The sequence below is a fragment of the Tamandua tetradactyla genome, chromosome 19, assembly GCF_023851605.1.
Source record: "Tamandua tetradactyla isolate mTamTet1 chromosome 19, mTamTet1.pri, whole genome shotgun sequence".
In the NCBI taxonomy this organism is placed as follows: domain Eukaryota; kingdom Metazoa; phylum Chordata; class Mammalia; order Pilosa; family Myrmecophagidae; genus Tamandua; species Tamandua tetradactyla.
Window position 1 is genome coordinate 246128 of NC_135345.1, and position 135857 is coordinate 381984.

Genomic DNA, 135857 nt, shown 5'->3' on the forward strand with positions numbered 1-135857 from the left:
CTTTAGCTCCCTCCATCTACTGGGCATCATGGAGAATGTCCAAAATAAACAAACTGTGTCTTACAGTATCTTCATTTGGTTGTACAATAGCAGCACTCTCAATTTTAGACAATTTTCATTGGTCCATAGAGATAAAAATCTGACAAACACAATGTCACCAACTTTCAAGACAAAACTAACCCTTATCACTTGTCTCCCCTCCTCCCCCAGTTAGTTCCCCTGGCAGTGCTGTAGCATAGTTGATGTCTTCCTGTTAACTATTGGTCATAGCATGCAGTTTTAGTTTCCCCCCATACTCCTCTACTATTGACTCTTTGTACAAGATCAAACCTTTGTAGGAGTTATGGGAGAACTTGTTTAAAATTGTAGATTCAATCAGTGGATTATATGGCCTTATACTTCCCTTTTCAATCATAATTATTATCCATACGTTTGATAACTAGCTGTTCCAAGTCTTCAAAGTAGGTTGTTGATTGGTATTGCATTGAATCTCTATATCAGTTTGGGTAGAATTGACATCTTAATGACATTCAACCTTCCTAGGTCATTTTTAATTTCTTTTAACAATGCTTTGTACTTTTCTGTGTAAAAGTCCTTGACATCCTCTGCTTAGGGTTATTCCTAAGATACCTGATTCAAAATGTCAGTGTTACTTATAACCTCATTAATTAGCTAACATCACTTCTATCCATTCCCTTGCTTTTGGGTTCAATCTTATGGGCAGCTTTTCCCCTGTCTCTAGCTTCTGTGTGCCTCTAGGTCTGCTAAATTCTACAGTGTAACCTCTGAGATGACCTTTACCAGAATCATAATAGCGAAATCACACAGTATCTGTCCTTCTGTGTCTGACATTTCACTCAGCATTATGTCCTCAAGGTTCATGCACATTGTCATACACGTCAGGACCTCAGTAATCTTACTCTGCATAATATTCCATCATATGTATAGACCACATTTTGTTAATTCACTTGTCTGTTGATGGGCACTTGGATTGTTTCCATCTTTTGGCAATTGTGAATAATGCCGCTATGAACATCAGTGTGCAAATGTCTGTTCGTCACTGCTTTCAGCTCTTCTGGGTATATACCAAGTATTGGTATTGCTGGGTCATAGGGCAACTCAATATTTAGTTTTCTGAAGAACCGCCAAACTGTTCTCCGCAGTGGCTGTACCATTTTGTATTCCCTCCAGCAGTGAGTGTGTCCTGCTGGAGAGGATGGATTTTTCCACATCCTCTCCAACATTTGTAGTTTTCTGTTTGTTGAATGGCAGCTGTTCTTATAGGTGTGAGGCAATATCGCATTGTCGTCTTGTAATGAAGATGAGCAGCTCTTTGTGTGCTTTTTTTTCTTCATGTGCTTTTTAGCCACCTGTATTTGCTCTTCAGAAATGTGCCTAGTCAAAGCCTCTGCCTATTTTATATTTGGGTTGTTTGTTCTTTGGCTGTTGAGCTGTATAACTTTTTTACATACACAGGATATCAAGCCTTTATCTGATATGTGGTTCCCAAATATTTTGTCCAATTGAGTTGGCTCCCTCTACCTTTTTGACAAAGTCCTTTGAGGCACAGAAGCTCTTGGTCTTAAGGAGTTCCCATTTATCTATTTTCTCTTTCACTGCTTGTACTTTAGGTGTAAAATTAAGAAGCTACCTCCTATTACTTAATCTTGAAAATGTTTCCCTACATTTTCTTCTAGAAGTTTTATGGTACTAGACTCTTATATTTAGGTCTTTAATCCACTTTGAAATTATTTTTGTATAGGGTGTAAGCTAGGGGTCCTCTTTCATTCTTTTGGCTATTGGTATCCAGTTCTCCCATGCCCATTATTGAAAAAGACTATTCTGTCCCAGTTCAATGGATTTGGGGGCCTTATCTAAGAACAAATGTCCATAGATTCAGTGGTCAATCTCTGGACTCTCTATTCAATTCCATTGGTCGATACTTCTATCGTTGTGCCAGTACCATGTTGTTTTGACTACTGTGGCTTTATAGTAAGCTTTAAAGACAGAAAGTGGTTAGTCCTTGCACTTCACTCTTCTTTTTTAGGATATCTTTAGCTATTCAGGGTCTCTTTCCCTTCCAAATAAATTTGATAACTAGCTGTTTGAAGTCTTCAAAGTAGGTTGTTGATTGGTATTGCATTGAATCTTTATATCAGTTTGGGTAGAATTGACATCTTAATGACATTCAACCTTCCTAGGTCATTTTTAATTTCTTTTAGCAATGCTTTGTATTTTTCTGTGTAAAAGTCCTTGACATCCTCTGCTTAGGGTTATTCCTAAGATACCTGATTCTTTGGTTGCTATTTTGAATGGATTTTTTTCCTTAGTTGTCTCTTCAGATAGGTCATTGCTTGTGTGTAGAAACATTACTGATTTTTGTACATTAATCTTGTATCCCACCACTTTGCTGAATTTATTAGCTCAAGTAGTTTTGCTATAGATTTCTCGGGGTTTTCTAAGTACAGGATCATGTCATCTGCAAATAATGAAAGTTTTATTTCTTCCTTTCCAGTTTGGATGCCTTTTATTTCTTTCTCCTGTCTAATCACTCCAGCGACGACTTCCAGCACAATGTTGATAATAGTGGTGACATAGGGTATCTCACCGTTGTCTCATTCCAGATGTGAGGGGAAGTTTTCAGTCTTACTGGGAAGTATGATGCTGGCTATGGGTTTTTCATATATGCCCTTTATGATGCTGAAGATAATTCCTTTGATTCCTATTTTTTGAAGTATTTTTATCAGGAAAGGATGCTGACTTTTGCTTAATGCTTTTTAGCATCAATCAGTATGATCACGTGATTTTTCCCTTTCACCACCCTTGCTTTCCTGGGATAAACTCCACTTGGTCATGGTGTATAATTCTTTTAATGTGTCATGGGATTTGATCTGCTAGTATTTTGTTGAGAATTTTTGCATCTATGTTCAGTAGAGAGATTGGTCTGTAGTTTTCCTTTTTTTGTAGCATCTTTATCCAGTTTTGGTATTAGAGTGATGCTAGCTTCATAAAATAAGTTATGTAGTGTTCCTTTTTTCCTCAATTCTTTTGAAGAATTTGAGCAGGACTTATGTTAATTCCTTTTGGAATGCGTGATAAAATTCCCCTGTGAAGCTGTCTGGTCCTGGGCTTTTCTTTGTGGGAAGGTTTTTGGTGACTGATGGAATCTCTTTCCTTGCAGTTTGTTGAAATCTTCTATTTCCTCCTGAGTCAGTGTAGCTTGTTTGTGTGTTTCCAGAAATTTGTCCATTTCATCTATGTTGTCTAGTTTGTTGGCATGTAGTTGTTCTATAATTTAAAAAATTTCTCCATGACCTATGGTAATGACCCCCTGTTCATGTCTGGTTTTGTTTACTTGCATCCTCTCTCTTTTTTTGTCAGTATAGCTAGCGGTCTGTTTTGGTTTACTAAAGCTACCAGAATGCAATATAACAGAAATGGAATGCCTTTTAAAAAGGGAATTTATTAAGTTGCAAGTTCATAGTTCTAAGGACATTAAAATGTCTGAACTAAGGTATTCAGGGAACGATACCTTGACTCAAGAAAGTCTGATGGGTCTGGGACACCTCTGTCAGTGGGGAAGGCCCATGGTGACATCTGCCAGCTTTCTCTCCAAGCTTCTTCAGTGCCTCCCCGGGGGTCTCTTGGTTCTGGCGGCTCTGAAGCTTTTTCCAAAATGGTTCCCTCTTAAGGGGCTCCAGTAAGCAGCCCCACCTTGAATGGGTGGAGACACATCTCCATGGAAACCACCTAATCAAAACGTCCCACCCACAATTGGGTGAGTCACATCTCCATGGAAACAATAAAAAAGTCCCACCCAGCAATATGAATGAGGATTAAAGAACATGGTTTTTCTGAAGTACACAACAGTTTCAAACCAGCACAGTGTCCCTCATTTTATTTTCTCAAGAACTAATTTTTGGTTTTGTTGATTCTATTTTTTAATTTTTTTTTTTGGTCTTCAGTTCATTTATTTCCTCTTTAATCTGTTATTTCTCTTCTTTTATTTGTTTTGGGGTTAGTCTACTGTTTTTTCTCCAATTTCTCCAGGTAAGCAGTTAAGTCCTCGACAATTGCTCATTCTTGTGTTATAATAGGCATTTAAGGCAATAAATTTCCTTCTCAGCACTGTCTTTGCTGCATCCCGTTAATTCCGATATGTTATATTCTCATTATCAATCGTCTCCAGATACTTACCGATTTCTCTGGCAATTTCTTCTTTGATTATTTTAAAAATGTGTGTCTAGTCTCCATATATTTGTGAAAGGTCTGGTTCTTTGGTGATTATTAATTTTCAGCTTCATTCCTTTGTGGTCACAGAAAGTGCTGTGGATAATTTCAATCTTACTACATTTTTAAAGACTTATTTTGTGTCCCATCGTATGATCTATTCTGCAGAATGTTCCATGACACTAGAGAAGAATGTATATTCTGGTGTTTAGGGTTGCAATGGTCTATGTATGTCTATTAGGTTCAATTTATTTACCAAGTTATTTGACTTCTCTGTTTCCTTGTTGATCCTCTGTCTGGTTGTTCTATCTATAGAGAAGAATGGTGTATTGAAGTCTCCTATTCATATTGTTGAAACATTTGTCGCTCCCTTCAGTTTTGCCTATGCCCATCTCAGGTACTTTGGAGCTCTTTGATTGGGAGTGCAAACATTTATGATTGTTATTTCTTCTTGGTGACTTGTCCCTTTTATTAATGTTCAGTGTCCTTCTTCCACTCTTATGATGTCTTTATACTTAAAAGTCTATTTTATCTGATATATGTATAAACAGTCCTGCTTTCTTTTCATTACAACTTGCCTAGAACATCTTTTTCCATCCCTTCACTTTCAACATATTTGTGACCTTGTGTCTAAGATATGTCTTTTGTAAACAGCATATAGTTGCATTAAGTTTTTTAATCCATTCTGCCAATCTCTATCTTTTAATTGGTGACTTTGATCCATTAGTGTTCAAAGTTATTACTGTAAGAGCAGTTCTTGAATCTACCATTTTGTCCTTTAGTTCTCATCAGCTCTATGTATTATTTTCCCACTGGCCTATTTTGAAGACTGAGCTGCAGGATTTCCTGATGAATTCGATGGAGGGACATAGAAAGAGGAACTGAGTGTGTCCAGATTTGGGGGCCCCAGTTACAGGAAGGATGGAGCTGATGTTGGCTGGAGCAGGGAGGACTGTGGGGGGAACTGGCTTGTGGGGGTGCCGCAGGAATGCGTCGGACCCCCAGTGTCCACAGGGGTCTAAAGTCTACTGCTGGGACAGCAGTTCGGTGACTGCTACAAGAGAACAGGACCCCCAGGACTGAGGTTTTGCGTTGTTCTGGTTTTCTTCTTTTTTTTGTTTATTAGAGTTGTGGGTTTACAGAACAATCATGCATAAAATACTGGATTTCCATACACCCACAGCTTGCAGTGGTGCATGACATGCGTTACGACTGATGAGAGCATATTTTCACCGCGGTTCTATTACCCAGAGCCTAAGGTTCGCCAGCTCCCTCCGGTGCCCTGCCTCAGGCCCACTGGCCAGCCCTGCGCACACAACCCTCTTGGCCTGGTCCTCTCTAGCCACCCCCCATTTCTTCGCTTCCCTTTACAGTAAAACTCCTTGAAAAAGTTCTATCTGGTCTTGAACCCGAACAATCAGGTTTCTGCTCAAGGGCACCAGCTCTCGGCCCTCGGGCAGCTGCTGGCCATAGCCGCTCCCGGGCTCCCTCTGGCCTTTCTGCTACCCTCGCCCCTCGGGGCCCCGCATGGCCGTCTCCGCCCCTCGGCCACAATCCCGTGTCCACGCCGGCCTGCGGCCCCGCGCCCCGCTCCTACCCGCACCCCACTGACTCCTGCCGCAGCTGTTGCCCCTGCAGTAGGGACGCCAGAGGCCTGGACGTCACGGCCGCTGCCCAGCACGAGCCCTGCACCCAGGGGTCCGGCGGCCGGTCAGCCCTGCCGCCCCCCGCCCCGGAGCCCGGGAGCGCGCTTGGCGTGGGACTCGAGGGGGACCGCGGGACGCAATCCGCAGAGCGACCCCCGGGCCGCACTGGCCGACCGGGCTTCCGCCCGCGCTTCAGCCCGCAAACACAGCCACCCGCTAGCCACGCCCACCCGGGCCACGCCCACCTGCAGGCCCCGCCCCTCGGGCCGCGGCGCAGACGCCCGTCGGCCCCTCTCGCCGGAGCGCGCCCGAGCGCGCCGGGAGGCGCGGTCTGTGGAGCCCGGCTGGTCGCTGACCACGCCCACCCATCAAGCCCCGCCCCTCGGGCCCTGGCGTAGACGCCTGCCGGCACCCTCGCTTCACCCTCCCGCGGCCCTTGGCCTGTGGACCACGCCTATAACCCCGCCCCCACGACTCTGACACGCCCCCTCCACAACTGGCCCCACCTCAGTCTTGGCCGGGGGGAGGGATCAAACCCACTCAATGCGCATGCTCCAAGCGCGGCGACCCCGACTCGGCGCTCGGCTCCGCTCGGGCATTTCCGCCTCTTTGTTTTAAACTCCGGACGGGTTTTTTCCTCCTGGTGTTGGGGGGCACCCGGAGGGAGCGGCACCCCGTCTGCCGCGCTCGGCTCGGCCCCCGCGTGCGCCCCGCTCGCCCGCGGCCTGGAGATCGCAGGTCGGTGAGTCCGCGTCCCCGTCCGGCCTGGACCGCGGCGCCCGTTCCCCAGGCCGAGGCCGAGGCCCTCCGGGTCCCGAACCCGCGCCCGTGCGCCCCTCGTCGGCCGGTCGCCGCTCGCCCACACCGCTTGGCCAGCCCCAGGCCGGGGCAGGAGCAGGGAGGACCGGGCCGCGGGGCTGGCCACTGAGGGGGGCAGGGTCCTGGGCTGGTCACCGAGGAGGGGCCGGGACTGCGGGCTGGTCACTGGGAAGGGCAGGGTCCTGGGTTGGTCACCGAGGAGGGCAGGGTCCCGGGGCTGGTCACCGAGGAGGGCAGGTCCTGGGCTGGTCACTGAGGAGGGGCAGGGTCCTGGGCTGGTTACCGAGGAGGGCACGTCCTGGGCCGGCTACCGAGGAGGGACAGGTCCTGGGCTGGTCACTGAGGAGGGGCAAGGTCCTGGGCTGGTACTGAGGAGGGCACGTCCTGGGCCCGTTACCGAAGAGGACATGTACTGGGCTGGTCACCGAGGAGGGGCCGGGACTATGGGCTGGTCACTGAGGAGGGGCAGTGTCCTAGCTGGTCACCGGGGAGGGCAGGGTCCTGGGCTGGTCACTGAGGAGGGTCAGGTCCTGGGCTGGTCACTGAGGGGGGGCAGGTCCTGGGGCTGGTCACTGAGGAGGGTCAGGTCCTGGGCTGGTCACTGAGGGGGGGCAGGTCCTGGGGCTGGTCACTGAGGAGGGGCAGGGTCCTGGGGCTGGTCACTGAGGAGGGTCAGGTCCTGGCCTGGTCACTGAGGAGGGGCAGGTCCTGGGCTGGTCACTGAGGAGGGACAGGTCTCAGGGCTGGTCACTTAAGAGGGTCATGGTCCCAGGGCTGGTCACTGAAGAGGGGTCCTGGCCCTCTTCAGGGTTGGTGACCAAGGAGAGACCCTGGGACTGGTCCACAAGGAAGGCTCTCAGGGAGGACTGAACCCGGGAGGGCTGGGCAGGACCAATCCCCAGGAGGCGGGGACACTTGGACAAGTCGCTGAGGGGCACCTAGAGCCCAGTCTGGGCCAGTTGTGCTGGGACCCCAGTCCAGGGACACAGACACCTGAGTCTTCCCACCCTTCCCACACCCATCTGCTGTGAAGACCCTGGGCAGCTGCCATCCTGGTCACTTGAGCCCCCACAGGTGCCCAGCTCCATCCTCTCCCCAAGACCCCCGAGGACCCTGGGCCAGCCCCTTCGCCCTTCAGCCCTTCAGATATGGCCTTGGCTGGGGCCTGGACAGGGGTGAGGCTGGGTTGGGACCCATCCAGCTGGCTCTGGAAACTCGAGTGCAGGTGTTCCTGGTCCACGCTGGTTCCAGACCCAGGCCAGCCCCCTCCCAGGACCACTGCCATTTCCTTGCCTGGGCCCTGCAGCCAGTGTCCGGCATTGTCAGCCACTGCTGCCCTCCTGTCCCCTAGTGGTGGTGCTGAGGAGCCCCAGGCTCAAGGTCACAGAGCACAGCCACCACCTGAGGGGAGAGGTGTTTCACAGCCCCGGGACTCCAGGAGCACATGGAGGAGCGGGGTCCAAGCCGGGAGTGTGGGTTCCCGGGGTTTTGGGGACCCGCCGGCCCCTTGTGGGAGAGTTGGAGCTGGCACAGTTGAGTGTCGGCAGGTGCGTCAGGCACCCCTCTACTGCAAAAAAGAAAATAGTGAAGGACCTTGTAGGCGGTATGACTGAAACCCTTGAGTTCAGCCTTTCATCTCGAGCTTGTCAGCGTTTTGCTTTTATTTAAAAATGGCAGTGAATAAATAGGAGCAGTTTTGTGTTTCATGGAGCACTGAGGAGCTGAGAGTGGTGTCTGCTGCCTGTGGACTTTGGAAGGGCTCCAGGGAGCACAAAGGGGAGTCGGATCGGAGTCCTGAAGAGCGCCAGGGCCCCAGGACAGGCCGCCTGGCACGAGGTCAGAATACACGTGGGTGGTGAATAAACGGATGCACAAGTCCATGAACGAAGGGTACCGTAGGCTTTTGGAAAAACCACTTGAGTTAGGATTGCTGATTTATCTAGAACTTGGGCGATAGGATGAAATAAATGTGAAACTCCAAGCTACCTGAACTCCGAAGAGAGACACTGAACTCATCAGTTTAGTGTTCGATTTTGTGCTGTACTTCACTTAGTTATTTAGAAGAAAAATCATTTTAGATTTCTAGTTGCCATTTCATAGTACCAAATCCCAACCAGATTGGGTTTCTAAATGATCCAGTTCAAGAAACTTATTTGCCAAATATAACCACACTTCTTCTGATTTTTTTCTTTGACATTTCACTTTTGTTGTTTTTTGAAATTGGCTTTCTGAAATTTTTGGAAAAGACTCGGAAAACTAATTCAAATTTGGTTAGGCTTTTAGAATAATTTTTCTCATTTTTTTTTTTTTTTTTGAAAGTGTGATGTTGCTGGTGCTTGTATTATTTACCTGTTCCTGTACAGCAAATTACCTAAATGTGATGGTTTGATGCCATTTATCATCCCACAGTTTCTGGGCATCAGGAATCTGGGAGGGGCTTAGCAGGTTCTGGGGCAGCAGGAACCTGGGCTCCCCCTGCCCCTCGGGGTGTCGCCCAGGACCCTCTGCCCGTGATTGGAACTACTTATTGGGATTATTTGATTTGGGTTATAAAGCAAGGTTGGCTTTTTGGTCTGTACTGTTGCTTGTTAATCTTTTAAATAGCAGGACTTGTACTTGGTTGACTTTTTCAGAATTGAATTTAAAGCTGAGAATGTAATTTTTCTTTTACTATTGGAAGATGTTGAGATTTAGGGATAGTTTCCTTTGGTTTGTCTCCTCCTTACTACAATTCTGATTTTTGCAGTTAATATAACAAAAATGCTGCTAATTCATTGTGCTTCAGAAGGTAGAACTATTATTCTTCAGCTCTAGAAATTAATATTTTATCCTTAAAGTTAAAAAAGGTGTAGCCTTTAAAAATAATTTTAAAACTATCTTCTGAGCTGCCACTTTTCTCCCTACAGAACAGAATTATGTGAAACCCAAATGACAAAGAACACCAAAGAAAACTTAACAAGCAGTGAGAGAGGACTGAGGTGTAACGCCTGCTGCCTGAGCAGAATACAAGACCCATAGACAAGCACCCAGACTCATGAGAAAACAGTCCTTCCCACCGACAGTTCGGGTGACTTGTTTTCTTGGAGAGAGCCTCTAACATTTAGGGGGAATTGATGGAATGGAGGCTAATGGGATATTTTTGCAAGTGCATTAATATTTGCCGGGCTTTGCAATGTTAGCAGCCTGTTCCAGCTGTGTAGTAAGAGATATGCAAAGGTGAGGAGCTAGTCCCAGACCTGGGAGCCTCCTGCCGGCCAGCCGGGTGCTCCCAGATGCCCGTCTGTGCTAGGTGTTAGGTGTTTGGTGATGAGTGTGGGCAAGTGAAAGTTGGCCTTTGCGTGCCAGCCCTGTGCCGAGCCCCTATCCCGAATCACCACGAGTCCTCAGCCGCAGGGACGGAAGGAGCAGAGGATGACCAGCCCCTGCTCTTTTTATTTCCAATGATTTTGTTTTACTTTTTCACCCCAGTTTTTATTAGGAAAGAAATCATAATGCAGAGAAATGGGAGGAGCTGTATAACACACGCTTGGTGCCTCTCTTGGATGCATGGTGTTCGCTTTGCCATGTCTGCTTGAGTGCTGTTGCAGGCATAGTGGCCTGTGCTGCCCAAGGTGTGCCCTGAGCTTGTGGCCCTCTCTGCAAGCACGGAGCTTTGGCACATCACGGGCAATGAGCGGTGTTTCCGAGTAGCTGACGTCCCATCTACCTCACCTGTCCCAGCCATCTCAGGAATGCCTTCCCTCTCCCACACCCTCGGGTCTCCTGCATTGTGTGGTTGACTGGTCTCCGTGGTGCGTGACTCCAGGCTCCCTGCTTCCCCCAGCCTCGGCTTTTCCAGGCCATGGGAAGTAGGTGGGAGACTGGGTCGGATCCAGGTGGTGAGTGGAGTATGGTCCCGTGAGGGCTCTGTGGGCACCACTGAGCCCCCATGCTCTGGGGGCGAGCCGTACTCCTGGCTGGGAGTGACCTGCCTTGTTGAAACAGCGGTCACTGGACAGAAAGCTCCACAGAAGCGATTGCCTGATGACGTCGAGTTACACTTTATTTCCGTTTCCGACCCATCGGTGTTCCTCTTGTGGCCATTTCTTTCTGTTTCTCCCAGGTACAAAGGGTGAGTCAGGCTCGACTCTCTTTCATTACTGTTATTGGACTTCACAAAAGGGAACAAGTAAAGAATCCGGAATGAATGGAAATAAGACTTCTGCTGTCAAGTCACAGGTCCCTCCCATAGAGTAGTGGGTGACCTAAGTTGTTTTAGAACTGGAGACTGTAGCCCAACTGGAGTCGGTTTATTTTCCCCGCAAAGCCTGGGGAGAGAGTGGACATTCGGTCAGAAGAGCAGCTTAGATCCAGCTTCAGTCTCTGCCGTATTAGCCAGTTTCTTGTCTCAAAACTTGGGAGAATAGTTGCCTTATAGATTTGACGGCCATACTGCATTTTAAATCCTTGGAAAACTGGCCTTTTTTCTGTGAGCTTCTTCTCTGTCTCTGAATACCATTATGTGGGTTCCCCATTGCTACAGAACGGATTACCACACAGTGGGCCACACCATCACCCCTTAGTTAGCGTGCAGCCCGTTGGCTGGGCCTTGGGAAGCTGGGATCAAGGTGTTGGCCAAGACTGTGGTCTCCACTGGGGCTCAGAGTCTTCTTTGTAGAAGCCACTGACGTTGTGTGAAGGACGGAGGCCCCATTTTCTGTGCCTGCTGGCTGCTCTCAGCTCCTGGAGGCACCCACAGTGCCTTGCCTCGTGGACCCATCGGCAGTTCACATGCATGTCATCTTCTCCAGGCTGGCCGGCATGCCTCTGCCTTCCTCTGGTGCGCTCAGCTGGAGAAAACACTCTGCTTAAAGAGTTCACAAGGTTTAGGTCTGGCCCACCCGGATAATCCCCTTATGTTAAGGCCAGCTGGTTCGGGACCTTCATCAATCTACAGAGTCCCTTCCCAGCAGCACTTAAATTAGTGCTCGACTGGATGATGGTGAGGAGGCGTGTGTACAGCAGAAGCCAGGAATCTTGGGGGTATCTTAGATTTTTGCCTAATGCAGCCTGCCCTCTGGCCCCCCAAAATTCATAAGCCTGCCAAATGCAAAATAAATGCACGCGCTCCAAGGTTCCCAAGGGTGTCATCCCTTCTGCCATCAGAGTCCCCTGTCTCTTCTAAATCTCATCTGCTCAAAAGTCCAGACCTTCTCATTTAAACCACCCAGGGCTGGTAGGGGAACGGTTGCTGGGTGTAGTCTGCAGCACAGCGCCTGGGCCCTGCGAGACCAGGAGGACTGGTTATCTGTCCCCAACACGCTCAGCAGACAGGAGTGGCAAAGGCAAAGGGTGATTGACGCAGACGTCCCAGTTCCCAGGGGGCAAAATGGAAGTTGGAAAGGAGTCCCTGATCTAGGCTGCTTGGAAAGCCAGGGGGCAGACACAGCTGGACTCCTCGATTGACCTCAGGCCTGAGGGCTCTGTTTCTTTGCCTCCCCCTTGGTGCGCCTGGTTCCTCCCTTTGATTCTTGAGTAACATGGCATGCGTTTGCCACAGAATGCAGGGGCCTGCTTCTGCCAGTGGGAGCTGGGGCGCTCAGCAGCCTTCCTTCCCTTCCACCCCCTTTTCTTTCAGCCCGGTCTGGTGGTGGTTTTTGTTGATAGAATTTTCTCACTAATTCACTCCTTGGACAGAAACCCATCCTGCAGATCTTTCTGCCCCTGCCTCAGACCTCCTGCTGGGTGGCTGAGGGACCTGACCCTGAGCTTCCTGGAGGCCCTCAGTTGATGGAGCAGGTCTGAGGCTGCCCTTGTCTCCTGAGTGAGCACTCTGACCGTTCCATCCTTCTGAAGTTTTAGCAGAAGCCGAGGGGCTGTAACCTGGCCCTTTTCTTTAGAGTACCTGTTCCTGACAGCACATCTCTTCAGTTTCGTGTCTTTTGCCATTTGGAGAGGCTGAGAATTTTTAATATCACCCAGTCCTGGTTTCTCTTTCACAGCTCTTCCCTCGATTTATATCTTTCCTCTCACATTTTACTGTCAGCAGAAAGAAGAAACCAGAAGAAACACTTTGCTTGGAGATCTCCATGGTCTCTATCCAAGTTCAGTTTCAGAAGGTCTGCTTTCCACACGGTGGCTCGACACAGTTTTGCTGAGCTTCCTGCCACCACGTCACCAGCATCCCCTTCAGTTTGCAGTAACGCATCTCACCTCGGAGCTGCCCCTGGCAGCGTCTTTAACGTCCATATTTCTGCCAAGGCCTATTCCATAAAGCTTCTCAAAGCTCGTCCTGCCTCCGCCCACTGCTGGACTCCAGAGCTTTTGGCATCTGTCACAGCAGCCTCCTGCTCCAAGGCAGCAATGTCTGTGGTCGTTTTCCGTGGCTGCATAACGGATGACCACACACCTGCGGCTTCAAACAGCACCTTTATTAGCTCACAGTTCTGAAGGTCAGTGGCCCAGGCACAGCCATATTTACGCTGCTATACGTGCATCTGTCTGTGCTGTGCATGGGCTGCACTTTTCTGATGTACTAGGTGGGGATTTAACTCACCCACATCTCCAATCTCTTCCTCCCCACTCTCCCAATACAGTTTCTGTTTTTTTTTAATTTTTTAACTTTTTATTTTGAAAAAACTTTCAAATTTATGGGACAGTTACAAAAATAATATAAATCCCATACAGAGAACTCCAGCATACCTGCTCCCCTGCCACACATGCAGCTGCAGGAAGTTACGTTTCGCTGGATCATTTTATTTATCCGTCAGTCTGTCTGCCTGTCAGTCCATTCTCTGAACACCTGAGGGTAGGTTGTATGCATCATGCTCCTTGCACACTTAATACTGCCAAGTACATTTCCTAAGAGCAAGGATATTCACTTATGTAACACCTTAAGTGCAGTCATCCAGTTCAAGAAATTTAGCATTGATATAAAGCTTACATTCTGCATTCCAGTGTTTTCACATATCTCAGTAATGTCCCTTTGAGCCTTTTTCCCTCCCTTGTTAGATCCTATCCAGGACCATGTGTTGCCTTTGATTGTCATTATCTCTTAAGTTGCTCTTTCTTTCTTTCTTTTTTTAATTGTGGCTCCATTTATATAATAAAAACTTCCCCATCTCAACCACCCAAGCACACCATTCAGTGGGATTAATCACATCCACAACACCGCAGCACCTTTACTGCCTTCTGTCATTAAACCTTCCCACCTCCTCAGGGGGAAACCCTGCACCCGGTATACATCAACCACCCTTCCCCGTTCTCCGTACCCTTGGCACCTTGTGCTCCAATTTCTGTCTCTGTGAGCCTGCTGGTCTCTGATATTTTCCTTGCAGTTACCATGGGCCTTAAATTTAACTTTTTAAATTTAACATCCTAAATCTAACAATCTTGTTTGTTTTGATACCAACTAACCTTCAGTAGCATAGACAAACTCTGTTCCTGTACCTCTCTGTCTTTCCACCGATAAGTGATTCTTGTCACAAATGACATGTTTATATGTTACAAGCCCAAAACCACTGATTTATCATCATTTTATATGTTTGCCTTATAGATTTGGTAGAAAGTAAATAGTGAAAATAATGGTACCTGGTATTTCTATTTACCCATGTCATCTTTACGGGAGATCTTTATTTCTTCATGCATCTTCGATATAGTGTCCTTTCCTTACACCCTGCCCTCTTTAGCATCTGTGCTGGTTTGAAAATATTATGTACCCCAGAAAAGCCATGTTTTAATCCTGATGCAATCTTGTGGAAGCAGCTGTTTTTTTTTTTAAATCCTAATTCAATACTGTAGGATGGAAACTTGGTTAGATTATCTCCACAGAGATGTGACTTGATCAGTTGTGGGTGTGACCTTTTGATTAGATGGAGATGTGACCCCACCATCAAGATGGGTCTTGATTAGCTTACTCTAGTCCTTTAAAAGAGGAAACATTTTGGAGAAAGTGAGATATGACAGGGCCAACAAAAACTTCAGAGCAGAGCTGACACAGATGCCAATACTTGGAGAACAGAGACACAGATGTTTGCAGATGCTTAGAGCCCAGCAGACATCGCCATGAGATGTGAAGCAAGCCAGAGCCTGGAGAGAGCCAAGGGAAGCCAAGAGATGAAACCCAGCCCCGGAGAAGCAAAGTGAGGAGCCCCCACAGGAACAGAGGCTGAAAGCAGCAGAGCCCAGGGGCAAGGGACCTGCAGCTGCCAGCACGTGACTCCCCAGCTGACAGAGGGGTTCCTGACCCATTGGCCTTCCTTGAGTCAAGTTATCTTTTCCTGGATGCCTTAGTTTGGACATTTTTACTTCCTTTGAACTGTAAATTTACAACTTATTAAATTCCCTGTTTTAAAAGCCATTCCAGTTCTGGTATATGACATTACAGTACTTGCAAACTAAGGCAGATTTTGAGGCAGCTTACTAACTGATACGGATTTTGGTACCAGAGAAGTGGGGTGCTGTGATTTGCAAATACCAAATATGTTGGAAAGGCTTTTTAAATGGATAAAGGGAAGATTCTGGAAGAGTTGTTAGGAGCTTGATAGAAAAGGCCTGAAATGCTTTGAAGAGACTGTTGATAGAAGTGTGGACTCTAAAGATACTTCTGATAAGGTTTTAGGCAAAAATGATAAATGTGTCATTGAAAACTGGAAGGAAGGTATTCTTTGTAGATGGAAGGGAAAATTTGAGAGTGATAAACTTAGATATTTAGCAGAAGAAATTTCCAAACTAAATGTGGAAAGTACAGCCTGATTTCTCCTAGCAGCTTATACTAAAATGCAAGAGGAAAGACATATGTTGAAAACTGAACTCTTGGGTACAAAGAAAACAGAAATTGGTGTTCTGGAAAATACTGGGCTGACAGAAGGTGAGACCCCAGTGAGCAGGGCTCCACGTGAGGATTTAAGCAAACATAGAATCATTCAGCCATTTCAGAAAAGGCGAGGATTGGAGATGGAGTTATCCAGAAAGGATTTGTGGAAAGTCCTTTTGTCTGATGGGCATGATGCCAGTGTACTGCATAGAAAACCAACAGGAGTGTTGTGGGGTCTGTATAAATGGAACCACTGCTGGTCTGGACCGAAAGGGACAAAGTGAAGGAAAAATGTCTTCAGAGGCAGGATCGTGGACGTTCAGGTCTGGAGCTAGGAGAGCTGAGCACCCGTAATGTGGAGAGGGTGGATTTGCCCTGAAGGCAGAGGGTGGGCCTCATGCTTCATGCTCAGGGAGAGTTGTGCCACCTCAGGCCTCAGAGAGGGTGGAGCACATCAAAACTGGAGACTGGGGGAAGCCTTACTGCCACCCCATTATTCTGGAAGGGTTGAGCGTGTGCCCCGGAGATGGCAGAGAGCTGGGTGCTGCACCAATGCTTGGAGCTGAGAGAAAGGTGGTCTCCCCAACCAGCCCCAGTGTTGCACTCACCCCAGCATTTGGAGAGAGGTGGGCCGCTGCATAGGCCTTGGAAAGGGTGGGACTGACACTTTCTTTTGTGTATTTTTTTTGTGTGTGTGTGATTGCTACTTTCTAAAGCCCCGAAGATAAATGACTCAGATTTTGAAATCGAATGGACTTTGCCCTGCAGGTTTTCGAAACTGCTTGGGTCTGATGACCCCTGAGTTCCTTCCAGTTTCTCCCTCTGGACATGGGAACAGGTATCCTATGACTGTCCCTCCTTTGTATGTTGGCAGCAGATAACTTGTTCTGAGTTTCACAGGTCTGCAGCCAGAGAAGAAAAATTTTTTTGCCTTAGAACAGACCATGCCTGTAACAGGCTTTAATGGAATTTTGTACCGGCTTTAACTTTGTATTGTATTTCTATTGTTACTGAAGTGTTTTAAGGTTTTTGTGATATTGTGATGGAGTGAATATATTTTGTATAAGGAAAACACATGCCTTTTGGTGGGGGTCCAGAAGGTGGAATGTACCGATTTGAAAATATTATGTGCCCCAGAAAAGTCATGTTTTAATCATGATCCAGTCTTCTGGAGGCAGCTCTTTCTTTTAACTCCTAATTCAGTAGTGTAGGTTGGAAACTTGATTAGATTATCTCCACAGAGATGTGGCTCAATCAATTGTGGGACCTTTTGATTAGATGGAGATGTGACTCCACCCATTGAAGGTGGGTCTCTTGATTAGTTTACTGGAATTCTTTAAAAGAACAACTATTTTGGAGAGAACAGGAAATGACATGGCCGACAGAAACTTCACAGCAGAGCTGACACAGATGCCAATACTTGGAGAACAGAGACACAGATGTTTGCAGATGCTTGGAGCCCAGCAGACATCGCCATGAGATGTGAAGCAAGCCAGAGCCTGGAGAGAGCCAAGGGAAGCCAAGAGATGAAACCCAGCCCCGGAGAAGCAAAGTGCGGAGCCCCCACAGGAACAAAGACTGAAAGCAGCAGAGCCCAGGGTCAAGGGACCTGCAGCTGCCAGCACATGACTTCCCAGCTGACAGAGGGCTCCTGACCCATTGGCCTTCCATGAGTTAATGTTTCTTTCCTTGGATGCCTTCGTTTGACGTTTTTATAGGCTTAGGAACTTGTAATCCTTTAACTCCCCTTTATAAAAGCTGTTCCATTTATGGTATACTGCATTCCGGCAGCTTCACAACTAATACAGCATCTCTTGTTGGCAAGTCTAGTGGTGACAAAGTCCCTCGGCTTTTATTTCTCTGGGAATGTCTTCATCTTGGTCTCATTTTTAAAAGATGGTTTTGCCGGAGGTAAATATGACCTTGTCTCTATGGTTTCTGATGAAGAATCAGCACTTTATCTTATTGAGTTCCCTTGATGTGACACATCGCTTCTCTCTTGTAACTTTCAGCGGTCTCATTACAACATAGCATGATGTGGGCTTATTTGGGTTTATCCTGTTTGGAGTCCTTGGAGCATTGTGGATGTATATATATCTCTGTCTTTCATTAAATTTGGAAAGTTTTCAGCCATTATTTCCTTGAATATTCTCTCTACTGCTTTCTTCTCCTTCTAGAATCCTTAAATGGGTATATTTATATACTCGGTGTCCTACAGGTTTGTCAGGTTCTGTTCACTTTTCTTCATTCTTTCTCCTTTCCTCTCTTAGGAAAATAGAAGATTTCACTTGTCTTAACTTCAAGTTTTCTGTTTTTTTCCTCCTATCAGCTGCAATCTGCTGTTGCTCTCCTCTAGGGGATTTTAAATTTCTGATGCTGTGGTCTTCAACTCTGGTTCCTTTTCATAATTTCCATCTCTCTTTTGGTGTTTTCTCTGAGATCCTCTATTGTTTTCTTTTCTTTTTTGCTGTTTTCCTTTAGCCCTTTGAACATATTCAGGACCTTTTTTTAAAAGTCTTTGTCTGGTGTGTACCAGGCTGGGTTCTCCTCATTGATGGTTCCTAATGCTTTAATCTTTTTATGTCTGGGCAGTCGCTTCCTGTTTCTTTGTATGTTTTGTAACCTTTTGTTGAAGACTGAATATTTTAATATTTTAATGTGTTATAACTGTAGTTTAGACCCTGAGGCATCTGTTTTAGTTTGTAATCCAGCTAGTGTTACAACAGAACTTTCCTTGAATGCCAGGAGCTAACCAGACAGAAAGAAGGAAGCACCTTTCCCAGTCTTTGCTTGACCTGCGTGAGCTGTCGCTGGGCATGTGCGTGAGGCCCTACGAAGTTTGCAGGCGGGAGCTTGACGCTGTGTGTCCCAGAAAAACATGTTCTTAATCTGTTCTTGTGGGTGTGAACCCATTGTAAACAGGACCTTTATAAGATGTTATTTTTAGTTAAGATGTGGCCTGCTGACTCAGTTTGGGCATTAATCTGGATCACTGGAGGCCTTTATAAACATAATAAAATTCAGACCTAGAGGGAAAAGCCACAGAAAGCAAGAAGTTTGAAGTCAGCGGAACCAGGAAGAGAAAGAAGTTGTGGCCCCTTGCACTGCTGTGTGACAGAAAAGCCGAGGTCCGCGGATCTCAGCCAGCCAGCCCAAGATTTCAGTTTTCAAGGAGGAAGCATCACCTTGTGGACACCTTGATTTTGGACTTGAGCCAATAAATGTCCATCCTTTAGGCCTGCCCATAGTCAGTGTTTGTTTTAGCTGCAGGGAAACTGACACTCCCCATTACCCGGTCCTCTCTTCCCTGGGAACAGTTTCTTCATGGCCCCAGGCAGCACAAGGAGGGCAAGTTCTGGCCCTGCGAGTCCCTCAGGCACCACCAGACAGATGGGCCGCACTAAAGTTTGGGCTTCCAGAAGTGCCCGAGGGCTACTCTGCTCCTGCTAGGACGAGGGCCATGGGTAGGGAGGGTGTCCTGAGGCCCTGCCACTTTTAAGGAGGTTTTTCTTGGTTGGGTGCGTTCCCTTGACTGCAGTCCCGTAACTCCTGTCTGCTGCTTTCAGAGAGATGTGTCTGCCAGTTCTTGCTGGTTGATGGAGGCTGTGTCCCTGCCACCTCGATGGGGGCCAGCTGGATCGTTCCCAGTGAAGTACTGTCACTATTTTTAGTTCCTCTGCTAGTAGCCTTTGGGTCTTAACTAGATGCTGATGCCTTTGCTTCATCAACTGGAGGCAGCAACTGACTCCCCACTTAGGAAAATTACGTTACTTTCTTCGTTTTTCTTTGTCTACCCCACCTCCAATGTTTTCTCTCCATCCATTTTGCCTCTATAGGATTGACAGTTTACTCTTTTCTGTGACCCCAAGTTTTTCATGCTTCTCTAAAGGTTGAGTCTGAGAGTTAGAAATCCATGCTGTGATTATGTAAATATCACTTACTGTGCTGCCAAATGCTTTGCTCTTCTTTTCTGGTCTTGCTCTTTGGTTCTCCTATAGTCTCTAATCTCACTTTTCCTGTTTCCTCGTGTTGCCAGATTTCACTGCCTCCTGCTCCAAATTCTCAGGGACCCCTGAACCCCACTCCCTCTTTGAGCCTCCAGCTGCATCCTCCTAGTTGCTTTTGTGTCCTTGGGGTGGTCTCCTCTTCCTGGACTTGGTCTTGGTCTGTGGAAGGGCTGCAGCCTTCCCTGAGCCCTGAGTCCCCTCTGCACCCTTGCCTTGTTAGTTCCTCCACCTGGCCGTCCGCCTGCCCTCCTCTGTTTCTCTGCCCTCCCACTGGTGCCCTCTGACACCCTGGAGGAGCCCCTCCACCCGCTGTTCTCTGCCTGTTGCCCTAATTTAGTTTCTTTGCAGTGCCCACCTCTCTGCTTGTGGGTTTATTATCTGTCTTTTCAACCTGAGTGCAGAGGCCATGCCTGACTCACTGGCTGTGGTAAACTCTTCTTGTAGGTAAAAGGTGTTGAGAGCAAACATGTTTCCAGCAAGTAATTGAAGGCCGACGTCCGAGACCTCTAACCATCTTCATCACCTTCATATGTGGTTAATAGTTTGGCCAGATACAAAGTTCTACATCGAAGATCGTTTTTCCCGGAACTTTGCGAAAGTTGCTTCATTGATGTGTAGAAGTCAGGGTTGCTGGTGAAAGTCCTGTTCCTTTGTGGGCGAGCTCCCCCCCCCAGAACCCTAAGGACCCTCTTCTGTGTCCTTGGTGTTCGAGGCTTCAAGTGGGCCCAGGGTGGCCCTTCCCTCGGCAGCTCTTTCAGCTTTGGAAGAGTCTCTTGAAGAGAACGTACAACCAGCCCTGTGGGCTTGTAACCCTCTTAGGAAATAATCTATTGAAGTATATTTGAAAGCCCCTTCTCTCAGTTTTCCAGTTTACTCTTATTTCTAGAATGCCTATTAGCTGAATGTGAGATCTTTCATCTTTTTCTACAGTTTGGGAAGATTTTCTCAATTTTATTACCCAGCCCTTCTTTGGGACATTTAATATCATCAGTACAGGCTGACACTGGTGCTGGGAGCTGAGTGGAGACAGGCTGACGGCTCGTGGCACTGGGAGCCCTGACATGTGCATGTGTGCATGCTTGTGTAAATGTGTGTGTGTGTGCATATGCATGTGCACGTGTTTAAATGTGTGCATATGTGTGAACGTGCACATGTGTATGTGTATATGCACGTGTGTGCAACACGGGTGTATAAAGGCTTCCCTGAGAAGAGACTGGCGCTGGAGGGAAACAGGGAGGGAGCCATGTGGTTATCTGAGAAGATAGGGACTTCTGAACAGGAACTGCAGTCTGTGCAAAGGCCATGGGGCAGGAGAGTGCCCAGAATGTTCTAGAATAGAAAGGGATCCGTGGTGGCGAGAGTGGAGTGGGGGAGATGAAGAGCAGGAGATGGGGCCAGAGGGGGGTGGAGGGCCTGGTGGGTTGGGCCTTGTTGCCAGAGCAGGCATTGGCGTTGGAGGGATTTTCAGCCAAGGAGCCCCTCGATGAGTCGTGTCTAGCAGGCCTGTCTGCTGTTGTGTTGAGAATAAGTGTAGGGCAGTGGGGGCGCACGGCAAGACCCTGGAGGCTCCAAGGTGTGGTCAGGACAGCCAGCCTGAGGGGCTTCTGCACTGGATGTGAGGTGTCTGAGCTGCTGCAGGATGGGCTGCTGTGGTGGCGTGAGTTGGGGGGCAACGAGGGGCGAGGAGGCCCGCAGGTGGGCAGGTGGGGGGAGACTGGGTGGGGAAGCAGGGGCGGCGGAGCCCATCTCTTGGGTTCCTAGGGACCGAGCAGGAAGAGCATCACTTGGTTTGGGCAGGGGCAGGAAATGGAGCAGAGATTCTTACTGTTTCTTCAGTCATGAACCATCTCAGAATTGGAATTCACGGCACTTTTATGTTATTTCATTGCTTTTTGTTTTTTTAAAGATGCTTTCATGGGCATATAGTATAGCCATGTACAAAATTGTTTCAGGTCTGCATTTTCCTCCTGAACTTGGCCGGGTTTCAGCATCCCGGCTGGGAAAAGCAGGGCACAGCTGTGCCACGTCTCTGTCTGTCTTCTGAGCTGAGCGCCTCGGAGGAGCTGTGGCCATTCCCTTTCTCGTCCTTGTCTGGGTTTTGGGGGCGACGGGGACTTGGAGTGAGTTTGAGGGGTCCCCCGAGCTGCTCACGGGTCCGTCCTGGCAGGGCACCTGAGCCAGGCCCCAGGCGAGGTGTTGGTCTGCACCTTTCAGTGAAACCTGGGGCCACATGCGGTGTACGCCAACAGGCCAGACCAGGGGCCTGTGCTTGTAGTGTGGAGACAGAAGGCATACCGTGGCTCTGGGAACTTGTCGTGTGGTGTGTTTGGAGGTGCTGAGCTCAGGGTGAGCAGGAGCCCCGGAGGAAGGCAGATGGGACTTAAAGCGTAGCACAGTGGAGCCGTTTTGCTCGGAGCCCCCACTGCATACCGATGCTGTGGTGGGCAGCTTGTACCCTCCCCTCTGCCTTCCCAGAGAGAGGGAGATGGGCACAGGTACAGGGCACGGCACTCAGACTGAGGTGGCAGGTGTGACTCAAGGGACTTGGGTCCTCTGTGCAGAAACAAGAAAGTCCTTCTCGACTTGCTGCGGGAAGGCGGGGATGTGTCTGGGCTGCTGTTGCACAGAACTGGTTCGGTGGGCCCTGCGGGATGTGCACAGCTGGTGATGGGAGGTGCCTGCCGCCTGCCATGCGTGGCTGAGGTGCAGGAGGTGGGAGCTCACTGTTCTAGTTTCCTGGGCTGCGCAAAGAAAGTACCATGAAAGGGTCTGGCTAGGTAGTGGGAATTTATGAGCTTACTGTTTTGAGGCCAGGAAAATGTCTCGATCCAGACATCAAGGCGGTCCCTTCCAGACCAGCGTCGTGACTTGGGCTGCTCCGTGTGCCCAGGCCCATGGCACACCGCTGTCTCTCCCCTTCCACGTTTTGTGGACTTCAGCTTCTTGTTTCTGTAGATTTTCTCTCTCGTTCTTGGTATGCATTTATAAAGGGCTCCAAAAAGAGGATTAAGACCTGCCTAGATTGAGGTGGGCCGGAAGGGTCACCGTGAATCCATACCAGCAGGAGTGGGTTAGATCTCAGAGCGTGTTTTCCGGGGTCCACGTCGCGTCACACCACCACACTTAAGATGGCCAAGGTGTGGGGACGCCGCACTGTGCACGCGAGCAAGCGAATCAGTGGTTTGGGGTCCGGGGTAGAGAGGCCACTGCAGGGCAGATCCAGAGATCCCGCCCTGGCTGGTTGGAGGCGGCCAGCAGCCCAGAGGACGCTTCAGGGAAGGACTGACCAGGAGCTCTCAGAGAGGACAGGAGCCCGGGGTTGGGGAGTGGCTGCTTGGCGCTCCTGCCTTGCTGCCCAGACTTCAGGGTAGAGAGGTGTTGAGAGGCCGGAGCTGGCTCAGGGGCCTGTCCTCAGTGGCTGCCGCCATTATCCATGGGGCAGTGGAGGACACAGAGGTCCAGGACAGGGTTGAAGGAGGAGTGGGTGGAGCTTGGCCGAGGTGAATGTGTGATGGGGAGATAAAAGGCAGGTGTCAGGAGTGGCCCGTATGGGCAGCTGCTTGGGAACGTGTTTTGGCAGGTTCTCAAAAAGTGAGACCCGGCTGTTCCATCCCTGGCCTGACTAAGGACTCCATACCGAGACGTGGACACAGACATAATGGCCGGAAGGTGGAAGAACAGATGAGCAGATGGCACCATGGAGTACTGCTCAGCAGCGAAGGAGTGAGCTAAATATGTGCCTCCTTACTGACTGATCTTCACTAACTGCCGCGTGGAAGAGTGGATGCTGTGTGAACCCACTGTGTCAGAATGGGGTTGTGGGCCTGGCCCTGGTGACCGACACTGCGGAGCCGCAGCACGAGGAGGGAGTTCCACGTGGGCGCAGGTGTCCTGGCAGTGGATGGGCTCTCTCCACATGAGGACAGCGTCGGCGCGGGTCCAGGCTGTCCCATGGTGTCCTTGAAGCGTGGGCTTGTCACTTATGCCTCATTGAAGCTGCGTAATAAAGGTCACTGGATCTCACCCACAACTTTGAGCCGACACATTTAATGACAAATACTCCTGAGCAAACCTAACTCAACAATGAATAGAAGGCAGCGTACGCAGTGGTCCCACGTGTCAGTCTCTTGCGTCGACAGTGTTTGGATGGAACCGTCCCAGGGGCTGTCCCCTCTCCAGCCTCAGGACCGGTCCCATCTCCACTCCGGGACCATCTCCTCTGCCATCACCCTGCCTCGGGGACCTGCTGGCGCTCAGAAGCTCCAGGTCTTCCAGAGCTGCCCCACCGAAGCAGGGGCTCCTGTGCCTGAAGTGCACTTGCAGCTGTGGCCTCTGCACCCACCTCTCCCTGGGCTTCTGTTTCAGCCATGATGACGCGGCACTGACGGGCGAGAGGGTCACTTCTTCCGGAGCTGGACAAGGGGCATGAGGGCACTTGAAGGAAGCAGAGCTAGTGTGGCGGCCGCCCCTTTCGGGTGTGCAGAGGCCACCCCAGATGGTGAGACCCTGGGCATCATGAGGGCCTGGGCTCCCGTTTGGATCTGTGAGCCCCGGTTCTGCCCACACACCCCTGTATGAGGAGGTGAAAGTCATCAAGTGGGTGGGGCCCCTGCAGACTGCCAGCCTGTCCCCCTGCCACGACCAGGGGCCTCTGGAGCCTAGGGCTGTGAGAGGCGCGTACACTGCCCCCAACATCCAGGCTCCAGCTGAGGTGCAGCTTTGTAACCTCCCACCAGCTGTGAACCAGGTGCTCCCAATGCTATTTGTAGCAACAAAAAAGAAAAGGAAACTTTAAGGTTCTAATAAGATATGACTGGGAAACAAGGACTGCCTCCTGGGTTTGGGCTTGAGTGAGGAGGGGAGGGGTGGGGTGATGGTGTCTGGCCAGGAGGAAGGACAGATGAGTGGGTGCTGGGCCTGTGGAGCACCAGGTATGGTGCTGGTAGAGCCGTGGGGTGGTGAGGACAGAAAGGGGGTCCGGACTCACCTCAAAGAGGGACCCCAGGTGAGGTCAGGGAGGTGGACACAGCAGCAACTGGAGTGGGGGTGTAAGAATGTGTCACAGGTTTATTTCGGGTTGTGGTCGGCCAGCGGCCAGTGTCTGCCAGTAAAGCGGCCTGGGGTACGGCTGTGGGGTGGATGGCAGCACACCCTGACGCTGGGCTCGTACCTGTGGACGTGTAAGGCATTCCTTCCCAGGGTGAGCCTCAGGTGGGGCTGAAGGAAATGTGCCATTGCGTGAACTTCCCCTCACCGTCATTCTTTATTTTCCCAGTCATATTCAGTGAATTTGTATGTTACATTTATATCACATAACACAACGAAAAGCCAAGGCCATGTGTCCCACCTACAGGAGAGTCGCTCCTTGGATCTGTGGCCGCGACGGGACTGGGGCTCACCTGAGGGGCCGCTGACCCAGGAGAGGGGCGGCCGACGTGGACAAAGTGTTGGGGCTGGGGCAGGGAGGAGGGGTGCATGCTCAGCTAATGGGCCCAGCTGACGGTGAGGGCGTGTGCCCGGTGGGCAGGCAGAGGGGTCCCTGAAGCAGGCTGGGGTGGCACGGGACTCATGGTGGGAGGGTGCAGGAAGCCTGCAGGGCACTGTTGGGGCTTCCCTGCCAGAAGGGAAGTGGCGGTGGTAGGTCAGAGGTCCGTGCTGGGCAGGGAGGGTGCAGGGGTGTGGAGTGTCTTGGGCTGTCCGGGGACCTGAAAAGCAGGGAGGGGGAGTCTCTGGCCAGAGTGGGGCCTTGGGGCTCATGCTCCAGTGGGGGTTTTCTGGCCTGTTCCTGTTGGCGGGTCCCCCAGAAGGACTCCCTGTGCCCATGGCTGCAGTCGTCTCTTGCTGTGAGCAGACACAGCGTAGAACCAGCAGAGGGAGGGGGTGCAGGGGCACAGTCTGGAGACCCCAGAACCCCCAGCAGTAAGGCCAGAGCCCCCTGGGAGTTGCTGCTTGGCAGAGCTCGTCCGTGGGGTTGGCCAGTTGCAGCCTCTGCCTGGCCTGTGTGGAACCCAGGCCCCAGGAGGAAGGCAGTGCCCAGCCTGTGTCTTGGCACAGGACACACCTCATCCTTTCAGGAAAGTTTCTCATCAAAGCTGACACCTGCTGGCCAGCGGGCCTTGCTCGGGACAGAGTCCAGGGGTGGGGCGACAGCCACGGAATGGACACAATGGGAAGTTGGAGTCATTGCGGCCGAGGTCAGTAATCATCTGTGAGCGGGGCTGGCACTGGAGGACGGGGGCGAGGGTGGAGGCTCGAGGGCAGCTGCCTGCTCAGTCCTGGCCTTTGTGTGACACTTGACTGAAGTGAGTGGCATGAGAGGCGCAGCTCCTGTTGTGCTTGACTGCGGCTGCCATGTGACATGTGACGGTGCAGGGAGAGATGATGTCGCCGTGCGGGTCCGTGAGGCGTAGAGACGTGGGTCTGTGGGGGCAGGGGTTCCGCGGGCGTCTGTGGAGGGCTGAGGGGCGCCACGGCACAGGGGGCCGCAGAGTTCTGAGGGCTGTGGGGGTCTGTGGGGCCGATTTGTTTACTTTCAAAGGCCGTTACTTTTTGTTTTTATGTTCTTTTCTCAGAAGCTCTTCTCATGTTTATGTATTTGTCTTATTTTAAAATGAGCTGTAAGTTTTACCTGAAAAATCATCTTAATTCGAAATCATTCTTGATTTTAAAACTCTACTGATACATCTTTGTGGAGTCAAAAACTACTCCAGGCTTTCTGTCTCTGACACGCAGTGAGTGCCATTTAGCTCCTTTCAGCTTTAAAATTTGAATTTACGTTGTAAAGACAGACACAAACCAGACACGTGTGATGGTTTTCCTTGTGCGGCCACCGGAAATTCTCTACCGTGTTGGACGACTGTGTGCCCACGTCTGTCGTGGGGGCCGCGCCCACGTACTCCAGCTGTTGCCCTCCAGCCCCTCCATGCATGGGCACATGCCTTGGCCCCTCATCAGCGACACGTGAGCACAGACTGTTTTCACAGTAGTTCTAATTTCCCATTTTGAAAATTTTCCTGTAAATTCCCGCAAATCAGAATATTATGATTTGTTGCAACTCAGCGGGATGGGGTTGAGGAGACTCAGGGCCTGTGGATGCGAAGCCTCCCCAGGGTCCTTGTGAGGGGCGAGGGCAGGGCCCAAAACACTGCAGCCGCTGGGCTGGCCAGGGTGCCAGTGCTGGCTTGACCCCTGCCCTGCGTTGGTTCACTTGCTTGCACGGGTGCGAGGACGCAGACCTGCGCCAGACCCAGACCCTGGGGCACCACTGCCTGCGCACGGGCAGCCCCACATGTCCAAACCAGCCCCTCCCAGGGTTTCCCCACGGGGCACCACGGCTACTCAGCCACATTCTCTGTGCAGCCAGGCCGTCTTTGCACGTGCAAGATCTTGCGTCATCGGTCCTCATGACTAAAGGGCCAGGAAACAAATGAAACAGGCTGAAGTGGGACCCCAAGACTGCAGGGACGGAGAGAGACAGCAGCTTCGAGAAGGATGGTCAGTGTGGAGCTTCCAACAGACTTGGGGGTCACAGGAGGTGCTTATGTCTCGAGGAGGCACCGGGAAGCAGGGGGCTGGTGAGGAGCCCTGGAGGGAGGGGGCCCCGGAGGGAGAGAGGTTTGTGGCGCGTGTGAGTGTGGTCCCCAGGCCCTGGGGAAGCTTCTCCCGCAGAGACAGGAAGGTGGCAGCAGAGGGCGAGTCGAGCAGGAATACGACCTGTGGCGTCTTCCGTGCAGATGCCCGCCTGGGTGCCAAGAGCGAGAGAGGCAGAGCGAGGGGAGGCTGGCATGTGAAGAGGATAGTCGACTTCTGGGTGCCTGGGAAGTGGAGCTGGCCAGATTTGCTGGTGGCTGTGTGAGGCAGTGGGAGAAGGAGGAGCAGGGTTTGGCATGAGGAACTAGGAGGATGGAATGCCACTGACCAGGACGGGGCCCTGGGAGGGGCGAGGAGGAGGGCAGCCCCATCAGGGGAGGGGGGCCCTCAGGAGGTGGGAGAACCGCTTGGAGCAGGGTCCTTGTGGGTGCCAGGGATGGGACCAGAGCCTTAGGGACAGGAGTGAGGGAGTTCACCCCCCAGGAGAGAGGGGGCAGCGGGTGAGGACACAAGAGAGGGGCGAGGGGGAGGGGAGCCCTGGGCCCAGATGAGGGGCGAGGTGGAAGGGGAGCCGTGGACACAGTGAGGGGAAGGTGGAAGGGAGTCCTGGATGCAGGTGAGGGGGGAGATGGAAGGGAGCCCTGGGTGTAGGTGAGGGGCAAGGTGGAGGGGAGCCCTGGGCACAGTGAGGGGAGGTTCAGAAGCGTCACTGCAGGTTCATTACTCTGTTGACAGGCGCTTGGGGTGTCTCCACTTTGGGGCTTTCTCAGGCAGCCCTTTTCAGGGCTTTGCTGCGTGTATCCCTTCTCGGGCACATGTTCCGGGTTCCTGCAGGTGGTCCTCACAGCGAAGGTGCTGGGTGACGGGACATGCAGCGCCCTCGCTGTGCCACACTGCGCAGAGGGTCTGCAGTGCGCATCCTCGGCTCCATCAGGGATTGGCAGACCTTCCCAGGAAAGAGCCAGTTAGTACACGCTTCAGGGTGTGTGGGCCACGCGGACTCAAACCCCTCAGGTGTGCCGCAATCAGACAGCGTGTGAGTGTGTGGGCTCCACTAAAACTTTATTTATGAGAACAGGCTGCTCCAGATTTGTCCCGAAAGCCTTAGTTTGCTGAACATAGTCTAGGTTTAGTATTTTACGTGTTGTGAATATTTTCTTCTAGTTTGTGGGCTTGTTTAGTCTGTTTCTGGTCATTTTTTTTTAATAATCCGAAATACTTGTTGTTTTGGCATGGGCAGTCTCCAGGACTTGAACCTGGGTCTCCGGGATGGCAGGCGAGAGCCACTGTTGCCCACTGTAGAAGTGCTTGTGTTTAGTGCGCTCATTTGCGTTTCTTTTCCTCACCTGAGGTCCTAAGTATTGTTTAATCTCTTCTCTAAGTTTGGAGTTTTGCTGTCTGCATTTGGTCTTCCTGTGGAGTTGGTCATTGGAGGGTGGGCATGGGCGGGATGCCAGCACAAGGCGCCAGCTTGTTTTGCTGTTAAAACTGCCGCTGAGAGCTTCTGTGCCCACCCCCTGCCAGCCCTGTCCGCGCGGTGGTCTCACCCAGTGGTGGCCTTTGTGTGTGTCCAGTTTCCGTCTTCACAGTGGGCTGCTGTCACCCGCGTGTGTGTCTGTTGGGTCTTCGTGCCAGTGTCTCTTTAGATGAGAACTTCTGTGGGTTTCCTTCTCTTTCCTGAGAGTTTTTTTTTAATCATGAGCAGATAATGCATTTTATCAAATTATTTTTATGTATTTATTGGGAAAATCATGATTTTTCTCCTTTTTTCTGTTAAATGCATAAATTACATCTTTTCCCACATTAAACCTATCTTGTACTCTAGGAATAAACCTAATTTGTCAAGAATTATAATCCTTTTATGTATTTCTGGGTAACATTAGCTTTTTTTTTTTTTGCATGGGTGGCACCAGGAATCAAACCCGGGTCTCCAGCATAGCAGACGAGAACTCTGCCACTGAGCCACCGTGGCCTGGCCATAGGTTAGCTTTTGTTTAGGATTTTTGCATTTAGGTTCATCAGTGAGATTGGTTTGTAATTTTCCTTTTGACACTGACCCTGTCAAGATTTAGTGTGTAAGTTGTGTGGTCTCATAAAACAAGTTGGAAAATATTCTCTTTTTTCTCTTTTCTGAAAGAGTTTAAGATGGGAATTGCTTGTTCCTTGAGTGTTTGGTAGAACCGCCATGGAAACGCTGGAGACTTGGAGTTTTCTTTGAAGGAAATTTGCTCTTTTAGTGTCCTAGGCTGCTCAAAGCAATACCATGAAATGGGTTGGCCTGAGTGATGGAAATTTCTTCACTTAGTTTTGAGGCTGGAAAATGTTCCCACACCCTGGCTGCCGGTGCCCCTGGCCTCGCGGGTGCACGTGCAAACATCTGCGGGTCTCTCCCTTGCTTCCAGTCTCGGGTTTTGGGTTTCCTTGCTTTCTCCTTCTTGCTTCCAGGGCTCTCTCTCTCTCTAGTCCTCCTGCTTCAGAAGGGCTCCAGTGGTAGTAACCAGACCTGCCTGACCGCGGCGGGCCCCAAGCAGCTGAAGCCGCCTCCTCAGAAGGCCGGACTCTCTGGGTCCACGCCCACAGGCCTGGACTGGGCTCAGGGACATGTGTTTCTGGGGTGCACGCAGCTTCAAATCACCACAGTCACCTGAATAGTTATAGAATGATTGGGGTTTTCTTTTTTGCTTGCCTCAATTCTGGTGAATTATTTTTTGGGCATTTACCAGTTTCATATAAATTTCCACCTTCATTGGCACTGAGTTCATCATATTCTGAGATGTCACGTTCTCAGTGCAGCGTCTGCTGACAGCTCTGTTGAAATCGCTGCCTGCCGTTGTCCGTGCCACCTGCCAGCCCACCCTTCCTCCCTTTTTCTGCTCTGAGTTGTGAGAGTATCTGCAGTTTCCAGCATGGTAAATAATTTCCTTGTTGTTTGTTCTTTATTGCCTGTCCCCCCGTTAGAATGCAGGCTTTGGTGGGCTTCTTGTCCATTCCTGTCTGAGAACATGCATCAAGGGGCTGGAAGTGCGTGCCCGGGGTCCAACTAACAGGAACCACAGTGAACTCCAGCTCCCCAGCCCCCAGTGGCCTCCGGCTGGTGGGGCGGTGTAGACACGGGATGGGCTGCTTCTCTTCTTTCCCTGTGCCTGTCAAGACAGCTCCTTCCTGCCTTTCCTTTCCTTTTCTGTAAAGTTAACTGATCTTCAAAGACTAATTAATAAAGATTGCAGCTATGGGAAAGCTAAGAGTAAAAATTATATAATTTGTGCCTAACCCTTTAAAAAATGGAGAGGAAATTGCATTTTTCCTTTTCTGTGGTTCTTGGTCCTGTTTGGTACCACCGTTTCTTCTGTTGTGTGGAAGTGCTGTGGTGGTCCTGTCTCAGTCAGCGCGGCCCCCCACCCTGCTGAGGGGCCCCCTGCAGCTGCACATCCCCTGCACCTGACCTATGTGCCCCAGGCCATGCACGGCCACCACAGCTGCCCCTCCACAGACCCTGGTCTGCCTCAGTTTCCATGCGGCGCTCACTGCTCTCCCTCGTACTGTTTTCACCCCCAAAATGTGATCTTCATGAGCGCAGCTGTTCATTCACCTCTGGTCCTGGAGCCTGAGGCTGCACCCAGCACGCCCTAGCACACAGAACACGGCCTGCAGGGTGCGTGAGCACGTGTGTACGTGCGTGTGTGCATGTGTGCACCTGAGTGCATGTGCCATAGTGTGCAGATGTGTGCATCTGAATGTGCACACACGGGGCGCATGCAGGTGCACTGACGGTGTGGCCGTGTGCAGGGCTTGGCTGGTAGAAGATAGGCTGGCCCTGTGCCACACTGTTAGGTACCAAGTCTGATTGTTCCCGCTGGACTTAACCACTGTAACTAAAGTGGTAAATGTCTTGTGTAGTGGTGAACGCCCAACACTGTCCCGAGTTGGGCCCTCACCCACAGTCCACCCCCAGTGTGTTTCCTGGCCTGCACGTCAGTGGACTGACAGCACCAATGTTGGTGAGTTATGGAGCTGCCTTCACCCACTCTCCCTGCTGATGGCTGTCCTGAGAGGGACGGTGGGCAGAGCAGCACTGGGCACCCAAGGGGCAGAGTCTGGGGCTCTCTTCCAGGATGGGCCAGCCTGCTGGTGCGGTGGTGGCCAGGGTACCCGTCTCTGAGTGGGCGGAACCCCTTTTGCTGTTCCTCCTGCTGTAGGAACTTGGCATGCCTGGACATGCCACCTGCTGGCCACCGCCGGTCCTGTGCTGAGGGCGAGGGCAAGGGAAAGGGGTGGGGCCTTCCCGCCGAGCTCCCAGGACCTGCGGTGTGAGAGGGTTACAGGGTGTGCAGGCGCGTGGCTGCCCAGGGGTTGCCATGACCCTCCCTGAGGCCCAGCTTCCCACCTTGTCACCCCCGTCCCGGGGGTCTTCACTCACCTCCACCCCTGCCTTTCTGGGGCTCGTGCGGTGCCTGCACCCTCCCAGGGGCTTGCCAAGCCAGCCCACGTCTTCAATGTAGGGCCGAATTCTTCATCTCTTTGTGTTTCTCTCGTGGTCGCTTTGAAGAAGCCCGTGGCAGCTGTGTAAATGGCCTGGGGAGGAGTTGCAGCGCGACGGTGCACGTCTGTCTGTCTGTCTGCTGATGTCCTTCAGGATGTGATGGGTCACGCCTCTTGTCTTGTGTTTCTCTGCAGGCTTCCAAAATGTAGTAAGAGATTCCAGGCTACCATTTACAGGTAAATGGGATTTAAATATTTTGAGTTTTCTCTCCTGTCACTGCATATGAATTCATTATGTTTACCTTTAATTATATTTAACAAGTATATTGTAGTCATAGAAAAAACCCAGATCCTTATAGTATTTTTTCTAATAGACTATTTTTAGAGCTGTTTTAGGTTTACAGAAAAATTGCTCAAAAAAGGGAGTTCCCATGCAACCGTTCATAGTTCTTTTAAAATGTGGTCTTTGGGAACTCTGAGGAACCGACTAAGGCAGTTATTTTATATGTGTTTAGATTTTCTCTTGATTAATACTCTGGCCGTGTTTCACTGTTCACTGCCTCAGGCTTGTCTAAGAATTCTGACGAAAACTTGGTTATGGATCAATCGTATGTAATGCAACGGAAACGACATGGACTAACGGTGCTCGTTTCTGTTTAGAAAATGGGAGAAAAGCAGGGGGCAGAAGGAAGGTGCAGAAGTGAAGACCCCGAGCGCGGAGTGGAGCCGCCGGCAGGGCCAAGCAAAGCTGGGAGAGGGGCCTAGAGCGGCGCGGGGCAGCCCGGCTGTCGGGAGGAGGTAAGCGCAAGGCCTTCCCGGGCAGCTACGGAAACCCAGACTTCCCCAGTGGGCTTCTGTGCTTGGTTTTCACCACTTCATTTTCTTGGCAATCCTGATTTTTTGCCTACTTCCTGTAAAAGATGCTGTGAAATCAGTCACACTGAGAAGGATTTGATTTCTTCTGATAATCAGAAGAAAGGTAGAGGCGGTTGTGACTTTCCCTCTCCTGCTTGAGCGCAGCCATCAGGCCAGTTACCCCCGTGCGGTGCGCAGACCTGCGGGTGCAGGGCCAGCCGGGCTGGCCTGAGCTGGGCACTGGATGCGGGGCAGCCCACACCTCACCTCCCCTCATGTTTGTGGGAACTGGGGAACCCATCTGTGCTGATCCAGCATCTCCTTATCAGGCACTTGGTGTCACACACCTGGACAGCTGTCCCCAAGGGGGGCCCAGATCCCCCCCTGCATCTGCTTTGCAGGGCCCCCCCCCACTTCTGCTCTGGAGGGGCCCCTCCCTGCATCTGCTCTGGAGGGGCTGCTCCCGGCGTCTGCTCTGGGGTTCCCCTCCCTGCGTCTGCTCTGGGGGGGCTGCTCCCTGCGTCTGCTCTGGGGGCCCCTCCCTGCTTCTGCTCTGGGGGCCCCTCCCTGCTTCTGCTCTGGGGGGACCTCCCTGCGTCTGCTCTGGGGGCCCCTCCCTGCTTCTGCTCTGGGGGCCCCCCCCCACTTCTGCTCTGGAGGGGCCCCTCCCTGCATCTGCTCTGGGGGGGCCGCTCCCTGCGTCTGCTCTGGGGGCCCCTCCCTGCGTCTGCTCTGGGGGCCCCTCCCTGCGTCTGCTCTGGGGGGACCCCACACTAACCAGGATAGTCTCTCCAAGGCCTCACCTCACCTCATTCCCATCTGTGAGGTCCGTCTGCCTGGGAAGGGCAGGGTCTCAGGTTCTGGGGATAAGTGCCCTGACCCAGGCGGTCGAACCTTGTCACCATGGTGGCACTGTCGGCACTGGTGTGCTTTCTTTTCTCTAAGTGCACTTGTGCACGTTCCGAGCACTGAGCATTGTGGAGCTATCGTCACATGGGCCTGGGGTTCGAGCGCTGCTGTCTCCCATCTCAGGAGGAGCTTCTCAGCAGGAGACCAGCCTTCTGGGGTTGGGGGTCTGAGCCAAAGTCAGTCCTGCCAGCCAAGCAAGCCACTTGTCTGGCCAGTCTCTGACTGTTTTGCCTGTGTCGCCGTCTTACAGCCGCACTGACCACTTTCCTACACGCATCTTTCCTGTCAGTCAAGCTGCTGGGTTGAAGGTCTGCTTGGTCCTGTTGTGGTGCCCCCAGCCCAGCACGCCTCCACCCTTCCCTGTGTCCACTTGGTGCCGAGGTGGACCCCTCTCACCTTCACCTGGTCTGGTCTGCAGGTCGCATCTCAACGTGGGCTGCACGTCCTCATCTCTGTTCTTAGCCATTTTCCTGTTTAAACATGGCTGGAGGAACCATGCCTTTGGTTCCCATTTGCTCCTGGACCACCCTCCCTGGTACCCATATGAGCAGCCCCACCCCAGGTGCTCTGGGCCTCAGGGGGTTGGCGGTAGCACCGTGTCCAGCCTGGCCCCCCCGGTGTCACCCAGCAGCCACATGTCTTCCTCGTGTCCCCACTTGTTCCCTCTTGCTCGAGGATGTCCCAGCACCCATTGGGCCTCATAGGCCACACCTGGCTACACCTGCTGCCCTTCCGACCTTCCTCAGCCCAGAGCGAGGCTAAGTGTCCTTCCTCTGCCATTTCATCCACATAGGCCATGTCTCCCTGGCTGCTGCTCTCCCCCTGCTGCTTCTTACCTTCTCACACGGCTGTGGATTCAGATCCCCTCACTCTCACCTCCCACAGAGAAAAGCAGACCGTTCAGCTTCCTGTCTGCAAACCCACAGGCCTGCTGTCTGCTTTCAGTCACAGGAGCTCCAGCTCCTGCCGGGGTCCAACCTGGTGCCTGTCCCTTGCTCTGCATAGGAGGAGGGGCCTGAGTGGGGGGTGCAAAGAGAAGGAAGTGTCCCAGAGGTCCGTGGGTACTGGGGTCACGGAGAAGTTGGGTAGGAGCAGGAGCTTCCTGAACTGCAGGCAGGGGCCAGGTGCTCTCATGGGCCATGGGGCGGTGGGCAGTGCGGATGGGACCCAGGGTCTGCGGCCGATCCTTGTTGGCGTTCGATCCTCCTCTTGGAGAGTCTCATTGGAGAATTTCAGGTAACAGTCAGTGTGTGTTTTCTCTTGCAGAAGCCAAAGATGTTGACCAGAAAGATTAAGCTCTGGGACATCAATGCTCACATCACCTGCCGCCTGTGCAGTGGATACCTGATTGACGCGACCACGGTGACCGAGTGTCTGCACACCTGTATGTGGCGGGGTGTGGCGTGGCGGGGTGTGGGGCGTGGCGTGGCGGGGTGTGGGGCGTGGCGTGGCGGGGTGTGGGGTGTGGCGTGGCGGGGTGTGGTGTGGCAGCCACGTCTTGTGGACCAGTCAGCGCCTGGGCTTCCTGTGCGTTTCTTCAAAAGCTTTTAGCACAAAGGCAAATGGGACGCTCCAGCAGGAATAAAGAACATCTTGAGGATAAGTCAGAAACTATCCAAATTAAATACTATTGGTAGTTTCCGTAGGGATAAGGCATGATTATTTAAGAAAGCTAGGAACAGGAAACCTTGGTTATTTCTCCACGAGCAGCCAGGTCACTTCCCTGGGGTGGGACAGCCTGTTCGTTTCTCGTGGGCGGAGGGGCCGCTTCTCAGGATTTCCGAATGGTATCCTTCCTTAAGACTTGAATCCGAGGACCCTTCCCAGCAACCTCCACAGGCCCTGGTGAGTTCTCAGAAGGTGCTCTTGTGCACATCTTGGCTTGTCCTCAAGACAAGCCCTTTACAGCGTCCTTGACACTTGAAGGCAGGCTGGCGGCACGGCCTCAGGTGTTCCTCAGTCCCCGAAGAATGCTGCCAGGACGGGACGGCAGATGGGAGCGGACATCTGTCGCCAAAATATTTTTGATCATGTGTTTTTCACTTTAGAAAATAAAATATTTTCCAATTTGGTAGAATTTCAAGTCAATTATATTTTTAGATATCAGTGGGCATAATTTTATGTTATATTAATTCAATTGAATTTAATCTGGTTTTGTTTTTCGAAGAAAATATTGTGACCTTTTACGGTAACAATATAAAATTTTTTTGAATTAGCCCATTTGGTGAGAACATTCGCCTGAGAAACAGGAAGCTCGTCCTGATTATCTCACAGCTCTTGGCCTGTCTCTCTCATCATTGTCTCCGCAGTTTTATTTTTTCTCCTACTTTCCTAAGCTCCAAATCTGTGTGGTAAGGTGGTTGATAGAATAGTTTAAAGTTTTCTGTTGTTTGCTAATATCTAAAGACGTTTTCTTCCAGAAGCCAAGAACTCCGAGGAACATGAAGATGGACCTAAGAGAATGGCCTTTTACATGTCTTTAGACATGCCTCTCAGCCGCTTTCTAGTCAGTAACTGCGCGCAGGGCTGTGCACTGGCGAGCGGTAGTTTGGTAACGCACGTGTGCTTCTGGCTCAGTCTGCAGGAGCTGCCTGGTGAAGTACCTGGAGGAGAACAACACCTGCCCCACCTGCAGGATCGTCATCCACCAGAGCCACCCGCTGCAGTACATCGGGTAGGACGGGCGGGGCGGGGCCGGCCGCCGCTGCCGCAGCACACGCGCGCATCCAGCCACTTTGCCTCCAGTTCAGTAGACTGAGAGACCACAGACCACGTGGGAGGTTCACTAGTTCTAAGCTAAATTGACCAGCTTGGTCTGCCTCGGGTCTTGTGGGACCCGCTTTCTGCTGAGGAATGAGGTGCCCTGGGTGGAGCCTTTCCTGCCTCCTGCTCACGTGAGGGCCTGGCCCCCGAGACCTAGCATCCCCCGGCCCGCACTCGCTCTTGGAGTCAGCCCTGAGAGACATGGCCTGGCTCCGGCCTGCGGTTGGCTGGGCCAGGCTGGGTGGCTTATAGTCATGGCAGAGTGGTGGTGCTCAGATGTGGGGAGATGACGCAGGCCCCACATTTTCTGAGAATAGCAGTTGTCTGAAGGGAGAGAGGCTATATGTGTGTGTGTTTTGTTTTTACTTTTAAAGTTGGGAAAGGTCCTGTATACAGAAGAGTGTGAGAACAGGTCCAGGAGCAGGGGGAGTTCTTGGTACTCTTTTAAGCATTAGGGCCCCCTCATTTCATCAGCCAAGCCCTCGGTCTTGAAGCTCGCCCTTGTGGAACTTATTTCTGCACTAGTGAAGCTGGACCTGTGTGTAATCACACGTGAGAGCTACCCTGAAGCGCCTCCTTTGTTGCTCAGATATGGCCACTAAGCCAAGTCTGCCAAGTAACTCACTGCCCACCCCCTACAGGGGCAGGACGCCAGGAGTGAGCCTGGCCCTGGCACCATGGGGTTGAGAATGACCAAAAGAGGGAAAAGAAGTGAAACAAAATAAAGTTTCAGTAGCTGAGGGAGTTCAGGTAGAGTCAGGAGGGCGTTTTGGAGGTCACTCTCCTGAAGGTTCAGCCACGTGTTGCCGACTGCCACAGCATGCCAAGCCCCAAGCAGCTGGACTCCTGGAAGTCACGAGTGTCCTGCGCTCTGTCTAGGGTCTCTGTAAGGTTTTCTTAGTTTATTTTCTCAGAAACCTAAGGCCTCCAGGTTGATCCTAGGCCAGAAAAGTTCTAAGCCCCAGAGGCCCCAGTCCCTTGTAGAACATCCGCCAGGTTCATTCCTCTATTCCAGAGGGTCAGCACAAAGAAGGTAGGGTGGCGAGCCCAGATACCCGTGAGTGAGAGAGAGCAGGTGCAGCTGAGAATTGGGGTTTCACAGAGGGTGTAACTGCTCACTCGTTATGTAGCTATTTCTTTTTAGAGTCTCGTGTTTTGGAAGAGCCAGAAGGAGCTACCTGAGTTTGTGGAACTTTAATCCAGTAGCCCTGACCTTTCATGATAATTATATAACTGTATTGCAAAAAAAAAAGTCAGTTGCCTGTGTCTGTGTGGGTCAACTTCTGGATGTTCTGTTCTGCTAATCTGTCCGTCTGTCTGTCTGCAATTGTACACTGTCTTAGTTCACGCACCTCTATTGTAAGTCTTAAAAGTGGGTAGAATGCCATACCCCATGAGAGGAAGGGGTATGGGATGTTTGGGGTTTTTCTTCTTTTCTCCTTATTTACTTTTCTAGAGTGATGAAAATGTTCTAAAATGATGATGGTGATGAATGCACAATTATGTGGGGGTATTGCTTGTATACTTTGGATGGGTGGTATGGTGGATAAAGATACCGCAGTAAAAGTACATAAAAATTTACAAAATGAAGGTCCCAGGTGAGGAGGGAGGACTGAGTGGTCCCGGTGCCCCACCCTGTCCGGAGAGGCCTTCAGCGGTCCGCCACGGACTCAGCCCGGGCAGTGCGGTGTGGCCTGCCCTCGGCTCTCTGGTGGCTCGCTGGCCCTGCAGGCACCTCCACGTTGGCTGCAGCCACCCCTCCCGCGGCTTCGGGCGAGGGTAGGGAACTCAGCGCTCTTCTGGGTCCCCCATGGGGCCCCCCCTCCTTGGCATTGCTGGGTCTGTCCTTGTTGTGGTTTCGGGGTTCCCAGCAGGCAGCTACCCGAGCACCAGCCATCTGGGCTTCTTGGTTGCATCACTTGCGTGCCTAGGTTGTTGTGTCGTGGGCTCTTTGTTTGCTTTGCCTTGCAACATCATTGCATGTTCTGGGCACTGACTCTGCGGCGTGGAGCCATGCTTTCTGTCCTGGGTGTGGGAGGCAGAGGGGAGGGCTTTCCTGCCGTGGCCACTGCGGGCGGAGGGCGGGAGGCTCCACTCAGCACGGAGAGGCCAGGAGGTCTGGGGGTGTGCAAGTCTGGGGCCCCATCAGCCTCCTGCGTGCTCAGGCCCTTTCTGACCTCCAGCTCTGGGCACATCTCTGGGCAGTGGTGGGGCCCTTACCAAGTGGTGTAGCCAGGAAACAGTGAGTCAGAGCGGCAAGATGAGGGGTGAGGAGGGGAGGAGACGGCTCAGTGAGGTGAGGGGTGAGGGATGAGGGGTGAGGAGACGTCGCAGCGAGGTGAGGAGGTGAGGAGACGGTGCAGCGAGGTGAGGAGACAGTGCAGTGAGGATGAGGAGGTGAGGAGGTGAGATGGTGCAGCGAGGTGAGAGGTGAGGAGACGGTGCAGCGAGGTGAGGAGGTGAGGAGACGTGCAGCGAGGTGAGGAGGGTAGGAGATGGTGCAGTGGGGTGAGGAGGTGAGGAGGTGAAGAGACGGTGCAGTGGGGTGAGGAGGTGAGGAGAAGAGGTAAAGAGGTGACTAGGGTGTGGGAGCTGGTCTGTGGCTTGGCCCTGAGGTCTCAGCGTTGTCCTGGAGGGTGACCCCTTTCCCGCTCACACCCCCCCTCTTCTCTGTGGCTGTTGTCTGGGCGCCCCTAGGACATACTGACTGCTGGCCTACATGTCTGCGGCCATCTGGCTTGGCCTCATCCTGACTGCTGGGCCTTGCGGGTGACTTCACAGTTCCTGGCCATGTTTCGTTGCAGCCGCCACTGCCCCTTCCTCTGGCCCCCACCCCGCTGTCCCCAGGTTAGGTGGGGCCAGGGAGAGCAGACCTCTTGCTTCCAGGTGTCCCGCTAGGAGGGGCCAGCCATGTTTGCGTTGGCGTTCGTCCGTCTGCTGCACACAGGCTTGAACTGCAGAGGCTCGTCCAGAGTCGCTGGAGACCTCCCAGCATGGTGTCCACTGGGCACGAGAACTCCTCAAATGGGGCGTAAGGCTGAGAATCCAGCCTCTAGTGTGCCGCCTGCTTTGTGCTGCTGGCACCTGCTGTGTGCCCATTGCCGGGTGCTTGTGTGCCCATGAGCACCTGCTGTGTACCTGTGGGTAGATGCCTGCCTTGTGCCTTGAGTGCCTGCCGTGTGCCCATGAGTGCCTGCCGTGTGCCCGTGTGCCCGTGTGCCTTCCATGTGCCCATGAGTGCCTGCCGTGTGCCCAAGTGCCTGCTGTGTGCCCAAGTTACTTCCATGTGCCCATGAGTGCCTGCTGTGTGCCCATGAGTGCCTGCCTTGTGCCCGGGTGCCTGCTATGTGCCCAAGTGCCTTCCATGTGCCCATGAGTGCCTGCCATGTGCCCAAGTGCCTGCCGTGTGCCCATGAGTGCCTCCTGTGTGCCCAAGTGCCTGCCCTGTGTCCAAGTGCCTGCTGTGTACCCATGAGTGCCTGCTGCTATGTGCCCAAATGCCTGCCTTGTTCCTTGAGTGCCTGTGTGCCCAAGTGCCTTCCATGTGCCCATGAGTGCCTGCCATGTGCCCATGAGTGCCTGCTGTGTGCCTGCCTTGTTCCTTGAGTGCCTGTGTGCCATCAGTGCCTGCCATGTGCCCATGAGTGTCTGCCATGTGCCATCAGCGCCTGCCGTGTGCCCATGAGTGCCTGCCATGTGCCATCAGCACCTGCTAAGAGCCTGTGGGCAGACACCTACTGTATGCCTACAGGTGCCTGCTGTGTGCCCATTGGCAGATGCCTGCTTTATGCCTGTAGGTGCCCATACATGCTGGGCACTGGGACCAATTCTTAGAATTACGCTTCTGTAAATTTTGTGAGATGTAATAATTTGCCTGTCAAAAGGAATTTTTTTCTTAAGCAGTTTATTGAGCTATGTTCATGTATCATATAATCTATCCCATGGGTTTTCTTTTCATTGATTTTTTTTAAACATTTTTTATTATGAAATATAACATATATACAAAAAAGCAATAGATTTCAAGGTACTTTTTAACAATTAGTTATAGGGCAGGCTTCAAAGTTTGGTATGGGTTACAGTTACACAATTTCAGGTTTTTCCTTCTAGCAACTCCAAGGCACTGGAGACTGAAAAGTAATCAGTGTAATGATTCAGCAGTCAAACTCATTTCTTAAATCCTATCTTCTCTGTATAACTCCTCCTTCTCCTTTGATCCTTCTCTTAATTTTAGGGATATTTGGGTTATGCCTATTCTAACTTTTTTCATGTTGGAAAGGGGTGTCAACAGTATGGGATTGGGGGATGGAACTAGTAGATGTTCTTGGAGAGGCTGGCACCTCTGGGTTTCAGGATTTATTGGCCTGGGAACCAATGAAAGGTGTTAGGTTTCCTGAAAGTAAACTTAGTATGTGCAACTTTTTTTGGATCTCAGATGAAGCCCTGGGTGTTCTGCAGGGTTAACAGGAATGATTTTGGTTGGAGTTTGGCAAACCGTGTTAATTAGCAACATCTGGCTGAAGCTTGCGTAAGAGTAGCCTCCAGAACAGCCTCTCAGTTCTCTTTGAACTCTGTTAGCCACTGATAGCTTCTTTTATTACATTTCTTTCCTTCTTTTGGCCAGGAGGGTGCTGATCAGTCCCATGGTGCCAGGACCAGGCTCATCCCTGGGGTCGTCTCCCATTAGGGGGAGGGCGATGATTCCATCTGCAGAGTTGGGCTTAGAGAGAGAGGGGCCACATCTGAATAATGAAAAAAGGATTGCTGGAAATAAGTCTCAGGCATTACAATAGGTAGACTAGGGTCTCTGCTACAGAAATCAGCTTCATAAGAGCAAGCCTCAAGATCAGGGGCGTGGCCTGTTGACCTGGGAATTCTTAGTGTTTGAGAGAGTATCATTGTTTGTTTGTTTGTTTTTGTTTTTGTTTTGTTTTTTTCATGGGCAGGCACCAGGAATCAAACCCGGGTCTCCAGCATGGCAGGTGAGAACTCTTGCCTGCTGAACCACCGTAGTCCACCCTTTTTTTTCTCATTGATTGGTTTTTAGAAGTTAAAATTGAGTAGGAAATTAAGAAACTCTCTTAGCACTCTTGACCCCCAAAAAGAAAACAATTATTTAAGTATTAATGTAATTTGTATTTTAAACATGCAAACTAGAGTAAGAAATATATTTGAAGTATTATGTATATGTAATGTTTTTAGTTTGCTAGTTGCTGGAATGCAGTATGCCAGAAACGGAATGGCTTTTAAAAAGGGGAATTTAATAAGTTGCTAGTTTACAGTTCTAAGGCCGAGAAAATGTCCCATTTAAATCAAATCTATACAAATGTCCCATCAGAGGCATCCAGAGAAAAAGATACCTTGGTTCAAGAAGGCCGATGACGTTCAGGGTTTTTCTCTCAAGTGGAAGGGCACATGGCATATACAGTCAGGGTTTCTCTCTCGGTTGGAAAGGGCACATGGCGAGCACAGCGTCATCTGCTAGCTTTCTGTCCTGGCTTCCTGTTTCATGAAGCTCCGTGGGAGGCGTTTTCCTTCTTCATCTCCAAAGCGCTGGCTGGTGGACTCTGCTTCGTGGTGCTGCAGCATTCTCTGCTCTCTCTGAATCTCCTCCTTTCTTCAGAATGTTTCCTCTTTTTATAGGATTCATGTAAACTAATCAAGACCCACCCAAAAGAATGGAGACACGTCTCCACCTAATCCAGTTTAACAGCCACTCTTGATTGAGTCACATCTCCAGGAGATGATCTAATTATAGATTCAAACATGCAGTGCTGAATAGGGATTAGAAGAAGCGGCTGCCTTTACAAAATGGGATTAGGATTAAAACATGGCTTTTCTAGGGGATATGCGTCCTTTCAGACCAGCACCGAACTTTTTCAGCAAGTCTTTGTAAAGGCATCATTAAGACCAAGGAAGGGCCTGACCTGTGGACTTTCTTTACAACGTTTGGAAACATTAAAGTGTTTTTCCAGTGGAAGTGTCACAAAGAGCAGAAGGGCCCCAGGGGCCTTTGTGAGCGCAGTGCCTGGGGTCTGTGAGAGCCTGAACGCCAGCACGTGCCTGGTGCTCAGCCTGGCCCAGCAGGGTGGATGGCATTGCCTTCTGAAAGTGACCGTCCTAGTGATTCTGGATTCCCAATATTGTTAAGTGGAAAATGTTCAAGAATTATAGATTTGACATTTCTAGCTAATTTCACCTATTTATTTATTTATGTTTTTGACAGTCATGACAGAACCATGCAGGATATTGTGTACAAGCTGGTGCCCGGCCTCCAAGAAGGTGAGTCCCAGCACGTCCACTTGGCACCAGGCACCTGGGTGTGGCCGCGCTAGCTTGTTCCCCACCACATCCAGGTGCTCGCACTGGCTTCTTTTTCTTTTAGCCCTGTCACTATTTTGCTTGCCCCTGTTCTTAACTTGTTTACATCTTATTTACTGGCTTCTTCCATTGTCTTTGTAGGAGTCATGGATTTCTTTTTCTCTTTGTTTATTCAGCAGAAATGGCCTGCATGTTTACAATGGCCAGTCGTTGCTTGGGCTTCGGGGGTACAGTGGTAAACTGTGAAGACTGCCCCTGTCCAGCAGGGCCCAGTGGGTTCTGGGGAGTCCTGGCCTGGCAGCCAGGAAGCCCCCAGTGGCTCCCACTCCCCCCATGCCCTGCTGCTGCCCCACCCTCACAAGGCCATTGCCCCCTGCTGTGCAGGGGCTGTGGGAGCACCATAGCTCCTTGTGCAGTTTGCCAGCACGGTGTCACAGCTGTTTGCCACATGCCTTAATAAACGTTTAATTGTATTTAGAGTCAAGTCTTCCTTACAATTAAAAAGACATGCTATTTAGTACAAGTATCCTGAAAGTGGAATTAAGTTATGTAGGCATCATTCTTTGCGGATGTCCCCCAGTTCTCAATCTGAATGCTGAAGTGTAGTCTGCTCCTTCAGTGTGGGTGGCAGTGCGGTGTGAGGGCAGAGAGGGTGCCGTCTCATCCTCGGCCAGTGCCAGGGCTGTGGGTGGCAGTGTGTGGTGTGAGGGCAGGGAGGGTGCTGTCTCAGCCTCGGCCAGTGCCAGGGCTGTGGGTGGCAGTGTGCGGTGTGAGGGCAGAGAGGGTGCTGTCTCAGCCTCAGCCAGTGCCAGGGCTGTGGGTGGCAGTGTGTGGTGTGAGGGCAGGGAGGGTGCCGTCTCAGCCTCGGCCAGTGCCAGGGCTGTGGGTGGCAGTGTGTGGTGTGAGGGCAGAGAGGGTGCCGTCTCAGCCTCAGCCAGTGCCAGGGCTGTGGGTGGCAGTGTGTGGTGTGAGGGCAGGGAGGGTGCTGTCTCAGCCTCAGCCAGTGCCAGGGCTGTGGGTGGCAGTGTGGTGTGAGGGCAGGGAGGGTGCCGTCTCATCCTCGGCCAGTGCCAGGGCTGTAGGTGGCAGTGTGTGGTGTGAGGGCAGGGAGGGTGCTGTCTCAGCCTCAGCCAGTGCCAGGGCTGTGGGTGGCAGTGTGGTGTGAGGGCAGAGAGGGTGCCGTCTCATCCTCGGCCAGTGCCAGGGCTGTGGGTGGCAGTGCGGTGTGAGGGCAGAGAGGGTGCCGTCTCATCCTCGGCCAGTGCCAGGGCTGTGGGTGGCAGTGTGTGGTGTGAGGGCAGAGAGGGTGCCGTCTCATCCTCGGCCAGTGCCAGGGCTGTGGGTGGCAGTGTGTGGTGTGAGGGCAGGGAGGGTGCCGTCTCAGCCTCGGCCAGTGCCAGGGCTGTGGGTGGCAGTGTGTGGTGTGAGGGCAGGGAGGGTGCCGTCTCAGCCTCGGCCAGTGCCAGAACTGTGGATGGCACGGCAGCTCCTTTTGATGAAACTTGAAGACACTTTCTTTCAGAGATAGGGTGTGGTAAGAATTCATTTGTGCTGTCATTTCTCATTGTTACATTTCAAAACAGGAATATAATTTAAAATATAGGTTAATACATTACATCAGTGGATAATGTATCTGGCTTTCAGTGCTTGGTTTGAATATTCTAAGCACACAGAGGTAGACAGAATTATGTAAGGAATTTCCAGGAACTTATTGCCTGACTTCAACAATTGTCAGCTTCTGGTCAGTCTCATTTCATCTGCCTCTCCTTCCCATGCCATTTTATCCTCACATATTTCCACATATATTCCAGAAAGGTAAAGACTCCTTTAAAAAAAGCATAACCACAGCATCTTTATAATACTCTTCCCTAACATCAGATATCCAACACTGTTGAAATTTCCATTTGTCTCGTAAATGCCATGATTTTGTTTTTTGTTTTAGTTGATTTTAATCATAATCCAGGGCGATTAGGTCTCCTAAGTCTCCTCTAGGTTCTCCCTAGTCTCCCTGTCCCCCTCCCCCCCTTTTTTACTTGTATGTTTGTCCTGTACAGTCCCCCAAGTCTGGGTTTTGCTGAAGCATCCCCTTGGTGTCCTCTGCATTTACCGTAAAATGGTGAAATCGGTATGTAGGTCCAGAGGGTTGAGGAGGTTTGCGTTTTTCCACAAGCTCCTCGGGTGGAGGAGGGCTGTCCCGTACGGAGGCGGGTTCTGCCTGACTCTGTCTTCCACTCAGGTGGCAAAGTAGAGCACCCCAGGCCTGTCCTCCTTCAGTGATTAGTTGGAAATCTTCCATAATGACCAGCTTCACTCTTTGATTTCCCCTAAGTTCAGTTTGTAGAGGGAAGACTGAACAAATGCATGAGTCTTTTCCCTTGTCTTTTTTCAGAATCATGAGTTGGCTACCAGCACTCTCCAACCATGGTCAGTTAGGTCAATGTAAACACATTCGACTTGTTTTCCATTCATGGCGCTTACCCTTTTGGAAGCGCACACTACCTGGTCTTTGCTGCCGAGTGCTTCTTCACGTCAACACCTGCCTCCTGGGCCCAGCAGCTCTGGCTAGTTCCTCTGCTTCCTGGTGGAGTGTGTGTCCCAGGTGCAGAATCAGCCTCTTCTTCATGGCGCCCAGACGCCCCTGCGGCCTTGTCTAACAGCAGATCGATAAAGATCAGCCTCACTTTTTGAGTGACAGATCGTTTATTCTTGTGCAGCCAGTTTTTTCCGTATCTTAGCATTTTGTCATCACAGCAGTCTCATGTGATAGCTGTTAACCCTGAAGAAATGAGACTGGGAGAGGTGGAATTATTCTCCAGATGCACCCAGGACAAACCTTCACGTGGTGCCAGAACCCACACTTCTGCTGGCGGGTTGCCTTGCTCTCCAGCCCGCCCGAGCCCGGGCATCTTGTGTCTCGGCAGATTCTCTGTTTCTTTGCCTGTCAAACAGGTCATCATTTGTTGCTTTCTAGGAAGTTTATTGTAAATAGGAAACCCTTAACAGCGTGACTCTTCTTGATGAAGGCTGTATGTTGCTCTCGGTTGTGCCATCGGTGCTCACACCCAGTTTCGCAGACCAGGCACTCTTCCTGGTCCTCTGACACCTAGAACACCTGTTACCCTTGACCGTGCCATGGTTGGTCCAGCGTCCACCCGTGAGATGGCAGGCTTGTTTCTGGGGGTGTGAAAAGCAAGTTGGCATATTTACTGCAAAATACTGTGATACCTTGACTTTCCTTCCTGCCCCACTTTGAATTTGAGATTTCACTGGGTACCTCAGTTGAGTTTCATTCGGCAGCTTCCATCCTCTTATGTCTTTCTGGAGAAACAAAACACCACAGCTTTCTGGGTCGGGAGGGTGCTAGCTGGCCCAATTTTTCTATTCCTTTGTAGATAAGACCTATTTTTGGTAAAGGAGTTTTTTAGTTGTTTCTTTTTTCATTTATGGTTTTTAAAAACCTGTCTTCATAGAGGCAACATCTTTATCTACAAAATGTATCTGATTATCCATTTTCAACATCTGTGGGTTTCAGTGCCACTTGTCCTTTCTGTTTCCCTCACAGCCGTGCCCTGCTGCTCTGCGTCGTGTCCTTTTCTCGTACGGCACACCTTGAGGTGGTCGTCGGTCAGCGTCCTCCCTCTCAATCGCCTCACAGAGGTGTTCCTTTTGCCATCCACCCAGCCCTCTGTTGATGGGAATTTACGTTGTTTAGTTAATATTTTCCTACACATGTTTGTGAACATGAATAAACATGTCTCTGGGCTTTATTCTGAAAGCAGAATTGCTGGGCTGAGAGGCATCTGCATTTTGGCAAGAGCAGGGGTCAGAAAACTCCAGCCGCGTGCAGCCCGCTGCCTGTCTTCGTAGGGCTCACAAACTAGGAACGGTTTTAAAATGTTTAAATAGTTGTAAAAATCAAAGTAGTATATTATGATATGTGAACATCATTTGAGCTTGAAGTTGGGTGGTCCACAAATAGAGTTTTACTGGAACACAGCCATGTGCGTTTGTTTCTGTGTCACCTGTGCTCCGCTCACTGCGTGGGCAGAGTGAGTGAGTGCGGCAGAGCCCTCTGGGGCGCCTCATGACGTCACGCCCCAGCGATGCAGCTGCAGCCTGGCAGTGTGTGAAGTGCCAAAACAGGGAGGAAAAAGTGGGCTTTGAATGTCACGCTTGAAGGCATAGTGCAGCATGGAATTAGACAGTAAAGCACAGCGTTTCTCATACTGTGACACTGTAACTGTGCTAGAAGAATGTGTACACAACTAAACAAACACTCTCCTCGGTATTCCTGACTCACAGGGAAGCAACGCTTAAAAGAACTTAAAATTTATAGTGGACGTCCTATGATAGCAGAATTTCTTCAAAAATAAAAAATAAATGGTTACAGTGGTAGAATGCTCATCTTTCATGCAGGAGACCCGGGTTCAATTCCCAGACTATGCACCCCCCAAAATAATAATGATTTAAAAATAAAAAATAAGAATTAGGCTGCAATCACAGAAAGTTCCCGATGGCTCATTTGTTAGCCAAACCAGTAAAGACACTAATTGATGGGGAGTTAATTAAATCGCATTTGTGTGCAGCAACGGAAAATGAGCTTGTCTGAGACCATCAGCATTTGGTTGAGAACAGCCTCTCGAAGAGTTGAGGACACTGGAAGCAGCATCAGTATTAGTTTAAAAACAAGGCAGCTGATTTCCAGTGGTTCCTGCTGGCCATGCTGCTCACAGATGTCCTCAGCACTGCACAGTTACTGCTGTTTAATCAAGGAGTCAGTGCCTGTGACCGGTCTGTGTGGCAGGTGAGCTCTTTTTAAAGAAATTGAGAAAAACACTAACTTCGTATAAGCCGAAGTGCAGTCTGCTAAGATATCACTAATGGTGGTAAAATGATGTGTAGATCAAAAAAGTCCTTAATTTGACAAATTTACAAAGATTATGAAAAGAAGTAAGGTATTTAAAGCTTCGTAGATGTCTGCAGTTCGTTATTTGTTGCAGGAACTTTACAGAAAATACTTGACTGTCGTGCTGTGAATCAGCAGCAGACTCACCCACTCTCGTGGGCTTGGCCTCATGGTCTCCATGAAATTTTGACAGAATTAGAAGCAGAGTGTCCCGACTTGCCCTACCACAATGCTTAGCAGTAGTAGAATTTGATCAAATTTGATTGAAATTTTTCTGAATGAGGAGAGCCGCCTTTCCCACTACATTGAACACTACGTGGTTGTGGAAATGAGCTTTGCTGAAGACCTGTTAATGTTTCTTAATGGATTCAATCTAAAATCCTAAGGCAAAACTGCTTGTAGGAGAGACCCTCACTGTGGCTAAGTCATTTTAATGACAGCTAACATTGTTTGAACCACAAGTAATGCCAGGCTGCTTTCTACACTTCCCGTGCTGTCAGAAGTTAAAATAAGAAACAGGATCTTTGTTCCCACACACATTTGCAGCAGATATATTTTCTGAGCCTGAGCTATAGTTTCAGCAGTGTTTTTTGGACCTTAATGCAAGTACAGAAAAGTTTCCCTATTTCAGAATCCATTTAACTGCAAATGAGGAGCTTCCACCTAACCTCCATTTGGAAGTGATTAATTTTCAATTTAATGACATGTTAAAAGGCAACTCTCAAGGGAAGAATGTAATAAAATTCCATAAATGCCTTTTAAGTAATGGTATGCTGAAAAAAAATTCATATGCTCATGGATTGGTGTCAGTTTTTCTATGCAGAAAATTATTTTCAAAGGTGAGATGGTTAAAATCTCATTACAGAGGAGCATTAAGAGATGAATAATTGCTATTAATTCTCTTGCTAGGGAGAGCTAACTTTTAACCCCAGTTAGGGTTTATCCCTCAAAAAGGATTCCATTCTTCTCATTTGTAGACTTGTAGGACAGAAAGCTGTACTTGACTATTATTATTATATTTTGAATTTTGTCAGTAAAAACTTCGTGGAAATTTATCTTCTATTATGTAAGTACCTATGTCATCTCTCAGTTTTGACATTGGCCCATAAATCCTCAAAAATTTCTCTTTATAGAAAAAGTTTTTGCAACCCCCTGGGTGAAAACCTCCATTCTGATATCAGGCGTAAGGACAGAGAATGGGCATGCCTGCTTTGTTCCCAATCCCAGGGGGCATGTTCAGTCTTTGCCCATTAAGTCTGTTGCTAGCTGTGGGTGTTATCCTTCTCCAGATTGAGAAATCTCTCTTCCATTTCTAGTTTGCCAAGAGTTTTTATCAGGAATGAATGTTGGATTTTGTTAAATGCTCTTTCTGTACCTGTTGAGATGCTCATGTGGTTTCTTTTCCTGTATGTTAATATAGTGAATTACATCAATGGATTTAAAGTCCTGTCAAGTGAAACCATTTATGAGCCTTTCTGCTCTGCCTTGTACTCCTGAATTCTCATATTCAGTATCTTATTCATACTAGTACTATACTTTTAAAAATTTTTACCAAAAAAAATGAGGCTGTACTATGTATATATTATTAAATAATCTTTTCCATAATAATATATTGTGGCCCTTATTCCATACCAATACATATAGATCTGCATCATCTTTTTTTAATACATTGTATTCTATTGAGTAAATGACCCCAAATTCCTATCCTAACCTAGGATAACAAAAATATTGGATTTATCTTTTGTGTCAACTCTGTCTTGAACACTTTGTGGAGAAGAATTCTAAGGCTTTCTGAACTTCACCAGGGATGCACACTGGGCGGTTGGCTATTCTGCTTGACAGGCTCCTACCCTGGGACATTTAGCACTTAAATTGTTTCTGATTTTTCAGTGAATATCTGGATATGTATACCAGTTAACATATCTGCAATGTGTATACCTCAAATTGAGTATTATTGGGTTCAATCATTTTTCATTCTGATAGGTGAAATGTAAAGGAAATGGGAACTAAGTTGAGGTATTTGAAGCTGAATCATTTTCCCCACATTGAGGTAGGAATTATCTCTTGCACATTGATCAGATGTTTTTATGTTACAGGTTGCATCCCTTTCCAGGTTATTGATTGGAGCACCTTAGTCTTTAAGTTTCTTTGCTGCCTACTGTTTGGTCCCAAGCAGTGATCATTGTGTTTTGCTTTGCTACTTAGGTGTTTATTATTTGGGTATGAGCATTAAGCCACAGCAGTGGAGCTATTTGTTAGAGTAGGTTAGGGCTTCTGGTCAACCAAGGTGGTGTCGTAAGATGAACCAGGGTGCTGTTGCCTTGCAGAATAATTTCTCGCAAAAACTGGCAGAGCCATCTTCCTCAGAACTCCAGAAAACAGTTAAAGGGCTGCAGTAATTGGATGAGTGCAGAATCAACAAAACCCAGGCCTAAAAATGATAGGAAAAGTTGATGCCAACCTTGCTGGCCCCTCTCCCAGTTCCTCCCCAGCATGGTGGGGAGCTGCAAACCCCAGCCTGCAATCTCACTGTGGGTCACTGGCCCTGTTCCAGAGGATGCAGTGTAACCCCATTGCACATACTAGTAGACCTTTATGTCAGGGCCAGTCTGTTAGGTGGCAGCCTCAAAGACTGAAACAGGAAATACCTCTTGGGCTTGCTCTACCAGTACTAGTGCACGAGGCAGAAGCAGTTTGCAGACAGCTGAAGCAGTGTGGGAAACAGTTAAGTCAAAGCAGCCTGGGGCAAAGGATTACCTGCAGTACCATACAAGAGAGCACCTGGGAGGGGCAGAAAGTATATCTCATAGGGAGTAGAGGGTGGTATTCAAATTCCTAACGCCACAAGCAAGCCCAAGCCCACCACAAAATGCAGGCTCAGAAAAGACAGAGTGCTGTGTGCACTTCACATTGGGCTGATAACTCGCAGCAGCCAGTGCAAAGCAAATTTGCAAAGACAGTGAAAGGTATATGTGCTGGTTTGAAAGGATGTATGGACCCTAGAAAAGCCATGCTTTAATCAAAATCTCATTTCATAAAGGTAGAATAATCCCTATTCAATACTGTATGTTTGAAACTGTAATCAGATCATCTCCCTGGAGATGTGATTTAATAAGAGTGTTGTTAAGCTGGATTAGGTGATGACATGTCTCCACCCATTTGGGTGGGTCTTGATATGTTTCTGGAGTCCTATAAAAGAGGAGACATTTTGTAGAGTGAAGGAGATTCAGAGAGAGCAGAGCAGAATGACATAGCCGTGAGAAGCAGAGCCCACCAGCCAGTGACCTTTGGAGATGAAGAAGGAATACTCCTCCCGGGGAGCTTCATGAAACAGGAAGGTAGGAGAGAAAGCTAGCAGGTGACACTGTGTTAGCCATGTGCCCTTCCAGATGAGAGAGAAGCCCTGACTGTGTTCGCCATGTGCCTTCTCACTTGAGAGAGAGACCCTGAACTTCATCAGCCTTTTTGAACCAAGGTATCTTTCCCTCGATGCCTTTGATTGGACATTTCTATAGACTTGTTTTAACTGAGACATTTTCTCAGCCTTAGAACTGTAAACTAGCAACTTATTAAATTCCCCTTTTAAAAAGCCATTCCGTTTCTGGTATATTGAATTCCAGCAGCTAGCAAACTAGAACACTATGCTTTACATTGGTTTATTTGTTTGTTTGAGGGCTTGGCACTCAAGGATATCTGTTATATTACTAGCTGGATACACACTTAACTCACAGACAACTCAAAGTCTAAATCCTAGAGTTGATCCTATAAAATATTAAAATATAAATTGTGCCACAAAAGATGACAAGACAAAAGAAACAGGGAATGATAGTTCATCCAAAGAACAAGGTAAAAGTCCAGAAACGCATTAACAAAGAAGACCAGATATTGAACATACCAGACAATGATTTAAAAAATAATCCTCAGTATGCTCAAGTAGATAATAGGAAACACAGTGAAAGAACTAAATGATGTAAGAAAAACAAGGAATGAACAATATGAGACTCTCAATAAAGAGATTTAAAGAGGAATCAAAGAAAATGGTATAAAAGTGAGTGTGATAATAATTATACAACTAAGTGATAATACTTGGAGATATTGATTATGAGATATGATAAATGAATATATGATAAGTGAAAATATCTCAGTAAAATCTGGGGAATAAAAAGAAACCAAAGAGAAACACTGGAGCTGAAGACCATAATAACTGAAATGAAAAATTCCCTAGAGAGTTTCAAATGCAGATTGGGACTGACAGAAGGGAAAAAAAAATCAATGGACTCAAAGACAAGACAAATGAAATGATTCAGACTGAGGAGAAGAAAGTAAAAAGCATTTTAAAAAGTGGGCAGAGCTTAAGAGACCTGTGGGAAACAATCAGCCACACCAGTATACATATTATGGGAATCCCAGAAGGAGAGAAAAGGGCAGAAGGAATATTCAAAGAAATAATGGCAGAAAACTTCCGAAATTTGAAGACAGACTTGAGTATGGACAGACAAGAGGCCCAGTGATCCCCAGACAGCTTAAACTTGAAGAGAACTACACCAAGGCACGTCATAGTCAAACTGTCCAAGGACAAGGATAGAGTCCTGAAAGGAACAAGAGAAAACCAACATGTTATGTACAAGGGAATGCCGAGAAGAGTTAACACTGATTTATTTTTTCAGTGGAAACCCTGGAGGCAAGAAAACAGAGGTAAGAAATATTTAAAGTGCAGAAAGAAAACAACTGCCAACTAATAATTTTGTATCAGGTGAGACTGTCTTTCAAAATTGAAAGAGTTTAATTCACACCCAGATAAACAAAAGGTAAGGGAGTTTGTCAGCACTAGACCTGACCTACAAGCAGTGCTAAAGGGAGGAGTCCTTCAGACTGAAGGAAAGGACACTAGACAGTAGCTTGAAGTGGCATAAAGAAACGAAGACCTCCTTAAAGGTATGGGTGAGCATCAGTGCCAGGACTACTGTTCGTATTTTTTTGTATATGTAACTCTACTTTCTACTTCTTTCAGGTTCTAAAATGCAAATGCAGAAGAACTAATGATAAATCTTTGGTTTTGAATATAGCATCTATAAAGACATATATTGCTACAAATAAAGCAAAAAAGGTGGGACCTGAGGTATATGTGTGTATATGTGTATGCTATTGAAGTTAAGTTGGTATCAAGTAAACTATGATTGATATAGATTTGGATTGTTTAATTTAAGCCCCATGGTAACCACAAAGAAAATATATACAGAAAGAAATGAGATGGACTGCAAAATAATACAATACAAAAAATATCAAATCATCCTAAAAGTAGGCCTTAACTAAAGAATTGCAGGCCAAAAAAATATGTAAGATTAACAAGGACCAAAGAGCAAATCAGTAGTTACTTTAAATGTAAATGAATTAAACTCTCCAGTCAAAAGGCAGAGGATGGCAGAATGGTTAAAGCATGGCCCAACTATATATGCTGTTTCCAATAAACTCATCTTAAATTCAGAGACACAAGAAGGTTGAAATTGAAAGGTTGAGAAAGAAATATACCATGTAAATAGAAACCAAAAGAGAGCTGGAATAGCTGTAATAAATAATACCAGATAAAATACACTTTAAGTCAAAAACTGTTACAAGGGACAAAGAAGTTCATTATGTATTGTTGAAGGGTTCAATTCAACAAGAAGACTTAACAGTTATAAATATACATACGGTGTTTGTATTTTGACTGCTGCAGGAGCCATTTTAGTTTATGTCACCTCAACACTGATAATGATTGCAGCAGGAGCAAGAAAAAGCGAAAGCTTGTTACCAGAGAGACAGTAGTCTTCCTCCTGCAGTGCCCCTCCAGCGCCCTCTACTGACCAAGTTTAACATCGTGCTCATGGTACAGGGGACATGGTATGGCAAAGCAGTTCCTCCTCCAGAACAACTACTAAATAACTAGAAACAGTACAGAACAGCTCCCGGAGCCACGACAGAGACCAGACACACAGTGTACCCCAGTCTGGACCGGCTGGACTGGCTACAAGACTCCGCTGCGGTGAGGTCCCCGAGCGGTGCGCGCTTCCCCGGGCCGTGGCGGCTGGCAGCTGGCCCCCCTCCCTCCCTCCTTCCCGGTCCGGCTGAGAGACTCAGATCAGCGGTTCTCCAAGCCGTGGCGGCTGGCGACCGGAGCCCCTGCCACACACGCGGCTTTCCAGGCCAGCTGGGAGCCTCGGATCGGCGGTTCCCCAGGCCGCGGTGGCCGGAGCCCCTCCCACACAGGCGGCTTCCTGGAGGGAAAGGAAAGAGTCCCCAACAGTAGTAGAGACTGAGTCCAACCTAACACCAATAGTGGCATTAAGGAACAACTTCTGACTACTAAAAATAGGCCCTCAGCTCAGGCGAAACTGATCAAGGCGGAAGTTGCCTATTGGGCTAACTGAAAAAGAGGAAAGGGGGCGAAACAGAGCCATCTGCGGCTGTTTCTGTGGAGGCTTGGTTGCCTCTGGGCTCAGCGCTGGGATTACACAGGTTGCGACTGCCCCGAACACAGAGGCGGGCTGCTTTCAGGGCTCTCTACCACCTGAACCTTCCCCGCAGGACGGGGGAAACGCAACTCAGGTGGAATCCCTCTCTCAAGGAATTCAGATCCCAGGACTTCACAATTTGAAGTCATTAAAACCAACCTACAACCTTTCCTCTGTCTCCACCACACACCCAGCAGCGAGAGTCTTCCAAAGTTAAAGGAGCCACAACATCTTTTGCTGGTGGGACCCGCAGACAGACAAGCACCACATACTAGGCAGGATAAGAAAAACAGAGCCCAGAGATTTCACAGAAAAATCTTTGAACCTGCTGGGTCCCACACCCAGGGAAATCTGATTAAATGCCCAGATGCTAGCAAAAAATAACGAATCACACCAGGAAAATTGAAGATATGGCCCAGTCAAAGGAACAAACCAATAGCTCAAATGAGATACAGGAGCTGAGACAACTAATTCTGAATATACGAACAGAAATGGAAAACCTCTTCAAAAACCAAATCAATAAATTGAGGGAGGACATGAAGAAGGCATGGGATGAACAAAAAGAAGAAATAGAAAGTCTGAAAAAACAAATCACAGAACTTATGGGAATGAAAGATACAGTGGAGGAGATGAAAAAAACAATGGAAATCTACAATGGTAGATTTCAAGAGACAGAGGCTAGAATTAGTGAACTGAGGATGGAACATCTGAAATCCAAAAAGAAACAGAAACTATAGGGAAAAGAATGGAAAAATTTGAGCAGGGGCTCAGGGAATTGAATGATAATATGAAGCGCACAAATATACGTGTTGTGGGTGTCCCAGAAGGAGAAGAGAAGGGAAAAGGAGGAGAAAAACTAATGGAAGAAATTATCACTGAAAATTTCCCAACTCTTATGAAAGACCTAAAATTACAGATCCAAGAAATGCCGCGCACCCCCAAAGAGAATAGATCCAAATAGGCGTTCTCCAAGACACTTACTAGTTGGAATGTCAGAGGTCAAAGAGAAAGAGAGGATCTTGAAAGCAGCAAGAGAAAAACAATCCATCACATACAAGGGAAACCCAATAAGACTATGTGTAGATTTCTCAACAGAAACCATGGAAGCAAGAAGACAGTGGGATAATATATTTAAATTGCTAAAAGAGAAAAACTGCCAACCAAGACTTCTATATCCAGCAAAATTGTCCTTCAGAAATGAGGGAGAAATTAAAACATTTTCAGACAAAAAGTCACTGAGAGAATTTGTGACCAAGAGACCAGCTCTGCAAGAAATACTAAAGGGAGCACTAGAGTCAGATACGAAAAGACAGAAGAGAGAGGTATGGAGAAAAGTGTAGAAAGAAGGAAAGTCAGATATGATATATATAATACAAAAGGCAAAATGGTAGAGGAAAGTATTACCCAAACAGTAATAACACTAAATGTTAATGGACTGAATTCCCCAATCAAAAGACATAGACTGGCAGAATGGATTAAAAAACAGGATCCTTCTATATGCTGTCTACAGGAAACACATCTTAGACCCAAAGATAAACACAGGTAAAAAGTGAAAGGTTGGGAAAAGATATTTCATGCAAATAACAACCAGAAAAGAGCAGGAGTAGCTATACTAATATCCAACAAATTAGACTTCAAATGTAAAACAGTTAAAAGAGACAAAGAAGGATACTATCTACTAATAAAAGGAACAATTCAACAAGAAGACATAACAATCATAAATATTTATGCACCGAATCAGAATGCCCCAAAATACATGAGGAATACACTGCAATTACTGAAAAGGGAAATAGACACATCTACCATAATAGTTGGAGACTTCAGTTCCCCCCTCTCATCAAGGAACAGAACATCTAGACAGAGGATCAATAAAGAAACAGAGAATTTGAATATTACAATAAATGAGCTAGACTTAACAGACATTTATAGGACATTACACCCCACAACAGCAGGATACACCTTTTTCTCAAGTGCTCATGGATCATTCTCAAAGATAGACCATATGCTGGGTCACAAAGCAAGTCTCAACAAATTTAAAAAGATTGAAATCATACACAGCACCTTCTCGGATCATAAAGGAATAAAGTTGGAAATCAATAATAGGCAGAGTGCCAGAAAATTCACAAACACGTGGAGGCTCAACAACACACTCTTAAACAACCAGTGGGTCGAGGAAGAAATTACAAGAGAAATTAGTAAATATCTCGAGGCGAATGAAAATGAAAATACAACATATCAAAACCTATGGGACACAGCAAAGGCAGTGCTAAGAGGGAAATTTATTGCCCTAAATGCCTATAGCAGAAAAGAAGAAAGGGCAAAAATTCGGGAATTAACTGTCCACTTGGAAGAACTGGAGAAAGAACAGCAAACTAACCCCAAAGCAAGCAAAAGGAAAGAAATAACAAAGATTGGAGCAGAAATTAATGAAATTGAGAACATGAAAACAATAGAGAAAATCAATAAAACCAGAAGTTGGTTCTATGAGAAAATCAACAAGATTGATGGGCCCTTAGCAAGATTGACAAAACGAAGAAGAGAGAGGACGCAAATAAATAAGATCAGAAATGGAAGAGGAGACATAACCACTGACCTCACAGAAATAAAGGAGGTAATAACAGGATACTATGAACAACTTTACGCTAATAAATATGACAATGTAGATGAAATGGACAAGTTCCTAGAAAGGCATGAACAACCAACTTTGACTCAAGAAGGAATAGATGACCTCAGCAAACCAATCACAAGTAAAGAAATTGAATCAGTCATTCAAAAACTTCCAAAAAGAAAAGTCCAGGACCAGACGGCTTCACATGTGAATTCTACCAAACATTCCAGAAAGAATTAGTACCAACTCTGCTTAAACTCTTCAAAAAAATTGAAGTGGAGGGAAAGCTACCTAATTCATTCTATGAAGCCAACATCACCCTCATACCAAAACCAGGCAAAGATATTACAAAAAAGAAAACTACAGACCAATCTCTCTAATGAATATAGATGCAAAAATCCTCAACAAAATTCTAGCAAATCGAATCCAGCAACACATTAAAAGAACTATACATCATGACCAAGTAGGATTCATCCTGGGTATGCAAGGATGGTTCAACATAAGAAAATCAAGTAATGTAATACACCATATCAACAAATCAAAGTAGAAAAATCACATGATCATCTCAATTGATGCAGAGAAGGCGTTTGACAAGATTCAACATCCTTTCCTGTTGAAAACACTTCAAAGGATAGGAATACAAGGGAACTTCCTTAAAATGATAGAGGGAATATATGAAAAATCCACAGTTAATATCATCCTCAATGGGGAAAAATTGAAAACTTTCCCCCTAAGATCAGGAACAAGACAAGGATGTCCACTATCACCACTATTATTCAACATCGTGTTGGAGGTTCTAGCCAGAGCAATTAGACAAGAAAAAGAAATACAAGGCATCAAAATTGGAAAGGAAGAAGTAAAACTATCACTGTTTGCAGACGATATGATACTATACGTTGAAAACCCAGAAAAATCCACAACAAAACTACTAGAGCTAATAAATGAGTACAGCAAAGTGGCAGGTTACAAGATCAACATTCAAAAAGCTAAACGTATCTTGAGGGAAAAAAACGAAGCTGGAGGTCTCACGCTGCTGGACTTTAAGGCATATTATGAAGCCACAGTGGTCAGAACAGCATGGTACTGGCATAAATATCGATATATCAACCAATGGAATCGAATAGAGTGCTCAGATATAGACCCTCTCATCTATGGATATTTGATCTTTGATAAGGCAGTCAAGCCAACTCACCTGGGACAGAACAGTCTCTTCAATAAATGGTGCCTAGAGAACTGGATATCCATATGTAAAAGAATGAAAGAGGACCCGTATCTCACACCCTATACAAAAGTTAACTCAAAATGGATCAAAGATCTAAACATTAGGTCTAAGACCATAAAACAGTTAGAGGAAAATGTAGGGAGATATCTTATGAATCTTACAATTGGAGGCGGTTTTATGGACCTTAAACCTAAAGCAAGAGCACTGAAGAAAGAAAGAAAGAAATGGGAGCTCCTCAAAATTAAACACTTTTGTGCATCAAAGAACTTCATCAAGAAAGTAGAAAGACAGCCTACACAATGGGAGACAATATTTGAAAACGACATATCAGATAAAGGTCTAGTATCCGGAATTTATAAAGAGATTGTTCAACTCAACAACAAAAAGACAGCCAACCCAATTACAAAATGGGGAAAAGACTTGAACAGACACCTCTCAGAAGAGGAAATACAAATGGCCAAAAGGCACATGAAGAGATGCTCAATGTCCCTGGCCATTAGAGAAATGCAAATCAAAACCACAATGAGATATCATCTCACACCCACCAGAATGGCCATTATCAACAAAACAGAAAATGACAAGTGCTGGAGAGGATGCGGTGAAAGAGGCACACTTATCCACTGTTGGTGGGAATGTCAAATGGTGCAACCACTGTGGAAGGCAGTTTGGCGGTTCCTCAAAAAGCTGAATATAGAATTGCCATACGACCCAGCAATACCATTGCTGGGTATCTACTCAAAGGACTTAAGGGCAAAGACACAAATGGACATTTGCACACCAATGTTTATAGCAGCGTTATTTACAATTGCAAAGAGATGGAAACAGCCAAAATGTCCATCAACAGACAGTGGCTAAACAAACTGTGGTATATACATACAATGGAATATTATGCAGCTTTAAGACAGAATAAACTTATGAAGCATGTAATAACATGAATGGACCTAGAGAACATTATGCTGAGTGAGACTAGCCAAAAACTAAAGGACAAATACTGTATGGTCCCACTGATGTGAACCGACATTGGAGAATAAACTTGGAATATGTCATTGGTAACAGAGACCATCAGGAGTTAGAAATAGGGTAAGATAATGGGTAATTGGAGCTGAAGGGATACAGACTGTGCAACAGGACTGGATACAAAAATTCAAAAATGGACAGCACAATAAATATATATATGCACCTAACAGGAGAACCTCAAAATACATGAAACAGATATGGGCAGATCTGAAGGGAGAGAATAGCTTGTTCTGCATTAATAGTAGAAGATGTTAGTGCAATACTTTCAGTAGTGAATAGGACATCTAGACAGAAGATCAAGTGGAAACTAGAAGACTGGAATGATACCATAAACCAATAGTATTCTTGTCAAGTACACATCTTCCAGGATAGACTGTATCTTCGGTCACAAAACAAATCTCAGTAAATTTAAAAATATTGAAATCATGCATTGTTTTCTCTACCTAAAATGGAATGAAGCTAGAAATCACTAATACAGGAAGAAATGAAAAATTCACAAATCTATGGAAATTAAGCAACATACTCTTAAATAACCAGAGGGGTAAAGAAGAAACCACAAGAAAAACTAGGAAATTCATTGAGACAAATGAAACAAAAACAGAACATACTAAAACTTATAGGATGCAGCACAGGCTGCTGGGAGGGAAATATATAGCTTAAATTGCTTACATTAGAAAGAAGAAAGATCTCAAATCAGAGACCTAACATCACAACTGAAGGATTTAGAAAAAGAAGAGCAAACTAAACCCAAAGTGAGCAGAAAGAAGGAAATAACAAAGATTAAAGATAAATGCAATTGAGAATTAAAAAAAAAAGTAGAATCAATAAAACCAAAAGTTGGTTCTTTCCAGTGAACCAATAATGCTGACAAACCTTTAGTTAGACTGACAAAATAAAAAGAAAACAAAAAAACCTCTACAGACCCCACAGAAATAAAAAGGACTATAAGAATACCATGAATAACTACACCAACATATTAGATAATCTAGAGAAAATGGACAAATTCCTAGAAGTACGCAAATTACCTGTACAGACTCAAGAAGAAATAGAGGATTTCAGCAGACCAGTAACAAATAAAGAGATTGAACCTGTAATTATAAACCCACCAACAAAGGAAAGGCCATGATGAAATGGCTTCAGTGGCAAATTTTACCAAACATTCCGAGAAGAATTAATAGCAATCCTGCTCAAACTCTTTAACAAAACTGAAGAGACAGGCACACTCCCTAACGCATTCTAGGAGGCCAACATCACCCTAATACCAAAACCGGATAAAGATACCGCAAGAAAAGGAATTCCAAACCAATATCTCTTATGAATATAGATGCAAAAGTCCTCTACTGATTGAATCTCACAACTCATTAAAGTAATTCTACACCAGGAACAAGTGGGATTTAGCCCAGGTATGCCAGGGTGGTTCAATAGAGGCAAAAATCAATTAATAGTACAGTGGGGAAAACACCACATGATCATTTCAGTTGATGCAGAAAAGGCATTTAACAAAATCCAGTACCCTTTCTTCATAAAAACACTTGGAAATCTAGGGATAGAAAGAAACTTTTTCAGCATGATGAAGGGCATTTATGAAAAATCCACAGGTAACATGATACTCAATGGTAAAAGACTGAAGGCGTTCTCCCTAAGGTGAGGAACAAGACAAGGGTGCTCTGTGTCACCACTGTTACTCAGTACTGTGCTGGACGTTCTAGTCAGAGCACTTAGGTAAAAGGGTATAAAAGTCATTCCAGTTGGGAATGAGGAGATAAACTTTCCCTATTTGTAGATGGCATAATCTTCTGCATATCTACTAGAGATAATAAATTAATTTAGCAAAGCAGTGGGGTACAAGATCAACATGTAATAATCAGCAGTGTTTCTATATACTAATAATGAACCAAGCCGAAAATGGAATCATAAAAAGAATTCTATTCAAAATAGCAAGGAAAAGAATCAGATGTTGAGGAATAAATCTAATCAAGGGTGTAAAGGACATTGTTCTAGTTTGCTAAGTTGCCAGAATGCACTATACCAGAAACAGAAAGACTTTTAAAGAGGAAAATTTAATAAATTGCTAAGTTTACAGTTCTGTGGCCGTGAAAATGTCCCAATTAAAGCAAGGCTATAGAAATGTCCAATGTAAGGCATCCAGCGAAAGATAATCTTGGTTCAAGAAGGCTGTTGAAGTTCAGGGTTTCTCTTTCAACTGGAAAGGCACATGGTGAACATGGCAACATCTGCTAGCTTTCTCTCCAGGCTTCTTGTTTCATGAAGTTCCCCCAGGCGTGTTTTCCTTCTTCATCTCCGAGGTCTCTGGCTGTGTGGGCTCTCATGGTTCTCGTGTCTCTGTGGCTCTCTTGCTCTGACGTTCTCTCCAAAATGCTTCCTCTTTTTAAAGGATTCCAGTAAGCTAATCACAGTCCACCTGGAATGGGTAGTCACATCTCCATCTAATCAAGGTTAATACCCACAATTGGTCAGTCACATCTCCATGGAGATGATCTAATCAAATTTCAATAAGGTTGGGTTGGGATTAAAATGTGGTTTTTCTAGAGTACATAATCCTTTCAAACCAGCACAGATTTATTCACAGAAAACTAGAAAATAATGCTAAAAGAAGTCAAAACCCTGAATAAATGATAGGACATTCTGTGTTCATGGATAGGAAGACAATATGGTTAAGATGTCAATTTTACCCAAAATGATGTACAAATTCAGTGTAATCCCAGTCAGAATTCCAACAGCCAACTTTGCAGAAATGGAAAAGCCAATTTTCAAATTGATAGGGAAAGGTAAGGGGCCCAAATAGCCAAAACTATCTTGAAAAAGAAGAATGAAGTTGGGAGACTTACACTTCCCAGTTTTAAAACCTATCACAAAGCTACAGTTGTCAAAACAGCATGGTACTGGTCCAAGGACAGACATAGACCAATGGAATTGAATTGAGAGTTCAGAAATAACACCTTGCATCTGTGGCCAATAGAGTTTTGACAAGCGTGCCAGGTCCACTCAATGAGGAAAGACTGGTTTCTTTAACAAGTGGTGCTGGGAAAACTGGAACTCTATATGCAGTGGAATGACAATGGACGTCCTACCTCAAACCATATGTAAAAATTAACTCAACATGTATCAAAGACCTATTTATAAGAACTGATGCTATAAAACTTTTACAAGAAAACACAGGAAGTAACTTCAGGACTTCAGAGTAGGCAATGGATTTTTAGATTTTGTGACAAAATTAAAAATAGATAAGATAGACTTCAACAAAGTTAAAAATGTTTGTACACTACAGAATTTTATCAACAAAGTGAAAAGACTACCCACAGAATGGGAGAAAGTATTTGGAAACCATATACCTAATAAGGATTTAATATCCAGAATATATAGAGAATCATTACAATTGAACAACAAAAAGACAAACAATGCAATTTAGACTTGGGGACTTGAATAGACATTCCTCCAAAGAAGATAATATACACAAATAGCTCAGAAATATGGAGCATGAAAAGATGCTCCACTTCAGTAGCCTTTAGGAGAAATGCAAATCAAAACCACGAGATCCATTTCACAACCGTTAGAATGTATGCTATTAAAAAAAAAAAGAAGAGAAAATAGCAAGTGTTGGAGAGTATGTGGAGACGTCAGAACATTCAGGCGTTGCTGGTGCAGTGTAACGTGCAGCTGATACCGGAGACAGTGTGGCGGTCCCTCAGAAAGCCAAGCAGAGGGTCACCAAATCCCACAGTCCTACTAGTTACAAACCCCAAGGAGTTGGAAGCAGGGGCTCGAGTGGATTTTCACACTAGTGTTGAAAGCAGCATTGTTCACAATCACCAAAAGATGAAAACTGCCCAAGGGCCTGTCACCTAGTGAACAGATAAGTAAGACAAGGTGCTGCGTACAGTGGGATATTACCGTAAAAAGGAACGAAGTCCTGATACGTGCGACCACGTGGATGAACCTTGAAGACGTCACGTTGAATGAAGTAATCTGGATGCAAAAGGGCAAATGTTGTATGATGTCATGGATATGAAATAAGCAGGATTAGCAAACACACAGCGTCAGAATCTAGGATACAGGTTACAAGGGTCCAGGTGGGGTGCAAATGAGCAGTTAATGGCTGTATTGTACAGAGTCTGTGTTCAGGATGACAGAAAAAGTTTTAGCAACGGCTGGTGGTGAGGGTAGCCCAGCACTGTGAACATAATTAACACCACCAAAAATTATATGTTTGACTGTGGTTAATAAGGGATTTTAGGTTGTATATATGTTACTAGAATAAGAATTTTAAACATAGGAGTGAACAGCACACCAGTGGCCCTTAATACGAACCGTGGACAGCGTTTGGCAGTGCAGTTACAGCACTGTTGGCTCCAAACGTGCCTCACTGATGCACAGTCTTCACCTGCTTGTGTGGAGGGAAGTGTAGGAACTGTGTTTTCTGCATGGCGTTTCTGTAGCTCTACAGCTTCCCCAGTTAAGAAAATAAGTAGGCTAGTAGCCGCTGTAGTAGTCTCATGGACATGCTCTTTCCTGGACTGTGCAGTTCCAAGCTGGTCCTGGTGTCCTGGTGGCCACTACTGACCGTCTCAGGCTGGACGGAGGCTGAGCCACCGTGCCCTGTGAGGAGAGCAGCACTAGGCAGCTCCCCTAGCTTTTGCCGGGTAAGCCCTGATGCTGGCTCTGGACACCAGGGGCTACTCTTCTCTCGACTGGGTGGGGGGAGGCTGAGAGCAAACTTTGGGCCAGTGGGGCTGTCCCTCCCCACCTGTGCTGACCAGGGCAGCTGAGTGCCCAGCTGCCCAGGTCCCTCCCCCCACCATCCACAGCTGATTGGCCCACCCAGGTCTCTCCCGCCTGCTGTCCACAGCTGAGTGCACGGCTGCCCTTCCAGCATGCTGGGTGATAGGGTGGTCTGTGCATCCCACTATGTGGCACTGTCCTGGGGCCCGGTGAGCATCTGGGACAGGCGGCCACTACACAGACACTGTCTACGTCATGGTCCCTGCTTCACTGTCACTGAGGCAAGGGTGGTAGAATCAGAGTATCTGAGCTGGGGGCTGTGGAAGACTTGCTGCCTGTGCTTGATCAGTGCTTGTCGGGCCCAGTAGTGGTCAGCAGGAAGGCCATAGCCATCAGCACCGCCCAGCCCGCAAGGACTGTCTGTTGTGTGGCTAACCCAAGACTGAGACCTAAGTCTCCAGAGCCCCTGTGTGTCTGATCTTGGCCAGAACACAGTCCCTTGGGCCTCCCTGCACTCCTAGAGAATCCTCGATCCCTTTGCACACCCTTCTCTGTGTCGTGTCCAGCCGAGGAAGGGTCGCTGGCCTGCCTGAGGTCACATGGCTGGTTGGCTTCTGTCACACGCCTCCTGCTATGCTCAGCTGACCTTCTAGGAATTACAGTCCAAATTTAAGATTTGCTTTATAAGTCACAGGCTTCGAAGTTTTCTGTCTCAAACTTTCATTTCTTCATGTGATGTTTGTGAGAGAATTTAATTCATTTTCTACATGATATTAAAGATTATATATTAATTTTTAATAGCGGAAATGAGAAAACAGAGGGAATTCTATCACAAGCTAGGCATGGAGGTGCCTGGAGACATCAAGGGGGAGCCTTGCTCTGCAAAGCAACACTTAGATTCCCATCGGAACGGTAAGTGAGCTTTCCATGTGTTATTGGGGAACTTGGAAGGTCTGGTAGGGAGCCCTCAGCTCACCCTGTCTTCTGGACCTCACTCGAGTAGTTATGTTACGAGTGATGAGACACTTTACATGGGTCTGTGGGAAGGTGCCTGTGGTCAGAAGTCTCCTTGCTCCTGGTATGGACAGACAGATGGGCTTCTGGACAGGGCTGGGAACGGGGCCTGCAGCGAGCGAGAGGGAATGGCGGGTGCAGCCCCAGGGAGGGGGAGGGCAGGAGGGTCCTGGAGAGGACACAGAGGTCAGAGACTGGTGTGGGGGTGGTCCACAGGGAAGATGTGGAAGGCAGGTTCTTAAGACTATTGTCTTTAACTTTGTTTTACTATAAAATAGTAAAATAACGTTTTGGTTTCTATGTAAAGTTAATGGTGTTTTTAACCAGTACTTATCAGAACAAAATTTTCCACATCTTTGAGGCCATTGTGTTTTTCTAGACCACACAAATCCCTCAGAAAGTTGTAGACAGCCCTAATGTCTTCTAGCAGTGAGGAAAATGAGAAGGGGACCCGTCCCTGTTTGGAGAGGCGAGCTTTGGGGCTGACAGCCCAGCAGGCACCGGACAGGAGGCCCAGGGGAAATGGGCTCCACCTGAGGGGGCCTTAACTTAAAAGCAGACCAGTGAGGATGGAAGCCCTCGGTGCCTGCAGTGCGCAGCTCAGGGATGCAGGCAGCTCAGGCCAGGATTCCAGCATTGGGGCAGCCCTGGCTGCTGCAGGGGAGTGCTGGACTTGCCTCTCTGCTCCTTTGCCTCTTTCGCCCACTGTCTTTCTCTCATAAACCTCGCCCCACCCTCCAAATACATGCACCTACCGTGAGCCCACGGGCATCCGTCATACAGCCACGTGAACAGCCACACACACAGCCACTCCTACCACAAACCCACATATCCGTCACACCCCTGCCATGAACTCACGTGCACTCACCACACTTCCCCATGCACCCACCACACACCCACATACCCTTATCACAAAACCCACACGTACCCGGCTCCAGCTTCATTTCGAACGTGGCGTCGCCACTTGGGAGGCACCATTCAGCGTGCCGTGCTTAGCTGCAGCTTGCAGGCTTTTTCCGTGACGTGTGTGGTTCACAGCCTCTTGCTAGAGCGAACTTCTGATAGTATCTTGAGTATAGCTGTTGAGTTTAAGAAGTAATGGTTTCAAGGTTTGCACTTCATAAGACAGTATTTCTCTTTGTGCTGAAAGGTGAACCCAAAGCGGATGACAGCTCCAACAAAGGTGCGGCAGAGGAGAAGCAAGAGGAGGACGGAGACTACCACCGAAGTGACGAGCAGGTAGGCGTGCGCTCCGGAGTGTGAAGTCCGCTTGGCTGGGGCGTGCACTTGGCAGCGTGCTCTGTGACACCATAAGACACACATTCTCGTGGAACATTTTCTCCACTTAAAAATAAAAAGGCTGGCAGGGAGAGAAGGTAGAGTTATTTAACTTTCAGGAACTTTCCTAGTATTTCCCCACAGCACCCAGGGTACTGCTTGCGCACAGATGCCAGGCGAAGGGCGGTGGCATCTCGTGGTGAATCAGAACCAGAGTGAAAGTGTGATGGGAGGGTCGGCTCCCATGTCGTTAGTGCATCATCGGGTTAGAAAAGGAAAACTCAGTGATGATAGAGACACTACAAAAGAATTTCATAAAATTCCATATCCATTGTTAACGTAGATACTTTTATTGAAAACTGTAGCAGTCACCATACTTTATAGAGAGACAGAATTGTTAAAGTCAGAAAGAAGGAAAATATTCCAATTGTCAGCCACTATTCAACATGATTTGGGGCATTCTGGCACATATAATATGGAAAGAGAAAGAAATGAAGTATGTAAGTGAGAAAGAGAAAAAATACCATTCTTCTCAGATAATAACATTGTGTTACATAAAATCTCAGTCAACTGAAAAACGTAGTAGTTACTGTGGTTCATTGAGGTGATTAGATCAACACACTATCATCAGTGGGCACAGATGGAAAGTAGCAGGAGAACCTTATTCAAACAGTAAATAAAAACCTTGAAATATGGTAAGAATGTTCATGTTTGTATGTTGTTATGTTTAAAAAATAAGTAAATAAATTTAACAAAAAAAAACTTGAAATACCCTAATAGGAAATGCACAAGGTCTAAATGAAGAAACTAAATCCTTACAGAAAAATCCGAATAAATGGGTGTTCCTGTGGATAGATTGATGTTAAAATATCAGCTCTCCCCAAATTAATCTCAGTTGATGCACTTATGAGTGTAATCCCAATGGTTGATGATGGAATTTAATGAGCCGATCCTCACGTTCATTTGGGAGAGTGAATATTCAGTAGTAACCATGAAATTTTTGAAAAAGACAAACAAGGGGGATTGGTCGTATCAGGGGAAAAAATTATATATAGTATACCGTATATTATATCATGCATGAATATATAATTATATAGGTAAATAATATATTTCTTTCAAAGGTATGGTAATTAGTGTGGTTTGGGCCTAAGAATAGAATAACAGAATCTCAAGTTTTTAGTTTTTACAGTTGTATATTGTTAAAAATTTTGCAGTGAGTATTATAAAGTAGAGATTTTGAGCACGTGAAGAGGTGAGTCTTAGGCTGTGCCCAGGCTGCTGTCTGGGATCGGGGGAGAGAAGGCCAGGTGGCTGCGTGCCTGGGAGCAGCGTGGCGTCGGCCACAAGCTCATGTGGCTCTTCCGGGTAGGGGTCTCCACAGGCTCTGTGCTCTCTGGATCCACCTTTATCCATGTCCCTTTACCCAGAGCAGTTCTTCTCCAACCTTGAGCCCCGCAGGCCCCTGAAGGCCTACTTGAAGCACTGGGTCAGAGTCCGTGGGACCCGCCGTGTGCCTGCACCCCAGGTTCCTGTCTGGGTGACGGGGGCCCAGAACATCGTCCTGTCCACGTCTGGACTGCTGTGGGGTGTAGAATCCCCAGTGTTCATTATTCCCTTGTATTTTGCCTTTCCAGTTTTATTGGAACATGCTAAAGATTTTTCTGTTTTATTGGTTGCTTTCAAAGGAACTACACATTCCCTTAAAGCGTCTTTTTATTCTTATTGACTTCTTGAATTAAAGCCTTTGCTTGTGCTCTTCCTCCACAATGCCCTTGGCTGGATGTTTCCTGAGCGTCCGGCTGTACCCCTTGGAGACTGATCGGTAGGGTTCCCTGCGTCACTCCTCAGGAGACCGTGATTTTCTTATTTACGTCCTTTTTGTCCTGTTTAATCCAGGAGTTCTAGAGAAACATGTTCTGAAATAGCCAAGTGAAATGATTCTTTTGGGACTGATTTGCTCTTAATTTCTAGTTTTCCTTCTTTATTGCTCACCAGTGATACCTGCTTTTAGAAATTGAGGTTTTCCTTTTTGTCCACTTGGATAGTTTTCCAAGGTGTCTGTTTTTTCTGCTGTTGGGGTTTGGTGGTTAACCTGGTATTTAAGCACATGCCACTGACCAGCCGTGGCCTTGCTGAGTTCCTTTGCTCTCATGCTGTGGCTTCCTCACCTGTAGAATGGGGGTGGTGAAAATACCTGCTCCAGGTACAGGCGAGCATTAAATGGAGCACTTGGAGATGCTGCTTAAGTCGCATGACTGCGTGACGACAAAGCAAGGAGGCTGGCTCAGGAGACCATTAACTGAGGTCTTCCGATCCTGTCCTTCCTCCTGGTAAAGAATTTTATCGTACTTATTGTTTTGTCCATTTCTCTTTGTAGTTCTTGCAGTTTTATTTTATTGTATATGCTGCATTGCTGGTATATGCAGGCTTGTGATTATTATGTATTTTGCTGTGGACTGCATTTTTTCCATTGTGGATTATTCATTTTTTTCTGTTCAGTGTTTTTTTTGCTTTGAATCTTATTTTTTCTGGCATCAGTATTGCCCCAGTGTTTGCTCTTATTTTCTCCGCCTTTTTATCTCTAACCTTTCCACCTGTTCTAGATGTCATATAAGGGTTTTGTTAAACCCATATCAAGGCCCTGTTTTTCAAAAGGAGAATTTAACCCTTTCATTTTTTATTGTGATAACTGCCATGCTCACCACACAAAGCTCTTGGCTTGTGTGTGTCTGTTGTATTTTATTTGTATCCTTTCATCAGATTTTTCTTTTCTTTTTCTTCTCTAATGCTTTAGATTTTACATCCTCTTTAGTTTTTTAGTGGCTGCTCTGAAATTTTGAAATGTGTTTAAGCTTACATCATGTCAGCTTGTAGGATTAATCAGCATCTAAAGTTTTGGTTTGCTAAGGCTGACAAAATGCAATATACCAGAAATGGGTTGGCTTTTTCAATGGGGACTTATTAACTTACCAGTTTACAAATTCTGAGGCAGTGAAAATGTCCACATCAATGCATCAACAGGACAATATCTGGACTCTGAAAACCAGCTCCGGCATCCTCAGCTCCTCTGTCACACGGGAAGGCCCGTGGCACATCTCCTGGTCTCTCCCATCTCTCCCAGTTTCATTACTTTTAGCTTCTGACCTCAGGGGCTTCCTCTCTGAGCTTCTGTGTGTCCTTCTGTCTAAGCTTCTGGCTTTTCTCTCTCTCAACTTCTCTGGGGATTTTTTTTTTTGTGTGTGTTCTCTCTGTTTTATCCTCTTATACAGGACTCCAGTAAGAGGATTAAGGCTTACCCTGAATGAGGTGGGTCACGTCTTAACTTAAGATCTTGCTCACCAGAAGACCCTCCTTACAATAGGCCCACACTCATGGGAATGGATCTGCTTTAAGAGCATGCTTTTCTGGGGTACGCACAGCTTCAAACCATCAGCATTTTTCACCTCTTTATTCTGTTGTTTCTGACCCCTGCCCTGGACCACCTGTCACTGTTCACACTTGGTTCAAGTCATCAAAAGTTCTGTTCCAGATTATTTTTTGGCAATTTTTATCTTGTTTTATGCTTCTGCTATTCTAGGAATTGTCACGTAATAATTTTATTAAACTTTTGGAATGGTATTAACCATTGCTTAGATTTAACAAAAAGTCTTATAGGTATTTTGGCTGTTTTGGTTGTTTTGTTTAGATTCCATTATTTGGTTTATCCTTTGTCTTCTTTCAGGGATTCTGTTTTGTATTGCTAGGGCAGGTCCTCGAGTGATTTCTTTTCAGAGAATGTGTGCAGGTAGTAAACTTTCTGGGCTCTTAATGTTAGGGCAATGTTTATCTTCCTCTTGATATTTGAATGATAATTTGGCTGGGTATAGAATTCCAAACTCAAAATAATTTTCCCTTATAACTTTTCAGAAAAATCTTTCCTAAATCACTCGGAGAAATTGATTGCATTAGGCACTTTTAACACTGAGGTTTAAAAAAAAAAAAAAGGAAAAGAAAAACAGGTGAAATAAGTAGTACAAGCCACCCAACCTTCCTCAGGAGGGGCCTGAGCAGGCCAGCATCCACCAGGCTCGCCGCTTGTTGAGTACTATTCCAAACATGCTCTTAATGATACGTTTTTGCATTGTCAGTCTGCTTCCTCTACTGCTGTGTGCCAGCTGAGGCATGGCCCCACCATGTCCCAGAGTTTCCTTACTCTCCCTGCTCTCCGTCGTTGATGGAGGCAGTCATCGTGGGGCAGTAATCTCTCATGCTCGCAGCATTTCCCCAGCCAGCCTCGTCCTTCCCTTGTGCTCTGGCAGTATCCTGCTCTTATGCCACGAGCTGCACCAGCTGCCCGAGATGACCTCTGCACGGTGGCATGTTCTCCCTACCAAGGCCTGTCGACAGGGCCTCCGGCTGGACCCGGACACACAGGGGACTGTCTGCCTGGTCTTCTCAAGAGCCCTGGGCACTGTCAGCCACCCCTTGCTCACCCAGGCCATTCGTCGGCTTCCTTCATCCCCATCTCTGGGTTTGCTCAGGCTTCCTGTGCCATCTCCTCTTTCCTCCCCATTAAACACCAGCCCTGTCGAGGTGCTCTTCTCACTCTGGGCTCTCTTCCTGGCCACCTCCTCACACCAGCTTGTCAACAGCCTACAACCCAGACCTCCCTGAGCTCTCACATCTTGTCACAGTTGCCCTTGCGTTTGCATCTCCAGGGCATCCGATGTCCCCACAGCAGCATGCAGTCAGAGCTTATTGCCAGAATACAAAGACTATAGCTAGGTTAGAAACCCAAGGGCTGTTGCTGGTGTAGACAGCAGCTATGACTGCATGTGAGCCCCATGAGGGGTGCGTCCAGAGGGCCCCAAAGAGTCTGGGAGAGGAAAGGGAGAAAGAGGTTACCCCCAATCAGATACTTGTAAAAGGCAAGTTTCCAGGTAACCATGTGTTTGAAACCTTAGAACATTTCTGTCCAACTAATGAATATAGTGAAATTGGTTGTTTCCATCTATGCTGGAGAAAGTAGGGAAGGAAAAGGATGAGCTCAGAGCTTATCCTCAAATCCCCAACACAAGCATCGCTAAATGAACTGAAAGTTTCAGTGTCTACCCTGAGAGAAATTCTTAGCTTCTCTGTTAGTCAGGGTTCTCTGAAGAAATAGAACCAACAGGAAAGATCTATGAAATATGAGATTTATAGAGGTGTCTCATGCAACCTTGGGAATGGAAGAATCTAAAATCCGCAGGGCAGGCTGCGAGGCTGGCGGCTCTGATGAAGGTTCTGAATGAATTCCACAGGAGAGTCTTGCTGGCTGGAGAAGCAGTGCAAGAGTCTGTCTTCTTCCTTAAAACCCTTCAACTGATCGGATTCTCTCACTGTGGGAGACATGCCGTAGTTGATTAGCCACTGATGCTATCAACTGACTGATGATTTAAGCTTTCCAGTTTATCAACCAACCACAAAATATCCTTGCAGCAACAGTCAGGCCCAGGCCAGTGCTTGTCTGACCAGACAACTGGGCATAATCATTTGGCCAAGCTGACAGCAGAACCCAACCATTACAACTTCTATAGTGGCAGAGCTGAAATTTCTGAATTCAAGATTCTCAATCTGCTGCTGGCTGAATGACAACACAAATTGAATTCCCAACCTTAAAGGATGTCTGTGAATCTGAGAGTTGGAATGGGGACACATGGGCAGATCCTGATGAGGCTGTGAACATAAAACCTATAAATTTTGCTGAGTCTTATTTGCCAGTAGAGCAGCCTTTACACCCTTGTCTGTGGAAGTTGGACCTTTTTTGCCTTTGGAAATTTTAATAGACTTTCCTGAGGTAGTTAAAGGCATTGCTTGTTCTCCTCAGAACCCAGCCCCACCACCCCTCTTTGCTTCCACATCTATCATTTGACTCAAGTCTCGGCAACCCCAAAGGGAGAGTTAGAAAGGGTAACCCTGAGAAGGTGCATTGGCACACCAAAGAACTGCATGTGTATTTTCCTGTTTTTGCAAGTGGAAATCGGGGATATATGTGGAAATGGTTAGTAAGGGTGTGGAATAATGGTGCAGGGATGACAAAGGTGGGTCAGGCTGAATTTTTTAATATAGGCCCACTAAGCAGAGATTCTGGATTCGGTGTTGTAGCTTGAGAGGATAAAAAGGGCTCTGCGGCTTAGAGAGATGGGAGTGTTAGAGTGGATTTACCATGGAAGACCTGCTCACATACCCCAGAGGACCCGTCTTCCAGCAGGACTGTGAGGAATACATTTGTGAGCTTGCTCCATCAGCCCTGAAGAGCTCTGGCTCTCATCTCTGAAGGTCAAATGTTACTATGGGAACTGGTGCCCCTAAGCTAGGATACTTAAATGCAGTGGGGATAATTGGATCACAGGGAAGCAGGGCAAAGTGGCAGCACTTAATTGCCAAACACAAGGCAGGTGTGGCTACCGTTATGGACAGCAGAGTCAAAGCAGTAAACCGAGTAGATTGACTCACAGAGGCCTGTGGCATTGGCCATTAAATCAGGGAATACCTAGAAGTAAAGCAGGTGACAGTCTACTATATTCTTACAGAAGAGTTCTAGGTCAACTGAACAGAAGTAACACTGAATTAGAAAAACAGAGCCGTGGCCCCTTAATCAATTCCCAGACTTGAGGCAGTTTGCAGACCCAGAGCCCCTTGCATGAGGGGAGGGCGGGTACCCTTGGGGAAGGACCCTGCTACCCTGCCCAAAACTTAAACTGTCAGTCTTCCCCTCAGCCTTCCCAGAAACTTATGACCTCTTACCAGATGACTGTGCATTGGGGAAAAAGAAATGATCAGACAGTTTGGGGATTATTAGGTATGCTTGAAAGTGTCATTAATTCCAGGAAAGCCAAAATGTCACTCTGGTCCACCATTCAGAGCAGCGAAGTCAGGTGACTGGTGGAGTTTTAGCTCAGGTCTGTCTCACAGTGGGTCTAGTAGGTCCCTGGACCCATTCTGTGGTCATTTCCCCAGTTCCAGAATGCATAATTAGAATAGACATACTCACGAACTAGCACAATCCCAGTTGGTTCCCTGATTTGTGAAATGAGGACTATTATGGTAGGAAAAGCCAAGTGGAAGCCACTAGAACTGCCCCTACCTAGCAAAATAGTGAATCATAAGCAATACCAGATTCTGGGGGGGGATTGCAGAGATTAGTGCCACGCGTAGGGACTTGAAGGATGCAGGGGTGGTGATTCCCACCACATCCCCATTCAACTCTTCTATTTGGCCTGTGCAAAAAGTAAATGGGTCTTGGAGGATGACAGTGGATTATCGTAAGCTCAACCAGGTGGCAACTCCAATTGCAGCAGCTGTTCTGGAGGTGGTATCATTGCTTGAGCAAATCAACATGTTCTCTGATACCTGCTATGCAACTATTGATCTGGCAAATGCTTTTTTCTCGATTCTGTTAATAAAGACCGCCAGAGCTAGTTTGTTTTCTTCTTGCAGGGCCAGCAATACAGCTTCACTGTCCTACGTCGGGGGACTCTCAGCTTTCCATCTCTCTGTCATGATCTGAGTGCAGGGACTCTCCCTTCCATACTGCATCACACTGGTATAGTGCATTGATGGAATTATACTGATTGTATAATAGTGAACAAGAAATAGCAACTAGTCTAGACTTATTGGCAAGATATTTGTGTGTCAGAGGGTAGGAAATAGATCCACCAAAAATCCAGTGGATCTGATGAATTCTACCAAACATTGCAAGAGTAATTAGCATCAGTCATTCTGAAACACTTCCAAAGAATTCAAGAGACAAGAGTACTTCCTGATACATCTTATGAGGCAAACATTACTGATACCAAAGCCTGGTAAAGACATCACAAGAAAAGAAAATTACAGACCAGTTTCCCTTTTGAATACAGATGTAAAAATCATTAATAAAATACTAGCAAACTGTATCCAGTGATATGATGGGTAGATCCATGTGTCAGCTGGGCCAGGTGATGATGCTGAGTTTTCTAGGCAAGCACTGGCCTGTCTGTTGCTGTGAGGACGTTTTGTGGACTTAAATCATCAAGTTGATTGGACCTGTGGCTGTTTCCATCTACAGTCGGCTAAGGGGAATATCTTCCACAATGAGAGATGTCTAATCCAGTCCATTGGAGGCATTAAAGGAGGTGAAAGCTTCAACAGTCAGAAGACAAGACATTTTCTTCAGCCAGCCAGCTTCTCCTGGGGAGCTCATCGAAGCCCTTCATTGGATGCCCGCTTGCAGCCTGCCCTGCAGAGCATGGACTTGTACATCCCCACAGTTGTGTGAGACACTTTTATAAAATCTCATACTATTTACATTTATTTCCTGTTGGTTTTGTTTCCCTAGAGAACCCTGAATGGGTTTGTATCCTGAATGATACAAATGTCATATTAAAAAGATCATACAAAGAAGGATTGTAGGAAAATGGCGGACTAGGGAACTCCAGGAATCAGGCCGGAACAGTCGGGATCAACTGTTTTGTTGCTCTGAAGTCTAGTGGAACATTGTGCTGCACCCAGAGAAGAGCGGAAGAGGCTGGTAAATTGCAATAGAGCTGGTGAATTTCACCCTCTGTGCAGTGGCTGCCATCCCTCATCCCCCAGTCCTGCGGCAGGCAGCTGTGGGCACTCTAACACAGACTCCTGGGGTAGCTTCCTCGTGTCACAAAGGGCTACAGTGACCTTGTGTGGTGTCACCGAAAATCTGGGGTGTGTTGTCTGATCACTGTCAGTTTTTGATCACCTGTTTCAGATCATTGTTTCATCCCCCCTCAGGCAAAAGCAGCAGAAGATTAAAGAGGCGGTACTGTTTTGTTTCGTTTCTCTTTCCATTCCCTGTTTGAGAGCAAATGTAGTTTGGAAAAGCCAAGAGTTGATGGATCCAGCCCTCACAATAACAAAAATGACAACAAAAATAAAACCCTTAGTAATCTTGGAGAAATGAAATTATAACAGAGTAACCCGCAGAATGTCCAGTACTCATCCAAAATTTACAAAGCACACCAAGAATAGAAAGTAGAACCCATTCACGGGAAAAAAGAATTTGCCAGGAACCATCTCTGAGGAAGCTCATACATTGGAACAATTAGTCAAAGACTTTAAATCAACTATTTTAAATATTGTGGTGGATAGAATTGTCTACTCCAGTTGGAACATTGTTTTGGGTTGTTAAAGCTGCCGGAATGCAATATACCAGAAATGGGATGGTTTTTAAGAAGGGAATTTAAGTTGCAAGTTTACAGTTCTAAGGCCGTGAAAATGTCCAAGCTAAGGCATGCAGGGGAAGATACCTTGACTCTTCAAATGGTTTCCCCAGGGGCATTTTCTTTCTACGTCTCCAAAGGTCTCTGGCTGCGTGGGCTGTGTCAGCACTAAAGCTTTTTCCAAAATGGTTCCCTGTTAAAGAGCTCCAGTAAGCAGCCCCACCTTGAATGGGTAGAGACACATCTCCATGGAAACCACCTAATCAAAAGTTAACTATCCACAATTGGGTGGGTCACATCTCCATGGGAACAACTTAATCAAAAAGATCTCACCCAGCAGTATTGAATCAGGATTAAAGAACATCCTTTTCTGGGGTACAAAACAGTTTCAAACTGGCACAGACATTTCTCGGCTTTGGCCATTATTCTGTTGGTTCTTGGCCTGTTGCAAATAAGATCTCTTGAAGATGTTACTTTAGTTAAGGTGAAGTAACCCAACTGAATCAAGTGGGTTTTTATGTAGATTGCTGGAGTCCTTACAAACAGAATGAATATAAAATGAAGAGAGAAACCACAGCCAGAACCCAGAAGAGAAAGAAGAAAAGGCTTCTATGTGTATTACCACGTAACAAAAACGAAGGAACCCCAAGGATTGCCAGCCAGCCAGAGACCCCAAGAAAAAGCAAGCCTTCTAGCCTCTGGTCATGAGCCAATAGATTCCTGTTCTTAAGCCAACCTTTGGTACCCTAATTGTTTTAACAGCTAGGAAATAAAAGCAAATATGGTCAATGAATTAAAGAAATCCATATATGAAGAACTTAAGGAAATTAGAATATGTAATCTGGATAAAATAGAAAGATGGGAATTATAAAAAAGAAACAAACTGAAAATTTGGAGCTGCTAAGTACAGTAATTAAAATGAAAAATTTGATAGATGGGTTCAATAGCTGATTTGAATAAGGAGAAGAAAATCATCAAACTTGAAGACAGGGCAATTAAAATTACCCAGTATGAGGAGCAGGAAAAAAAAAAAGAAAGAAGAAAACTGAGCAGAGCCTGAAGGGACCTGTGGGACATCATCAGGCGTACCAGAATATGCGTCGATGTATCCCTGAAGGACAAGAGAGAGAAAAAGATGAGAAACAGTATTTGAAGGCATAATGGCGAAATGCTTATCCAATCTGATGAGACATGAATATAAACATCCAGGAAGCTAAAGGAACACCAAACAGCATAGACACCAAGATAATTCCACCATGACACATTGTAGTGAAGCTGTCAAAATCCGAATACAAAGAGGTTCTTGAGAGAACAGCAAGAGAGAAGCAAATTGTAACATACAAGAGCTTCTACAGGAGATTTACTGTAGGTACGAAAAGGCAGGTTAAAGTAAAAGGTGGAAAAAGATACTCCTTGCAGAGTAATCAAAGCAAAGCTGCGGTGACTATATTATCGTCAGAGAAAATAGGCTTTAAGTTTAAAAAAGAATACAAGAGACAATATTCTATATTGATCAAAAGTTCAATCCAGCAAAAAGATATGATTATAAACCTATCACAACAGAGCTCCAAAATATATGAAGTAAATACTGGCAGGACTGAAGGAAGATACAGTTCTAGAATAAGACTTGGAGCCTGCAGTACATCACTTTCAATAGTTGTTAGAATATTAGAACAGAAGATTAATAGGGAAATAGAATATATGAATGATACTATTTACCAGCTAGACCTCATTTATATTTTAGAACCTTGACTAACAACAGCAGAATAAACATTCTTCTCAAATCCAGATGAAACACTTTCCTGGATTGTCCATATGTTAGGTTGCTAAATCAAATTTTAATAATTATAAAACTCTGAAATTATTCAAAACATCTTTTCTCACCACAATGAAATAAAGCTCAAAATAGAAGAAAAATCCGAAAATTCACCAATATGTGGACATTAGATAACATACATTCAACAACCAATTCAGAAATCACAAGGGAAGTTAGAAAATCTATCTTGAGATGAAATTGAAAATGCAACATAATAAAACACATGGAATGCAGCAAAGGCTATGATCAGAAGGAAATGTATGCCTCTGAATGCTTACATTAAAAGAGAAGATCACAAATTAATAATCTAATTTCATACCTGGAGAGACTAGATCAAGAAGAAGAAAATAAACTGAAAGTTAGTAGAAAGAAGGAAATAATAAACATTAGAGCAGAGATAAATCAAGACAGTAGAAAATTAATAGTGAGAATCAACAAACCAAGAGGTGGTTATTTGAAAAGATCAATAAAATCAATAAACCTTTAGACAGTCTGACAAAAAGAGAGTGATTACTCAAATAACTAAATTCAAGAATGAATTTGGGACATTACCATAACCCTTGCAGAAACCAAAAGGATTACAGGAGGTTCTGTGAATAATTATATGCCAACAAATTTGAAAACTTTGATGAAATGGACCAGTTTCAAGAAACATACCAATTACCTAATCTGATGCAAGAAGGAATAGAAATTCTTTTAAGAAGATTTAGCACCAAGGCTTTTCAATATCTTGCAAGTACCAGAAGAGGAGGGATTACTTCCTAACTCACTCTTGGAGATTACCATTACCCAGATACCAAAGCAGGATAAAGACAGTTCAAGAAAAGAAGATTTCAGGACACTATCCCTTATGAATATAGCTGCAAAAATCCTCAACCAAATACTGGTAAGCCAAATCTAACAGTATATTAAATGTATGTATTACAGTGCAACCGAGTAGGCTTTATTCCACGATGTTAGGATGGTTCAACACAAGAACTCAGTCAGTGTAATATATCACATTAATAGAATGAAGGGAAAAAACACGTGATCATCACAGTTGCCATTCTGTTACTAGAAACAGTCAGAAAACCAGGAACAGAGTGGACCTTCCTCAACATGATAAAGGACATTTATGATAAACCCACAGCAAATGCCTTAATTTGCTGGTATTTGGGAAGAAGAAGCATCAGACACAAGGTTTTCACAACCACACAGTCACATTGTGAAAGTTATACCTTTACATAATCATCTTCAAGAATCAAGGCTACTGGGACACACATCTCAGCAGTTTCGAGTACTTCCCTCCAGCCAGCCACTCCACTACACCATAGACTAAAAAAGGATATGTATGTAATATGTAAGAGTAATCTCCAGAATGACCTCTCAACTCTTGAAATCTCTCAGCCCCTGAAACCATTTTGTCTCATTTCTCTCTTGCCCCTTTGGGTCAGGCTTTCTCAGTCCCATGATGCTGGGTTCTGGCTCATCCTGGGAGTCGTGTCTCATGTAGAGGGAGGGCAGTAAGTTCACCTCCTGAGTTGGCTGAGAGAGGGGCCACATCTGAGCAACAAAGAGGTTCTCTGGGGTGACTCTTAGGCCTAATTTTAGGTAGGCTTAGCCTGTCCTTTGCAGGAATAAGTTTCATAGGGGCAAACCCCAAGATCGAGGGCTCAGCCTATTGATTTGATATCCCCGTGGCCTACGAGGATATCAGATTTCCTGCAGATGGAGAAATTGGACATATCCCCCTTTGTCTCTGATCTCCCAAGAGATTTTGCAGCACTTCTTTATTCTCTACCCAGATCAGTCCAGCCTGTATCGGGGCATCACACTAACCTGGACAAGCCAACAAGATCTCACTCCCTTGTCAAGATTCCATTATTTATGGTGTTCAACTAAACTGACCGTACAAGTTAAATCAGGCAATGTACCACCCCAAATACAAATTTTGCTCCAAATAAACATCTCTCCCTTTGGTCTCACACAGAAGTTGAAGTTTTAAGATTTGGACCATGTCATCTTCACCCCATATTCTGCTCTCCCTTAGTCCCTCCAGATCAGCTTCCTTCATATCTCTACTCAAAGTCTGATCCCTTTTTCAGCTTCTTAAACGGTTCCTGTATGGGGTCGTGCTGGCTTCCATAACTTCAGAGCTCTAACGCTGAGTCTCAGGTATCATATTAATACCTAAAGTTTCTGGGAATGACCAGGTTATAAACAAACAGCCAGGAGCCCTTTTTGTGAAAGGAAACACTGATCCTCAAATTCATATGGAATTGCAAAGGGCCCAAATAACCAAAACAATCTTGAAAAAGAATAGGATTGAAGGGTTCACTTCCTGACTAGGAAACTTATTGCAAAGCTGTAGTGCTTAAAACAGTGTCGTCAGGTATATAGATAGTGGAATAAGTTTTGCTTTTTACAATTAGGTTTTAAGCTGTCTGGAATTGATTTTTTTATGTAGCCTGTGAGATGGGAGGATCAGCGTTTGTTCTCTGGTTGGGTGGGCTGGCTCGGTAGCATTTGCCTCTCAGGCCCTTTCCCTCCCCCCAACGTCAGGGCTCTCTTCGTCGGTTGTCGTCTCTTGTGCTGAACCACAAGGAATCACTAAATCACAATTATCTGTTGTGCTGTGGATGTCTTGATTTCTAGCAGGTCGAGGGCCCCTCATTTTCCCTCTTCAGAATGGACTTGACTAACTCTTGGTTCTTTGCTCTTCCAAGTATATTTGAAGGTCAGCTTGCCAAAGTCCCTCTACAGTCTAGAGATTTTATTAGAAAACATTGAATAAATTAATCAGTTTATTTTGGGAAAAAATGAGATCTTGACAAAGTTGAGCCTTCCTCTCCATGAGTGGGTGCATCCATCCTTTTAGGTCTCGAGCACCACTCAGTCCGCGTCCTGACGCTCTTCGCAAAGACCCTCCTCCCAGCTTCCCCTGGCTGTTCCCATAGCAAAGAGCGCAATTTTAAAAGTTGCAGTTACTGGTTGCTTCCTGCTGGTTTTTAGGAATGAGTCAGTTTTTGTATGATGATTTTCTATTCCGAAAGTTTTGTGATTGTTCTTGCTAGTTTTGATCTTGTGGGATTCTCGTGGGCTGTCCAGGACGGTTTCCTGGAGACACACTCGATAAAACCAGTATGCCAAAAGTCAGCTCTGGGGCGTGGGCAGGGCGGGTGCATTTGGGTCCCGAGGCCACCACGCCACGGGCAGTGGGAGCTGAGCCTGTGCTGCCTGAGTCTTGCGAGGGGCCCGCGAGCTGCCGAGCCCAGCCAGCTGCGCCCTGGCCATCCGTGGGCCCACTGCTTCCCTGTCCCCAGTCCATCTGCGAGGCTCGGGGCAGCCCCTGGCTCTCGCTCCCGTCGACTCAGACTCCACACCTCCTGGCTGGTGGTGCCCTGCGGCCTGGCCTAGCACAGAATCATCTGGAAAGAGTGTCCTGCCCTCCCTTTGGAACCGTGTGCTCCTCATCCATGCCTTGTCTGCCTCGTTTGGGCCCAGCCCCTTGCCAGATGGATGGGTGGCAGTACCTGTCTCAAGGTTTGCAGGAAAGACTTACAGCATTTCACCATGAAGCCTGATAATTTCCCTCCATTCCTAGATGAACGAGTTTTTATCACGAGTGGGTGTTGAATGTTATCAGATGCTTTTCCAGCATCTATTGATGTGTAGTCACTTGATTATTCTCCTTTAAATGTTAATATGATAAATTGTATTCGTATATTTTTCTACTGTTAAAGTCATCCTTGCATTCACTCCTGGATAAACGGAATTTGACCATGATTTCATAAATATATTTCTGGATTTGGCTTGCTAATGTTCAAATGTATATACACTCGTTTGGAAATTAGCCTATGCGTGTCCTTTTCATGTGCTTGTGGTATCAAGGTTATCTGAGTCTCATAGCTCTTCTTTTCCCATTTCCTGGCCTTTGGGAAAGTTTCTATAAGATTGAGATTATCAAAATTTTTAATGTGTAGTAAAACTGTCTATAAAAAACCAACAGATCTTGAGGGGTTTTTTTTGGGGGGGTTAAGTAGATTTTTAGCTACAAATTAGATTTCTTTAATGATTTTAGCCCTATTCAGACTTCCTGTTCTTTTTTTAGTTTACCTTGGTAAACTATATTTTTAGAGAGTTTCTCCCTGGACTTAAGTTTTTAATTCTTTTGACACAACAGGGGTTATAGTTATGTCTGTATGTCTATTCCCAACATCAGTTTTTTGTCTACTATTTTTTCTTGATCATCCATGCCAGCTGTAGGACTCTCTTCTTTTTTGTTATTACTTACTCCCTTTCTTCTACTCTTTTTAGGTTTACCCTTTTGTTTCTTTTCTAACCTCTTGAACTGGACACTTGTATAGTTTGCAACTATACCATTGGTTCTAAATATTTTTAAATTTTCATTCTGATTTCTTTTTTGACCCACGAGTTATTTTTTAAAGTATGTATTGAAAATACTAAACAGCAGATTTACTGTAATCAGGACACAGAGTGGTATAGTTGTAAAGATACAGATAGGGTAGGTCAGTGAAACAAATTCTTGAGTCTAGAAAGAAACGCTTAGATTTATCATCAGTTGATTTTCGGGAAAGGTGCCAAGGCAATTTACTAGAAAAAGGGTAGTATTTTCAACAGACGGTGCTGGGACAATCCACATGAACCTCACAACAGACGCACACAGAAATAACTCAGAATGTGAAAGTTACAACAGTCTAATTTTTATGAGAAAATTCTTATGACCTTGGATTAGGGCTAGAATTATCAACGTCAACACAAAACGATTAACGATCAGTAAAAGAAAAAAATTGATGAAGTGGACTTCATCAAATTAAAAATTTTTAGACTTCTAAAGATACCATTAAGAAGATGAAAAGACAAGCCACAGAGTGGAGAAGATATTGATATTTACTACCAGAAATAGTAAATCCTATTTCTGATAAGGAACTTGTATCCAGAAAACGTAACTCTTATAACTCAATAATAAGAAGGTAAACCACCAATCAAGAAATGGGTAAAAAGGCTTGAGGAGAGGCTTTGCCAAAGGAGATGTGTGAGCAGCTCATTGGTTGCAAGGGCAGAGCCACCGAGTCTCCCATGCAGAGCGGGCTGGCAGCCTACTAAGTGCTGCCCTAGAGAAAGACGAGTGTGTGCACACACAGATTGGCACACAGGTTCCACTCAGCACTGTCCGTGGGAGCCAAGTCTGGAAGCAGCCCTGTGTCCCTGGCAGAGGACGGGGTGGGCAAAGCATGGTGAGCCTTGGTAACACTGGGCCAGAGGCAGGAGACACGCTCCTCAGGCAGGAAGCAGAAAGTGCGCTTGGCCGGGGTGCCCACGGAAGAAGGGCACTGGAGTCTTTTGGGGGTGAAGGCAGTGTTGTAAAATGGGATCATGGTGATGGTTGCACAGCTCTGTAAGTTTACTAGACATCATTGAATCGTGCACTTAAAACAGCTGTATATGTTGATTATACCTGGAGGAAGCTATTAAGATTCTGAACTTGTTTCTCTTTAACATTTTTATTGAGAAATACCCACACACATATAGCCCATATTATACAATCAGTGGCTCACAATAGCATCACAGAGTTGTGTATTCTTCACCGTGGTATAAAAAAATGTTCTAAAAATGAACATTTGCATCACACCAGAAAAAGAAATGAAAAGAAGAAAAATAACTCATCCATCCCATATCCTTACCCCTCCCTCTCATTGGCACACAGTATTTCAATTTACCCAACTTTTACCCTTCATCTTCACCTATTATTTATTTGTGTTTTATCCTTTTTTTTTTTTTTTTTTACTTACCTGTCCATACTGTAGATAAAAGGAGCATCAGGCACAAGGTTTTCACAATCACACAGTCACATTGCAAAAGCTATATCATTATGCAGTCATCTTCAAGAAACATGGCTACTGGAACACAGCTCTACAGTTTCAGGTACTTCCCTCTGGCCACTCCATTACACCATAAACTGAAAAGGAGATATCTATATAATGCCTAAGAATAACCTCCAGGATAACTTCTTGACCCTATTTGAAATCTCTCAGCCACTGACACTTTATTTTATCTCATTTCTCTGTTCCCCCTTTTGGTTGAGAAGGTTTTCTCAATCCTGAGTCCCAGCTCATTTCAGGATTTCTGTCCCACATTGCCAGGGAGATTTTCTACCCCTAGGAGTCATGTCCCACATAGGGGGGAGGGCAGTGAGTTCACCTGCCGAATTAGCGTAGAGAGAGAGCCCATGTCTGAGCAACAGAAGAGGTTCTCTGGGGGTAGCTGTTAGGGCTGATTTTAAGTAGGCTTAGCCTGTCCTTTGCAGGAATAAGTTTCATACAGGTGGAACAGAAAATCGAGGGCTCAGCCTGTTGAATTGGTTGTCCCCACTGCTTGCAAGAATATTAGGAATTCCCCAAGTGGGGGGAGTTTAATTTTCCTCCTTTCTTCCCAGTCCCTCCAGGGGGGTCTGCAAGTATGTTTTTATTCTCTGCCCGAATTACTCTGGGATCTGTCAGGACATTGCATGGACTGGAACAAACCGAGATCTCATGCCGTATTCAAGATTCCATGTAATTATGGTGCTCGAATAAACTGACATACGCGTTAAATTAGATATTGTGCTTACAAACATATAAATTTTGCACCAAATAAACATCTCTCCCTTTAGACTCACGTAGAGGTTGAAGTTTTAGCATATGGATGATACTGTCTTTAACAGTGTATTCTCCCCTCCCTTAGTCCTGTCCAGGTCAGCTTCATTCGTATCTCTACTCAAAGTCTGATCCCTTTTTCAGCTTTCTGGGGTCTGGGGTAGTGTTTGCTTCCATAGCTTCAGCGCTCTAACACTGAGTCTCAGGTGTCACATAAATACCTGAAGTTTCTGAGAACAACCAGGTTATAAACAAACAGCTCAGTACCTCAGAATTTAGAAATGACAGTTTCCACTCCTGAATATGTGTGCCTGCTGGAAGAGCTCACGTCTAGGACCCTCACAACAGGCCCGGCTTGTGGATTATAGTCCGTCCTTGTGAGTGAGGCATGTGGAAGGTTTAAGTGGAGAAGTTGTGCCCTCTCCCTGCCGCTGTTCCCACTGTTCCTCCAGCCCCAGAAACCACTTTGTGATTACTTCCTGTGGCTTTATGCAGATCTGGGAAAAAACGAGTATATTTCTTACTTTCCCCGTTCCCTTGCACAGCAAGGCCCTGAAGGTGTCATTGCCACAACCTGCCTTTTCCACATCCAGATATGCCTTGTGTCCCGCGGCTGTGCAGCGCTTTGAGGTTGGCCCTTCCCCCCAGTCTGTGCAGCGCTTTGGGGTGGGCCCTTCCCCTCCGGTCGGTGCAGCGCTTTGAGGTTGGCCCTTCCCCCCAGTCTGTGCAGCGCTTTGGGGTGGGCCCTTCCCCTCCAGTCGGTGCAGCGCTTTGAGGTGGGCCCTTCCCCCCCGGGCTTTGCAGCGCTTTGGGGTGGGCCCTTCCCCCCCAGTCGGTGCAGCGCTTTGGGGTGGGCCCTTCCCCCCGGTCAGTGCAGCGCTTTGGGGTGGGCCCTTCCCTGTCTGTGCAGTGCTTTGGGGTGGGCCCTTCCCCCTGGGCTGTGCAGCGCTTTGAGGTGGGCCCTTCCCCCCCAGGCTGTGCAGCGCTTTAGGGTGGGCCTTTCCTCCCGGTCTGTGCAGCGCTTTAGGGTGGGCCCTTCCCCCCGGGCTGTGCAGCGCTTTGAGGTGGGCCCTTCCCCCCCGGGCTGTGCAGCGCTTTGAGGTGGGCCCTTTCCCCCGGTCTGTGCAGCGCTTTGAGGTGGGCCCTTCCCCCCCGGGCTGTGCAGTGCTTTAGGGTGGGCCCTTCCCCCCAGTCTGTGCAGCGCTTTGAGGTGGGCCCTTCCCCCCCGGGCTGTGCAGCGCTTTAGGGTGGGCCCTTCCCCCCAGTCTGTGCAGCGCTTTAGGGTGGGCCCTTCCCCCCAGTCTGTGCAGCGCTTTAGGGTGGGCCCTTCCCCCCAGTCTGTGCAGCGCTTTAGGGTGGGCCCTTTCCCCCCCGTCGGTGCAGCGCTTTGGGGTGGGCCCTTCCCCCCCAGTCAGTGCAGCGCTTTGGGGTGGGCCCTTCCCCCCCGGTCTGTGCAGCGCTTTGGGGTGGGCCGTTCCCCCCCGGGCTTTGCAGCGCTTTAGGGTGGGCCCTTCCCTGTCTGTGCAGCGCTTTGGGGTGGGCCCTTCCCTGTCTGTGCAGCGCTTTGGGGTGGGCCCTTCCCCCCGGTCAGTGCAGCGCTTTGGGGTGGGCCCTTCCCCCCGGGCTGTGCAGTGCTTTGAGGTGGGCCCTTCCCCCCGGGCTGTGCAGTGCTTTGAGGTGGGCCCTTCCCCCGCCCCCGGTCTGTGCAGTGCTTTAGGGTGGGCCTTTCCAGGTCTGTGCAGTGCTTTGGGATGGGGCCTCCCCATGGGCTGCAGTCCATGCACCTCTGCAGCGTCTCCGCCAGTGACTGGATTCCATCTGGGTTTTGTTCTCGGGCTTGTGGCTGCTCACCTTAGTTGGGCGTTGTGAAGCGTGTGTGGCCCAGTGTCTGCAGCCCCATGCACCTGTGAAGGCTGTGAGGGGAGGGCAGGGTCGACCCAGAGAAATGCTCAGGCCACCGCACTGCCCCTGTCCATTCTAGTTTGCTGCGAGGTGGGTCCCACTAGAGAGGGCCCATTCTTGGGGAATTTTCTCCTGGAGTCATTAAGCTTTTCTCTTAAGATCTGCTTTATCTAATATTATATGTCACTGTTCTTTTGGGTAGTATTTTCCTGGTATTTCAGCTGTTTAATTATATATCTTAAAAATGACACAACGTAGAATTGGATTTTTTTTTTAACTGAAATCATAATTACTTTCACTGGCAAATTACTTTATATTAACTTGATTACTGGTAAATTTGAGTTTGCTTCTGCTTGATTTTAGGCTTTCCATTTACATGTTTTCTGTGCTTTTCCCTTTCTTGCTTTTTATTTAAACAGTAAGTTTTCTTTAATCTCTTTTTCCCATATTGGTTTGCAAGTTATATGTTCTATTTTGTCTCTTTTAGTGGTTACAAAACTTTTGCAGAATGTTTACATTTAAAAAGAGCCCAAAGTTAACAGTCTCTCTCTCTCTTCCTTCTCAGCTATACGAGGCTCTTGGCTCAGTCTTCCCCAAGGCTGTGGTCAGTCTGCCCATGAGCGCCTCCCCCCCGCCCCGCCCCCACCCGCCCCAAGGCTGTGCCACGTGGGCTGGCTCAGATGCTCCCACTTCTTCCCGGAAGTAGCTCCTTTCATTCTGAACTACATCTCTTCGTTGTTATTCTCTGTTTTTCTTTGTAAATGGCTTCATTTCGTTCTCACTCGGGAACGGTGCATCTGCTGCTGGTGTTCTCTTGGCACTGTCGGGAGGTCCCCTTGTCTTCTGGGCTCAATGGCCACTCTTGGACCATCTGCTGTTGGGTGAAGGTTCTCTCCGCCGGACCTGCCCTCTGGGCCACTCTTGGGGTAGCCCTTGTCCTTGGCCTAGAATGCCAGCACGAGTCTGGGTGCTGCTCCTTCGTATTTTTTCTCTTCTGGATTCTTTTGCCTCCTGATTCTGAAGATTTATGTCTTTCATCATTTCTGGGAAATCCTCACTTGTTTCCTGAGTTCTGCCTCTCCCACCAGAACACCTGTTATGGGCATGTGGGCCTCTTCATGCCTTTGTTTACTTTATTGTAGTAATTTAATTTGGCATCTTTCTGTCAATTCCCTCAAATTGGTCTTTCAGAAATTTTATTCCATCTTCATTCGAGACTAATCTGTGGTTAAGCCATTGAGTTTCTAATCATAGTGTCCTGTGTTTCTTTTATGTCTTTGGTAATTTTAGACATTTGTATTTTGTAGTTGCAATCTGTTGGTTCTTTTATCTGAGTTTCTTTTGGGCCCAGTTTTGCCCAAAAGAGTTGTTTTCCTGTGAATCTTATAATTTTTTATTGCATTGTATCTTTTTTTGTGTATGCTGTATGGCAGGGTCACATTTCATTATTTTTCCATGTGAGTGTCTGATTTTTGCAGCACCATTTGTTGAATTTTGTTTGTTTTGTTTTTCTTCTTTATTTGTTTGGAAAGTGCATGGGCCAGGAGTCAAACCCGGGTCTCCCGCATGGCGGCGAGGATTCTATCACTGAACCACCCTCGCAGCCCTTATTGCACTGTGTCTTAAGCAAAGCTTTCTCAGCAGCTTTCCTATGTTGCCTGGGGTTGGGCTTGTTCTCCTTGGTAGATTCTTTTTTTGTCTCCCATCTCCCCTGGGTATTGTGATCCTAGAATCACTTGCAGTGAAGTTTTTCCTGGGAGCCCCTGTCCCCTTCACACTCTGTAGTCCCAGGGACCTTCGGACCTCTGGGAAGATGACCGTGAGCTTTCACAGCTGCGCCTCTGCTCTGAGCCTGCTCTGCTCCTCTCTGGAGGGTTTGCGGTCTTCTCTCAAGCCCGCGCAGTGGCGTCCTTGATGAAGCCTTTCCCGTGTGTACAGCAGAGCCCTCAGCTCTGCGACGACAATGTCCCCTGCGGATAGAGGCGACAAAACAGGTTCCCAGAGACCAGCCTAGGGTCAGAAACAAAAACTCTTGGGTTGTTTTCAAATATTGTGTCAGTGAAACAATTAACTGCTGGACTATATTTTACAAAATGGCAAAGAATAAACTGATTTTAAGATACTGTGTGTAAAGTGATTGAAATGAAATTCTTTTTCTACAGCTTTGAAGTTAAAGCAGAGTTCTGATTTCAAAACAAGTCAGCATTTGAGGTGTAATTGCATTAACAGATCCCTGTGGCAGCCCCAAGGAGAGCCCTTAGCCCTTCTCGAGCCCACATGCTTTCCCCTCCAGGTGAGCATCTGTCTGGAATGCAACAGCAGCAAACTACGGGGACTGAAACGGAAGTGGATCCGCTGCTCAGCCCAGGCCACCGTCCTACACCTAAAGAAGTTCATCGCCAAAAAGCTCAATCTCTCGTCTTTCAATGAGGTAATTGTTGGGCTGTAATAGAAAATATAGCAGGTGGCTTCTTATTTGCAAAAGAGATACTCCTAAAAGTTAAGGTTTAGGGTTTGTTTTTTTGTTCTCCTAACCCTGTTTAGAGATTTTAAGTTGGAAGAAAAGCCGTCTCAGTTCGTTTGCCCCCGATAGTGTGATGGGGTGGTGGTGAGGCTAATGGGTGCCGTGTGGCAGGATCGCTTCCCATCCCAGCAGTGGAGCCCTGTGCGGGACCGAGGGAGGTATTGGGACTGGGCCACAGGGTGGGAAGGGCTGGCCTGCTGCCCCGGGGGGTAGGCCAGAGGGCCAGCCGCTTCTGTCACTGGGAAGCTTGTTGTCTCCTCTTTCAACAAATACTGTTTGAGCAGCCGTTTTTAGTGCTGGCCGTAGGAAGAATGACACATGATAAGTCCCCACTCCCACGGATACATGGATGGGGGGGGATGGAAGATGCTTTCAAATAGTGACCGATGCTGAAAGTACCCTGGGCCTGGTAGTGTGCACAGGCGCTGGAGCAGGAGCCCACGTGGCACAGGGGGCCCCCTCGGGGCTGCCGCTTACACTGACGTGCAGATTTCCAGCAGGAGCCGCCTGTGCATGGGGAAATATAAGAGAAGGCACTGGACAGGCCCCCAGGATGCGTGTTTGATGGGGTTAAAAGATCCCTCAAGCTGTATGGAAAATGCATTGCTGGGGTCCAGAAATGGAAGCGGGAGAGGCCAGCTGGAGGGTTGAGGGGTAAGGGCTAGGCAAGACCCCGAGAGATAGACAGGCCAGAGGCATTAGGACAGACTCGTGGGCACTGGAGGTGTGTTTGGAGCAAGGGCCATGGGGACTGTGTGTGGGTGTGGACGGGGCAGCTGCGGGAGGCAGGTGGGCACAGCCCCCATCACACGCAGGGTCCCCAAAACACATGGAGGGCCCCCAAAACACACGGAGGATCCCCATCACACAGAGGGTCCCCAAAACACACGGAGGGTCCCCATCACACAGGGTCCTCAAAACACACAAAGGGTCCCGAAAACACACGGAGTGTCCCCAAAACACACGGAGGGTCCCCATCATGCAGAGGGTCCCCAAAACACACAGAGTGTCCCCATCACGTGGAGGGTCCCCAAAACACACGGAGGGTGCCCATCACACGGAGGGTCCCCAAAACACACGGAGGGTGCCTATCACACAGAGGGTACCCCAAAACATGCAGAGGCTGCCCATCTCATGCACAGAGGTCCCCATGTGGGAGAGGTATGGCCATCCTCTGAGTCCTTGGCTGCACGTGGACTTGGACCCTGGGGGACCCAGGAAGGCCCTCAAGGGGAGTTAGAGAGGGGGTCTCAGCCCGGGAGAGGGCAGGATCCAGTGGGACAGGGTGGGCTGGAGCCCCCAGCAGCTGAGGCAGGGTATGGCCTCGTCAGGGGCCTGAGTACAAGAGGCTGCCTGGGGAAGCGGGGAGAAGGGAAAGAGAACGGGAGAGCTCTGCCGAGTTTCTGCGGTGGTTCTGGTCTGGGAGGTTTTTTTACTGTGAGGGGAAGTGGAATAGGTGGTGGAAGCTGGCAGGCTGGGTAAGGGCAGGTGGAGGTACTGCCACTCGTGAGAGGTGTGAGCAGGCCAGGGGGGCATTGAAGAGTCTGAGACAGGGCCGTGTGCCTCCCACGGGACTCAGGAGGGTTCCTGGGGTCCCTGTGTCCAGGCAGGGGAAGCCTCAGCTCCCTTAGCCACATTATGGGGAGATTGTGAGTGCTGAGTTACCAGCACCTCCCAAGTTCTGGGGAGACAAAGATGCAGACTGATGGAAGGAGAGAACTCTTGGGGGCCAAATGCCCACCCTGCCCTGGGGCATCCTGCCAGGGTCCCACCATCCTGTCTCGCACAAACAGCTGGTGCGCCCACCTTCTTGCTCCCTAGGAGAGAGCTCAGGAGGGTCTGGGAGCGGCTGAGCTGTGGGAGTGAGAACGCGCAGGGCCCGCGTGGGAGCCTGCATGGCGGTATGGCCTGGTGCCCAGGCCTGGCGTGTTTTAGGGCAGGCAGCACACGCTGACCCCCTTGGCCACCAGGCATGACCCTTGCAGTGACTTGCAGTCCTTGAGTCCTTGGGATCAAACCAGTGCCTCCGTTTCTGTGACATCGTGGGCCGGGGGAAGGCGGCTCAGGGAGGTGGGGGCAGGCCCAGGGCTTCCGGGTGTCCTCACCAGCTGAGCACCAAGGACAGACGCCCAGGAGTCGCCCAGAGGAGCGAGCAGAACCGAAAGCAGGGGCGGGAGGCATAGCCTGTGGGGGGTCTGAGGCCAGAGCAGTGGGAGCCAGGGAGGGGCCTATTTCCCCAAGACCCACTGTGGAGGAAGCAAAGTCTCTGCACAGAACTTCTCGCGTGGTGCGTTTTCATCTGCTGTGCCAGTTCTGGTTTGGTGTGAGGAGGGTAAATGGATAAGTGACCAAACTGCCATAAATTTCCATCCTTATGTGATTCGGGGAAAATTATTTTGGAGACATTTAGAAGTTTTATTCTTGAAGTTGGTCCAGCTGGCACCTGAATTGTTCCATTGTGGAAGCAGGAGGCCAGGAGGCCATGGTGTGTCGGTGTCAGGGCCTCCCTGAATCAGCCTTTCTCCTCCCACCAGTTGGATATATTATGCAATGAAGAAATCCTTGGCAAGGACCACACACTCAAGTTTGTAGTTGTCACTAGATGGAGATTTAAGGTAAGAAAGACTAAGTTCCTTTGTAATAATGACTTATATTTTGTTATCAGAATCTGCTACAGATGGCAGTTGCTTTTCTGTGCATATTTTTAATCTAAGAACTTGAAAATGATGATTCAGTTACAGACAGACTGTTGAGAGCTGAAGTAACAGTCCCAAAACTCAGCTATGGCGTATCCCCAAGAGCTAGCTGCAGGCAGCAGATGCCTGGCCGGGAGCCCCTGTGCTGGCCCAGAGGGTCCTGGGGGATGGAGGGACCGTGCCAGCCTCCACACCTCTTCTGCAGCAGGAAGCCGTGCTGCAGCGCTGCACGCATGGTAGTGCCGGGGGTGCTCGGGCCAGCACCGCCATGCCGCCACAGCCAGCCCTTGCCCTACTCCAGGCAGCTCATTTGTCCAGGCCCAGGGCAGAGGGACTTGTGGGGAGAGGGTAGGAGGGACAAAACGAGCTGGCAGAGGGAGAGGGAAGAGAGAGGGGTGCTTTCGTTCCCTGGGCTGCTCAAGCAAATGCCATGCCATGGGCCAGCTTGAACAGTGGGATTTTTGCACACATGGATTTGAGGCCAAGGTCATCAATTTGAGGGCGGTGCTTCCCCCTGACCAAGGTGTCCCTGTCCTCAACCCGGCATGAGTGGTCTCTCCTGGCCCCTCCCTTCTCTACAACCCAGTGGTGTTCAGCCTCAGGCTGAGCCTCTGGCTTTCCCTGTATCTGAACTTCCTTCTCTTAAGGGGCTCCAGGAATAGCAGGAAGACTCGCCCTAACTGAAGCAGCTTCGCTGGAGGTCCTAGAACATTATTGCAGGGGTACATCAGTTCAGACCACCACACTCCACCCTCTCGACTCCGTAAAGAGGTGTTCTTTCCATATGCAAAATATATTCACCCCATCACAATATCCCGAAAGCCTTAAGTCATTTTGGAAAAGAATGCTCAGTACAAAGCCTCATCAGAATCCGTTCTGGTGTGTCTGTCCTGGGCCCAGTTCCTCTCGCCCTATGAGACCCAGAGGCGAGTCATCAGCTCCCGATAGACCATGGAGGGGCAGGCGTACGATAAAAGGAGAAATTGGAAGGAAAACTGAGGTTCCTGACCCCAAAGAATTCTGAAATTTGTCAGAACAAATTTTATTAGATTCTAAGGTCTGAGAGTCGATTGTGGACCCATGCTTTGTCCTCTGGGCCTGATGGAGTGACAGACACACACACACCCACACCAAGCCCTGGGGTGCCAGCTCTCCTCCCACCCCCTCCAAGCACAGGGAAGATCTGCTTTTTCCACGCATGGAGTGGCCCAGTCTCCTGGCCTCAGGGGCGTCCTCTGTCCAGGCCTTGGCCCCATGTCCTGCCCTCGAAGCCACTCTTTCTTCAACAGTCCCTTCTGTCCCTGTTAGTCCAGGTTGGCAGTGGCTCTGCTCATACAAATACATCAAAAAAAAACTTTAAGCTTTGCATATAGTCCACAGGGGTCCAAACCATCAGATGACAGAACTTCCCACAGATCCCTCCTGGATACCCACGTTTCCAGCCCGATGCACACTGGGATGGCAGGCTGACCCCAAATTCAGCTAAACCCTCAGGGTAGCCCTTGCTTTCCAGAAGCTCAGGGGTCCCTGACAGCCGCTTCTGGCCCTCAGCTCGGAACACTCTGTCTGGATAGGCTCAGAATTTTCCTAACCATCGATTTCTGGTGTCTTTGTGCCCAGGAGTTCAGTTCTCAGCTTATCCCTTTCCTTTCTCATTCCACTCTAAGCTGCAAGGAGAAACCAGGCTACAATTTCCACATTTAGCTCAGAAACCTCACCTAAAAACCCAGGTTCATGGCTTGCATGCTCTGCTTCTATTTGGCATCAGAACTCAGTTTCACTCAGTCCTCAGCCACGTGAAACCAAGGCTCCAGTGTGAGTGCGCCTTCCTCACTGCTGCCTCAGGCCTCGTCAGACGTGCCTTCGCGTCCACATTTCACCACCAGCCTCTTCAGGGCAGCCCAGGCCTCTCTGCCCAGCTCTGCACAACTCTTCCTGTCTCTGTCCACGACCCAAACCCAAAACCTTCTCCAGTCTGGCAGCGCCCCACTCTCCTCCCAAAATCCGTCTTAGCTCCTAGGCTGCGTAAGCGAGTACCATGAAATAGGTTGTTTGTTTTTCTGTTGTACATACAGCTCCAGACTATCACAGAGGGAGAGAGTAAGGGAGGGGAGAGGACAGACAAATGGAGGAAGGGAGAGGGGAGAGGACAGACAGGAGGAGGGGAGGGTGGGGAAGGGGAGTGAGGTTGGAGAGCGTGGTCAGCACCTGGCCCTCAGCCCTGAGCACCGGGGACTTTTTTGTGTGGTGGTGACCTGGGCCACAGCTCGGCCTCTGTACACCTGGCCACACCTCCCACGGGGCAGGAGTGTCCTGGGGAGTTGCTGAAAATGGGTGGCTATTGTCCAGCTCTCTTCAACTGCACCGCATTGCTTTCTTACCCTTTTATTATGAGTCAGTGTTTTGCCGTCTCTTTTTCTGCCTGTCCTATGAAGAAGCCAGCTGCCTGTGGTCTTTGTCTTACAGAAGGCACCGCTACTGCTGCATTACAGGCCCAAGATGGACTTGCTGTGAGCAGCCAGAGGGGCCCTGGGGACAGCAGCAGGACTTTGGCAGGCTCCAGGCCAGCAGGACCCTTCTCTCAGCCGCTGCGCCCGAGACTGCCCGGGGTCGTGTGGACCAGATTTCTGAATAGAGAATATTTATAGCCTTTTGTACGAGAGAATTCCCAACTCCACGAGGCACTACCAGCACCACGTTTACAGATGAAAACACTTCACAGCTTCCCACAGCCGAGCGGCCTCGTCCCTCCTGGAGGGTGGCGCGTCTGGGAGAGGTCGCCTTTCTGACGCACGCAGCTTTGCTCATTTTCCAGGTCTTGAAAATCTTAATTCGTTTCAGTTTAGTTTATGAATTAGGTTTCGTGTAAGCCTCAAAAATACTTAGACTTTTATTGAATCCTCCTAAGTTATTGAAAAATTCCTTTTTTCATGGTGAATGATATTTATGTTGCCTTTGACTTCCTGAAGACTTAGAAAACATAAAAATTTAACTTAAAAGTATACCAAAAGAAGTTCCTGTCCCTGTTATGATTTAAACATGGTATTTAATTTCCACGTTGTAAAATATAACAAAGAGCATCTCCCCTTTTTCCATGGTTCCTGGGCCATGCTGTGGCCCTGGCCGGAGGGAGAGGCCCCTTCACTGCAGGGCCCGCTGCCCACCACGGGACCACTGGGTTCATGTTCCCCGGCCCGGAGATGGTTTTGCCAACTTAGCAGTGGTTTACAGAACAGTTTTTGTTTTTAAAAATCACCGTTGTTATTAAAAGGGTATAAATTGTTCAATTTCCTGTTTATTCATTCCCAGTTTCATCTTGCAGAAGAATGGTGGCGATGCTTCCTTCAGAGCCTGGCCCAGCAGGGGCTGTGCCTGGGAAGGTGCTACCAGGCTGAGCTGGGGTGAGGTTTTGGTAGGACCTGGCAAGTTTACCACACACACACCCCCACCTGCACCCCCAGGCCCAGGGCTGGATCCCGGCCTCATTCCCACATTCCACAGTGAGAGGCAGTGGGGACCTGGGTCCCAGGCGCTCCGGCTGTAGGGAGAGCGTGCACGGAGGGCTGGCCAGGCAGGTCAGTGACAGGGAGATTCGTTCCTGGTCTTAGACCTGCTCTGGCTGCCTCGTAACCTGAAACCACCAGTCGCAGTCTGTTTGCACTTTGTTACCCCTCTCTACCCCCGAATGTTAGTATTTTTGTCAATTTAGAGAATAAACCATTTGCCCGCACATAAACGTTAGTTCCTTTAAATCAGCAACTTGGGCTGCATCCAGGCGAAGGCGAGGAGGAAGGGCCCATCTTCTGAGTGGGTCCTCTGCACCCCTGCACCCCTGTACCTGTGCACCCCTGCACCTCTGCACTGGGTGGCCTATGTCTGTCACGGTGAGAGGTTGGATGGCCCTTTCTGCTCATCCTCAGCGTCCACACCCGCTGGCCCAAGTCTCTGGCCTCGTGGGACTGGGCTCTCCCACGGCTTGGCTCTCCAGTGGTGGCCCCAAGAGCCAGGCTTTACAGGAAGCATTTGCTTCGGTGACTACGATTTTTTCTTGTGTTTGTTTTGAAAGTTATGTTTGGGCTCATCAACATTCAATTTTGTTTGTTTCTTCTGCTTCCTATTTCTTATACATAAAATGCTGGAAGCAGCCATTATTGAGACCTAATTTTAATTTTGAGAAAAGGATCCAAATTAATCCAAGCCTAGTGATTTTACTAAAAGTTCTTTTTACAACCTAAAAACAAGTCCTTTGACAGAGTTGGTCAAAATTCACATTTTTAAAGCCTATTAATTCCCAATATTGCTTGAGTTCTTCAGTTTCCTGAGCTTGCTATTCATCCAAATCATTTTTTAGAGTTACTATACAAGGGTTTAACGAGTAGATGTATATGAGTAAATATTACCTGTCTACCTCAAAATATGCATACTGCTGAAGCATTCTGTAAAACCATGTATTATCACAATGCAGTTCTGAGTGCAGCACGAGAATTGAGGTCTTTTCCTGTATGCGGGAGCTGAGGGAGGTTACCAGTGTGGGCATCCAAATACAAATAAGATGAACTCTTGACAGCTGAGATGAAACTTTATGTTGCTATAGTATTTGCATAATATATATTTGTAACTTTGTAGCTCTCTTTGAAATCACTTGAACTTGCTATGGTGCTAAGCTGATACCTTTAAATATAGAGAGAGGCTGAGAAGTTGGAACTGGGGTCACCATCTCCAGCTGTTCACTGGTCCTTGTGGAATTCTGCTTTTGTAATTTTGTTACCCTGACAAAACCTCAGCAGCAAAAGTACCTATTTTTCTAAAATTTGATCATGTCAGACTGCCTTCACCACGAGACGATTTCCTTGGGGAGCCAGTGCCTCTGGGCTGAGCTCTTTCGCCTCACGAGTCTGGGGGTGGGGTCCATAAACCTCACTGTCAGCGGGCAGCTTCCAGGTGGGAGGGTTTCATTTCTGTTTCGCTTTCATTTACCATCAAAAGGCTAAATTTTATTTTTCTCCAGCATCAAATCTGGGGCCAATTAGTGATTGGACCCTTATCTTTTTTTTTAATGGATGGAGTTACTGTGAAGTAGTTTTCACAATTCTTTGTGCTGGTAAAGCAGAAGCTGTTTGTCAACCTCACCCCAGCAACTTCAGCAGCGGTGGACAAATGGCCCAGCATACAGGCTCGTTAGCCAGTTTTCATGAAAATAAAAAATGCAGATAGAATATATAATATTGAATTTAAGATTTGGGGGGGTTAAAAAAGAAAACTTAACTTTATAAAATTATTTATTCTATTTTAAGCCTTCTATCCTATTTTCCCATCCGATCACTTGGTGTCAGTGGCCCAGCTTTATTTACAGGCATATAAAATGAAATTGTGAGATGTTTTGCAAGCTTCTTCTTTACTTTGAGTAGCTTTTAATTTGTATGTTTTGTTTTATATGGATGAAGAGCATTTTTATGCTTTTGTGCAATAGGTTCAAACATGCATATATTAGACGTTTAAATTGTAATGTAGCATCTATCCTGCTAAATGGAAGAGAAAGAGAACGGAGGTGGAGTTTAAAAAGATACGTGCATCAGCTATTTGGTTTTTCCTTCTTCATTGTTGTTATTACAAGAATACTGTGATCGGGATTGTGCATACATGTATGTGTGCAAGAACTGCCTGTCAGCATGATGTCCAAGTAAGCGACTGGCTAAGCAGTCACAGTGTCCAGGCCCAGGGTCCCCGCCGGGAGGATGGGCCTGTGTCACCCAGGCTGCAGGTGAGACACTGCCGCTGACCACACAGGCTGCTGAGCCTTTCAGTACACCAGGCCCTGACCCTGCTAGTGGCGTGCGTGGCCTTTGGAGGCTCACTGGGATTGTCTTCTAAAAGGGGTACGTAGGATGGTCTTTTACAGTGATTTGAAATATATCATTGGATTAAATGTTCTAGGAACAAGCCAACTGATTTATACATTGTATATGAATATTTGATATGTTCTCAAAACATGAGACATACATTTCATGCAGACAGTTAAATTCACAAAAAATCCACATTTCTGTATTTCCTCAGGAAATTATTGAAGCTCTACCACATCACGTGTGACCTTAATGTGATAAACCAGTGCATTTCTTGGCCTTGGTATTTAAATAAACCAAGTAAATGAATTGCAATGAGTAGATTAGAAGTATTGCCTGTAAGGAGAAAATGAAGTGGACGCCACTGGGGTACTGTGGCAGAGGCTGCAGGAGCTGCCATCTGCTCTGTCACCACCACATGTTATTCACTGCAGCCAAGAGTGTATTTGAAGAACAAACTAAAGTTTGAATGTCACCTAAAATGTATGTGTAGCATTAGTGTATAAATGTCTATTCCAATAACTTAATTGGGTATACGGAAAACATTTTCTTCTCAAATTAATTTAGGATTAAGGGACAATAGTTCAACCACTAAGCCTTTATCATCAGTGTATGGCAAAATAAAGAAATGAAAGCTATCACAGTTTATGAAAATGATCTTACAGATACATATTTTTAACTGTTTAATTTGAAAGTTTACATTTTTTAATGCTTTGCGTTGGTGTGTAATTTTTGTACTATTGGTGGCTGGCTTTTGTCTAAAATCTTTTTTGGAATATTGCTTAAATGTTTTGATTTTATGATAGTGAAGCTTGTATCCAGTGTTTTGCCAATTAATATTATATGCTTGTAATAAAAGCAAAAGAAAAACAACTAGAATTCTTTCAGGCTGAAGATTCATTATCTAAAATATTTGTATGAATAAAAGAAAGATTATTTGTTCCTGCAACAGAGTGTAATGAAAGACACCATCAGTGTTGGTGTGAACCATGGGAACAGCCCACACCCTTAGCTTGGCATGTACGTGCTTGTACACGCACCCCACACATGTCCCTGCGGCTCCCCTCAGCCCTCCTTATAGGGCAGCTGCCCCCACTGCATAGACCCGCTGGTGTTTGTGAACTGTTGCCCTGTATGCGAAACTTCAGTTAAGGTCACCCAGTGTTTGTACCAGAGGTGTGGCAGAAACAGATATAAAGTTCAGGCTTGTCATCTGTTTGCTTGGAGAAAGAGAATTTCTTTCGGTTTAAACTGTCATTCGTGTAGATTAATGGACTGACAGACTGATATTCTGATTCTCAGTATTGGACAGTGAGCAAAAATGATCAATTCCACAGACTTCTGGGGAAGATGGTGGAAAAGGGAGCTGTGGTACTCAATTGTCCTCCAAAAATAGCTTGTAAATGGGCAGGAACTCTGAAACAACTGTCTTGGGCTCCAGAGGCCAGAAGAGAGCGGGAAAAAAGAAGCTGAAAACTCAGTAAAGAGTCAGGCACCCAGTGGCCACTGCCAGGCCTGTATCCCCCTTAGGGTGGGCTGCCTTGCGGTCTGGTCTCTGCTGGCTGCTGCAGAGAAAAACGTGGAAGCTGTGCTGGTTTGGAAGTATTCTGTACCCCAGAAAAGCCATGTTTAAATCCTGATCCACTCTTGTGGGAGCAACCATTTCCTATAATCCTGATTCGATACTGTAGGTAGAAACTTCTGATTAGATTATCCCATGGAGGTGTGGTGGGTCACATTGTGTGTGTGACCTTTTGACTAGATGGAAATGTGACTCCACCCATTCCAGATGGGTCTTGATTAGTTTACTGGGATTCTTCAAAAGAGGAAGCATTTTGGAGAAAGCAAGAAACGACAGAAGCCTCAGAGCCCACTGAGAGAGCAGAGGTAGATACTTGGAGAACAGTTACTTCAGAAAAGGAAGACACGGATGTTTGGAGATGCTTGGAGCCCACCAGACGTCACCATGAGATGTTAAGCAAGCCAGAACCTGGAGAAAGCTGTGGGAAACCAAAAGATGAAAGCCAGCCCTGGGGAAGCAAAGTCAGGAACCCCCACAGAAACAGACGTTGAAAGCAGCGGAAGCCAGGGGCAAGGGACCAGCAGATGCCAGCCATGTGCCTTCCCAGCTGATAGAGGGCTTCCAGATGCATTGATGTTTCTTGAGTGAGGGTAACCTCTTGTTGGTGTCTTAATTTGGACACTTTCATGGCACTAAAACTGTAAACTTATAACTTATTAAATTCCCTTTTTAAAAGCCATTCCATTTCTGGTATATCGCATCCCAGCAGCTTGCAAACTAAAACAGAAGCCTCCTCCCCAAGAGCGGTTGTAGTACAGGGGGAAGTCAGCCAAGCATAGATCACAGGTTTTGATTGGCAAATTCAGAACACTGAAATCTCAACTCTGAGCTGCTGTTTCAGCCCACTCCAGACAGGGACCATCACAGCCATTGTTCAATGAAGTGGGAGGCAGCAGAGACTCAAAGGCACAGGTTCTCTTTGGGAGCTGTAGACAAGAGGGGCCTTTCCTGACCCTCTCCCTGGGCTCTTTGGAACTGTTTGTATCTTCTTTGTGGGTCCCTGGCCCTGATTTGACTGGAAAACACTGACAGGAAAGTACTCTATGGGGTGACCCTCCTCCCAGAATTTGCCCTCCAAACAAAAACAGCTAGAGGATGTGGAAGAAGATTGTGCCAGTTTGGAAGGATTAGGCACCCTGGAAAAGCCATGATTTAATCCTGATCCTTCTTGTGGAGGCAGGCATTTCTTTTAATACCTATTCAGAACTTTATGCTGAGAGCTTGATTGGATTGTCATCAGGGTTGTGGCTCTGCACCTTCCAGGTGAGTCTTGATTAGTTTATTAGAATCCTTTTAAAGGGGAAACATTTTGGAGAGAACCACAGCAGAGCCACGAGACCCATGAGAGCCCATGCAGCCAGAAACTTTTAGAGATGAAGAAGGAAAACGTCCCTGGGGGGAGCTTCATAAAACAAAAAGCCGGTAGAGAAAGCTAGCAGACATCACCATGTTTGCATGTACCTTATCAGTTGAGAGAGAAACCTTGAATTTCATCAGCCTTTCTTGCATGAAGGTAATCTCTTGTTGGTGCCTTAATTTGGACATTTTTATAGACTTGCTTTAATTGGGACATTTTCACAGCCTTAGAACTGTAAATTAGCAATTGAATAAATTCCCCCCTTTAAAAGCTGTTCAATTTCTGTTATATCACATTCTGACAGCTAGCAAAGTAGAACAAAGAGTGAAAACAAAAAAGGAAGGAAAAAAAAAACTAGAGGCAAAAACAAAACAAAGAACAGATCGAGATTCCCAGAGAAGGACAGAGGAAAGGAAACTTTCCCCTGGGGATGAAATAGTTGCACAAATAGTGCAATCTTAAGAATTGTACTATGTATCCAGGGCAGAGATCAGATGAAGAAGAGCTGAAAAAATCTGAATAGTTAAACCTAGGATACTCTAAAATTCTAAAATAAGTTGAGCCAAATGTCAAAGAAGAGCCTTAAGGCAAAGTCAGTTAATAAAATTCTAAGCAAGTGAGGGAGACTGGCCTTCAGAAAAAAACTTTTCAAGAAAATTAGATGCCTAGATATCAGCAAAAAATTACAAGCCATACTAAGAAACAGGAAGGTATCGCCAAATTAAAAGAACAAATTAAAACTTTAGAGGAGACAGATTTTGGAACAACGAATCAAAGATGTTCAAACATCTAAATGAATTTGAGGAAATGAAGGAAATATGGAAATGGAGCTAAATGATATTAGGAATACAGTGTGTGAGCATAAAGAAAAATTTTTTTTAAGTATAAAAAGAAGTGCAACAAATTATGGAGACGAAAGACACAATAAAAGAGATTAAAAATACACTGAAAGCATACAACAGCAGATTTGAACAAGCAGAAGAAAGGATTAGTGAATTGGAAGATCTAATAGAAATAGAAATCTCAGAGAAAAGAAAGGGAGGAAATTGAACAGGGTCTCAGGAAATTGAATGGCAGCAAAAAGTGCACAAACATACATGTCATGTGTGCCCCAGAAGGAGAAGAAAAGGACAAGAGAGCAGAAAGAATATTTAATGAAATATTGGGTGAACTTTTATGAAAATCTAAATATATATTTCAAAGAAGTGCAATGTACACCAAACAGAACTAATCTAATAAACCTACTCCAAGACACATCCCTTTCAGAATTTCAAATATCAAAGACAGAAGATCCTGAAAGCAGCAAGATAAAAGTGATTCATCATATACAAGGGATTCTTATTAAGACTGTGTGCTGACTGCCCATCAGAAACCATGGAGATGAGAAGGCAGTGGTAGGATATATTTAAGTACTGAAAGAAGAAAACTGCCAGCCAAGAATTCTTTATCCTACAAAACTACCATTCAAAAATGTTCACAGATAAACAGAAATTGAGAGTTTGTCACCAACAGACTAGCCCTACAAGAAATACTAAAGGGAGTTCTGCAGGCTCAGAGGAAAAGACAAGAGAAAAAGGCTTGGAGGAGAATGTAAAAATGAAGATTTTCAGTAAGACTAACTAAAAGGGTAAAAAAGAGAGGCAAAAATAAGATATGACATATAAAAACCAAAGGATAAAATGGTTGAAATAAATACCATCTTTGCACTAATAACATTAATATCAATGAATTAAACTCCCCAATCAAAAAAGCACAGATCGGCAGAATGAATAAAAAACTATAACTCGATAGATGTGTTTGTTTGTTTGTTTTACTATAACTCTGCAAGGACACAAATATGTTGAAGGTGAACAGTTGGAAAAAGGTATTCCTTGCAAACAGTAACCAAAAACAAGAGCTGGGGTAGCTTTAATAATATTGGACAAAATAGACGTTAAATGCAAAATTGTTCTAACAGACAAAGAAGGACACTACTTATTAATAAAAGGGGCAGTCTACAAAGAGGAAATAATCACAAATATCCACCTAACCAGGGTACTCCGAAATACATAGGCAAACACCTGGCAAATCTGAAGGGAGAAACAGACATCACTATGTAATAGTTGGAGACTTTGATATATGACTCTCATCAATAGATAGAACATCTGGACAGAGGATCAATAAAGGAAACAGAACTTGAATAATCCAGTAACTGAACTGGACCTAACAGACATGTACAGAACATTGCACACCAAAAACAGCAGGATGTACATTATTCTGAAGTGCTCTTGGATCACATGTTGGGTCACAGAACAAGTCTCAATAAATTTTAAAAGATTGAAATTTTACAGAGTACTTCTTCTGACCATAGTGGAATGAGGCTAGAAATGTATAACAGATGGAAAACTGGAAAATTAACAAATATATGGAGGTTAAACTACACATTCTTAAACAATGAGTGGATCAAATAAAAAGTTGCAAGAGAAATTTAAAAATCAGTACCACAGCCGAACTTTAATTTTTAAAGGTTAAGTAATATAAAATAATCTTGTTTACCTGGCAGAAAATTTAAGGAAACTGGAGTTGGAAGGAAGGGAAAATATGAGGAAAATTATATTCTCTTATAGGCTTAAGAACATTAAATGTAAAAGAAAAGTTTATTATTAAGAAATTGATTTAACATTTGGTAGTCATTTTATTTATTTATTTTTAGTAGATGATTTACTCCATTTTACAGATATCAAGGTATTAGTTGAAACTACATGTAAACATTTTTTTCATTTACATGTGAGTGTAATATGTAGAGGAGTGTGGTAATGCCAGTCTTCCAAGTTAGGTCATGTTTGCTGGTTTTCATGTTGGAAGATTAAAGAGGCATCTCTGCTGCACCTCTTTAATTGGCTGGGAAGTAAGTATGTGTCTCTTCTGCATTATATTGTGTGTGCAATGTGTGTTTCTTCCACCACCCGTGTTACAGATGCAAAATAAGGATGCATCTCTTCTACACCAACTTTGGGTGTGAAGTAAGTGTTCGCTCTTCTATGCCAACATTTCGTGTTAAGTTAAGTGCATGTCTGGGGTCTGTGGGCCTTGGGTAGGTTCTCCACCCCCAATCCAAAATGCTGCAGGAACCTGCAGAGAGAGACAGTTCTGTGCAATGCATTAGTTGCTCAAGTAAATGACTGGTTTAATGTCCCATATATTGCGGGAAGATTGTGGACTAGGGTGCCCCCAAAACCAGATCCCCCACCAAGACAACTATTGAACTATTGGCAAGAACAGTCTAAGTCAGCTACCCTGAAACTGGAATTTAGTGGAAGACTATGCAGTATCCAGGAAGACCTGAAAAGAGCTTGTAAGTGATGTAAATATTGGTGAATTTCAGCCTCCATGAAGCAGCTACCCACAACCCCACCCCCAACCACTCCTGGCTGGCAGCAGTGGGGACTTTAACCCAGTCTCCTAGTGCAGCGTGTTGCCACCAGAGTGGGTTATAAAGACCTTGTCCTCTTTATAAAATCTGGGGAGATGGTGTGGTCTGATCATTGATCCCTGCTTTGGATCAGCTACTTCAGATTTCTCTGAGGATGCCCATTGTTCCAACACCTCAGGAAAAAGAGGCATAAGATTCTTAAATGTAGTACCTTTCTCTCTCTCTTCTCTTTACTTTCACTGCTTGGAACAAAATTAGTTTGGAAGGTCACAGACAGTGCCAGCCCTCAACAATAACAACCGCAATGTACAAACTAGAAGACACATAAGTGAGATAACTAGATTTCCAGAGTAATGACAATATTCAGAATTCCAGTTCTCAAAAAATTACAGAACACAGAGAAAAGTATGGCCTCTTTACAAGGAAAAAAGAATTTGCCAGAAACCATCCCTGAGGAAGCTTATACATTGGAAATATTAGTCAGAGACCTTAAGTCACCTTTCTAATATTTGTTCAATGGGCTAAAGGAATCCACAAACAAAGCTAAATGAAGTTAAGAAAATGTTCAGACAAAATAAAGAGAAATTATAAAAAGGGAAATATATTTTGGAACTACAAAATACAATATGGAAAGGAAAAATTCATTAGATGGGTTGAGCAGTAGATTAGAACAGGTAGAAGATAGGGTCAGCAAATGTGAAGACAAGCCAAATGGAATTATCCAGTGTGAGAGCAGTAAGGAAAAAATAATGAAATGACCTGTGGGGCACTATCAAGCATACTGTTTTAATTTGTAAGCTGTCAGAATGCAATATACCACAATTGGAATGGCTTTTTTTAAAGAATGTAATAGGTTACAAGTTTACAGTCCTAAACCCATAAAATATCCAAACTAAGACATCCAGAGAAAGTTACTGTGCCAATTTGAAGTTATTACATACCCCACAAAATCCATGTCCTCATTCAGTTTTGTTGGATGGGATCTATCTTATTATTTCCATGGAGAGGTGACCCACCCAGTTGTGGGTGGCAACTTTTGATTAGATGGTTTCCATGGAGATGTATCTCCACCCATTCAAGGTGGGGTTGCTTACTGGAGTCCTTTAAGAGGGAACATTTTGGAAAAAGCTTTAGAGCCATCAGAACCAACAACCCACACAACCAGATACCCTTGGAGATGCATTTTTTTAAAACGCCCCCAGGGAAGCCATTGAAGAAGCCTGAGAGAAAGCTAGCAGATGTCACAATGTGCTTTTCCAGCTGAGGGAGAAACCCCAAACATCTTTGGATTTCTTGAACCAAGGTATCTTTCCCTGGATGCCTTAATTTGGACATTTTCACGGCCTTAGGACTCTAAACTTGCAACTTAATAAATTCCCGTGTTTAAAAGCTATTTTTTTACTGATCTATCATTCCGGCAGCTTACAAACTAAAACAGAAACATTAATTCAAGGAATGTTGACAGGTCAGGAACACCTGTCAACTGGAAAGTCACATGGCTGGCGGTCCCTTGCTCCTGAGCTCCATAGCTGTCAGCCTCTGTTCCTGTGGGGGGTTCCTCACTTTGCTTCTCCAAGGCTGGCTTTCATCTCTTGGCTTCCCTTGGCTCTCTCCAGGTTCTGGCTTGCTTAATATCTCATCACAACATCTGCTGGGTTCCAAGCATCTCCAGACATCCGTGTCTGTTCTCCATCTGTCTGCGTCTTTGTCAACTCTGCTCTCAAGTTTCTGTCAGCTCTGAGGCTTCTTTCGTTTCTCGCTCTCTCCAAAATGTTTCCTCCTTCAAAAGGCTTCCAGTAAACTAATCAAGACCCACCTGGAATGGATGAAGTCACATCATCCAATTAAAAGGGCACACCCACAATTGGATGTGTCACAGGCTTGTGGAGATAACCCTATCAAGTTTCCAACCAACAGTGCTGAATCAGGATTAAAAGAAGCGGCTGCTCCCACAAGACTGGATCAGGATTAAAACGTGTTTTTTCTAGGGTGCATGTTATTTTCAAACTGACCCATATACCAACATGCATCATTGGAATCCCAAAAGGATGAAAGAGAAAGAGGCAGAAAAAATATTTTAAAAATAGTGATCAAAAAACCTCCCCAATCTGATGGCACACATGAATATACATACTCAGGAAACTCAAGTAACTCAGTTTAGGTAGACTCTCAGAATCTACACCAAGGTACTTGATAGTGAAATTGTCAAAATACAAAGAGAGGACTTTGAAAGCAGCAAGTGACTGGTCGCATACAAGAGATCCCCAATAAGATTAACAACACATTTCTTGTGAGAAGACATGGAGGCCAGAAAAGTGGGGTGGCATATTTAAAATCCTTAGAAAGTAAAAACTGCCAACAAAGAATTCTATATGTGGCAGAATTATCTTTCAAGAATAAAGGAGAGTGCTCGCTTTGGCAGCACATATACTAAAAAAAAAAAAAAAAAATGATACAGAGAAGATTAGCATGGCCCCTGTGCAAGGATGACATGCAAATTCATGAAGTGTTCCATATTTAAAAAAAAAAAAAAAAAGAATAAAGAAGAGAGTGCATGGGTGGTTCAGTGGTAGAATACTCACCTGCCAAGTAGGAGACTCAGGTTTGATTTCCAACCCTTGAACCCCCCACCTACCCAAAAAAAAAAAAAAAAAAAGAATGAGGGAGAGGATGACAGAGTAGAAAGTTCTGGAGTCAGTCCTTCCACCAAAACAGCTATTGAGCTATCTGAATCAGCCCCTTTGAAACCCTGGAGTCTAGGGAAACACTGCAGCAACCAGGGGGAAGCAGGAGAAAGAGGCTGGTAATTTGCAATAAAGACTGGTGAATATCACTCTCCCTGCAGCCACTTACCTTTCCCCTTCCCCGCCTTGTGGCAGGCAGCCATGAGGACTGGAGCTCTGACTCCTGGCTCAGCTTGCCATTGCCAAGGTGGGACATAAAGACCCAGTCCTCCAAACTCCAGGATGTGTGATCTGATCCCAGATCTCTACCTTCAGTCAGCTACTTGAGACTGCTGGAGGCTGGTTCTGAGGGCAGCCATTGTTCTAGCCCCTCTGGAGCAAAGATGCAGAAGAATCTTAGTAATTTTTCTCAAGACAACAGAAAACAGTTAAAGGGCTGCATTAACCAGGCACGTTTAAAACAGGTTCAAAAGCCATAGAAACAGCTCATAGAGCCCTTGCTGCCACGACCAACCCCTCCACAGCATACTCCCATTGTGGGTCCCTATCCCAGCTAAAGAGTGAGCAGAGTGCCCTATGCAGACTAGGTGCATGTGTGTTTGTTGCAGTCTACCAGGTGGAATTAGGTCTGACAGACTCAGCTGGGGAAGTCTGGCCCACACTCCTGGTTTATTCTGAGGACAGAAGCTGCCACTTGAAGACAACTGGGATGGCATGAAAAACAATTGAGTTGAAGTAACCTGGGGCAAGGGACTACCTAAGTTACTCTAAAGAACCCCCAGGAGGGGGAGGAGTAAAGGAGGCATCCACTGAAAACTCCCGTGGACTGTAAATGAATTCTTTGGGCCTCTGGTGAGTAGTCACCAGGAGAAGCAGGTGCCCTGGTTCTGGCCCCACACCAGCTCAGATAAGACAGAGAGGACTTTGCACTTCCCATTTTCTTTGGGCTGATCTGCTCAATAGGAAGACCAAGCTCTGAAAGAGACCCCTGACCAAAACAACCAGGTTGAAAAGAGAATGAGAGTGGGTTTTTGTTGTTATTATTGTTTGTTGTTTGTTTTTTGTTTTTTTTTTTTTTGCATGGGCAGGCACCGGGAATCAAACCCAGGTCTCTGGCATGGCATAAAAGGTGATTTTTATGTTGATTTGTTTTGTTTGGCTCCTGGCAGTCAGGAAAATCTGTCAACACTAGTTGGTTACAAACGCAAAAGACAGCCCAGGGACTAAATCCCAGAGTTAACACTTTAAAATATTAAAATGTAAATTATGCAACAAAAGATTGCAAAACAAAGAAACAGGAAATGATGGCCCATCTAGAGGAAAAAGATAAAAATCCAAAATCCACAACAATGAGGACCACACACCTTGGACTTAGCCTACAAGTGTAATAATGATCCTCAATATGGATCATTATTGCATTATCTCCAATATACCCAAAGATATAAAGGAAAACATGGGGAAAGAACTAGAGACATGAGGGAAACAATGACTGAATAATTTGGGAATCTCTCCAGAGAAATGCTGCAGATAGACCATAATAACTGATGTGAAAAATTCCCTAGATGGTTTCAACAGCAGATTCGAGGTGGCAGATGAAAAAAACAGGGAGTTGAAAGACAAGACAACTGAAATGATTCAGACTGAGGAGCAGAAAATTAAAAGAATAAAATGTTGGATATTTAATGTACAAAGATATAATTTTTCCACATTTTTCTTGAGTTCCTCAAGGGAACTTTGAAAACACATTTTTTTTAAATTTTGTGCCCATACTACTCTGGATGTATCAGAATATTGTATTAACCTGTCAAAATAACAAGATTTCATTCCCTATTCAAGGTAAGAGAAAGAAATAAAAGGAAAATATATTGGAAAGGAAAAGATAAGACTTTCTCTATTTTCAGATAGCATGTTCATATGTATAGAAAATCCTTTAAAATCCACAAGAAAGTTACTGGAACTAACAAATGAATTCAGAAAACTGGCAGAGTACAAGTTGTTTCTATATTTTCATAATGACCAATATGAAGACAAAATCAAAGAAGAAAAACATTTACAATAGCAACGAAATATGTGAAATATCTAGAAATAAATCCAACCAAGGATGTAAAGGACTTCCACACAGAAAAGTGCAAGACATGGCTCAAAGAAATCAAAGAAGACCTAAATATACGAAAAGATGTGGGAAGGATATGGTTAAAGCATTTGTAATCTTGCTCTTTATTTGCACATCCTCAAGCAATGGAAAACCACAGTGCTTGTCTGCTCATTTGCCTGATCATTTGTCTGCTTTGCTTATCTGTGGCATTTGCTTTTCTGGAACATCTACTATGCATGGGAAATTTCCTGCTTTGTTCTCAAATTAAAGATACCTCCTCAAGGCAATCGGGAACCTCCCCTAGTGATCAAAGGATAGCTTAACTCCAAATGGCCCCTTGACCCAATAAACAGCAAATGAAAAATAAACTTGGGACTCTGGCTAGAGATGGAGTCTCCTTGCTTTCTGACTTTCTATTAAAGGTTTTTTCTTTCCACACTGATTCTTTGCAGGACAAAGAACTGCCAAAGGAAGATATTCCATGTTCATGGATTGGAAGACTAAATATTATTAAGATGTCAGTTCTACCCAAAGTGATTTACAGATTCAACAGAATCCCAATCAAAATTCCTACAGCTTCTTTGCAGAAATGGAGAAGCCAATCATCAAATTCATATGGAAGGGTAAGGGACCCCCAAAACCAAAACCATCTTGAAAAAGAAGAACAGTGTTGGAGGAATAACCCTTTCCAGTCTTAAAACTTATTAGAAAGCCATAGTAATCAACACAGCATGGCACTAGCACAAGGACAGACATATAGATCAGTGGAATTTAATTGAGAGTTCAGAATTCAACCCTCACATTTACGACCAACTGATTTTTGACAGCAGTGCCAAGTCCACTCAATGGGCAAAGAATAGTCTTTTCAAAAAAACGGTGCTGAGAAAACTGGATATCCATGTGCAAAAGCATGTAGGTGGATCCCTACCTCACACCATATAAAAAATAAACTCAAAATGCATCATAGATGAGGCGTGCAACTAGGCAATTGAACCTTGAGGACTTTATGTTGAGTGAAATAAGCCAGAAACAAAGACAAATATTGTAAGTCTTTATTAATATGAGCTAACAATAATGTGCAAACTCTGAGAATTGAATTGGAGAGCATAGGTTATCAGGTGATAGAATGTGGAGAGACATCAAGTAACTTCATCTCTTGACTTTATCTGTGTGTCCTTCATCTATTTATAAAGGATTCCTTTAAGGGGATTAAGACCCACCTTGTAAAGGGTGGTTCACATCTCAATTGAAATAACCTAATCATAAAGGTCCTATGCACATTAGGTCTATACCCACAGGAATGGATTAAAAGAACATGGTCTTTTCTGGGGCCCATAACAGTTTCAAACCACCATATTCCACCCTCTGGACCCCCAAAAGATACGTTCTTTCCATATGCAAAATACACAAATCCCATCAGAATATCACAAAAGTCTGAATCATTACGGTAACAATATTAAGTATATAGTCTTGTCAAAATCAGTTACAGGCATGATCTGTCCTGGGGCAAAATTCCTCTCCAGATGTGGACCTGTGAAGCTTAGGACAAGTTGTCTGCTTCCAACATACAAAGGAAGAACAGTCATCTCCAAGCATGGGAGACAGGCATGCTCTTGGCTCCACCTCTCCACGCTGGATCAGGATGGCAGGCGAACTCTAGGCCCCGCCCTCCTCAGGCATCAGAGTAACAACCAGAAATTTCCAAATCCCTGGGGAATGTTTCTACCCTCTCTGAAGACTGGGGGCAACATTCTTCTGCATGAGGTGACCAAGTTCCCCTCAATTCCTGAAGCATCTTAGATCCCTGGGGTGGTAACACTTTTCCTAAACTATGGGGTAGAATGCTTGCCTTCTGCATACTCTGGGGCAGACTCACCCTCTCCAAGTGCATGGGTGGGTCCTCTTTCCTGGCCCAAAGTTTCTACGTTTCAGACCTTAGCTTCCATGGTTTGGCCCTTGAAATCATTTTTTCCTATATTCTCTCCCTCTTCCATCTCTTTTAGTTCTGGCTGGCAGTGGTTCTATTTATACAGATCTTGCAAAAAAAAAAAGTTGATTTCTCATGCAGTACACAGGAGTCTCAACCTTATCTGGTCTTGCAGAGGCACTTTTGCTAATATCCCAAAGGTCCTTGAAGCTTTATTCATTTCTTTTGTATCTTTTTTTTTCTCTGTGGCTCAGATTGGATAATTTATATATTGAAGAGCACTATTTCTTCTGTCTTATCCATTATGAAAAAGGTAAGAAAAAAAATCTATGAAATTGAAAACAGCAAAACAGAATAATAAGTTTGAAAAGATCAACAAAATTTATAAACTTATAACAAGGTAGGCAGATTTTTTTTAAAAAAGAGAGGACACTAATTTTCAATATTCAAGATCAAAAGGGGTATTTCCACAGACCTGTGACACTAGAGGAATTGTGTTTTGGAGACACAAGCCAGTGGCCTCCAGGCAGCAGTTCCAACACTGTGATTTCACAACCCAGGAGAATCTACTTTTTTCTTTCCCTGCAGTAATAAATCCCATTATGGAAACCCAGAAACTATATAAAGGGCTGAAGTTCAGATTTTGTGGAGTATAACTTTGGGTATGAATAACATTTAAAAAAGGAAGTTTTCAGAAAGGATAATAGGGTTAATTACTGGTATATTGGAAATGAGCACTAATTCTGTTGAAAATAAATATTTTTGTTTACATTTGTGATGATACTAGAAAAGATAAACTGTGTCTTGTGATGACTTGATTCATTGTTAATTACAATATAGATGATACGGATTTATGGTTCTTTATTTTTTATGCTGTATGGTGGGAGTCACATTTCATTCTTTTTCTATGTGAGTAACCCATTGTTGCACCCCTGGCACCAGGGCACAGCCTTCAGCCAAGTGGCTTCTGAAAGAAGATGTGACACCAGAGGTCAGGCTCAAATCATGTTATTGTCCTGCGCAGCAGGGCACAAAGCTTTGTGGGTGCCGTTGCAGGTTGGGACAAAGGAGGTACAAGCAGCTGCAGGTTTTATATGTATCAGGATGTGGAAACATTTGGGTAAGGCATCATGGACCAATCATCAGGCAAGTTACAAACTATAGCCATAATTGGGTTTTTAGCCAATTGGGTATTATAGCCAAAAAATGGGTTTTTAAGTCACTAAAGACTCTGTTTCCCATAATCAGAATGGCACTGCCAATCCAAGGAGTGAGTTGGCAAAAGAGATAGTCAAATGGCACATGTGCAGGGGATTTTCCAGCTGCTATACATGGCTCCTCGCTTGGGGTTAATGGCTGCCAGCTGACTACGGCTTTTATTATGGCCAGTTTGAGGCTCCACACCATTATCACAAGATTCATCGTTCTTAAATGAAAAGCAGAGTATTTAATTTTTACAAAGACCGGCAATGTAAAAAATTACTGCTGTGGAAACTTTGTGGTGAATTTGTTATGGGATACACTTTGAGGACCTTCAACTGGTCCAGAATAATCAAGTGACATGCAAAGTTAGTAAGAAATTATGAAGATGCTATAAGAAGAATCAAATATAGAAAGATGGAAGAATTAACAGTTTGTGAGCTTCAAGAAAAATTCATTTCCTGTAACATCATGTACCCTATAACAAGCTTAGGTTCAACAAAGCTTGTGAGTGTTGGCATTCCCAAAAGGTATTAACTGAAGCTAGCATAACCCACTTATGTACTATGGGTTATACCATGATGAAATTGGCCTTTAGAGAATGTGACTCTCATGGTCAGATTCATGTGTCAACTTGGACAGGTGGTGGTACCTCGTCATCTGGTCAGGCCTGTCTTTTGCTATGAGGACATTTCATGGACTTAATTCATGATCACATCGGTTGTATCCACAGCTGATTGCATTTGTAATCAGCTAAGGGGAGGTTCTTCTGCAATGACTGATGCTTAATCTAATCACTGTAAGGCTTCTGACAAGGATTCAGAAGAGACAGTCAGTCTTCTTGCTTCAGCTGGTGAGCCTCTCCTGTGGAGTTCGTCTTGACCTTTCAACAGAGTTACTAGCTTCACAGCCTGCCCTGCAGATTTTTGGACTCTTACATTCCCATGGTTGTCCAGCCAGCCTTTCCTAAGAGTTCATTGATGAACTTCATCAGAGTTACCAGTTTGCCACCTGCCCTATAGACTTTAGACTCTATACTCCCAAGGTTACATATGGCACTTTTATAAATTTTCTATCTACGGATATCTCCTACTGATTCTGTTTCTCTAGAGAACCCTAGCTAATACAGTTTGGTACCAAGAGTGGTCCTTAAGCAACAGAATCTTAAAAATGGGTTTTTAAGTCACTAAAGACTCTGTTTCCCATAATCAGAATGGCACTGCCAATCCAAGGAGTGAGTTGGCAAAAGAGATAGTCAAAATATCACCATTGGATTCTTCTAATACTTCACTTGTATGAAGCCGGGCTCTGGAGGATAATGTTTTTGACACCTTTACAGAGTTTTGTGGAAATAGGAAGTATAGAGATGTTGGTTGGTTGTTGTTAGATAACACTGAATACATTAAGGAGTGAAGGGATGGGCTTAAGACTTCAAATGAGAAACTTACATCTGACAGATGAAGACGTTTCTGTGAGTGCCCTGAAGGAAAATCTTATTTCTTGTTGCCATAGACTTGAGATCTCCAAAAATCAGACTCAGAATCTTATTGTTAGAGTAGCAACTTTACAACACAAACTGAAATATCAAACTTGCATGGTGTCTGCCATTAAAGTGAAGGCATTGATTGGAAATGAGTGGGACCCTGAAAAATGGGATGGTGACATATGGATTGATAATGATGTTGGCAGAGAGGTTGAAACCCGAGCTCATGCTGAGTCTTCTCTAGGTAAACCTGTAATAGTTTGCCCTGAGTACATAGCCACCCCACCTCCAACCTGCCCTGAAGAGTTGGCAACCCAACCTCCACCTGAAGGGATTAGCCCTAGAGTGATTAATCCTGTTTCACAGATGAAACTGCAAATGAATGCCCTGAAGCAAATGGCTTGGAGGCTAATTCTAATTCTTTTCATGACCCACCCCCACCACCCCTCATTTCTTCCAGACCTATAACTAGACTAAAACCCCAACAGGCCCCAAAAGATGAAGTACAAAATATCACCCATGAGGACACATGTTATACTCTAAAAGAACTGCATGAGTTTTACAATTTATATAGACAGAAATCAGGTGAATATGGGTGGTAATGAATTTTAAGTGTGTGGGATAATGGTGGGAGGAATATACAGCCAGATCCAGCTGAATTTATTGATATGGGCCCACTAAGCAGAGACTCTGCATTCAATGTTATAGCTTGAGGGGTTAGAAAAGGCATTAACAGTTTGTTCGAATGGTTGGCTGAAACATGGATCAAAAGGTAGGTGACATTACCTGAAGTTGAAATGCCAGAACTGCCCTGGTGTAATGTAGATGAGGAGATCCAGAGGCTGAGAGAAATTGGAATGTTAGAATGGATTTATCATGCAAAGCCTGCTCTTACACCCCAGAAAGGTCCGGAGGACGCATCTTTTACCAGAACCTTGAGAAATAAATTTGTGAGACTAGTGCCACTAGTCAGATATTACTGTGGGAACTGCTGTCACTGAGCTGACATCCTTAAACACAATGGGGATGACTGGATCCTGAATTGGCAGAAGCCAGGTGGCAGCACTTGATTGCCAAAGACAGGGTGGATGTAGCTATTATAATAGACAGCAAACTCAAAGCAGGAGCCAAAATAATGTGACCTGCAGAGATTTGTGGCATTGGCTAATAAATCATGGGGTACCTAGAAATACAATAGAAAGGCAGTCTACTAAACTATTGTTGGAGCTGTATAAACAAAAGTGTTCTAGGTCAAGGGAACAAATGTCTGACGTGAATTACAAAAACACAGAGTCATGGCCCCTTAGTCAATTTCCAGACCTGAGACAGTTTACAGACCCAGAGCCCCTTGCATGAGGGGGAGGCCAGATCCCTTTGGGGGAGGACACTGTTACACTGCTACAGATTTATACTGTTAATCTTCCTCCAAGCCTTCCCTAAGGAGACCCATGACATTTTACCAAGGTAACTGTGCGTTGGGGAAAAAGAAGTGATCAGATATTTCAGGGATTATTAGACACTGATTCAGAGGTGGCATTAATTCCAGGGAACTCAAAACGTCACTCTCTTGGCGGGCCGCGGTGGCTCAGCGGGCAAGAGTGCTTGCCTGCTATGCCGGAGGACCCCGGTTCGATTCCCGGCCCCAGCCCATGTAAAAAACAAACAAACAAACAAAATATAATAAAATAAGAAAATGTTTAAAGATGTTTCCCTTTCTTCCTCCCTTCCTTCCTTCCATCCTTCCTTCCTTCTCTGTCTTTCTTTCCTTCCCTTCCTCCCTCTCTCTTTAAAAAAAAAAAAAAAAAAAAAAAACGTCACTCTCGTCCACCAGTCAGAGTTGGGACTTATGAGGTCAGGTGATCAATGGAGTTTTAGCTCAGGTCCATCTCACAATGGGTCCAGTGGGCCCCTGGACCCATTCTGTAGTTATTTCCCCAGTTTCAGAATGCATAGTTGGAATAGACATACTGAGCAAATGACAGAATCCCCACATTGGCTCTCTAACTCGTGCTATTATGAGGGCTATTATGGTGAGAAAGGCCAAGTGGAAGCCACTAGAACTGCCCCTACTGAGCAAAATAGTAAGTCAGAAGCAATACCAGATTCCTGGAGGGATTGCAGAGATTACTGTTACTCTTAAGATTTGAAGGCTGCAGGGGTGATGATTCCCACCACATCCCCAGTCAACTCTCCTATTTGACCTGTGAAGAAAACAGATAGGTCTTGGAGGATGACAGTGGTTTATTGTAAACTCAACCAGGCGGTAACTCCAATTGCAGTTACTGTTCCAGATGTGGTATCATTGCTTGAGCAAATCAATACATCCGCCTGGTATCTGGTATGCAGCTATTGATCTGGCAAACATTTTTTTCTCAATAGCTGTTAGTCAGGACCACCAGAAACAGTTTGCTTTCAGCTGGCAAGGTCAGCAATATACTTTCACTGTCCTACCTCAGGGGTATACCAACTCTCCAGCCCTATGTCATAATCTTGTTCGCAGGGACCTTGATAGTTTCTTCCTCCCACAAGACATCACACTGGCCCATTATATTGATGATATCATGTTGATTGAACCTAGTGAGCAAGGAGTAGCAATGACTTATTGGTAAGATATTTGCATGTCAGAGGATGGGTGATAAATCCAACAAAAATACAGGGGTCTTCCATGTCAGTGAAATTTCTAGGTGTCCAGTGGCATGGGGCATGTTGAGATATCCCTTCTAAGGTGAAGGATAAGTTGCTGCATCTGGCCCCTCCTACAACCAAAAGAGACACAATGCCTAGTTGGTCTCTCTGGATTTTGGCACATGTTCCTCATCTAGGTGTGCTACTCTGACCCATTTATCGAGTAACTAGAAAAGCAGCTAATTTTGAGTGGTGACCTGAAGAGGAGGCTCTGTGAGAAGTCCAAGCTGCTGTGCATGCTACTCTGCCACTTGGACCATATGACTCAGCAGATCCAATGGTGCTGGAAGTGTCAGTGGCAAATAGAGATGCTGTCTGGAGCCTTTGGCAGGTCCCTATAGGAGAATCACAATGCAGACCCTTAGGATTTTGGAGCAAAGCTTTACCATCTGCTGCAGAAAACAATTCTCCTTTTGAGAAACAGCTTTTGGCCTACTACTTGGCCTTAGTAGAGACTGAACACTTAACCATGGGTCACCAAGTTGCCATGAGACCTGAGTTGCCTATCATGAGCTGGGTGTTATCTGACCCACCAAGCCATAAAGTTGGGCATGTGCAGCAGCACCCCATCATAAAATGGAAATGGTATATACGAGATAGGGCCAGAGCAGGTCCTGAAGGCTCAAGTAAGTTACATTAGGAAGTGGCCCAAATGGCCATGGCCCCCACTCCTGCCACATTACCTTTTCTTTCCCAGACCAGAACTATGGCCTCTTGGGAAATTCCTCACAGTGAATTGACTGAGGAAAATAAAACTTGGGTCTGGTTTACAGATGGTTCTGCGTGATATGCAGTTGTCACCTGCAAGTGGACAGCTGCAGCACTACAACCCCCTTCCCTGGATGTCCCTGAAAGACAGTGGTGATGGGAAATTCTCCCAGTGGGTAGAACTTTAAGCAGTGCACCTGGTTGCTTATTTTGCTTTAAAGGAGAACTGACCAGAGGTGTACTTGTATACTGACTCATGGGCTGTTGCTAATGGTTTGACTGAATGGTCAGGGCCTTGGAAAGACCATGACTGGAAAATTGGTTACAAAGACATCCGGGGAAGAAGTATGTGGATAGACCATTCTGAGTGGGATAAAAACATGAAGATATCTGTGTCCCATGTGACTGCTCACCAGAAGTTGACTTCAGTAGAGGAAGGTTTTAATAAGCAAATGGATACGATAACCCATTCGGTGGATACCAGTCAGCCTCTTTCCACAGCAACTCCTGTCACTGCCCAATGGGCTCATGAACAAAGTGGTCATAGTGGTAGGGATGGATGTTATGCATGGGTTCAGCAACATGGACTTCCACTCACCAAGGCTGACCTGACTATAGCCACTGCTGAGTGCCCAATCTGCCAGCAGCAAAGACCCACACTCAGCCCCTGATATGGCACCATTCCCCAAGGTGATCAGCTGGCTACATGATGCAGGTTGATTACACCGGACCACTCCCATCATGGAAGGCACAGAGATTCATTCTAACTGGAAGAGACACATACTCTGGATATGGATTTTCTTTCCCTGCATGCAATGCTTCTGCCAAAACTACCATCCGTGGACTTACAGAACACCCTATCCATCATCATGGTATTGCTTCTGATCAAGAAATCCACTTCACAGCAAATAAAGTGCAGGAATAGGCACATGCTCATGAAATTCTCTGGTTTAACATCTTCCCCATCATCCAGAGGCAGCTATGCTGATAGAATGGTGGAATGGCCTTTTGAAAACTCCATTATGGTGCCAACTAGGTGGCAATGCCTTGAAGGGCTAGGGTAATATTCTCCAGGAAGCTGTGTATGCTCTGAATCAGTGTCCACTGTATGGGCCAGGATTCATGGGTCCAGGAACCAAAGGGTGGAAATGGGAGTGGTACCACTCACTATTATCCCTGGTGATCCACTAGGAAAATTTTTGCTTTCTGTCCCTGCGACCTTGAGCTCTGCTGGTCTACAGGTCTTAGTTCCAGAAAGGGGAGTGCTTCCACCAGGAGAAACAGGAATGATTCCACTGAGCTGGAATCTGAGACTGGTCACTTTGGGCTACTCATGCCCCTGGATCAACAAGCCAAGAAGGGGGTTGCTTTACTGGCTGTGGTGATTGGGAAATAAGACTGCAACTACACAATGGAGCTAAAGAAGAGTTTTCATGGAGTATAGGAGAACCCCTAAGATGTCTTTTAGTACTACCATGCCCTGTGATTAAAATCAATGGAAAACTGAGACAACCCAATCCAAGCAGGACTACTAATGGCTCTGAAACTTCAGGAATGAAGGTTTGGATCACCCCATCAGGCAAAGAACCACGGCCAGCTGAAGTGCTTGCTGAGGGTGAAGGAAACATGGAATGGGTATTGGAGGAAGGTAGTGATAAATATGAACTTCGACCACATAATCAGTTACGGAAACGACTGTTATGCTGTTTTGTTCCTGTTATGCTATTTAAGTTGTAAGATATCAAGTTTAAGAATGAATGTTACCCAAGGACTTGCATCCTATTCTGAAGAGATTTAATGCATTTCCAGTTGTACATGGGACGGCTGAGTATTGTTAGGCAAGGAAAAAATGAGTCTGCCTTTGTTTTCTCTTTAGAGATTAAATATAAGGTAATGTGTATAGGGCCAAGTTGACAATGGGTGGACTGTCATGGTCAGGCTCATGTGTCAACTTGGCCAGGTGGGGTGCCTGGTCATCTAGTCGGGCAAGTGTTGGCCTATCTATTGCTAGGAGGCTGTTTTCTGGGCTTAAATAATGATTGTGTTGACTGTATCCACAGCTGATTGCATTTGTAATCAGCTAAGGGGACTGTCGTCTGCAATGAGTGACACTTAATCTAATCACCAGATAGCTTTTAAGGGGGATTCAGAACAGTCTCTCTTCCTGCTTCACCTAGTGAGCCTCTCCTGTGGAGTTCATCCAGACAGACTTCAACAGAGTCACCAGCTTCACAGCCTGCCGTATGGTTTGGACTCTTCCATTGCCACGGTTGTCCTAGTAACCCCTCTTGAGAATTCATTGAGAAACTTCATCGGAGTTGCCAGCTTGTGGCCTGTCCTACAGACCTTGGACTCTACATGCCCATGGTTACGTGAGATACTTTTATAAATTTTAAATCTGTGGATATCTCCTGCTGATTCTGTTTCTCTAGAGAACCCTAGCTAATACAGTGACCATATGAAGACTTTAGTTGTTTTTGTTTACTAGAATAAAAAAAAAAGATCTTTTTAATGCTTAGTAAAGTGCTTGTAGGAAACGAAGGCAGAGGCATGCCATTTTCCCCCTCTTGTAGCATGATCAATCACTGGCCAGATACCCAGGCATTGTTGCTTGTAACTGAAAGCAAATTAAAGGCACACTTTAGGACTTCTGTAGTTACTTAGCATCTGGGGAACATAAGTCTCCTTTAAAATCAGGGGTTTTAACGCATTCTGAAGTATATCAATTATTTCATGCCATTAAGCTATTAGTACACTAAATTATAAGTAAATAGCACTTCGGTGTCCTAAAAAACAGTTAATATGACCCTGAAGAGCACTAAGTTGCAGCTAGTAGAGACAGTCATCCTACCTGAATGTGAAACCAGGTGGAGATACAATAAAGAAGGGCTCGTGAATTTTAGATAAGAAGGAGGCTATCATTTGATTCCTTTTTGTGATAAAAATCTAATTTAGTGTGAACAGATAAGAAATTTCCTGTGAAGACTTTTAGCCATCAAAAAGAAAATCACCCACTCAGCACAAAACTATCCCCCCAAAGACTTCTCCTAGGTCCCTCTCATCAAATATTTATGAGTAAAGATGACAGGGAAGATGGTGGAATAGGGTGGGGGAGTTCACGCCTGCTCTGAAGAACATCCAGAGAAGGAACAGGAAGGGAGCTGAGGACGGTCCCAGAGCGTAACCTTCTGCGCCACATAAGGAGGTTCTGGTCGACAAAGCAGAAGATCCTAGATGCAGAGAACCAGAGACGGGTCAGCCGGTGCAAACAGCCAAGTGTGTCCATTTCCAGGGAAGGGCCCAGAGCCCTCAGGTGTGTGCAGACCAGGAGATGCGAGCTAGGAAGTAAGAACGTGCTACCCACACACACGCTGCGCCCCCCAAGCCCATGACTCTCCCCACATCCCACTCAGCTGAACCCCGTCACCTGCCCTCACACTGGGCTCCAAGCACCACGCCCTGACCTCGCTCCCCAGGAATCCCCGCCCCACACATGCGCACACGCCTGTCCCAGCAAGACCCACATCTCCTGCGCAAGCTTACAGTCTCACCCTGCCCCTCCCGAGACCCACGTATCCATGCCCAACCCCTCAGCCCCACCTCCCCTCCCTGCTCCCTGCAGGCGGTCACCTGCGCATCCGGGCTGCAGGCGGTCACCTTCCTACCCCAGCAACACCCACCCCCAGCCCATACAGTCGCTCAACCCCATTCGCCCCCCCCCCCCAGCTCTAAGCACATGCACATCTGGGTCCCTCATACTTATACACGTGCCCACGCACACCACATCCCTCAGCCCTGGGCAAGTGCTGACCTGCATGTCCAAGTCACCCCTGTGGCCAGCCCACCAGACACAGTGCCACCCCACTGCCCCTGAGCTCCACCACCTGCACGCCAGGCCCCAGCCCCCAGATCCAGGCACTGGCCCAAACACATCCTTCGGGGCAGGGACCTCTTGGACCATGCCCCTCTCCCTGCTGCCCCGCACACATGCACACCCTTGCCTCACCCCATTGTGCAAGTGCCCGTCTCCCACCTGGCAAGTGCTCTCAGCACATCTGTGCCACACAGCTTCCACCCTGGATGAGCAGGCATCCCTACATCACCCCACCCCTGCACCTATGTATCTGCACCGGGGCCCTGCCCACCGGATATCACCTGCCCCTGACCCACATCCCACAGCCTCTGGGACCTGTGCCCCCCCCCACACACACACACTTGTGCATCTGCATCTCGACCCCTCTGAACCCCTCCCCCTGCACAAGGACACACCTGCACCCAACTTTCCTGTGCCATGATTTCTGTGCCCTGTACCCCACATCCTGACACACAGCACCCACACACTTCATGCATCCTGTCCACATACCAGCCCCAATACAGCACCCCATCTGCCTCCCACTACACCCTACCTGTGCGTCCCCCACTTCTCGCCCTGCTCCTGCACCCCAAGACCCCTGCACTGCACATCCACCACCCCATGACCTGCATCCCACAATCACAGGCACTAGCATAGAGTCCCCAGTCCGTGCCCATATCTGCACTGCAATCCAGCACCACACTGTTGTGTCCTTCCCCACACCCCACATCCTGACCATGTCCAACCTGCAAATACAAAGCTTTAGACAACTGAAGGAAATCAATGTCCAGAGTAACCCTACCAAGATATTCATATGCCATGAAGACAACAGAAGGTCACTAACCATATGAGGATGCAGACAGATGCAATTCAGTCTAATGACCAAATTAAACACCAGAGGAGATATAGACTTTGGGATGACTAATCAAAGATGTTCGTATAGTGCTACTAAATAAAATCAGTGGGATGGCTAACGACATAAAGGAAATCAAGAATACACTAGAAGAGTATAAAAAAGGAAATTGAAAGAATAAATTGAAAAATAGCAGATATCACAGAGATTGAAGATGCTGTAGACCAAATTAAAAATAAACTACACAACAGCAGATCTGAAGAGCGGAAGAAGGAATAAGTGAGCTAGAGGACAGGACAACTGACTTTGAACACACAGAAGAGCAAATGACAAAAAAGATGGAAATTTTGAATTGGATCGCAGGGAAATGATAGACAAAACAAAGTGTACAAATATAAAAATCATTGGTGTTCCAGAAGGAGAAGAGAAGAGTAAAGGGCTAAGAAGATTAGTTGAGTATATAATGGGGAAAACTTCCCAACCCTTATAGAAGGCTTAAATATGCAAATCAAAGAAGCCCAATGAACTCCAAATAGAATAAATCCAAATAGCCTTCCCCAAGACATGTACTAATCAGTCTGTCAAATGCTGAAGAGAAGCAGAAAATCCTGAAAGCAACAAGAGAAAAACAATCTACTACATGCAAGAGAAACCATGTAAGACTGAGTTCAGGCTACTCAACTGGCCCTATGGAAGCAAGAAGGCAGTGGTATGATATATTTAAGATCCTGAAAGAAGAAGACTTCCAGCCAAGCATTCTGTTCCCAGCCACACTGACCTTCAAAACTGAGGAAGAGATTAAAATTTTCAGACAAACAAAGACTGAGAAAACATATCAAAAAGAGACCAGCTCTATAAGAAATATAAAGGAAGGCCTGATGGCTGGAAAAAGGGAAAAAAAAAAAAGACAGGAGAGGGAGATCTGGAGGAAGGTACAGAATTGAAGAGCACCAGTGAGGGTAACTAATGTAAAGGCTAAAAAGAGAAAGAAGGAAAAGAATATTCAAATCTGACAAATAAAATCCAAAAGATAAGGTGGTGGATTCACGGAATGCTTCTTCAGTAATAACTTTGAATGTTAATGGACTAAATCTACCAATTAAAAGATACAGATTGGCAGAATGGATTAATAAATAAAATCCAGCTATATGCTGCTTACAAGAAACTCATCTTAGTCACAACAGTACAAATAGATTGAAAGTGAAAAGATGGAAAAAGATGTTCCATGCAAGCCATAACCAAAAGAAAGCAGAAGTAGCTATACTAATATGAGGCAAAATAGACTTTAAATGTAAAGACATCATAAGAGACAAAGAAGGACACTATATATTAATAAAAGGGGCAACTAACCAAGAAGAACTAATAATCATAAATGTCTATACTCCCAATCAAGGAGTTTCAAAGTAGATGAGACAGACATTGGCAAAACAGAAGGGAATGATAGATTTTTCAATAATAATAGTGGGAGACTTCAATACGCAACTCTTCTCTATGGATAGAACAACCAGACAGAAGATCAACAAGGAAATACAGAAGTTAAGCAACTTGATAAATGAATTAGACCTAACAGACATATATAGGCCATTATACCCCAAAACATCAAGATATCCATTCTTCTCTACTGTTCATGGAACATTCTTGGGAATAGATCATGTGTAGGGGCAAAAACCAGGTCTTTATAAATTTAAAGACACTGAAATTATTCAAAGCACTTTCTCTGATCACAAGGGAGTGAAGTTGGAAATCAATAACCAACAAAGAACAAGAACTTTCAAAAATATATGGAGATTAAATAAAACACTCTTAAACAATGAGTGGGTCAAAAGAAATCAGTAGCTATCTGGAGATGAATGAAATGAGAATACAACATATCAGAACTTATGGGATGTGGCGAAGGTGTACTGAGAGGGAAATTTATTGCCCTAAATGCCTATATTAAAAAACAAGAAAGATAAAAAATTGAGGACTTAACTGCTCACCTGGAGGAACTTGAGAAAGAACAACAAAGTAACCCCAAAGCAAATAGAGAAAAAAATACAGCGAGTTCTCATCCCCCCTTCCCCTGTTGTTCCCCTGTCGTGGCCTAACTCTGGCGCGTTTGTTACAATGAGCCAGAATAACCTCTTATTCACTTATTCTAAGCATTTCACATACAGAAATTATACAATGTTTGTCCTTTTGTGTCTGCCTCCTTTCATTCCACATGAGTCTTCAACATCCATCCATTGAATGGACTCAGCTCTCTTGCCAAAAATTAACTGGCCTTACAAGCAAACTCACCAGCCTCCCCCCTCTTCATGGTACATGACTCCCAGGGGTGTGGACCTTCCGGGCAACATGGGACAGAAATCCTAGAATGAGCTGGGACTCAGGATCAAGGGATTGAGAAAACCTTCTTGACTGAAAGGGGGAAGAGTGAAATGAGACAAAATAAAGTGTTAGTGGCTGAGAGATTTCAGACAGAGTTGAGAGGTTGTCCTGGAGGTTATTCTTATGCATTATGTAGATATCCCCTTTTAGTCTAAGGTGTATTAGAGAGGCTAAAGGGAACTGCCTGAAACCATAGAGCTGTGTCCCAGTCGCCATGTTTCTTGAAGTTGATTGTATAATGATGCAGCTTTTGCAATGTGATTGTATGATTGTGAAAACCTTGTGTCTGATGCTCCTTTTATCTATGGTATGGACAGATGAGTAAAAAAATGGATTAAAAATAAATAAATAGTAGGGGGGACAAATCAACTGGCCTTAGATGTGTGCACTCAACTCTGGATGCTAACTCCACTCCACTGGTTGCTATGTCTGTCCTTATGCCAGAGCCACACTGTGTAATTACTGTAGCTTTGTGGTACGTTTCAAAATCAGGGAGTGTCAGTCCTCCAACATTGTTTTTTTCAAGGTTGTTTTGACTGTTCAAATTCCATATGAATTTGAGGTTCAGCTTTCCCATTTCTGCAAAAAGGCTGCTGGAATTCTGATAAAGATTGCAGTGAATATGTAGATCACATAAGGCAGAACTGACATCTTAACAACATTAAGTCTTCCAGTGCATGAACAAGTGATATATTTCCATTTTTTAGGTCTTCTTTAATTTCTTTCAGCACTATTTTGTAGTTTCTAGTGTACAAGTCTTTCCTCTCCTCTGTGACATTTATACCTAGGTATTTTATTCTTTTAGGCACTATTTAAATGGAATTGTTTTCTTGATTTCCTTTTCAGATTGTTCATTACTGGTGTTTAGGAACCCAACTGACTTCTGAGCATTTATCTTGGGCCCTGCAATTTAGCTGAATTTGTTTATTAGTTCAAGTAGCTTTCTTGTAGATTCTTGGAGATTTTCTTTATGTAAGATCATGCCATCTGCTAATAGGGATGAACTGACTTCTTGTCCAGTTTAGACACCTTCCATTTCTTTCTCTTGCCTGGCTGCTCTGGTTGGAACTTCCTGTACAATGCTGAATAACAGTGGTGACAGTGGGCATCCTTGTCTCATTTCTGATCTTAGCAGAAAAGCTCTCAGTTTTTTGCCATTGACTATGATAACTGCTATGGCTTTTCCTTAAATTCCACTTATCATGTTGAGAAAGTTCTCTTCTATTCCTAGTTTTCTGTATGTTTTAGTTATGAAACAATACTGAATTTTGTCAAATGAGTTTTCTGCATCAGTAAGATGTTTATGTTTTCCCCCCTTCATTCTATTAATGTATTACTTTGATTGATTTTGTTACATTGAACCATCTTTGCATTCCTGGGATAAAATTACACTTGGTGAAGGTGTATAATTCTTTTAATATATTGTTGGATTTCCTTTCCCAATATTTCACTGAGGATTTTTGCAACTATTTACATAAAGGAAATTGGTCTGAAATTTTCTTCTCTTGTGCTTTCTTTATCTGGTCTTGTTATCAGTGTAATGCTGGTAGCATGGAATGAGCTAGCAAGGGGTCCTTCCTTTTTTCACTTTCTGGAAGCATTTGAGAAGCTTTGTCTTAAATTTTTACATGTTTGGTAGCATTCAGCAACAAAAAATATCTGGTCCTGGGCTTCTGTTTGTTGGGAAGTTTTTGATTACTGATTTAATCTCTTTGTTTGTTATTAGGTCTGTTGAGAGTTTCTATTTCTTCCTGAATATTATTAGGTAATTTGTATGTTTCAGCATTTTTTTTTTTGCCATTTCACCCAAGTTTTCTAGTGTATTGTTATATAATTGTTCATAATACTTTCTTATAATCCTTTTTGTTTATTTAAGTTTGGTAGTAATGTCTCCATTTTCTTTCCTGATTTTAGTTATTCATGTCCTCCCTGTTTTTTTTTTTTTTATTTGTCAGTCTGGCTAAAGGTTTTTGGATTTTATTGATCTTTTTAAAAAATTGGCTTTGGATGTGATGCTGTTTGTTGTCTTTCTACTGTCTTTTCATTCATCTCTGCTCTAATTTTTACCATTTCCTGCCTTATGCTACTTTTGGATTTAGTTTTCTCTTATTGTTATAGTTTCTTTAGATGTGAAATTAGGTTACTGATTTGTGGTCTTTCTTCTTTTTTAATGTAGGCATTTAGACCTATAAATTTCCCTCTGGGCACTGCCATCATTGCATCCCATGACTTTTCACATGCTATGTTTTCATTTTGTTTATCTTAAGATATTCCCTAAGTTCTCTTGTGATTTCTTCCTTGACCCATTTATTGCTTAATAGTGCATTGATTAATTTCAACATATTTTTGAATTTTCCAGTTCTCCTTCTTTTATTGATTTCTAGCTTTATTCCATTGTGGTCTGTGCTGTTTTGAAACTGTTATGTTCAAACCCCCAGAAAATACATGTTCTTTTAATCCTGATCCAGTCTTGTGGGGCAGTCATGTTCTTTTAATTGTTATCCAATATGGTAGGATGGGAACTCTTTATTAGGTTGTTTCCATGGGGATGTGACACCCCTACCACCCCCAACTGTGGGTGTGACTTTCTGATTAGATGGGAATGTGACTCCACCCATACTGGACTTTTCAAGAAAGCTCACAGAGAGGAAGAGTTTAGAGCCTACACAGACACAGAAGTTTGGAAATTAATATAGAAAAAGCCCAGGTTCTAAGCAAGGACTCACAGAAATAGCCAGAATCTCATGTGGTGCCAGAGGAGCACGGGGTGTGTGGTAGAGTCGATTGTACAGCTCCAGAAACGGGGACAGCAGAGTGGTCTCTCATGGCAGACCAGTACTGTGAGTACGGAGCGAAGATGAGTGTGAGTGTGCTTGAAAGAGGAGGGTTAAGGTCATGTATGACATCAGAAGAAAGAGAGAAGACACAGACTTGACTGTATAACTTCTCCAATTCTAGAGTGTCGACACTGCCAGGTGTTGAAAATGGGATGGTATACAAGAAAAACTACAGTCGTGCAAGCTGGGTCTATACTTAACAGTAACATTGCAATGTGCTTCCACTGGATGTAACAAGGGCATTACCCAAAACTAAATGTCAGCAAGTGGGGGGCACGGGGGAGGGGTGTGGATTCCTTGTGGAAGAAAAGGAAATGTTTTGAAATAGATTATGGTGGTGAAGGCATGGCTGTTTAATTAGGTTGGATTGCATGATGTGTGAATAAAACTGTTTAAAAATGAACAGAGAAAAACAAGTGCTGGAGAAAATGTGGAGAAAGAGATGTCCCTATTCACTGTTGGTAGGGAATGATAGGTGCAGCCCCCTGGAGGGCAGAGTGGTGGCCCCACAGGAGGCTAGGGGTGGGGCTGCCATAGGATCCTGAGACCCCATTGCTCAGTGTATACCTGGAGGAGCTGAGTGTGGGACACACATGGACATTTGCACACTGGCGGTTATGGCAGCAGTGTTTGTGATCCACAATGGATGGAGGTGGCCTAAGGGCTCAACGACTGAGGGAAGGAAGGGGGAACTGTGGTGTGTACATACAGTGGACTGCTGAGAGGCCTCAAAAAGGAATGAAGTTGTGGGGCATGCAACTAGGTGTATGAACTTAAGGACTGTGTGCTGAATGCAATGGCAGGAACAAAAAGACAAATATTATCATGCCTTGTTCATATGGACTAACTACAATATACAAACTCGGTGAACTGAAGTCGAGAGCATGGGTTATCAGGTTGGGGCTTATTGTAAAGGGTCCTGGATTGTAAACTCTTATAGCAGTCACATATATTCAGGAGTTGTAACTGTTGTTCCTAAATTCTGGAATGTTCAGCTATTTGTATATAACTTGGTTGTTCTCAGAAACTTCAGGTATTTATGTGACACCTGAGACTCACAGTTAGAACTCTGAAGCTGTGAAAGTCAGCAGTATCCCATACAGGAGCTGTTTAAAAAGATGAAAACATGATCAGACTTCGACTACAGATACGAGTGAAGCTGATCTGGATAGGACTAAGGTGAATCAGAATATAAGGTAAAGGATGATATGGTCTATATTTTAAAACTTCAATTTCTGTGTGAGACCAAAGCAAGAGATATTTATTTGGCTCAAAATTTATATTTTTGGTAATGCATTATCTTAAATAGTCGATTTATTCAAACCATAATTACGTGGAATCTTGACTAGGGAGTGAGATCTTATTGGTTTCTCCAGGTCAGTGTGATGCCCCAACATATCCCAGAGTAATTTGGGCAGATAATTAAAAAGTATTTGCAAAGTCCCCTTGGGGGACTGGGGAGAAAAGAGGAAATATTCAACTTTCTTATTTGGAGAATTTCTGATATTTTCGCAAGCCGTGCAGGCAACCAATTCAATAGGCGAAAATCTTGGGGTTCGCCTTGATGAAACTTATTCCTGCAAAGGACAGGCTAAGCCTACTTCAAATTAGGCCTAAGAGTCACCCCTGGAGAGCTGCTTTTGTTCCTCAGATGTGGCGTCTCTAAGCCAACTCAGCAGGTGAACTCACTGCCCTCCCCGCCCCTATGTGGGACATGAACTCCAGGGGTGTAAATCTCCATGACAATGTGGGACAGAACTCCCAAGATGAGCCAGGACCCAGCATCAAGGGATTGAGAAAGTCTTCTTGACCATAAAGAAGAGAGAAATGAGACAAAATAAAGTTTCAGTGCCTGAAAGATTCCAAACAGAGTCGAGAGGTTAGCCTTGTGGTTACGCTTACGCATTATATAGATATCCCTTTTTAGTTTATGGTGTATTGGGCTGGCTAGAATGAAGTACCTCAAACTATTGAGCTGTGTTCCAGTAGCCTTGATTGTTGAAGACAACTGTATAACTGTACAGCTTTTACAATGTGACTGTGATTGTGAAACCTTGTGTCTGGTGCTCCTTTTATCCAGGATATGGACAGATGAGTAAAAAAAGAAAAAAGATAAAAACATATGTAAATGATAGGAGATAAAGAGTAGACTGAAATCCTAGTGCTCATGACGGGGAAAGGTAAGAGGTATGAGATAAATGAGTTTTTTCTTTTTATTTCTTTTTCTGGAGTGATGCAAGTGTTCTAAAGATGATCATGGTGATAAATGCACAACTACACGGTGATATTGTGAGCCACTGACTGTATTTATGGTTGGACTGTATGCGTGTGAAGATTTCTCAATAAATATATTTTAGAAAGAAAGAAAGAAAGAAATAGTCAGAACCTGAAGAGAAGAAATCTCCAGCTCTGGGAGATACTAAGCTAAGAGATGAAACCCAGAGCTACCCAGACACTTTGAGAGGAAAGCCTGGGCATCAAGGAGTGGACACAACAGAACCAGGAACAAGGACCAGCGGACGCTCGCCTCGTGCCTTCCCCCGTGACTGGCATCAGCCTTTCTTTAAGTCAAGGTACATTTTCTGGGGTGCCTTAGTATGGACATTTTTAAAGCCTTACAAGTGTTAACTTGTGTTCTAGTTTGCTGGCTGCCGGAATGCAATATACCAGAAACAGAACGGCTTTTAAAAGGGGGAATTTAATAAGTTACTAGTTTATAATTCTAAGGCTAAGAAAATGTCCCAATTACAAGTCTATAGAAATGCCCAATCAAAGGCATCCAGGAAAAGATCCTTTGGTTCAAGAAGGCTGATGAAGTTCAGGGCTTCTCTCTCAAGTGAGAAGGCACATGGCAAACACAGTTTCTTTCTCGGCCGGAAGGGCACATGGCGAACACGGTGTCATCTACTAGTGTCTTCTCCTGGCTTCCTGTTTCATGAAGCTCCCCAGGAGGCGTTTTCCTTCTTCATCTCCAAAGGTCGCTGGCTGGTGGACTCTCTGCTTCTCATGGTTATGTCATTCTGCTCTGCTCTCTCTGAATCTCTTTCATTCTCCAAAATGTTTCCTCTTTTATAGGACTCCAGTAAACTAATGAAAACCCACCCAAATGGGTGGAGACATGCCTCCACCTAACACAGTTTAACAACCACTCTTGATTAAATCACATCTCCAGGGAGATGATCTAATTAGAGTATCAAGCATGCAATGCCGAATAGAGATTAGAAGAAGTGGCTGCCTTTACAAAATGGGATTAGGATTAAAACATGACTTTTCTAGAGTGCAACATCATTTCAAAGGAGCACAACTTATAATAAATCCCCTTTGTAAAAGCTGATCTATTTATGGTATGTTGCATTCAGCAGCCTTAGCAAACTGAAACATGGTCCAAGAAGATACTTTGTATGATTTCAGTATTTTTAAATTTATTAAGATTTTATTTGTGATCTAACATATGGGCTATCCTGGAAAATGTTCCATGGGCACTTTAGAAGACTGTGTTCTGATGCTGTTGGGCGGAGTGTCGTTCCAGTTTGCTAGCTGCCAGAATACAATATACCAGAAGTGGAATGGCTTTTTAAAAGGGGGGATTTAATAAGTCACAAGTCTACAGTTCTAAGGCTGTGAAATTTTCCAAATTAAGACAAGTCTAAAGAAATGTCCAATCCAAGGCATCCAGGGTACAATACCTTGGTTCAAGAAGGCCGATGTTCAGCATTTCTCTCTCAGCTAGAAGGGCACATGGCGAACACGGCGTCATCTGCTAGTTTTCTCTCTTGGCCTCTTGTTTCATGAAGCTTCCCGAGAGGTATTTTCCTTCATCTCCAAAAGTCACTGGCTGATGGACTTTCTGTTTTGTGGTTCTGCAGTGTTCTGAAGCTTTCTCCAAAGTATTTCTTCTTTTTTAGGATTCCAGTAAACTAATCAAGACCCACCTGGAATAATCAAGTGTAATACCCACAACTGATTGAGTCATGTCTCCATGGAGGTAATCTAATTGAAGTTTCCAATGTGCAGTACCGAATAGGAATGAGAAGAAATGGCTGCCTTTACAAAATGGGATTAGGATTAAAGCATGACTTTTCTAGGGGACACAAATCCTTTCAAACCAGTGCAAGTGTTTTGCATACGTCTGTTAGGTCTAATTGATTAATGGCATTGTTCAAGTCCTTTCTTTCCTTATTAATCTCCTGCTTAGATCTTCTATCGATTACAGAAAGTGGGGTGTTGACGTCACCAAGCATTATTGTAGAACTACCTATTTACCCTTTCAGCTCTGTCAATGTTTGCTTCCTGCATTTTGGGATTCCGTATGAGGCGCATAAATGCTTATAGCCATTTTATTTTCTTCCTGGATTCAATCTTTCATCAATGTATAATACCATTCTTTCTCTTTTGTAGTCTTTTTTACCTAAATTCTATTTTCTCCGACAATAACACAGCCCCCTCATCCCTCCGTGGTAACTCTAAATCTACCCTTTTATTCTTGACCTCTTTGTGTCTTTGTCCCTAAAATGGGTCTCTTGCAGACAGTATATAGATGGGTCATGCTTTTCCATTTGATCTGCCAGTCGCTGTCTTTTAATAAGGGAGTTTAATCCACTGATTATCTAAGGTAATAACTGAGAAGGATTTACTTTTGCCACAAAGCAATTTGTTTTCTGTATTCCTTGCACGCTTCTGGGTCCTCAAATACTCCATTACTGCTTGTGCTGGTTTGAAAGGATGTATGGCCCCTAGAAAAGCCATGTTTTAATCCTAATCCCATTTTGTAAAGGCAGTCGTTTCGTCTAATCCCTATTCAGTATTGTAAATTTGGAACTGTAATTAGATTTCCCTGGAGATGTGATTTAATCAAGAGTGTTTGTTAAACTGGATTAGGTGATGACATGTCTCCACCCATTTGGGTGGGTCTTGATTAGTTTCTGGAGTCCTATAAAAGAGGAGACATTTTGGAGAATGAAGGAGATTCGGAGAGAGCAGAGAATGCTGCAGCACCATGAAGCAGAGAGTCCATGAGTCAGCGACCTTTGGAGATGAAGAAGGAAAATGCCTCCCAGGGAGCTTCATGAAACAGGAAGCAAGGAGTGAAATCTAGCAGATGACGCTGTGTTCATCACGTCCCTTTCCAGATGAGAGAGAAACCCTGACTGTGTTTGCTGTGTGCCTTCTCACTTGAGAGAGAAACTGTGAACTTCATCAGCCTTCTTGGACCAAGGTATCTTTCCCTGGATGCCTTAGATTGGACATTTCTATAGACTTGTTTAATTGGGACATTTTCTCAGTCTTAGAACTGTAAACTAGCAGCTTATTAAATTCCCCTTTTTAAAAGCCATTCTGTTTCTGGTATATTGCATTCTGGCAGCTAGCAAACTAGAATAGGGCATATTCCTGCTTCTTTGGTGTTTTGTGATTTTTTGTGTTGTGCTCTGGCATTCTGAATATTACATTATTACAACACTGGAAATCTAGTTCTCTTGCTCCTCTGGGACTGTAAGGGCTTTTGTGGTTGTTATTGTTGTTGATTGCTGAAACTGTCAATTTGTGGCTTTTCCATATTATTTTTGTTTCCAAATGGGGGGTGGAAAGAAAAAAAAAAGGTACTATCTCTTTAAGACTCCTTTGCTGGAGGGGGGGCAGTGGCCACCCTCGGTCTCTTAAGTGGCTGACCCCAAGGAGTCATCGGCAATGAGACTGCCCACCCTTGGATTTTGGAGGAATGTTCCTTTGAGCCCACCCTGGCTCCAGCAGTGAGGGTGGTGGCAGCCCCCACGGTTGCCTGCCAGGAGGCTGAGGGCTGGGGGCCTTATGGGGAAGGTGCAACCGTCTTTATGCCAACAACTCTCCAGCCCCTTCCTGCAACTCTTCCCTGAGCGCACAGTTTCCTCTAGATGGCAGAGCTCAAAATAGCTGGCCCGGACAGTGCCTGTGGGTCGTGGCTGTCTGTGGAGGGACAGACCTGTGCGCTTCCTTCTCAGCCGTCTCCCCGACATTCTGCTCTTGTGTCATCCTGGCCGGCCTGGCTGAGACATCGTCAGGTCTCCTCACCCCTCCATGCTGTCCGCTTGGGACAGAGTCGCTGCTTGCAGTGCAGCTGTGCTGGCCTGCTGCTGTGCGTGCCCAGGAAAGGCTCCGTGCCTTCCGTCCACTCCTGGGTGAGTGGCCTCTTGTGGGTGCTCTGGTTCGGTCATTTCAGCCGAGGCCTGCCCCAGGTGGGACCTGAACCTCTGCCTGGAGCCCTTATGAGGGAATAAAAGAAGGGAGAAGACACAGGAAAAAGCCAGAGAAGCTTATGCAGAAGGACACAGAAGCTCAGAGAGACAGAAGATGAAAGAGAGAAACAGAAACAGAGTGGAAGCCACCGAACCCAGACGCTGGGGGCCACGGGAGGGAAGGGGGAGGCCGCCAAGGGGCACCTGCCCAGCCACTCCCTGAGGGTCCCGCCCGCAGCCGTCTTCAGAAAGAAGGCGTCATGTTTTCATCCTCACCCATCGTGCAGAGGCTGACAGCACGGAATCACTGCTCAGCACCCCAGGCCGGAAACTTGACTAGATTCTCTCCACGGAGGTGTAGGCCACCCATTCCAGGTGGGTCTTGATTAGTTTATTGGAATCCTTTAAAAGAGGAAACATTTTGGAAAATGCTTCAGAGCCACGAGAACCACGAGAGCCCACGCAGCCAGGGACCTTTGGATATTAAGAAGAAAAACGCCCCTGGGGGAGCTTCATGGAACAAGAAGCCTGGAGAGGAAGCTAGCAGACATGGCCATGATCGCCACATGCCTTTCCAGGTGACAGAGAAACCCTGAACTTCATCAGCCTTTCATGAGTGAAGGTTACCTCTTATTAGTGCCTTAATTTAGACATTTTTATAGACTTGCTTTAATTGGGACATTTTCAAAGACTTAGAACTGTGAACTTGCAACTTATTAAAGTCCCCTTTTAAAAAACCATTCTGTTTCCGGTATATCACATTCTGGCAGCTAGCAAACCAGAACAGTCCTGCTGATGCCTTGATCTGGGCCTTTTCAGAGCCTCAGAATTATAAACTTGTAAGCTAATAAATCCCCATTGTAAAAAGCCTTTTATTAATTTATTTAATTGACTTTTATTTACAGCAGTGTGAACTCATGGATTTTTATTTTATACTTCGTATAGAATTCAGTACTGCTTTATTTCACCAGGGCCCTCAGCTGCTCTGTGCCTGGCGACAGCCTCTCCGTGTGGGTTTGCCTCTCTGCCCTGCGTCCTTCGAGCACGTCCTCTGGGCACTCTGCTCGAGCTGTCCATCTCCCTGCCCAGCCCAGGGATGGGAAAGACTGGGGTTTTTCTCCCAGTTGGTGAATTCTGATGACTCATCATTCATTGTTTGCTGCTGTTTTCTTATTTTTGCACAACATGTTAAGAGTTGGGGGAGACCCTGTGACAAGGGTCCACCTGCCATCCCATGGGACCCCAGTCAGGCCCCTCTGCCCTCAGCCGGCCCTGGGGTTGGGGGAAGGGCAGTTGTCTCAGGCTGGGTGCTCCCAGGGGACTCCTGCAAGAAATCAAGCTGCCCTCACAGAGCTTGAGCCCTGGCTGCTTTAAGAGCCAGTAGCACTGGCCACCCTGTTTGCCCCAGGTGCCCCTGCAGCTGCCCTGCCCCTCAGCGGGGGGCAGATCCTGTCTCAGCCTCACTGCGGCCAGACCGCTGCCCCGCCCCATCCCTGCTGGCCTGGCATCCATTCCCCTGGCGAAGGCTTTCTTTCTCTGTGCACAAATCTCAGCGGATACTCTCAAGTGTGCAGAAGTTATGTTTTATTCTGTACAAATCAACTTAATTTCAATTCTGATGCCCCTTCCTATGGGACTACAAGAAATCCATCCCAGCATCCCTGGGGGTTGAGTGGGGGCCCCGCCTGTGACCCTGCAGGGCTGGGATGCGCTGCGGCGACACTGCAGGCTCTGGGTGCAGGGTTGCCCACCCCCTGCAGAGTGAGGGCCCCGGCCTCTCAGCTCCTGCGTGCTGTGGGGCTGCAACCCACCCGGCTGCATGGCCCCCACCATGGCAGCGCCCCAGGAAGGTGCCTGAGGAAGCTGACCCCCGCATCTCCAAGCCCAGGGCCCTGCCGTTCCCCTCCCAGTCCCTCGCCCTGCGCCCGCGGCTCAGCCCGCCTGGGGAGCACTGTCAACTCAAGAGCCGCCCTGGCTCAAGTTAGGGAGCAGGAGGCGGCCTTGTCCTTAGGCGTCCGGGGCCTGGGGTGTGGTGGGGCAGTGCCCGCCCCAACTCTGCCAAGAGCTGACCTAAGCTCTCCCCAGCCATGGCCAGGTTGGCTGGTAGCAGAGACCCCGTGCCCTCATCCCTGGGTAAGGGGCTCCCCAGACCCTCCTCATCTTCCAAGGTGCACATATCCTACCACCACGCCAGCCAGCTTCCGGGGACAGAAGGCACCCCAGGGCACCATCACCGCAACGGTCGGCTGGAATTCCCAGGCCTGGGGGTGGTGCCGTGAGCAGGGCCAGATAAGCTGTCCTAGGTCACAGGGAGCCAAATGACCATCAGGAGGTCACGCACTGGCCGGACCCTGCCCTGGCCCCTTTCCCTGACCTCTCCAAGCCAGAACCACCCTTAGCCCAATTGCAAATGACCAGGAGCCGTGCAGACTGGGTCAGAGTCCCGACTTTCCCTGGCTGACCCGGCTTGGCATTTCCCCCAGGCCCAGCAGATGGGTCCAGTACGAGTTTCATGCCCCAGCACGGGGCTGGGGGGCCAAAATGGGGCTGTGATTGAACGGCATCTCCCCCACCCACTGTGACCCTATGGGAGCCAATTCCAGTGGCTGACTCTGGCGGGCGCCGACTGGCTGAGGCCAGGGTGGGAGTGTGGGGCCTGCAGACCCAGACTCGAGCAGGAAGAGAGGGGTCTCAGCCCCGCGGACCCCCGCTTCACCCAGCCTGCCCAGGACGCCCCCGTGCTCCCCGGCCCCACCCCCAGCCCCGGCCCTCACAGCGCCCGGGACCCCATCTCGACCCCCCCATCTCAGCCCCCCAGTCCCACGTCCCTGTCTCGGTCCCCCAGCCCAACGCCCCCATCTCGCCTCCCCCCCCCCCCGGTGCCCCCGTCTTGGCCCCCCAGCCCCGTGCCCTCCAGTGTGAACCTGGGCTTGTGGGGCCCCAAATGCACGGCCAGGAGCCCTCGCAGGGTGGCCCCAGCTGGCCTCCCGCCACCTCTCCCCACAACCCTCCCTGGGGACCTGGCGTGCGGCCAGGAGGCCCAGGGCCCTGAGGGGTTCGTGGCGCGGGAGTCAGGCCTTGCCTTTGGGGGGCTGCACCAGGCCTCCCACGGGGCTCGGGTGCCACAGAGCCCCTCCGTGCCACCTGCCCAAGAAGAGGGGGGACCCTCCCTGTCTGGAGCGCTGTCTGGGGGCCGGGCCATGACTCTGGGGTGTGCTGAGCGGAAAGGGGCCCTGCCTGGTTCAAAACAGTTAATGTCTAGGAGGAAAAGGGGCTCTGCCAGGGTGGACAAGCAGGGGCCAGGTCATCACCTCTTCTCGGTGCCCTTGCACGTGGGCGCAGGCGGCTCTGTCCCCTGGGCTGCCCCCCGGGATACTGTTCCTCCCCTGGACTGCCCCCAGGGGTGTTGTCCCTCCCCTGGGCTGCTCCCGGGGGTACTGTCCCTCCCCTGGGCTGACCCCCTGCCCGGGCCCTGCACATCTCCCCCAAGAAGAATCACCATTTGGCATACTTGATTGTTTTTGGTGAGTGGTGCCTGGAGCCCTGGGGTCCACGGGGGCTGGGGGTGCAGACCCCCCACCAAGGTCCCAGGCTGCGTCCTCAGGAGCCCCGCCACCTCCTCCCGGGCCGAATCAGAACTCCAGAGCGCTCCGCACGCGGGTGTGAACCACGGTGTTGTTTATTGGCTGTGATTCCACCCGAGGAGAACGCACGGGAGAGCCCCATCATGCAGGAGGGGCGCGGGGCGTGGGACACACGCGAAGGCGACACCCGCGGTCACACTCGGCTGCCCCACGCGCGGGAGTGGGATGCGGACTCTATGAGCCACGCCCCGTGTGCGCGGAGCTGCTGGGCCTCGACGTGAAGACGGGCTTAGAAAAGACGCGGACGGGAGGGGCGGAGACGGGGCGCGGGCCGCACGGCCGGGCGAGGGGCGCGCGGGGCAGCGTCCGCGGTGAGTATTGCAGTCTAAGTGTATGGCTTGTCTAAGGGCGCCGGGAGGCCCCGCGGCCACGGCCAGGCCGAGCCCCGCGCGCGACGCGTGAAGACGTGATGGATTTCTCACGTGACAGAGGAGTCCCGACAAGACTGAGCGTAGGGCTGTCAGGATGTCAACTCCTCAAATACAGAAGACCTCATTTACCTGAGATTCAACATGGGACGCAAATGAAACACGAACAGCGGGGGCTGAGGGGCCGGAGGGGCTCAGGGGGCCGCGGGGACGCGGTGGGACCGTTACTGTCAACGCCGTCTGGGCTCCGGCTGCCTGTCGCCGCGGCACTCCCAGCTCCCCTGCTGGCCTCCCCACGCA

The 135857-nt window shown here is 46.4% G+C and overlaps 1 protein-coding gene and 1 pseudogene across 4 annotated transcripts; both read left to right on the forward strand.

Annotated features, from left to right (window-relative positions):
* The first annotated feature begins 6354 nt into the window (after positions 1-6354).
* PCGF3 (polycomb group ring finger 3) lies at positions 6355-95984 on the forward strand. 4 transcript variants are annotated; one of them, XM_077136169.1, is made up of 11 exons: positions 6413-6618; positions 31761-31802; positions 32226-32363; positions 34596-34713; positions 35907-36003; positions 42316-42371; positions 64196-64306; positions 65559-65647; positions 87524-87661; positions 90289-90369; positions 92917-95984. In XM_077136169.1, the coding sequence occupies exons 4-11, from the start codon at positions 34605-34607 to the stop codon at positions 92962-92964; spliced, it is 729 nt and encodes a 242-aa protein (XP_076992284.1). In that variant the 5' UTR covers positions 6413-6618; positions 31761-31802; positions 32226-32363; positions 34596-34604; the 3' UTR covers positions 92965-95984. The 4 variants fall into 4 exon arrangements, with proteins under 4 accessions (XP_076992285.1, XP_076992284.1, XP_076992282.1 ...); XM_077136167.1 differs by having other exon boundaries at positions 6413-6614; XM_077136168.1 differs by lacking the exon at positions 6413-6618 and having other exon boundaries at positions 31538-31802.
* Positions 95985-105047: 9063 nt separating this feature from the next.
* LOC143663755 (U6 spliceosomal RNA) lies at positions 105048-105162 on the forward strand (annotated as a pseudogene).
* Positions 105163-135857: the final 30695 nt, after the last annotated feature.

What these genes read in the sequence shown, in the direction of transcription:
- PCGF3 (XM_077136169.1), top strand. Translation starts at nt 34,605, where the DNA reads ATGTTGACCAGAAAGATTAAGCTCTGGGACATCAATGCTCACATCACC. An exon ending in CACCCGCTGCAGTACATCGG is followed by an intron (nt 36,004 to 42,315) that starts GTAGGACGGGCG and finishes TGTTTTTGACAG; the next exon opens with TCATGACAGAACCATGCAGG. An exon ending in GGTGCCCGGCCTCCAAGAAG is followed by an intron (nt 42,372 to 64,195) that starts GTGAGTCCCAGC and finishes AATTTTTAATAG; the next exon opens with CGGAAATGAGAAAACAGAGG.